Below are 142,432 nucleotides of genomic sequence, written 5' to 3'. Positions count from 1 at the left end.
GGGACAATTTGGAGTCTTCAATCGGCCTACCAAGCATGTTTTTGGAATGTGGGAGGAAACCGGAGTGCCCGGAGAAAACCCACGCAGGGAGGGCCGGAGGTGGAATCGAACCCACACCCTCCTAACTGCGAGGCGGACGTGCTACCCAATTATTTATATCATAAAGGAAATAGCATTTTATTTCAAATCATGATTTAGTTGTTTTGAATGAGAATGACCTCTTTTTTTATTACAGTATTTTCACATGTGACCCTGATCAACCTTGATGAATAGATATTTGACTCATTGAGACATTTATTTAGGAGCTCTATTTGAGTACCCCAAGTCATATAAGAAATGTGCTCAAAAGTCCAATGTCTAGTCTCAGGTCGAATTATTCCGAATTAAGAACTATAATGTACTATCCAGTTATTTTTCGCACTATAAGGCGCACCGGATTATAAGGCGCACCTTCAATGAATGGCTCATTTTAAAACTTTGTGCATATATAAGGCGCAACGGATTATAAGACGTACCTTCAATGAATGGCCCATTTTAAAACTTTGTCCATATATAAGATATGGCCCGCGGGCCGGACTTTGGACACGCCCGCTGTAGTGGCTCAATAGTGGTCCATATATAAGGCGCACCTGATTATAAGGCGCACCGTCGGCTTTTGAGAAAATTGGAGGTTTTTAGGTGCGCCTTATAGTGCGGAAAATACGGTACTGCCCTAATTTCAGTACACCTCCAGTTTATAAACGTTGGCTTCACATCAATGAGACTTAACCCCAAAAAGTTCCAAAGTCATTAATCTGCAGTGAACACTAAAATAGACGAGTCAAGGCTGCGATTTACAGCAGTTTAAAATAGAGAGGTGTTACGTAGCAAGGTTATAAGAGTCCTCCTCTAAGAAAAATTGATTTCACAGTTTCCACTCACAGATTTGCAATTGCTGAACCATTCAAAGTTGACTTCCACTATAGACACCACTTTGAGAACTAATGAAATGGCAAAAGAAGATTTGACTGTTCAATACAAAGTACACACACACTTCAACCTCACAACTTCCCAATAAGGAGGAAATGATGAAGTGATTATCAGCATTGCACATCAATGAATGTGCCTTTTCGTGCAAATCCTGTGTAATTGAGATTCGCAACAGGTATATTTACCCTGGTATAAATGTCAAGTAAATTGGATACATTTGACTGAACTAGCAATCAGCAAGAGAGTCAGGATTAAGTAACTTCCATCCATCCATTTTCTGAACCGCTTATTCCCCACGGGGGTCGTGGGAGTGCTGGAGCCTATCCCAGCCGTCATCGGGCAGTAGGCGGGGGACACCCTGAACCGGTTGCCAGCCAATCGCAGGGCACACAGAGACAAACAACCATCCGCACTCGCACTCACACCTAGGGACAATTTGGAATCTTCAATCGGCCTACCAGGCGTGTTTTGGGGATGTGGGAGGAAACCGGAGTGCCCGGAGAAAACCCACGCGGGCCCGGGGAGAACATGCAAACTCCACACAGGGAGGGCCGGAGGTGGAATCGAACAGTCTCCTAACTGTGAGGCGGACGTGCTACCCAGTGCGACACCGAGCCGCCCGGATTAAGTAACTTGATTCACAAAATCATATGAATGTCTGTGGCAAAGATGGCTGTAGTTTCTTTCCTTCTACTAGAATTATCTCAGGACCTGTTATGTTTTACAAGCTCAGACCATGTTTGTTTTTTATTCTAGAATAATGTTTGGATTTCTATGTTTCCTCAGTGAAATATTTATTAGGACTTGGCTGGATCTGCCTGCACAAGGCCAAGACAATAGGAGAGCAGAGAACAGTGGAACGGGAATAGTTCTAAAAGAATGTCACCGTCACAGTGACAAGACGTGGCATTATAGCGTGCTTGCTCCTCTGTCCGGTGTGAAACAACACGCAACAGACAATCTCCAACAATGCCGGCCAGATCCATCATCTTTGCGTCGCAGCCGACTTCCTGTCTTCATTTGAGCCCAGGCCTGACTGGGTGATGAATGTCTCCCATGCACTCACTCGTCTGTCCTTCATCCTCTTGGGTTCACCCGCCTTCCCCCACCATCCTTCTATTCTGTCCCCGTCTTTGTCGCGCCTTCGCTCCTCTTTCTCCCGAGTAACTGGTAAAAATAGAGCTTCATAAATCATGCATCTTCTCTCACAGCCAAACGAATGAGCGGCAGAAAAAGAGAGAATGAAAGAACGAGTGTAATGTTCAGAGTGAGATGTACAGAGTGAAGTGAATGACATCAAACTCCGGGAGAAGGGTGGCAAGTTGACAGCGGGATAGATTGGAGCTGCAGGGCTCTTGGCTGCCCTCTCTTTTCTCTCGGAACAGGTGGATTCATAGTGGATTTGTGCCAGGAGGAAGAAATGAACATTAACATGCTGGGGGAGAAGGCCGCCAGACTTATGATGGTCACCACCACGCCAGCAGAGTCCATGTTTAAAGTGTTGACAGACGACACGCATCTCTCACTACTGTGCTCAGTCAATCTGTCTATCACAGCGGGTAACAACTCTGAGAGCTTCCCTAGAGGGCAGGTTAAGTGAGAGACTTGAAATCACATGAATCCACCAAACAAGGCACCATGGGAGGACTTTTTTGAAAGTACGAAGCATATTTAAAGAGGAAGATTTATTTTTTTTCTTTGCAAGATAGATGTCAAAGTCAGGCTAAAACTAAATATTAACTACATGTAGCTTGAAATAATGTGTTCAGTATTTGCTATGCTTTAGTCTTACAAATAATTTGACGTGTTTAAACTTGATTTCTTTGAGTTTTAAATGAGTTAAACCTAGACCGGAGCTCTCATTCACAAACTAAAACTTATACACATTTAAGGTTTTATGCAAAACCTTTTTATTCAGCGTTTCAAAGAAACAATCTTCTGGGTCTTAAAAGATCAACTTTGAATGTTGTACTCTTCCAAATTATACATATCTTATCTTTCCTGTAGTCTTTCTTCTGTCGTGAACCCATATTACTGATTTCTGTGTCTATGTATCTGATCTCTAAGGCTCTGCTTAGTCCTCAGTACCTCCAGTGACGACTGGTCAGCTGACGTGAGGCACCGGGCAGTTGCGTAGGTAGTGCGAGACAATTTAAAGATTTAAAAACAAACAGAAGAATCTCAAAACAAACTCTAAAATGTACAGAAGGCCAGAATAGGAGCTATGTTGTCCCTCTTATGAGCACCAGTTTGGAAGCAAGCCAACTGGAAATACTTGAGGGAGGACTGGCTGACTACAAAATAAAGTGTATTACCGTTTTTTTCCGTGTATAGTGCGCCCCCATGTATAGTACGCACCCCTAACAATGGCATGCTGATGCTGGAAAAAAGCTTGTACCCATGTATAATACGCACCCAATTTTTATGAATTTGTTTTAATTTTATTTTTAATTTTTTTTTTTTTTTTTTTTTTTTAAGTCCCAAAGATCGTCACACACGCAGGGAGGCAATGGGTCCCATTTTTAAAGTCTTTGGTATGGTCTTAACTAGGCTGGATGTCATTTTTTTTGTTGGCGTTGATTTCTCCGACTGCCCCTAAACGCACCACCGCGCTTCGTGCGCAGGGGAATGAGGCGGCTCTGTATGGGAGATACGTTGAAGAGGAATAAAAACAACCTTGGAAACCAAAACTTGCCCCTCGTCGTGACTCGGAGCCGCAACAAATGTTTCGGATTTGTGTAGGGTACATTGTGACAGACGGCAAACTAGCAGGTGATCGAGCGAGCGTCTGATACAAGAGCATTGCGGTCGTATGGAGCGTGTTTGAAATGAACAGCAGAGACGAAAGGAACAAGGCAAAGTGTTGTGAAATAAAATATTACCTGTAATACGCATTTTGTTATTTGCTGATTGAAACTGCTAATTAAACTGTGAATTGAAACTAATAGGTGGAGAACTGAACTCTCGCTCTTTATATAGCTGACGTGTCTTGCGCAACCGTTCTGCGCATCTGTAATGGCGGCCTCCGTATGACGTCCGGTCCGCGATGGAGATTAAAAAACAAACAATATTTGACAATAACACACCATCGAGGATTGCACCATCGCATCAAACGATGTGTCGTCAATTATGAATTTTACTAAGTGTGTTGGGCAGGATGGCTGAATGCGATGCGCGATTGACAACAAACAAGAAGAAAGGTGAGTTTTATTTCGGGGGAGATTTGTCATGTCTCGTCCCCAGTTTTGCTATGTGTCTAGGTTGCCATAGTTTCTGTTCGTGTCACCCCGCTCTTCCTGTGTCACCTCAATCGATGTAACGTGTTTTGTATTTAAGTCCTGTCTGCCCCTCGCTCACCGTTGGATCATTGCATGTGTTACTGTCATTCTGTTCCTTCTTTGGTAATGTCACCTTGTCTTTTTGTTCCACGACTTTGTCGGTCAGTCCTGTTGTTGGTTTTGTTGTACCATGACTTTATTTAAAAAAAAAAAAAAATAAAAAAATTAAAAAAAAAAAAAATTAAAATTTTTTTTCTTTGTACCCATGTATAATACGCACCCCAGATTTTAGGACAATAAATTAGTAAAATATTGCGCACTATACACGGAAAAAAACGGTACTGTAATCCAGCCCAGATGTAACGAAGGTATGGATTGCTGTTTCTAAGCAATGTTAAGAAAATAAGAGCCTTTACCTTAGCCAGCTGCCTAAAATGGGAATGAATGATTTAACAACAGCACCAACTTGTCAGTCCAATTTAAAACCACTGTCCAATTTAAAACCAATGTCAGAGACTTTTGGCTTTAGATAAGGCATCAGGGGTCCCAAGCCAGCAGGGAGGGATGTACATGAGCCACTGGGACCATAAATTCTGTTTTCTTTTCATTAGAATTCAAGAAATTCAGTGCCATCAGAAACCCTTATGTCCTTCAGACAGGACAAAAATGTCATTGATGAGAAAGCATCCTTTTTATTCAGTAATGAATGTCATCCGCATCTAAGTGGAAAAGAAATACCACGTTTTCCATTGGCAGCAAATACACTGAAAATAGAAGGGGCCCCATAATTGAGCCCTGCAGAACACCATACAACAGTGGGGCATGGAGCAACCATGGATAACACAAATTCTGTCAGCCAAAGATGATCATCATCACTTTAGTACACTACTACCAATGCCCACTTGAGCCAACAGAATAGTGTGGGTCCACCATATCGAAGGCTGCAATCAGTCTCCAGTGTCATCTGTCATTAAAAACTCATAACACGACTAACACTGGGTTATGCGTGAGCTTAAAGTGTTTTGTTATGTCCATCCAGGAAAGCTTCCAACTGTATGTGCATCACTTTTTCCAGACCTTTTTAAATAAAAGGCAGATTGAAAATGGGTCTCACTATTACAATACTCGATGACATTTTGAAGAACTCTGTAGCAAGTATTAGACATCACAGACAGTTTGGATTCTGAAGGCCATTTTCTGCTGTACCAAATTGCCTTGACACGGCTGTACATGGCTTTATTGCCTCATCCTCAATTTGAAGTTGAAAGGTGAAACTTTTTTGAGGTAAAATTATTAAGCGTTGCTATTTCTCCGGTGACATTTTGGAGACAAAACTAGCAGTATGAGAAACAATGCTGCTGACCTTCAACTGACATCCCTGAGCAAGGTGTGTCTCAGCAAGATTACACTGGAACACTAACCCACTCAGGCACATGCACGACCTTGTCACAAAAAGGAGCAACATACTGACATAGCAGCCATAATCCTATATAGTGGAACCGGTCTGAGCCATGAACACAAATTAAAGTCATCCGTGGTGACTGGAACTGCAATGGTATTTAATTTTAAATGGCGATCCTGCACAGAGAGAGTGAAAGAACATCAGCGATTTGAGGATGCGAAGCAAGTGAGGTCAACCTGTGAATTAATAAGTGATGGCTTGTGAGTAGAAACCCAGTCACTGTGGGGATTCCGGGTGTGAGAGTGAAAGGTTCACCAGATATACAAGAGCAAACACACATCAGGCTCTGTCGCTCTGGCAGAAAAATGCCTCCATTTTTTATGAGCACTTCTCCCTGACTTCACTCGTGGTCCTCGAACAAACCTGACGCTTTCATTGCAGCAGTAACCGCAAATAATGGGTCACTGCTATTGGGACGGCTTTTACTGCTGGAAAAAAAAAGGAAATGCTTGTTAAAACAATGTTCTCTGACACTTTTATACATTCGCTTTATGGCTCGGAAACGTTGCTTTTAAAACTGCTAATATACTCTCACCTACACACTTTCTATAGAGAGCTGAAAGTTCTTTTTCGGAATGCACCTCTACGAATAATAATGCTCACTTTCTTAACATTTATCACAGAAAAAAAAAATACACCACTAGAATCGTTTTTAATGCTGTCTTGTTATGGATGTCCGTGGTTGAGGAACCAAGCGTGGGGCAACTGGAAAGCAAGGCAGGAGTCCTCTCAAAAAAGGGAATTTAAGATTAATAGAACAAAAAGGCAGACATGGCTCGGGATGATTCAAAATTGCTAAATGAACACAAGTCCAAAGATTCAAAGTAACAAACGCATAAGACCACACATCATTTGACTTAATGACTAACTGGAACTGAGAGAGTAAATATAACGAACCAAAAAACCCTAACCCAAAAACAAAAACAAATAATGATGAATGAAGAGGACTGTGTATAAAAAAAAAAAGTGTGTATTTCTGTTTAGAAGGTGGTATTTTTTCCATGCTCATCATTTCGGGGAGAGGCGAGCCACATCATGAACTGGTCGCCAGTCAATTGCAGGGCACATATTAAGTATTCATTAAGTCTTTATGGAGTATTCAATTATTAACATAACATGCATTTGAAAAAGCATGCAATCATAGGAAGAAAATTGAAACCTCCACACAGAAAGGATTGAGCCAAGAATTGAACACAGAACCAATCGACAAGATGAGCCATTGAGACTCACAGTAAAATGATTGTTTCCCTCATAAAATCTGGAGATGTTAATTCCAATTTATGGTATTTTGTTGTCTCTTTTCTGTGCGTGCGTGTCTGCATGCATGTGTGACTCACCACACTGCTGAGACGGCTGCGTGCATTTACTGCGTGTTTGAGAGCCAGTTTAATGATAGCCGGAAGTCTGAGGACAACCGCCTCCATGTCCTGCTCGCCGCTCATGGCCGCTGCCAGCTTCCCCAATCCGTCCACGTAGGTCTTCCAGTGAGGTTGCACCTCGGCTGCTCCCGCCAGGCAGCTGTGCATCACCGCTTGGCAAAAGCCTCTGCAGACTGGCGGCCCAATCATGCCTTGACAGTGTGGACAGTACCACAGTCTCATCAAGGCTCGGCTACAGTCCCGACCGGGTCTCAGGTGGTCAGTGGTATTGACAACCTCGATGCCCAGGTTCAACGCCTGAAGAAAGACTCGTGTTGCAAGGAGGGAGCGGGACAAACGAGTCATCATCATTTTGGGATAAGGGCCAAAGGCTCCCGAGTCCTTCCAGGCCTCTCTGACACACTCCTCGGACAAAGACCCGCTGCCGCCGAGCAAGCGGCGGTATGTCATGTGAAAAAGGCGGCCGTAGAGCACTGCCACCATGTGATCCACTGTGGAGTCTGAGCCCAGGATGTAGAGAGACATGTCCAGGAAGAGCTGCCCGACCGAGCTCTGGGCTCCACCTCCGAGAGCAGGGAACTCCGACTTGAGCATAGCCAGTGTAGCGTTTCGACCATGACGCAGCACCAAGTCAAAAGCCTCTGCAAGACAAGCAAACAGCAACAAGGGGTTATTACTGTAGTAAATAGAGGCTGCTACGGTTTGTGTAACCTGGGATTAAATTAAAGTAAGTACACTTGTGCAGGAGCTGCTATCGACCACAGCTCACGCCCAGGCACTCACACGCAAACTCACAATGGCTTAAGCTAACCCGCAAAACTCTTATTCATTCATTCATACATACATTCATTCATTCATTCATTCATTCATACATACATTCATTCATTCATTCATTCATTCATTCATTCATTCATTCATTCATTCATTCATTCTTTAATGGTCTGTCTGGATCCCAGATTTTTACCAGTTCCAGATGGACCATCCACATGATTCTTATTTTTGTACGCGTGGCCCAAATAGTCCATCACAGGTATAACAAATATATGTAAGCTTTTTTGTTTTGTGTACTTTCTTTATCAGAGGTCTAACATTCTTTATTTACAAAATCAAATTCAATCGAATAACTGGACACAAAACGCAAAAAGGAACTCACAGTGACTATATGAGTGTATTCCTATGATACTGTACACGAGCGGTCGGTCATAGAGAGTGCACAAGGAGCAAGGCAAGTGACGAAGGAAAATAATCATTGGTATTTTGAGGCTCAAAGAGTCAATGTCTTATCTCCAAGCTGCAACAGGAGATGAAGGTTCTCTCAATGCAGCCAGCAGCCATGGTATTAAAGGACAATAACAGCAGGGATTTAGAGCACTATTACTAAACTTTGCGGGGGAGCTGCGAGTCAGTGCAATGAAGCTTTTACCTGTGGAGAGGCAAGTGATGCTGAAGTTATACCCCCACGGGTCCACTACACCTCCATTTTGAATGATAACTCCAGCTTCTTGGTGCAGGGAATTGCTAGTGGTTTCTTTGCTTGATCAGTGTGCCATTTCATCTGCTATTTTTAATGTCTGATTTCACGGGAGATATAGTTGATTGGAAGCTTTTATTCTTGTCTTTATTTTGCATCAAGTGATGCTCTAAAAAGTCCTCTGAGACAGTTGCACAGCAAAATGCTCTGACAATCTTTCTCACTAGTGCAAAGCAAAATGGGCTTTACTGTGAACTTCTTTTTTTTTGACCTAATAAGGATATGCGACATCACACAACTATGCATACCTGCTTTGCTGTGAGTAAGAGTTATAAATTAGCCCCCTGTATAAGATCTTTGAGAAGGGAATCCGTGGGCATGTAAATTCACCCAGTAATCCATTGACACAGTGAAAGTCACTACCAGTGTAGTCACAGTACGTATATACCATGTATTTCAATGAATGAACGTAACAATATGAATAAAGTCTTAAAAGGCATTTCATTTTTTAGAACAGTTGTAATAAGAGGTCTTCATCAAGCCATGGTGAGCACAGACTTCCGATTAACTGTCTGAGATTTGAAAACCTTCAAATGAAAAGACATTTCATCTCTATTCAATCGATAGGTCACAAGGTGTTTTTCTCTTGAGCTTTTAAAGGAGAGATATTGGGCTTCGTCTTAACAACGGCTCTCTGACATGCTGCACGCTGCACAGCCATTTTGGATCACCATGATTGTACGGCTACCATGACTTCCCTTAGTAAAAAAATAATAATAATAAAAACAAATAAAATAAAGAGTTGACCCTGCCCTCAAACATTTTAATGTAACCTAAAATCCCCCAAAATTGTGACTAGAATCATATGATTAACAAGTTCAATCTAAAAAAAATTTTAAGTGCATTAAGGGAAATCTGATCTTTTTGCTCATCATAAACAGATTTCTTTGGAAATTGTATATGGTTTAATTGCCAACAGAATTCTTTCTGCATGTTCTTGGGAAAATAAAAACATTTACACCATTGTCATTATCTCAGTTTAGATCACGATACACACGGCTCTGTGCATGGGGGACAGGTGCAGGGTTTAGCTGCTGCTTGTCCAGACTCAGCTGGAACAGGCTCCAACTCATCCATGACACAGATGGGGATAAGCAGTGTAGAAAAGGGATGGATAATCAAATATATATTTGGTTTGTGCTAGCCTGGTGTTTGTTGTCTTTGTTTGAGACAGGCTGCCTTGAAGACACACAAACACACACACCGTAAATAATAACTGCCTTTCATCGTTTTCTATCAAAGAGACTCTGTGCATTGTTCACACTTAAAATGGGCTTTCTCTAGGGTAGCTATGGTGTGATATGAGAGTTGCGTCGATTTTTACTGATGACTTGAAGTAAATGAAGACTGAAGTATGGTAATTCAGTGGTTATTGTGATAACACAATGCTTCAGGAGAAAGGGAGGCAAACATGGCGCTATCACCTTTGTATTTAACAAAATGGTTTGATTAAAGAGTTTTAAGAATAGTGAGCTTACATATTTAGACTGCAACTACACCAGAGAGATACAATACCTTCCCCGGTGATCACTTGGAAGACAAGATAAAGAGGATGAGAGAAACTTGAACGATAAATGTGGTGCTGAGCTGTGCATCCACCTCAAGTGTATTAGCTTCTTCTATCCTTTGTTTCTTCTTATGGTCTTCTAATACTACTGCTACCTATGATAGCTCATTCAGCACAAAGAGAAGAGGCACTTTGTAAAGTCCTGGAGAAAGACTAGAGGGTTTGTGCTAAATGCAATTCAATGTAAGCAGCCAGGGTCATGGTAAAAAACACCGCAAGCCCATTTCCTGCGTTTGCTGCTGTTTTTTTTCCCCCCTTCTCATCTGTGAAAGCCTTTGTGGGATCAGGTGTCCTCTAATGGAGGGAGAGGGCCTGTATGTCAGAGACCTGTGACACTCTGGATGCGACTGTCGGGGGGTTGAGAACACACATTAGCAAAGCAGTAGCCACAGATGGATAGCTACAGGGACACAATTAGAATTAGCTGTAACATTTGTCAGTGTCACAGATGGAGGCAAGCTGGCTGGCCGATTGTCCTCTGAGACTGAGAGCTTTGCACAGACATGAGAAAAAACAAAAAGAATGAAATATCTCTTCCTCATTAGCCTCAGCCCTCCAAATTCCAAGGTATTCAAATAAACATCAAGGTTTTTAAAACTGTAGCCAAATGCTGGCAAAAAGGTTCAGTGAGAGGACAAGCAACTGGGGTGGAGAACTCAAGCAAGGACATGCGAGAAAGACTGCCGTTTTAATCTTACAATTTGCTTTGCATTCCTGTCCTTTCAATTTCACAAAATTTCCTTTAAGCATGAAAATACAGATCACACTCAAAGCTCTGCAGAGGGCACTGCCACCAGTGTTATATTTCAATCTTGTTAGCATCTCACGAGACAGATCTTCTTTCCAAGTTGGTCATGTCATTATCCAAAAGCCACCTCAAAGCTGTGCACATTAAGATGATCAAATGCAGAGACACCCCTTCATTTTGTCATCAAAAAGATGAAAGTGACACGAAACAGGCTTTGCATATAATCTATGAACGTCCTGTCATTGAACGTCTTCGATGTTCATGGAGCCATCACATTGCTTGTCAAATAAATCAGCAGCGGGGCTCGTAGCAGTCAAGAGTGGCTGACCACTGTCTGTGGTTGTCGGTAACGGCAGACTCGCTCTGAACTGTGTCTCATCAATCTTCTCGCCATCCTCCGATGATCCGGGTGTGAGGAAAACATCAATAAATAACCACAACAATGAGACTAATCCATTGGGCTGATGGAGTGTCACCTCTAGACGCCATAGAGACAGATGTACAAGTTGCAACCACCTGCTTCTGGTAATAAAATATTGCATCTGGACTAGCTGTCATATTAAAAAGATGCCCCCCCCCTACCAATTCCACCAAAGGAGGGTAATTATGGCTATGATAGTGGAAGAGAGAGAAAAATTAGATGACCACCAAGGAAGTGGAAATGGAAATTGTTAAAACATAGGTAAAAATGTGAAGGAATTGGCCATCCCAAATACAGGCAGTAGACTCCCACCACAAATTTGTCAAAAATTTCCAACAGCCTTCATTAAAATTGAGGACAAAAACTCAATTGTATTTTTTATATTTTACTGTATCCAGCAGTTAAATTTTAGGATGTGTAATTATTAAAATATTCATCAGTGCATAATATATAATAGAGGTTTTATATTCCAGAACCTTCCGTTATTTCCTACAGGGGCATTGGGTTTTTATGGTCTGTAAAGCAACGGTGATTTTTGCAAAGGATAAAGTGCTTGAGTTGACAAAAAGTTCTTGAAAAACTACAGCCAATTTAAATTTATGAGTTGGATGAATGAATATATTCTCAGCTCAAATGCCAATTAGAATCCACCCGTCCATCTATTTTCTATAATCCCAAAACATACCATGACGACACACACACACACACACGTACGCACGCATTTCCCAGCTGACTTGAAGAAATGGTGTCTATAAGTGTCTCTAAAAAAGACATTTGCGGTTGATTGATTAAGCAATAATCTGTTTCTCTAGACAATTTTTTCTTAGGTGGGCCTGAACAACTTGTTCCAGGTAATCTGAGATCTGATCACCTGACAAGCTTCTCCAATGGGATGGGCCCGGGTGCCCACGGCTTTACGAGGTGGCGGGTGGGGGGAGTAAAGCAGAGTCGGGTGAGCTGATTCCAGGAACCACACAGACAGGATGTTGCTAACGCCCAGATAGCATCACCAGTAGACCGTGAGGGCCAATGGACAGCGGGGTGGAAATGAGATTTGTATTAGGTTACTCCATCTGTCCTTCACGGCATACGTAGACCAATAAACGTCGGCACAAAAAATTCCCACAGAGCACAACGGTAGCCAGGTGGCGACAGTGTGGGGCAACATTTGGCACACCGTAATGTGAGAGCTAGCTATGACTCATGTCTAAGGATGAGAGACAATCATGCACCTGATCATTCATGAAAAAGTGGGAAAAGTTTCCCTGAAACCAGACCAAATGCAGTGGAACCGCAAAGCTACAATCTAACTTTCACGTTCCACTGTACTTTGTAGTTGTCTTACCGCATTCATTCTCTGGGCCATTTACATTTAGTCTGCTCTAAAAGGCAACCGAGAAAATATACTACAAATGTAAATCGATGATTGGTTTGAGAAGCCCATTTCCCATGATGATCCGCATCTCTTCCAAGTTGGAACCGGAGAATACAGAAACCGATAGTGCTGATTCCAAATATACCGGTCTGCTAACTCGCTTTCAATATTTCTAACTTTCACTATTGACTCCATCGGTCTGTGGCGCTGCGGTGCTTGTCGAGGTCAAAAGGGCCGAGCAGCAGGCTCTGACAGAGGACAGGCTACTGCAGTGCAAAGGACACAGCGGGGTGGAGAGGACGCAAGGGCAAAAGCAAAGCCAGCAAAGGGCCAGAGGGGAGAAGGACTGTTTTAGTATGATCTTGCCAAAAAAAGAAACCTTGAGGAAGTCTTTGAAGCTGCATTCAAAGGCAGCAAGAGTCAAGCAGTGCCAAAGCTGCAAGACACACAAGGCACTTCTTGGCAAACCACATTGACAGTGTCATTGATAGACACAACTTCCGTCTCAGGACCCCTACCAATCTAGAAATGGATCCTTATGTTAATCCAATAATCAGTGGTAGGAAGTATCAAGGCCTGTACATTCGGTTTTTAGGGATCTGAACTTGAATACACGATATTTTCCTTTTACTCCCTACATTTGAAAAGAGATATCTGAAGTTTGTACTCCTTACGGGTCCGTTACTTTTTTCAACCTCCAAGTGCATTGATTGATTAGGATTTCAGGATCACTTTATGTTGTTGTTTTGTAATGGGGTTGTAAAAGTTAATTATTTTTTATGCACCAATTCAAGAGTCAGTTACTTTTATATGTTATGCAGTTCCAGGGCTGCATTTTAAAGGTGGTGGATTAAAAAGACTTATGTAGCCCATCCCCAGGGAAGGCAATTCAAGATTACATGCAATGAACAAGCAAGACCAAGTGGTCCACTTCAAATCAAGTAGCCACACTGTGTTTTTCCTATATGCATCTGAGAGGAGGTCCTGTGGCGTTGGATGAAGAAGCTCCCACACATGCACCCACTCACATGCGCAAGACCACATTAGCAAACAAATTTATTTTTTAGATCATAAACATGCACTGACATTTCATCAAGCGCTTGAGTGTTATTTCTGTTTTGACGCAAAGTGTGGAGGACATAAATGAGAAATCGTCCAAGTTAGAAACAAGGGCAACAAGATGACATGTTATTGAAGTTCTTCAAACAGATGGGTGCACAGTGTGAAAGACACTGAGCGAGAGGAACAAGGAGTGTGAACGATGAGGAGATCCAGCAAGAGTGTCACTGAGATAGCAGCTGCCTTTGTTATATACACCAAGGAGGTGATGTTCTCATCATTCTCTTCTCCTGTCAGTAGGATGTCACATAAACTACTGGTGAGATACACTCAAATGACACATTTTCTGTGCTAACTTAGGAAATGTTTCTTTCTCCTAATCATTAAACATACTTCCACATCTTAAAAGACTCAAGGGAAGAGAAAGAGCAGCAGACAAGTAATCAATCTCGATTAACCCACTCTAGCATCAGTGGGCAAGTGAGGGACTTTACTTACCGTATTTTCCGGACTATAAGGCCCACCTTCAATGAATGGCCCATTTTAAAACTTTGTCCTTATATAAGGCGCACCAGACTATAAGGCGCACCCTTAATGCATCATGTCAGATTTTTAATCCAAATCAAATCATTCTCCATTTTATCTTTTTTAGTTCAACTTCAGACGCAACAAATTACTTTATGATCACAAAATAATGATCCATAGTCTTTTTGATTCATGATTCATAGTCTTCAGCGGGCCACTTATGATTGATTTCATGACACAATGCTTCGGGCCAGTTTAAATTTAGGAATTTGGTCCATATATAAGGCGCACCGGACTATAACGCGCACTGTCGGCTTTTAGGTGCGCCTTATAGTCCGGGAAATACGGTAACTGATTCTATCCAAATGAGAATAAAAATCAGCGATTACCTGACAACCAAACTGTTGATGAATTATCAACAATGCACTCATTAGCTTGTCTCTAATGCCTTGTGGTGTTTATTATTATGTGTATGCTTATAATCAAAATCAAGAGAAAATTGAATGTGAGCAAGTTCTACATACTTTGCCCCTTAATGAATACTACAAGCTGAATTGAATAAAAAAGAATAGGAGACTTTCTTGCTCTTTTAATGATTAATAGAAAGCCACTAGAGCTCCTCTGGCCTCATACATTCTCAGTACAAGTACATGTCATCAGATTAAATTAGTCGGCACTCGTATTAGTCCAAGTCTACACGCTCATACATGACGTCATGGAAAAAAAAAATCTAATTGTCTTTTTGCTTGTAGAATTGGTGTGAGAATACATAATAGAGCTGGTTCCTCCCTAATGGGATTTGTACTAATGATAAGTGTACGACCGCAATTCGCAGGAAGTCCATTCATTAACTTTTTTTAACTGGCACTAGGGAGAAGTTTTTAGATTAAACTTAGAAATCTTAGAAATTTCACTCTGGAAGCGCCACTCTCATGTCATATAACACAGTTGTACTTTACCTGCTCCAAAAAGAAAAAGCGACAGCTGTCTGAAGTAGTGTGAAATGGAAACAGGTCAAGCAGACACGCCAGCTCCAACACTTCACAAGACAAAGAACACAGCACTGAGCTGTTGTTTAAAGTGTAAATTGAAATGTTGATGAGAACAAAGCGTGCTTGGAACCCAAGAAGAGAAAGCAGCAAAGTAGCAGTATAAATGGCTCAATTTAAAATTAATTTGCTCATGGTCCTCATCTGAAGAGAAAATCCAACATTCCAAACATCCCAAATCAAGATGACACTCCTTTTTATATTAGTTGTAATTAGTTGTATTAGTTGTCACTTTTTGTTTTGTCTTTTGTGTACCACAACTGGTGGAGCAAGCAAATTTAAGTGAGCAGTGAGTATATTTGACCAAAAAAACATGCTCAGTTGCACTTCAAAATAACTCTCTTGTGTAACAATCAATTTGAAGCTAAGCTCTCTGTGATCCTGTCATTAAACGTGCTAATAGCATTAAAGCACAGCAAGCGCAGCAATGAGACGCCCATTTCTAAAATTCACCTGCTGCAAACATTACAGCATATTAGTCTCTGACTGACATTTAAAGCCAGAATAAAAGAATTAAAGAGGAGCAGAAGGCTGGTGGAAGCCTCCCACACAGACAGTTGAGAGGCAATAAACTACAATGTGCAGTGCAATGAGAGCTTCGCTTAGCGCAGTCTCTCTGCTTTCGGTCTGCAGACGTTTGAGTATGCAAGTGGCCCCAGATCTGTCGTTCTGTAGCCCTTAACAGGGCATCTATTCGTTTTCAACCGCTTATCCTGGTCAGGGTCTCGTGTGGGCTGGAGCCTATCACGACTGACTTTGGGTGACAGGCAGACTCCACCCTGGTCTGCACAAATTGAGAATGTGGCATTGATTTGGCATCAAAGCCAGGTACATGATTAAAAGTCACCAACGTGGACGTGACTAGGAAGCTTGTTTAAATCTCAGTCAAAATGTACACCATACAAGGCAAAAGGAATTTGTGATTCCTCCCGGCCAATCCATTAAGAATGGTAATGAAAACAATCAACATATAAATATACCGTCATTTCCGGAATATAGGCCTCGACTCTTTACACAAGCTTTGAACCCTACAATTTATAGTCCGGTGCGGCTTATCTACTACTCTATTTCATATTTTTTATGATATTGTAAGAAGATTTGTTTTGGTATTACAGGTAAGAGAAATGAGGACATTTTATTTTATAAACTTGTAGCTTAAAGTCCCGTGCAACTTACATATATGTATATATGAAAAGAAAAAAGATTTTTAACTGGTGCGCCTTATATTCAGGTGTGTCTTATAGTCCAGAAATTATGGTAATTAAATATAATTAAAGAAATGTGTGCAATCATGAGTTTAGGTGTTATAAAAAAATATGTGAAAAATATTCTTTTGTTTAATTGTTGCAGGAATGAAATTAGCACAAAACTGACTATTTGATTTATTAACTTTTTTTCTTCAAATCAACTGTGGGTTAGGACTGAAAATTGATTAATTTTCAACTGAGTAGACTGTTTTCAAACCCTTATATTCAAGTAATTTGTAGGGTGCCCACTTCCATACTGTCAAAATGCTCAATTAATGAAGTGATTTGTGTAATTTCCACTGATTTCACTCTTAATGAACTAGCTCACGGGGAAGCTGCCGTCGTACGGCAAATCCAAACATGTCATCATATTGAAAGAAGCTGGCCTAATTTGCACCAAAATCAGCAAAACAGAAGAGTACAGATCTGAGTGTTGTACTAAAATGCCTGAAAATGCATTTGGCTTGAGTACCGTGACTGTAGCAACAAACATCAAAGCGTGTTTTTAAACCTCTTTAGAGGGTGGCTCAACACATTGCATTTGATGAAGATTGTCATTACAGCAGGCAACATAGTCTGTCGTTTGGGAATAATGAATTCATTTGGGGGGGGGGGGGGTTGCTGTGCAATTTAGTGTGACAGAGAGGATCAGGATTAGCAGACAATAGTAGCGCAAAAATAGCAATGAGGGAATTGGAAACATTTTACTGGATTTTATGAATGACGATTGTACTTGTAGGTTTTAGACAAGGCAAGATTTTAACCCCAGTCACTGACAAGCTGCTCATACATGAGCCAGCACAAAAGTGTTGTTTTATTTGAATTTATTGTGCTCATTTTCCAACTCTTCAAGGGGAATTTACTATAGATGATACATACAAAGAAGTAAACCACCCACACCAAGTCCTTACAGCCTTATGCTTTTGATACTTGTTTCCAAAGCAACTAAGACCCGGTGGTCAGGGGGAAAATAGCATGCATGTTTACAAGTACAGCTTTTTAGTTAACCTCCCACTCCCACAATATGGCGAATGATGGCTGGGAGGTTCCTCAACATGCACTGGTTATGTGCAACTCTGGATAAATCGTGATGAGGTGCATGTACAGGTTTGTAAGAATGCCAGTCGCGTCACATTAAAATGTATTTTCTTTTCACGGGTAACATTGTTTATTTTACTGAAAATAAAACCTCTTGGGTTTGTTAATGTCGTTATTGTCATGATATTTTTAAAAATGCACATATTTCACTTGTGCAACACTATTACCAAGCCTCTAATTGATAAACAAGAAATAACATTTGCGCAGTGGACCTTGTAAACGTATTAAGTAGGAGTGCTATTGATCTTAATGATTGAAATGTAGATGAGCCAATTATTACACAAACTATGATTGAAAAACAGGACAATGACAGCATGCAGAAAGCTGGGACATAAACAGACTCATATATTCCGACTGAGGAATTGAAATCCTGGCTGGGTGATGAAATCCCAGATAGATTATTTTTTTTCTTTTGATCCCCAAAAGAGGATGGCAAGTCAACCACCCAAAAGCAATTTGTTTCCATCAAGCACCATGGAAAGAGCACCATTTTTTAGCACCCTCACAACCATTTGCTCCCAAAAATTGAAATAATAACAGCTTCTTCTATTCAAAAAGATCACTTCTGCAAAGTGAGTGTTCTCATGAATCGAAGCTCTGTTTACCTTATTAGCCAAAGTTTATGGATAAACAACTTAATTGAGCGATGCTGCACAGCGTGAAGGCGCTCCCCCACCTGCGCTATAAATAGGTGAAAGGTAAGGAAATCAGTTGCATGATAGGAGGGTAACTGAAAAGTCTTTGTTGTTTCTGTGGGGGATATGAAACAAACACCTATGCCACTTTGGTGATTGAGGTGTACCCCCGCTGTCTACACCCACTTGTTTTTCACCGCTTCTTCACAAACCCTCTCATCCCAAAAGTGACTCACTGGCTTGTAACACACACAAACACACACATGCATGCACGCTCGCACGCACGCATGCACACACTGATACTATAACCTTGTACTCTGACACACATCAGCCGAACGGGTTCTACACATGTATTAATATAACTGTCTAGAGTTTCAGTGCCCGCACGTACAATATGTCCTAAAGCCAACGGTACATCCTGGAGCACTGCCTCCCATTCGACAGGATTAATTACTCTCTCCTGCCTATGATCCCGGGAGTGTCTGAGCCATGTTAGCTGGCCTCTGCCTTTAGCTGGTGGGTCCGCAAAGATGGCAGGACTTACCCATTCATCACTGTGACTTTGGCAAGGGGAACGGGAGGAATAGGGGCGGCGTGGGCGAGTTAGACAAGGCTGGTGCAGAAACGAAGGTGAGCAAAAGGTGGTGGGCGAAGGTGATGGGAAAAGTTGTGTATTGAGACCCTCATTAAAAATTCAATGTTGGTCCAGATTGTAAAGTAAGGACAACTGTGATGATTCTAAGCAGATGTTAGGACAGGGGTCAAGAGGGATTTGGGGCTGGGGAGGGAAAAAGAGATTGAGATGGAGATGTTGGAATAAATTACAAACTTGGCCTCATGTCATCTCTTGCCTTTTGACAACCGCTCCTGTAATATTCTTGAAACGTCTTTTCATTTGATTTTTTTTTTAAATTTCACATGAATGTGTGTGGATGAAAGAAGAAAGGATTTAGGGGTTGGAGGATTATAAATGGGGATGAAAGGGAAGCATGCACACATGGTTAGACCAGGTCTAATTCATGTAGATTTGTGTGCGTATGCACATGCGTGTATGTGCTTATGCGCGCGTTTGTGTTGCTGTGATCAAACCAGGATTTTGTCAAGGTGTTTATAAAGGTAAATGTACAGACCCGATGATGGTCACACACACATTTGGGTGTGGTGAAATTTGTCTCTGCATTTAACCCATCCCCGAAGGGAGCAGTGAGCAGCAGTGGTGCCGCGTCCAGGAATCATATGGTGATCTAACCCCCCAATTCCAACCCTTAATGCTGAGTGCCAAGCAGGGAGGCAATGGGTCCCATTTTTATAGTCTTTGGTATGACCCGGCCGGGCCTTTGCGTGTCTCATTTCGTGTATTGGTGACTGAAACACACATTCTTTGAAACTGGAATGTCGTGTGTGTCTGTGTGTGTTTGTGTGTGTGTGTGCGTGCACGCGTGTGTGTGGAGGGGTGGGAGGGGGGAATGGATGAGCGCCTTAAATAAACACCACTTGGGTATAGACTGCAGCAGCCAGAGGCAGGACATAACAAGACTGTCCTTCAACTCTTGGGTCAAATAAATACACACACAGACACACACTCACACACACAATCCATTGGCGACAATGAAGAACATAGTAGCTGGAGAAAGCCAATGCAAAACTGTGACAGGGGTGTGAAATAATATTCCAGCTATTTTGTTGGAGTAAATCGATATTCAGCTACACTCTGAATAATAACTAAGGTCTAATTGGTTTGCAGAAATCTGAGAAGCCTCCAAATAGGCGGGAGGGGGGGGGGGTCACACAAGTACAACACAAAGCGAAAGAATATGGGGGGGTCCATGATTGTGAAAGAATTTTGGGGAATCCGTAGGCGCTGAAATGTAAGTATGCTGGGGTCAACTGTAGTGGACAGTCCAGACCTGTCTTCCATTGAAATGTGTGAATAGCAAAATACGACAACGGAGACCCCACACTGTTGAGCAACTGAAGATATACCGTTTTTTTCCATGTATAATGCGCATAATTTAACTAATTTATTGTCCTAAAATCTGGGGTGCGCATTATGCATGGGTACAACAATTTTTGAAGAAAATCTCCCTCGAAATAAAATTTGAAATCACATTTCTTCTTGTTTGTTGTCAATCGCGCATCGCATTCAGCCATCCTGCCCAACACACTGTAGTCAGTAAAATTCATAATTGACAACACATCGTTTGATGCAATGGTGCAATCCTTGATGGTGTGTTATTGTCAAATATTGTTTGTTTCTTAATCTCCATCGCGGACCGGACGTCATACGGAGGCCGCCATTACAGATGCGCAGAACGTATGCGCAAGACACGTCAGCTATATTAAGAGCAAGATATGTTTTCTTCCTATTAGTTTCAATTCACAGTTTAATTAGCAGTTTCAATCAGCAAATAACAAAATGCGTATTACAGGTAATATTGTATTTCACAACACTTTGCCTTGTTCCTTTCTTCTCTGCTGTTCACTTCAAACACGTTCCATATGAACACAATGCTCTCGTATCAGACCCTTGCTCGATCACCTGCTCGTTTGCTGTCGCAATGTACCCTACACAAATCCAAAACATTTGTTGCGGCTCCGAGTCACGACGAGGGGCAAGTTTTGGTTTCCAAGGGTGTTTTTATTCCTCTTCAACTTCTCTCCCATACAGAACCGCCTTTTTCACATGTCCGCACGTCACTTACCTCTCTTTTCATTTGAACCTAACTGATCGCGGTGGTGCCTTTCTGGGCAGTCGAAGAAATCAACGCCAACAAAAAAAATACATCCAGCCTAGTTAAGAAATCACCAGAAAGATCAGCATGACAATTGTGAATAATAAATAAAGAATTATTATATATATATATATATATTTTTTTTTATATAATATATTATTATATATATATATTATAACCATACATAATTGTCATACGTAACTGGAACATCACTCAAATATTGGTGATCCCGTTGAGAGTCTCACATATTTCTTCGCTATTGAGTTTGCTACTGCATGCGCAGTGATACTGACCGGCAGAATAACATCCGGTTGTTCCCAAAGATGGTCTTTTTTCTGAAATAATTTTACGTTTACGGACTTAAGTAAGAGTCAAAATTTGGGTGCGTATTATACATAGCTACAGGCTTTTTTCGAGCATCGACATGCCATTTTTAGGGTGCGTATTATACATGGGGCGCATTATACATGGAAAAAACGGTACATTAAGCAATAATGGGAAAGAATTCTACTGCCAAAGTTTCATGCTTATTGAGTTTTGTTGAAAGCAAAGGCTCAGGGATAAACATGTCCCAGTCCCCTCTTTTCAACTGTGTTTGTAAGCAGCAAATTAAAAAAAGACATCCTGAAAATATGTATATTTTGTTATTTTATTCATTGATCGTTCTGCTTTGTTTGAAACTCAGTTGGATTATCCAAAGACTAGGGCACCAGTGGTTACTTTGAAACAAGACCTCCCATGCAACAAAATTACATGAATCTCAAAATGCTGTTTGTCACAGTGGGAAGAGGAATTCCATAGTCTGGGGGTTTAGGCTACAAAACTCTCTGTGGATATGATCACAAATACTGATACAGATAGATCATTGAAGAGTAGCTGCTGTTTGATCTACCATCAGCTCATGGTTGAAATTCTTACCAAAATGTGCCCAGCTACTTGCAACAACCTGGGGACCACCTCATCTTTTGACTTTTTAAATAGACTAACACACTCAGAGACCAATTGGGGCACGGTGTTCATGAAAGTAGAAGTCCTACTGTAAAAAGATTTTATCACTTTGATATCATCTATCTTCCAGGAAGCTACCGGGGTAACGTTGGCTATGTAAAGGTGTGTTCTCCATCGTAACGCTATGCTAATTGGGCCAATCTGTTACCAACTTTGACATGTTTAATGTTTCGGGAGATGACCGATTATTGCAGCCTACACAAGTGTCTGTGACATCTAACCAGAGGCTACACCGCTTTGCATCATTAGCTTTGGCCTAGCTCGCATACCAATCACATGTCCCTAAAGCATAATAGGCCATCTGAGGTGGGAAAATGAAGGAAATGGGTTTGTGTGTGCTCAGTCCCTTGATTTTGTCATTTTTTCCTCTTAAACTTTTTTTTTCTGAAATTGTAATGGATGAGGGCAGCTTAACTTTCATCCAAACGATACTATGTAGGAACTATTACTTTGAAAAAACCCTTTCGCTTGAATGCAATGTACCGTATTTTACGCACTATAAGGCGCACCTAAAAACCTCCAATTTTCTCAAAAATGCGCCTTATAATCCGGTGCGCCTTATATAGAGACCAATATTGAGCCACTACAGCAGGCGTGTCCAAATATATGGATTTATATATGGACAAAGTTTTAAAATGGGCCATTCATTGAAGGTGCGCCTTATAATCCGGTGCGCCTTATATATGGACAAAGTTTTAAAATGGGCCATTCATTGAAGGTGTGCTTTATAATCCGGTGCGCCTTATAGTGTGGTAAATACGGTAGGTACAAGAACACTGCTGATTTGGTGGGATTTCCTAACCACCCCTTCAGCCAAAAAAATGAAAATACAGTGGAATGAGCTGGTTTCCGGATCAAAATATTGCCTTTGTGGAGCATATTACCAAATAGCTAATGTTTGAAGTAAACTTCACATATGAGTGAACTATTAACGGTATAAAACCAATTTCATGTTGAAAGAACTTTTTTTTATTTAAAAAAAATATAAACATCTAAAAGCATTTTAAAAAGGCCATTCTAAAATGTGTGTTACAAAGTAGATATAAAAATACTGGGAACTACATTTGAAAACAAAGGATGTGTAAAATTTCCTTCAGGAATCATGCAAAAATGATTCTCATTCTAGATGGCTTCAACTCTCATCTGGATCATCTAAAAATCCTTCATTCTTTACGCACAAGGATAAAGTTAGCCATTGGTACGAGTGAAAAGAATTTAATAGTGACCTTGGTTACTGATCTGAATGTATGCTTTGTTCACGCAAAGGAAATTCTGCTGCATCATTTAATTCATCTTGTTCTTCTTGCAGAATTGTGTCACAAATAAGTGGAAGCTATAACAAAACACACTTCTGAAGGTCTTTGCGTGGCGTGATATTCTGTATGATGATGGTTTGCACGCACAAGGAGAGCATACAACGCCACACAAACGTTAGTTTGAATAGTACAAGCTCAGGTGTGTTGGGCTTTCAAGGCTGCCAGAAATTCAAATGAGGGGTGTTGTTTGCGATAAGAGGGTGGGGCCTAGAACAGCTTGGAAACAGATCATATGACAAACATCCCACTATGCATGTTTTGTTGAATGTTAACCGGCCTGAAGTAGGTGTCGGGCTGCAGCCCACATGCGGTGACCCATTTTCCCCAGTAAGAGGTAGCAATCAGCAGCACAGCCGCTGGGTGCCGGAGGCGAGCATACGCCGTCCCAGCGGACACGGCGCTATTAAAGCACAGGAAATACAATCATGACAAGTCCAGAGGCTAAATGTAAGAGTCGGCAACAGCACAACAGAGGAGTTTGGTCCTTTTTAAGTCCAACCAGCACCCCCTACCCGTGCTTAAACGTGTTTGAGCTGCTTGGAGATGTGATCAAAGACTCTTGTGCACCTACTGAGGAGCTGTTGGTGTGCTGCACGGCATCCAGAACAAAAGAATGAAAGCAAACGAGTTTTCTCGACAATTTTTCCCGACCAAGAGATATTTCTGGGGGAGATTACCCGATCGGGCTTTGTGAAGCCAGGGGGAGGTTGGTGGCTTCCAGTACACAGAAATGAGTGGGTTAAATGGAGAGACTGGATGAAAGGAAGGAGGCGAGGAGGGCCGAGTCAAGATGAGAGGTCGCGGCCAAGTGGGAGAACAGACTGACAGATATGGAAATGAAGTCAAGAGGGAGACAGAGATACCAAGTTTTCCTTCACTTCCTCTTTGTATTTACCCTTCAAAAACGGAGAGAGCGCAGCCTAATAAAACATTTATCATTCCGGGAAAGCGCTTTAATGTCTTTGGCATTAAAAGGCTGGAAGGAGGGAACGAGAGATGAAAAGAGAGAGGGGGGGGGTGTAACGTGGATAGTGGTGAAAGGTGGAGGAGTGGCAGGGCACATGCAAACACACACACAAGTGGGAACAGAGAATAAATTATGTCTGAAGATCAGGAAAGGCGCTGACAAATAATTTATCAGAAGACAAAGAACATTTTTTATGGCAATTACTTCAGCTTGATTTATGAGGAAGATACTCGATTAAATTAATCTTCATTCCTAATACAGTGTGCGCAAAATTGAAAGTGCGATTTTGCTGTTGATAAAATACTCGAGATCCAGGAAAGTTAAATCAACATGCACATTTGAATATACAGCACAACTGCTTGCGGAAGCTGACTTGTATTCAAAGCAGCTGAAAAGTAAACACCATACACATCAATTCTTATCAAAGCTGATGTTGTTTTCATTCATTCAAGTGGTTCGTTTTACACTTGAGCGACAGTTCAAGTTTGAAAACAGACAGAGAGAGAACGTGTCAGTCAGTCTGAAAAGATTAAAAGAAAATACACCAGAATAACTCACGTAAAATGCAGTAATTACATGAAGAACATTGATTTACCTTGTAGTATATCAAATGCACTATATAGATAAAGCTGCTTTGCCTTGCCTGGAAGACGACGACTCTATAATTGTGTCTGCGCACCAACCGTTTGATGCCACAAGCTTGTGATGTTCTTATCATTATTCCACCTGAGTACATATATGTGCGTCTTGTGTCAAAGAGTTTTGCTGACTTTGTGTACAACAGTGAAGTTCTCACCACACAGCTCTGATTGCACAACGTGGCAGGCCAGTGTCATGTCTTGATCAGGCCTCACCTGAGGCTTGAACACGACCGCCTGATCCACACGCTAGCCAGAAGTCTTCCCTTGGGTGAGACTTCCAGGTGCAGCGCTGCCTGCTTGAAAGTGGGCAGGATCGATAGAGGCACCAAGAGAGCAAGACTCAGTAAGAGGAGGTTAGTCGGCGTGCAAGTACGTGTGTCTGTCTGAATCTTGCTTAAGTTTATCTGAGTGCAGGCTGAAATGTGAGGGGACCCTCGGTGGATGACCCTCATGGCACAGCCTGAGGTTAAGGCGGATATATCATGACTATTTTGACGGTCTCTATCAAATAAACCATCAATAAATCTTTTATCAGCCTATTTATGAGAATGTGCCTGTGATCAGCTCAAAGAAGAGAGCTGGAGAGTCTTGCATGAGGCAAGAAGAACAATCCGGCAAAGAGTTGCTGTGTCCAAATTCACAGGCTGCGTCCAAGACCGCACCGCCAGTGTCCAAAATGTCGCAACCTTCGAATCTGGCCTCGTTTCTATGGAGATGGACGGTGGGTTAAGGCTATGCAAATGGCTTCATTGTCTCCCTCTTCTTCTACGCTTTCCTATCCTCTTTTCGACATTTAATACGTGGAACCACCTGGATATGCTTTAATTGGCCAAGCAACAACATCGTCAAAGTAAATGATCCACCGAAAGCCTGGCCAGTGTCAAATGCATACATAACTGTAGAAGAGAGCAGAGCACTGTGAGCATCACTAAAGTTTGCTACGAAGCTGCCGTCACAAATATCTTTTTTAATAACGGTGTGAAAAAAAACGAGTGAAATAAAAATACTTAAGTGTTACCCATGCAACAAATCTGAAGAAATATACATTCCAAAGATATTGCTGGCTAAATGGCATGTTTACAAATGGCGATATATGAACCGGAAACCTAATTTACATATGTAAATATTGGTCAATGCACAAATTCCAAAGCAGACACAACCTTGGACTTGAGTGCTTCAGTTCTTATGTTCTATTTTTGACACCGACTGGCAGTTGTGTTTATATGTAAATAAATATTATTTAAAGTAATAATAATCAACACGCCTGTCACCATGGAAACAAAGGCCGGTTTCAAGGCTGCATTCGTGTGTCATGTGACGTGCTGCCGAGTCACGCCGGAAGTGACGTCATGCAGCCTAATAACAGAAAAGATAATGGAACCAATCAGTGACAATATAAAACATGTTTAAGGATGGCATCTTTTCTTCATTACTTTTTTACACTTTATAAGAATTCCGTCCTCTTACAGTTTTTCCTCTGCTGCTTTGGTACATTTCTCAGACCAGAATTCAAATGTGTGTTTCTTCCAATAAATTTTACAAATAACAAAACATCATGGTTCCCATGCAGAAAAACAAATGTCACCATTGAACATGTCAGTGCCATCAAAATGACAAGTTTTTGTGTACAGATAAACCAGTCAAACTAGCTATGTCAATATACGAGGAGGGATGTTCTGATGTAAACGATAGCTAAAGTATGGATGGCAATTAATAACTTCGATATTAAATTACAACTTATAAAATGTGGTTGATTGAGTACAAGAGACTGGACAAGATTCACTTTAACATTTTTACTGATTATATTGTAATTTATTGACAAACCATGTAAAAAAAAAAAAAGACAGCAACGCCTACAGTCAATCGTACAGGTTATTATTATCATCATTATATATGCAAAATTACTTCAGGTATTTCAAAACAAACGACATGCAGCGCCAGTAGTCATCAATCTATGGGAAAGAAAAGATAAACAACAACAAAAAACATGCCTTTCGACTTCACTCTCTGTTCCAGCCTTAGGGAATTACTGTCTCGAGAAAGAGAATGTTCTTTTTCTCTTTAATAAATTCCCCATTTGACATTTTAATTCAAAATTCATTCTTTTAAACAAGACGCTACCTCTCTCTGAATGTAATGGTTTATTTACTTTCCGACAGGTAGCTGTTGAAGGCCAAACTAACCGCGTACAACTTATCAAACTAAGCTACATCCATGGTGCATAACAAAGCCACCATATCTTTGTTGAACATCAACAGTCAGTGATTTGGGAGCCCCTGTTGTTTATCACGATAAAGGATCGTCTTAGAACTACAAGTAATTTCGTTTCTATGCTATGAACTATTTTCACGGATGTGTAAATCAAAGCAAATATTTGATGCATGCCAAACACAGCCCAACTTCTAATAAAAGAGAATGCAGCTTCCAGGCAGCAGGGACCTCCAGTTGCATCACGAATGAGACTTGGATTTCACATTTTAGTTTTCTTTTAGATATAGTATTTTCCTACCTTGCAACCTTTGTCAGGCATGTATTGTTTTGGCTACCATATCAAAGTTAGTTGTCAACTAATCAGTTGTTCATTAGATTAGGTAGTTAAACTCCAAAACTCCAAAAGACGCTTTGAAATGAGGTCACGGAAATGCCGTGGCACGTCGCGTCTTTTAAGTCTACCGTCGGCTTTCTGGCTGCGTGTTAACGATAGCGAGATGAAATATTTACGTGAGGAATGTTATTCTAAATGTGTCTGCGAGCTCTCACCCTTAATCATCACATTAAAAATGGTCATGAATAGAAAGCTCAAAGTTTCACAGTTGCAATAGCCTGCAATAGTAAGTGCATGTGTGTCTGTGGAGTCAAAACACATTTTGGTTGGAAGCAGCAGGAAGTTAGTGTTAGGGACAGGTAGTGTAATTATTTTTGCAGACTTTGATCCAGGATGAAGCCACTTCTGAACACCTGTTGGTCTCGGGCTCTTTGTGAGGCTCCATAATTGTGTGAAGGCGAAGGCCTTCACACATATGTTATTCTACACCATTCTCTATTATTATTATTGTGTGAAGGCGAAGGCCTTCACACATATGTTATTCTACACCATTCTCTATTATTGTGTGAAGGCGAAGGCCTTCACACATTGATATTGTACTTTATTATTAAACAACTTATTCCTCCCACTTTTTTGACATCAAACTACTCCCACATGCTTCAACCAATTCACCTCGTTCAAACTTTCACACGTTCCAAAAATTCATGGCACGCTTGCCAGTATTTTCCCCCTTCATAACATTTACCGTTTTTAAGTAATAAGCAAATTTGTGCCTTTTATTTCCCCATTCATTCTTAATGGCAATGTCAACCCGAGCCAGTTTCCTGTAGTGGGTTCGATTCCCACATTGGGCGTCATTAATTATTTTACTCTTTATTCTTCCCGCTTATCATTTTCAACGCTTATCATTTGTAACTAACATTCGCATTCAACATTCATTACATTAAGCAATTTCCACCACTTTGATTACGTATTCGCATTCAACAAACACATTCATTACATTAACCAAACTCAACCACTAAAAGAAAGGGACTCAATTAGCTCGTGGGAAACACAAGTGATTCCAGTACACGAGCATCTTTCCCGAGTGGTATCAAAACCCGCGTCAGTTCGAGTCCCACATTGGGCGTCATTATTTATTTTACTCTTTATCCTTCCCGGTTATCATTTTCAACGGTTATCATTTGTAACTTTTGTCATTCGCATTCAACATTCATTACATTAAGCAATTTCCACCACTTTGATTACGCATTCGCATTCAACAAACACATTCATTACATTAACCAAATTCAACCAGCAAGAAGGAAGGGTCCTCATTAGCTCAGTCGGAAACACAATGGAAATGTCAACCCAAGCCAGTTTCCTGTAGTGGGTTCGATTCCCACATTGGGAGTCATAAATTATTTTACTCTTTATTCTTCCCCCTTATCATTTTCAACGCTTATCATTTGTACCTTTTTTGTAACATTTGTAACGTTTCATTTTTAACGCTTATCATTTGTACCTTTTTGTAACATGTATTTGTAACATTTTCCCATTTATTTCACAATTATCTATTTTCCCTTTGTATTCTTCCCGCTCATCATTTTTAACGCTTAACGTTTGTAACTTAACATCTGCCTTCGCCTTCACACGCAATTTCTTCCGAAATTGCAATTCTAGTTATTATTATTCTCTTTTATTCTCCACACTTTTTTGACACGTTTCATCTTCCACATAATTCATCCGATTCACTCCATTCCACTTTTCACGTATTCCAAATATTCACGCGACGAGCGCTTGTATTTTTCTCGTTCCGAAAAATTTCCGATTCCGCAAAATTCCCAAAATTCCGACAAATTTTTCCCCATTCATTCTTAATGGCACATTCGACATTTCACATTTACGTCGTTCCAATTTGAAATTCACATCATTCAGCACATTCTAATCACATTCGGAAGGATTCTCGACATTCCCAAAATTCCCAAATTCGAAAATTTGACGTTTTCACGTTAAAAATTCCGACAAATTTTCACAAAATTTCGTTTTTCACCTCTAACTTCTACATTTTTCAACCGATTCAACTCGTTCCAACTTTCAACTGTTCATCTTTTGCCTACCTATTCCACAACGTCCCACTTACCAAATACTTCACATCTTTTATTTTGAAATTCACACCCAATTTCCTTTCCCCTTCTCATTTCTACATTTTTCAACCGATTCAACCCATTCCAACTTTCAACTGTTCATTATTTTTCTACCGATTCCACAACTTCCCACTTACCAAAAGCTTCACGTCTTTTATTTTGAAATTCACACCCAATTCCTTTTCCCTTCTCATTTCTACATTTTTCAACCGATTCAACCCATTCCAACTTTCAACTGTTCATCATTTTTCTACCTATTCCACAACTTCCCACTTACCAAAAACTTCACATCTTTTATTTTGAAATTCACACCCAATTTCCTTTTCCCTTCTCATTTCTACATTTTTCAACCGATTCAACCCATTCCAACTTTCAACTGTTCATCATTTTTCTACCTATTCCACAACTTCCCACTTACCAAAAACTTCACATCTTTTATTTTGAAATTCAACCAAAATTCTCTCAAATTCCGTTTTTGTACTCTAATTTCTACATTTTTCAACCGATTCAACCCATTCCAACTTTCAACTGTTCATCATTTTTCTACCTATTCCACAACTTCCCAAATACTTCACATCTTTTATTTTGAAATTCACACCCAATTCCCTTTTCCCTTCTCATTTCTACATTTTTCAACCGATTCAACCCATTCCAACTTTCAACTGTTCATCATTTTTCTACCTATTCCACAACTTCCCACTTACCAAAAACTTCACATCTTTTATTTTGAAATTCACACTCAATTCCCTTTTCCCTTCTCCTTTCTACATTTTTCAACCGATTCAACCCATTCCAACTTTCAACTGTTCATCATTTTTCTACCTATTCCACAACTTCCCACTTACCAAAAACTTCACATCTTTTATTTTGAAATTCACACCCAATTCCCTTTTCCCTTCTCATTTCTACATTTTTCAACCGATTCAACCCATTCCAACTTTCAACTGTTCATCATTTTTCGACCTATTCCACAACTTCCCAAAACCTTCACATCTTTTATTTTGAAATTCACACCCAATTCCTTTTTCCCTTCTCATTTCTACATTTTTCAACCGATTCAACCCATTCCAACTTTCAACTGTTCATCATTTTTCAACCTATTCCACAACTTCCCACTTACCAAAAACTTCACATCTTTTATTTTGAAATTCGCCACAAATTCTCCAAATATTCTACATTTCTCAAGTAATTCAACACGTTTCAACATCGTTCGGCAGCATTCCCCGAAAAAGTTATTCATACATTTCGCCTTCACACGCAATTTCTCCAGAAATTGCAAAATTCTAGTTGTGTGAAGGCGAAGGCCTTCACACATATGTTATTCTACACCATTCTCTATTATTGTGTGAAGGCGAAGGCCTTCACACATATGTTATTCTACACCATTCTCTATTATTATTATTGTGTGAAGGCGAAGGCCTTCACACATATGTTATTCTACACCATTCTCTATTATTATTGTGTGAAGGCGAAGGCCTTCACACATATGTTATTCTACACCATTCTCTATTATTATTATTATTATTATTCTCTTTTATTCTCCACACTTTTTTGTCCAGTTTCATCTTCCACATAATTCATCCGATTCACTCCATTCCACTTTCCACGTATTCCAAATATTCACGCGATGAGCGCTTCCATTTTTCTCGTTCCGAAAATTTTCCGATTCCGCAAAATTCCCAAAATTCCGACAAATTTTTCCCCATCCATTCTTCATGGCACATTCGACATTTCACAAAATTTTGTTTTTCACCTCTAACTTCTACATTTTTCAACCGATTCAACCCATTCCAACTTTCAACTGTTCATCTTTTGCCTACCTATTCCACAACTTCCCACTTACCAAAAACTTCACATCTTTTATTTTGAAATTCAACCAAAATTCTCTAAAATTTCGTTTTTCTACTCTAATTTCTACATTTTTCAACCGATTCAACCCATTCCAACTTTAAACTGTTCATTATTTTTCTACCGATTCCACAACTTCCCACTTACCAAAAGCTTCACATCTTTTATTTTGAAATTCACACCCAATTCCTTTTCCCTTCTCATTTCTACATTTTTCAACCGATTCAACCCATTCCAACTTTCAACTGTTCATCATTTTTCTACCTATTCCACAACTTCCCACTTACCAAAAACTTCACATCTTTTATTTTGAAATACACACCCAATTTCCTTTTCCCTTCTCATTTCTACATTTTTCAACCGATTCAACCCATTCCAACTTTCAACCGTTCATCATTTTTCTACCTATTCCACAACTTCCCACTTACCAAAAACTTCACATCTTTTATTTTGAAATTCAACCAAAATTCTCTAAAATTTCGTTTTTCTACTCTAATTTCTACATTTTTCGACCGATTCAACCCATTCCAAATGCATTGACCTTATGCTTCCCACATTCACTCCCATTCACCCCCACTTCCACTACGCTTACACATTCAACCCTTGACCCCCAATTCCAGTGTGGCGGCCATCTTGGATTGACCCTCAAGTGCCCCCAATGAACCCAAAATGAACCGGAAGTGCCCCAAATCAAACCGAAAGTGACCCCAAATAGACCGGAAGTGACCTCAGGTAAACCGGAAGTGACCCCAAATCAAACCGGAAGTGACCCCAAATGTACCGGAAGTGACCTTTTTAGACCGGAAATGACCCCTTATAAACCGGAAGTGACCTCAGACGAACCGGAAGTGACCCAAAAATAAACCAAAAGTGACCAAAATAAACCAGAAGTGACCCCAAATAGACCGGAAGTGACCCCAAATAGACCGGAAGTGACCTCTGGTAAACCGGAAGTGACCCCAAATCAAACCGGAAGTGACCCAAAATGAACCGGAAGTTACCTTTTTAGACCGGAAATGACCCCAAATAAACCGGAAGTGACCTCAGCTAAACCGGAAGTGACCCAAATAAACCGGAAGTGACCCCAAATAGACCGGAAGTGACCCCAAATACACCGGAAGTGACCTCTGGTAAACCGGAAGTGACCCCAAATCAAACCGGAAGTGACCCAAAATGAACCGGAAGTGACCTTTTTAGACCGGAAATGACCCCTAATAAACCGGAAGTGACCTTAGACGAACCGGAAGTGACCCAAATTAAACCGGAAGTGACCCAAATAAACCGGAAGTGACCCCAAGTAGACCGGAAGTGACCCAAATCAAGCCGGAAGTGACCTTATTTCAACACTAAGTGCCCCAAATAGCTACATTTGCGCTAACGTCTTCGTTTTTTGTCCGATTTAACCCGTTTCAACATTTTTACCCCAAAAGTGAACCTCCTGAGGCCGTTTTTTTTGGTTTTGTTCCAAATTTAGAAAGATTTTGGCGCAATTGCTTTTTTTTATTTTCCCATTCATTCTCTATGGGGATTCAACATTTGCTCTAACTTCTACATTTTTTAACTGATTCAACCCGTTCCAACTTTCAACTGTTCATCTTTTGCCTACCTATTCCACAACTTCCCACTTACCAACAATTCCAAATTTAAAATTCAACCAAATTCTCCAAAATTTCGTTTTTCTACTCTAACTTCTACATTTTTCTACCGATTCAACCCATTCCAACTTTCAACTGTTCATCTTTTGCCTACCTATTCCACAACTTCCCACTTACCAAATATTCCAAACTTTCAATTTTGAAATTCACCACAAATTCTCCAAATATTCTACATTTCTCAAGTAATTCAACACGTTTCAACATCGTTCGGCAGCATTCCCCGAAAAAGTTATTCATACATTTCGCCTTCACACGCAATTTCTCCAGAAATTGCAAAATTCTAGTTATTATTATTATTCTCTTTTATTCTCCACACTTTTTTGTCCACTTTCATCTTCCACATAATTCATCCGATTCACTCCATTCCACTTTCCACGTATTCCAAATATTCACGCGATGAGCGCTTCCATTTTTCTCGTTCCGAAAATTTTCCGATTCCGCAAAATTCCCAAAATTCCGACAAATTTTTCCCCATCCATTCTTAATGGCACATTCGACATTTCACAAAATTCCGTTTTTCACCTCTAACTTCTACATTTTTCAACCGATTCAACCCATTCCAACTTTCAACTGTTCATCTTTTGCCTACCTATTCCACAACTTCCCGCTTACCAAAAATTCCAAATTTTCAAATTTGAAATTCAACCAAAATTCTCTCAAATTCCATTTTTCTACTCTAATTTCTACATTTTTCAACCGATTCAACCCATTCCAACTTTCAACTGTTCATCTTTTGCCTACCTATTCCACAACTTCCCACTTACCAAAAATTCCAAATTTTCAAATTTGAAATTCAACCAAAATTCTCCAAAATTCAGTTTTTCCACTCTAATTTCTACATTTTTCAACCGATTCAACCCATTCCAACTTTCAACTGTTCATCTTTTGCCTACCTATTCCACAACTTCCCACTTACCAAAAATTCCAAATTCTCAAATTTGAAATTCAACCAAAATTCTCTAAAATTTCGTTTTTCTACTCTAATTTCTACATTTTTCGACCGATTCAACCCATTCCAAATGCATTCACCTTATGCTTCCCACATTCACTCCCATTCACCCCCACTTCCACTACGCTTACACATTCAACCCTTGACCCCCAATTCCAGTGTGGCGGCCATCTTGGATTGACCCTCAAGTGCCCCCAATGAACCCAAAATGAACCGGAAGTGCCCCAAATCAAACCGAAAGTGACCCCAAATAGACCGGAAGTGACCTCAGGTAAACCGGAAGTGACCCCAAATCAAACCGGAAGTGACCCCAAACGTACCGGAAGTGACCTTTTTAGACCGGAAATGACCCCTAATAAACAGGAAGTGACCTCAGACGAACCGGAAGTGACCCAAATTAAACCGGAAGTGACCCAAATAAACCGGAAGTGACCCCAAATAGACCGGAAGTGACCTCTGGTAAACCGGAAGTGACCCTAAATCAAACCGGAAGTGACCCCAAATGAACCGGAAGTGACCTTTTTAGACCGGAAGTGACCCCTAATAAACCGGAAGTGACCTCAGACGAACCGGAAGTGACCCAAATTAAACCGGAAGTGACCCAAATAAACCGGAAGTGACCCCAAATAGACCGGAAGTGACCCGAATCAAACCGGAAGTGACCTTATTTCAACACTGAGTGGCCCAAATAGCTACATTTGCGCTAACTTTTTCGTTTTTTGTCTGATTTAACCCGTTTCAACATTTTTACCCCAAAAGTGAATCTCCTGAGGCCGTTTTTTTTGTTTTGTTCCAAATTTAGAAAGATTTTGGCGCAATTGCTTTTTTTTATTTTCCCATTCATTCTCTATGGGGATTCAACATTTGCTCTAACTTCTACATTTTTTAACTGATTCAACCCGTTCCAACTTTCAACTGTACATCTTTTGCCTACCTATTCCACAACTTCCCACTTACCAAAAATTCCAAATTCGAAATTCAACCAAATTCTCCAAAATTTCGTTTTTCTACTCTAATTTCTACATTTTTCAACCGATTCAACCCATTCCAACTTTCAACTGTTCATCTTTTGCCTACCTATTCCACAACTTCCCACTTACCAAATATTCCAAACTTTCAATTTTGAAATTCACCACAAATTCTCCAAATATTCTACATTTCTCAAGTAATTCAACACGTTTCAACATCATTCGGCAGCATTCCCCGAAAAAGTTATTCATACATTTCGCCTTCACACGCAATTTCTCCAGAAATTGCAAAATTCTAGTTATTATTATTCTTCTATTTTATTCTCCACACTTTTTCGACACGTTTCATCTTCCACATAATTCATCCGATTCACTCCATTCCACTTTTCACGTATTCCAAATATTCACGCGACGAGCGCTTCCATTTTTCTCATTCCGAAAATTTACCGATTCCGCAAAATTCCCAAAATTCCGACAAATTTTTCCCCATTCATTCTTAATGGCACATTCTACATTTCACATTTACGTCGTTCCAATTTCAAATTCACATCATTCAACACATTCTAATCACATTCGGAAGGATTCTCGACATTCCCAAAATTCCCAAATTCGAAAATTTCACGTTTTCACGTTAAAAATTCCGACAAATTTTCACAAAATTTCGTTTTTCACCTCTAACTTCTACATTTTTCAACCGATTCAACTCGTTCAAACTTTCAACTGTTCATCCTTTGCCTACCTATTCCACAACGTCCCACTTACCAAAAACTTCACATCTTTTATTTTGAAATTCAACCAAAATTCTCTAAAATTTCGTTTTTCTACTCTAATTTCTACATTTTTCAACCGATTCAACCCATTCCAACTTTCAACTGTTCATTATTTTTCTACCGATTCCACAACTTCCCACTTACCAAAAGCTTCACATCTTTTATTTTGAAATTCACACCCAATTCCCTTTCCCTTCTCATTTCTACATTTTTCAACCGATTCAACCCATTCCAACTTTCAACTGTTCATCATTTTTCGACCTATTCCACAACTTCCCATTTACCAAAAACTTCACATCTTTTATTTTGAAATTCACACCCAATTCCCTTTTCCCTTCTCATTTCTACATTTTTCAACCGATTCAACCCATTCCAACTTTCAACTGTTCATCATTTTTCTACCTATTCCACAACTTCCCACTTACCAAAAACTTCACATCTTTTATTTTGAAATTCACACCCAATTTCCTTTTCCCTTCTCATTTCTACATTTTTCAACCGATTCAACCCATTCCAACTTTCAACTGTTCATCATTTTTCTACCTATTCCACAACTTCCCACTTACCAAAAACTTCACATCTTTTATTTTGAAATTCAACCAAAATTCTCTCAAATTCCGTTTTTGTACTCTAATTTCTACATTTTTCAACCGATTCAACCCATTCCAACTTTCAACTGTTCATCATTTTTCTACCTATTCCACAACTTCCCACTTACCAAAAACTTCACATCTTTTATTTTGAAATTCACACTCAATTTCCTTTTCCCTTCTCATTTCTACATTTTTCAACCGATTCAACCCATTCCAACTTTCAACTGTTCATCATTTTTCTACCTATTCCACAACTTCCCACTTACCAAAAACTTCACATCTTTTATTTTGAAATTCACACCCAATTCACTTTTCCCTTCTCATTTCTACATTTTTCAACCGATTCAACCCATTCCAACTTTCAACTGTTCATCATTTTTCTACCTATTCCACAACTTCCCACTTACCAAAAACTTCACATCTTTTATTTTGAAATTCACACCCAATTCCCTTTTCCCTTCTCATTTCTACATTTTTCAACCGATTCAACCCATTCCAACTTTCAACTGTTCATCATTTTTCGACCTATTCCACAACTTCCCAAAACCTTCACATCTTTTATTTTGAAATTCACACCCAATTCCTTTTTCCCTTCTCATTTCTACATTTTTCAACCGATTCAACCCATTCCAACTTTCAACTGTTCATCATTTTTCGACCTATTCCACAACTTCCCACTTACCAAAAACTTCACATCTTTTATTTTGAAATTCGCCACAAATTCTCCAAATATTCTACATTTCTCAAGTAATTCAACACGTTTCAACATCGTTCGGCAGCATTCCCCGAAGAAGTTATTCATACATTTCGCCTTCACACGCAATTTCTCCAGAAATTGCAAAATTCTAGTTATTGTGTGAAGGCGAAGGCCTTCACACATATGTTATTCTACACCATTCTCTATTATTATTATTATTATTCTCTACGTTTCTCCACACTTTTTTGACACGTTTCATCTTCCACATAATTCATCCGATTCACTCCATTCCACTTTTCACGTATTCCAAATATTCACGCGACGAGCGCTTGTATTTTTCTCGTTCCGAAAATTTTCCGATTCCGCAAAATTCCCAAAATTCCGACAAATTTTTCCCCATTCATTCTTAATGGCACATTCGACATTTCACATTTACGTCGTTCCAATTTGAAATTCACATCATTCAGCACATTCTAATCACATTCGGAAGGATTCTCGACATTCCCAAAATTCCCAAATTCGAAAATTTCACGTTTTCACGTTAAAAATTCCGACAAATTTTCACGAAATTTCGTTTTTCACCTCTAACTTCTACATTTTTCAACCGATTCAACTCGTTCCAACTTTCAACTGTTCATCTTTTGCCTACCTATTCCACAACGTCCCACTTACCAAAAACTTCACCTCTTTTATTTTGAAATTCAACCAAAATTCTCTAAAATTTCGTTTTTCTACTCTAATTTCTACATTTTTCAACCGATTCAACCCATTCCAACTTTCAACTGTTCATTATTTTTCTACTGATTCCACAACTTCCCACTTACCAAAAGCTTCACATCTTTTATTTTGAAATTCACACCCAATTCCTTTTCCCTTCTCATTTCTACATTTTTCAACCGATTCAACCCATTCCAACTTTCAATTGTTCATCATTTTTCTACCTATTCCACAACTTCCCACTTACCAAAAACTTCACATCTTTTATTTTGAAATTCACACCCAATTCTCCAATATTTCCTTTTCTCCTTCTCATTTCTACATTTTTCAACCGATTCAACCCATTCCAACTTTCAACTGTTCATCATTTTTCTACCTATTCCACAACTTCCCACGTCCCAAAAACTTCACATCTTTTATTTTGAAATTCCCACCCAATTCCTTTTTCCCTTCTCATTTCTACATTTTTCAACCGATTCAACCCATTCCAACTTTCAACTGTTCATCATTTTTCTACCTATTCCACAACTTCCCACTTACCAAAAACTTCACATCTTTTATTTTGAAATTCACACCCAATTCCTTTTTCCCTTCTCATTTCTACATTTTTCAACCGATTCAACCCATTCCAAATTTATTCACTTAATTCACCTTATTCTTCCCACATTCACTCCCATTCACCCCCACTTCCACTATGCTTACACAATTCAACCCTTGACCCCCAATTCCAGTGTGGCGGCCATCTTGGATGACCCTGAAGTGCCACCAATGAACCCAGAATGAACCGGAAGTGCCCAAAATCAAACCGAAAGTGACCCCAAATAGACCGGAAGTGACCTCAGGTAAACCGGAAGTGACCCCAAATCAAACCGGAAGTGACCCCAAATGTACCGGAAGTGACCTTTTTAGACCGGAAATGACCCCTAATAAACCGGAAGTGACCTCAGACGAACCGGAAGTGACCCAAATTAAACCGGAAGTGACCCAAATAAACCGGAAGTGACCCCAGATAGACCGGAAGTGACCCCAAATAGACCGGAAGTGACCTCTGGTAAACCGGAAGTGACCCCAAATCAAACCGGAAGTAACCCAAAATGAACCGGAAGTTACCTTTTTAGACCGGAAATGACCCCAAATAAACCGGAAGTGACCTCAGCTAAACCGGAAGTGACCTGTTTTAAACCGGAAGTGACCCAAATAAACCGGAAGTGACCCCAAATAGACCGGAAGTGACCCCAAATAGACCGGAAGTGACCTCTGGTAAACCGGAAGTGACCCCAAATCAAACCGGAAGTGACCCCAAATGAACCGGAAGTTACCCTTTTAGACCGGAAATGACCCCTAATAAACCGGAAGTGACCTGTTTTAAACCGGAAGTGACCCAAATAAACCGGAAGTGACCCAAATTAGACCGGAAATGACCCGAGTCAAGCCGGAAGTGACCTTATTTCAACACTAAGTGCCCCAAATAGCTACATTTGCGCTAACGTCTTCGTTTTTTGTCCGATTTAACCCGTTTCAACATTTTTACCCCAAAAGTGAACCTCCTGAGGCCGTTTTTTTTGGTTTTGTTCCAAATTTAGAAAGATTTTGGCGCAATTGCTTTTTTTTATTTTCCCATTCATTCTCTATGGGGATTCAACATTTGCTCTAACTTCTACATTTTTTAACTGATTCAACCCGTTCCAACTTTCAACTGTTCATCTTTTGCCTACCTTTTCCACAACTTCCCACTTACCAACAATTCCAAATTTAAAATTCAACCAAATTCTCCAAAATTTCGTTTTTCTACTCTAACTTCTACATTTTTCTACCGATTCAACCCATTCCAACTTTCAACTGTTCATCTTTTGCCTACCTATTCCACAACTTCCCACTTACCAAATATTCCAAACTTTCAATTTTGAAATTCACCACAAATTCTCCAAATATTCTACATTTCTCAAGTAATTCAACACGTTTCAACATCGTTCGGCAGCATTCCCCGAAAAAGTTATTCGTACATTTCGCCTTCACACGCAATTTCTCCAGAAATTGCAAAATTCTAGTTATTATTATTATTCTCTACGTTTCTCCACACTTTTTTGACACGTTTCATCTTCCACATAATTCATCCGATTCACTCCATTCCACTTTTCACGTATTCCAAATATTCACGCGACGAGCGCTTGTATTTTTCTCGTTCCGAAAATTTTCCGATTCCGCAAAATTCCCAAAATTCCGACAAATTTTTCCCCATTCATTCTTAATGGCACATTCGACATTTCACATTTACGTCGTTCCAATTTGAAATTCACATCATTCAGCACATTCTAATCACATTCGGAAGGATTCTCGACATTCCCAAAATTCCCAAATTCGAAAATTTCACGTTTTCACGTTAAAAATTCCGACAAATTTTCACAAAATTTCGTTTTTCACCTCTAACTTCTACATTTTTCAACCGATTCAACTCGTTCCAACTTTCAACTGTTCATCTTTTGCCTACCTATTCCACAACGTCCCACTTACCAAAAACTTCACATCTTTTATTTTGAAATTCAACCAAAATTCTCTAAAATTTCGTTTTTCTACTCTAATTTCTACATTTTTCAACCGATTCAACCCATTCCAACTTTCAACTGTTCATTATTTTTCTACTGATTCCACAACTTCCCACTTACCAAAAGCTTCACATCTTTTATTTTGAAATTCACACCCAATTCCTTTTCCCTTCTCATTTCTACATTTTTCAACCGATTCAACCCATTCCAACTTTCAACTGTTCATCATTTTTCTACCTATTCCACAACTTCCCACTTACCAAAAACTTCACATCTTTTATTTTGAAATTCACACCCAATTTCCTTTTCCCTTCTCATTTCTACATTTTTCAACCGATTCAACCCATTCCAACTTTCAACTGTTCACTATTTTTCTACCGATTCCACAACTTCCCACTTACCAAAAGCTTCACGTCTTTTATTTTGAAATTCACACCCAATTCCTTTTCCCTTCTCATTTCTACATTTTTCAACCGATTCAACCCATTCCAACTTTCAACTGTTCATCATTTTTCTACCTATTCCACAACTTCCCACTTACCAAAAACTTCACATCTTTTATTTTGAAATTCACACCCAATTTCCTTTCCCCTTCTCATTTCTACATTTTTCAACCGATTCAACCCATTCCAACTTTCAACTGTTCATTATTTTTCTACCGATTCCACAACTTCCCACTTACCAAAAGCTTCACGTCTTTTATTTTGAAATTCACACCCAATTCCTTTTCCCTTCTCATTTCTACATTTTTCAACCGATTCAACCCATTCCAACTTTCAACTGTTCATCATTTTTCTACCTATTCCACAACTTCCCACTTACCAAAAACTTCACATCTTTTATTTTGAAATTCACACCCAATTTCCTTTTCCCTTCTCATTTCTACATTTTTCAACCGATTCAACCCATTCCAACTTTCAACTGTTCATCATTTTTCTACCTATTCCACAACTTCCCACTTACCAAAAACTTCACATCTTTTATTTTGAAATTCAACCAAAATTCTCTCAAATTCCGTTTTTGTACTCTAATTTCTACATTTTTCAACCGATTCAACCCATTCCAACTTTCAACTGTTCATCATTTTTCTACCTATTCCACAACTTCCCAAATACTTCACATCTTTTATTTTGAAATTCACACCCAATTCCCTTTTCCCTTCTCATTTCTACATTTTTCAACCGATTCAACCCATTCCAACTTTCAACTGTTCATCATTTTTCTACCTATTCCACAACTTCCCACTTACCAAAAACTTCACATCTTTTATTTTGAAATTCACACTCAATTCCCTTTTCCCTTCTCCTTTCTACATTTTTCAACCGATTCAACCCATTCCAACTTTCAACTGTTCATCATTTTTCTACCTATTCCACAACTTCCCACTTACCAAAAACTTCACATCTTTTATTTTGAAATTCACACCCAATTCCCTTTTCCCTTCTCATTTCTACATTTTTCAACCGATTCAACCCATTCCAACTTTCAACTGTTCATCATTTTTCTACCTATTCCACAACTTCCCACTTACCAAAAACTTCACATCTTTTATTTTGAAATTCACACCCAATTCCCTTTTCCCTTCTCATTTCTACATTTTTCAACCGATTCAACCCATTCCAACTTTCAACTGTTCATCATTTTTCGACCTATTCCACAACTTCCCAAAACCTTCACATCTTTTATTTTGAAATTCACACCCAATTCCTTTTTCCCTTCTCATTTCTACATTTTTCAACCGATTCAACCCATTCCAACTTTCAACTGTTCATCATTTTTCTACCTATTCCACAACTTCCCACTTACCAAAAACTTCACATCTTTTATTTTGAAATTCACCACAAATTCTCCAAATATTCTACATTTCTCAAGTAATTCAACACGTTTCAACATCGTTCGGCAGCATTCCCCGAAGAAGTTATTCATACATTTCGCCTTCACACGCAATTTCTCCAGAAATTGCAAAATTCTAGTTATTATTATTCTCTACGTTTCTCCACACTTTTTTGACACGTTTCATCTTCCACATAATTCATCCGATTCACTCCATTCCACTTTTCACGTATTCCAAATATTCACGCGACGAGCGCTTGTATTTTGCTCGTTCCGAAAATTTTCCGATTCCGCAAAATTCCCAAAATTCCGACAAATTTTTCCCCATTCATTCTTAATGGCACATTCGACATTTCACATTTACGTCGTTCCAATTTGAAATTCACATCATTCAGCACATTCTAATCACATTCGGAAGGATTCTCGACATTCCCAAAATTCCCAAATTCGAAAATTTCACGTTTTCACGTTAAAAATTCCGACAAATTTTCACAAAATTTCGTTTTTCACCTCTAACTTCTACATTTTTCAACCGATTCAACTCGTTCCAACTTTCAACTGTTCATCTTTTGCCTACCTATTCCACAACGTCCCACTTACCAAAAACTTCACATCTTTTATTTTGAAATTCAACCAAAATTCTCTAAAATTTCGTTTTTCTACTCTAATTTCTACATTTTTCAACCGATTCAACCCATTCCAACTTTCAACTGTTCATTATTTTTCTACTGATTCCACAACTTCCCACTTACCAAAAGCTTCACATCTTTTATTTTGAAATTCACACCCAATTCCTTTTCCCTTCTCATTTCTACATTTTTCAACCGATTCAACCCATTCCAACTTTCAACTGTTCATCATTTTTCTACCTATTCCACAACTTCCCACTTACCAAAAACTTCACATCTTTTATTTTGAAATTCACACCCAATTCTCCAATATTTCCGTTTCTCCTTCTCATTTCTACATTTTTCAACCGATTCAACCCATTCCAACTTTCAACTGTTCATCATTTTTCTACCTATTCCACAACTTCCCACTTACCAAAAACTTCACATCTTTTATTTTGAAATTCACACCCAATTCCTTTTTCCCTTCTCATTTCTACATTTTTCAACAGATTCAACCCATTCCAAATTTATTCACTTAATTCACCTTATTCTTCCCACATTCACTCCCATTCACCCCCACTTCCACTATGCTTACACAATTCAACCCTTGACCCCCAATTCCAGTGTGGCGGCCATCTTGGATGACCCTGAAGTGCCACCAATGAACCCAGAATGAACCGGAAGTGGCCCAAATCAAACCGAAAGTGACCCCAAATAGACCGGAAGTGACCTCAGGTAAACCGGAAGTGACCCCAAATCAAACCGGAAGTGACCCCAAATGTACCGGAAGTGACCTTTTTAGACCGGAAATGACCCCTAATAAACCGGAAGTGACCTCAGACGAACCGGAAGTGACCCAAATTAAACCGGAAGTGACCCCAAATAGACCGGAAGTGACCTCAGGTAAACCGGAAGTGACCCCAAATCAAACCGGAAGTGACCCCAAATGTACCGGAAGTGACCTTTTTAGACCGGAAATGACCCCTTATAAACCGGAAGTGACCTCAGACGAACCGGAAGTGACCCAAATTAAACCGGAAGTGACCCAAATAAACCGGAAGTGACCCCAAATAGACCGGAAGTGACCTCTGGTAAACCGGAAGTGACCCCAAATCAAACCGGAAGTGACCCAAAATGAACCGGAAGTGACCTTTTTAGACCGGAAATGACCCCAAATAAACCGGAAGTGACCTCAGCTAAACCGGAAGTGACCTGGTTTAAACCGGAAGTGACCCAAATAAACCGGAAGTGACCCAAATTAGACCGGAAATGACCCGAATCAAGCCGGAAGTGACCTTATTTCAACACTAAGTGCCCCAAATAGCTACATTTGCGCTTACGTCTTCGTTTTTTGTCCGATATAACCCGTTTCAACATTTTTACCCCAAAAGTGAACCTCCTGAGGCCGTTTTTTTTGGTTTTGTTCCAAATCTAGAAAGATTTTGGCGCAATTGCTTTTTTTTATTTTCCCATTCATTCTCTATGGGGATTCAACATTTGCTCTAACTTCTACATTTTTTAACTGATTCAACCCGTTCCAACTTTCAACTGTTCATCTTTTGCCTACCTATTCCACAACTTCCCACTTACCAACAATTCCAAATTTAAAATTCAACCAAATTCTCCAAAATTTCGTTTTTCTACTCTAACTTCTAAATTTTTCTACCGATTCAACCCATTCCAACTTTCAACTGTTCATCTTTTGCCTACCTATTCCACAACTTCCCACTTACCAAATATTCCAAACTTTCAATTTTGAAATTCACCACAAATTCTCCAAATATTCTACATTTCTCAAGTAATTCAACACGTTTCAACATCGTTCGGCAGCATTCCCCGAAAAAGTTATTCATACATTTCGCCTTCACACGCAATTTCTCCAGAAATTGCAAAATTCTAGTTAGATCTACAACCTCATGGAGGGGACCCACGCACCAGGCTGCATGCCAGTTCTCTGTCACAAATATGCAAAGCACTGCGTTAGGTGGTTGTCCTCTGAAATCCACATACAGTTTGTCTAATTCACGAATAATCAGGTGAACTTTCAACTATTTCAATGTAAATCTATCCATGTATTTTTTGACCAACACTGTGAGCTTTGTACAAATTTGCTGTTGTACTTTTCTTCCGATCATTACAGGACAGATATTGTTTTATTAGTTTTTTTTCTACAATTCAAAGATGCCTTGTATCTTTGAATAAAAATAAAAAATATATATCATGGCATGCTATTATCAAAATACCCTAGTCTCACTACACTTGGTCTTCTAAAATCGCCATGCAAATGAGACCATGCTCAGCCTGCCCCCTTTTACTGCTGGTCCAATGTAGAACACTGCTGTTACCACGGTGACCAGAGCAAGGGTGCTGCGACGGGTGGATGGGTACATCTTTGGGAAGGGTGACGAATCAGAGTGTTCAGATTAAGAGAGTATAGAGAGTAGAAACAGACTCTATTTTCATTCCAAGGAGGCAGAACTTCATCACCAAACTGTCAGCTTCTTACGTTTTGTTCATTAGTGCATGTGTCGCATGCTGCGGACTCATTGACGAACATAAATACGTGGAAGACTGGTCAAATCAATCACCAGACCTTAACCCAATAAAGCCTGCATTCCACTCCTAAAGAGGAAAGTGAAGGGAGAAACCCCCTTGAAAGAGGCTACAGTAAATGCCTGGAAAAGCATTTCAAATGCAACAGTCTGAAGTCAATGGTGGTCAGATATTAAAGGTTATTCACTTCAAGATATTTAATGTCTGTTCCTTTGCCCACTTGAAAAATGGTTGGCTTCAAACAAAAGGTGCCCTGTCCCATGATGTGAATACCATGAAACAAATGAAGGAATTATGAACGCTTGCCTCATATTCATCGTTTGATCTGAAAGCCAAATGTCTTCCGTATAAAACAAAAGCAAAGAACCTGACATGTAGATACATTCTCAGAGATAAACCAATCACAAAACACTTAGTAGATGCTCAATTTATATACAAGCAGTTGAAAAGTTCATTTTCCATGTCTCCTTTAAAAGCCGACACTAACTTACAGCTCAGAACTTCTCCCTTGATCATTGTAAGCTACATTATATGAATTTAAAAAACACATACGCGTTGGAACAAAGACATTATAAAACATTAAAAGTAGAAGTACTATCACTTGGTTGCTTTGATTTTATGATCCTTGGTTGCTTTGATTTTATGATCCTAGATACTGTTTAGTCTTGTGTTAACCTAAAACGTAAACTATAGGTGTGACGCTGGCTAAAGCAGTGCAGTCGTGCTGGTGAAAGCAGAAAAAGCCCTTTTTTTGGAGGGGTCTTTACAACAAAAATATATCTGAAAAGATGTTTTGTGTTGTGACAAAACCAGACTAAAAACACTGGGCAGTTAAAAAGAGAAAATGCAATTTTGACTGCAAGGAAGACTAACATGAGAAGTGACAGGCATGGTGAACACTGCAGCAGCTTAGTGTTGAAGATTTAATGTTTCTGTTCCTCAATTCAGTATTGCTCCAAAAGCATCAAAGAAGCTGCTTCTCAACTGCCATTCAAAGTATGTAGACTTTCAAATGACATTGACAGTCAAAAGTGTTGCCTGCATAGCAACAGTGACATTACATTGGTTGGCTTTCTTTTTGACAGTGAATATTCAGGTTTTTTTGCATTGTGTCAGACATAAGAAGACTTCCAGAGGGACCCGAATGGGGGACAGAAAAGGGAATTCTTTCTAGTAAAAAAATAAACTTTTCTGACATACCGTGTCTTCATCCCTTTCAACGTGTTCCCAAGGCTTCCTATTATTTTTCAAAGAACAGTGTAGCTCAGTCAGAGGGAATCAAGACTAGATGGTCAAGGTCATTGTCTTCAAGCAGCCCCACAAAAAGCTTGTTTTGTAGCCAAGAGCAAAAGTTTTTTTGTCTGCACATTTTTCTCCACTTAACATTTTGATCATTTTTGAGAATTCTTACAGGGCCACTCCAAGTGTAGGCGTGCGCTGCAAGGCCGCTAGTTGTCCATCTCTGAACCACTGTGTCTCATCTGTCAGTATCCATCCATCGATTATTTTATCACTTATCCTCACAGGAGTCACGAGCGCACTGGAACATCCCAGCTGACTTCGGGCAGTAGGTGGGGTACACCCTGAACTGGTCAGTGGCGCATACATACTGGTCATTCACAATTACACTCACACCTACAGGCAATTTTGAGTGCTCAATCAGCCTAGCATGCATAATTTTGGAATGTGGGAGCACACCGGAGTACCCGAAGAAAACCCACGCAGGCACGGGGAGAACATGCAAACCCCACACAGGAAGGCCAGAGCCGGAATCACCTCTTAACTGTGAGGCGGACTTGCTAACCCTTTCGTAGTTTGTACTTGCGGTTCATCTGTTTAATATGATTTAACATCCGCAACTGGATGAATGTACACCTTGAGGTACAAGATATTCAAAACATTGTTACATAGTCAATGAATAGAATGTACAGGAATTTGTTTGAACGTTTTCAAATTGTAGTTTATGGCATCTCCAGTCTCCCCTTCTGTCTTGTACTGTTTGTTCTAGTACTGCTTCCCCTGGGTTGGTCATTAACCCTGGCAGACACTTTAATTTTGACCTCATGAAGGCCTCTACATGCATTACTAGAGAGTTGTAAGCAGATCTAGTCACAATTACACCCCCACAGGGTGTTGTACCCAGTTTGTTCTGAAATGTTGTGGTTAAACCCAACACCTCTCCTGGGATTTTAACAGGGTTTGGCTTGATATCGCTGCATGTGTGTCATCTTAAAGTGCTGCATCTTATGCCCTGAAATAAACATGAATATGAGTGATGCTGTTTTATATTAGCGCAGAGTTTGCCTTCTCACTGCAGGAAGTACGTAAACTAACCCAATGTATGTATTTTGTTGTTTTTAAATTTGTCAGGAACTAATGTTTTGGGAAGAACGGAAGTATAAGAAATACCTTTTGAAGCACACAAATGAATTCCATTGATCAGAATGTATCAAAATGTAAATAAATGCATGAGAAGTGACAGGGCACATGACCATCCAGCAAACCTTTGCAGTTGGATCGGATCATGCAGTTTTGCCCTAAAATACCAAACCCGTTGCTTTTCAATTCAATTTCCAGCAAAGCTTAGAGTCAATAATGATTCCTAAGAATTTATTTATCTAATTTACCCTTTCCAGGGTTCGGTTGTCTATTTTCAATTGTAGCTGGGACTATACTTCCCGACTTCCAAGAATCGTGAATTCGTTTTTTTTAAGATTCAAAGATAGTTCATTTCCATCAAACCACAATTTAAATTTGTCCAACTCAGTTGAGATTACTTTTGTTACCTGGTGGAGATTCTCTCCGGAGCAGAAAACATTTGTGTCATCTGTGAAAATAACATACTTTAATATATTAGAAGCTTTACATAAGTTGTTTATATACAATGTAAATAACTTTGGTCCTAATATCAATCCTTGTGGTACACCTCATGTGACATCTAAATGCAACAACCTGTGCTCCCCTATCGTCACAAACTGCTGTCTCTTCTCCATATAACCTTTCAACCACTCCAATCCTAACCCTCTGATCCCGATACACTCTAATTTTGTTAACAGAATATTATGGTCTAAAAAAAATAGCTACTGCAAACTTCTCATCATCGTATTCAAAAATGACATTGAGTTTGTCCATTTTATTCTAAATCCATATGAATTATTTATGATTATAATTCATATTCATGCAGAAAGCTATCCAAATGTAACTCAAAAGATTTTTCCTGTATTTTTGACAACTGGGAAAGTCTAGTTTTTTAAAAATATATTTCTCCTCCTGCTTTGAAAATTGGAACTACTTTCATTTTCACTTTCAATTTTCATTTTACTGGGACAAGCTACCGATTAAAATGATAAGTTTATAATATGTGATAGTGGATCAGTAATAACATCATCTCAACACCATTGCAATCGAGGGATGTTTTGTTCTTATATTTACCGTAAATTTGAGACTATAAGCCGCTACTTTTTTCTCAAATTTTGAACCCTGCGTTTTTTTCCGTGATTTTTCTCATGACTAATACACTTATACACTCATAAAAAGGCTGTGGATCGCTGTTGTGCTGTTATGTTAATAAAAGTTATGCGTCCCTAAATAATCATCTCTTTCCTGACAATCATCTTTTTGTATATTCTCTTACAAATGGTAATTAAACATTAAAAACCTTACGCGATCATGCGGCGACTTTACATACATTTTTTCTAACGGCCATCGGGGGGGCTTGAGCAGAAAGGGTAAGAGTGAGAGAGGTGGAATATATGCGTCGAGGAAGACAGTAGTGGCGCGTTGTGCACGAGGAAAGTTAGCGTAAACAGAGCCCAAAGATGGAAGACACTGGAAGGCGTGCGTATGACGCAGATTGCAAGAAGGGAACAGAGCGGTTGCACGTAAACTTGGAATAAATGAATCGATTTAGAGTGGCCCTCCGACTTGAATAGAAGGCTTCGATGACCAGTGGCGAGAAATTGTTTATAAAAACTGGACGCATGCAAAGAGCAACTTTCGCACAAGTCTGTCAGTGGATCCTGACAGCGTGGAGCAGTGTGAAAAAATCCACCATCACCAATGAGTTTCGAAAAGCCGGTCTGCTGCGTGACGGAGAGGAGAGCACAAGCTCAGGAGTGAATTTGGCTCAGGACGAGAGTGACGATGAAAGCGACAACAAAAGAGAGAATGAGAAAGAGTGTTCCGACGTACATCTGGCACTATTCCACTCGGACACTGAGGAGGAAGGTTTTGCTGGTTTCAGTGGACAGGAGGAAGATTTTGCTGGTTTCAGTGGACAGGAGGACGACAAAGACGGCTCTCAGTGACTATGTTTGTGGTATGTTTTTTTTTTTACCCGCCTAGTTAGTGCTGTTACTTCCTCATGTACAAGATGTTAATGTTATTAAAACTTTAGCCCAGCTAGTATTAAACGTTACTGTGTACAGTCTTTCTATGTGAATAACTCGTGCGCACGTGCGGCTTATAGTCTGGATGCATTTTATATTTTCTAAAAAAACTGAAAAACCCTCGAATTTTTGTTGGTGCGGCTAATATTCTGGTGCGGCTTATAGGTCGAAAATTACGGTACTTACAACTCTGATGATTTCATATCGACTATTTGTATTTCTCAAAATAAAAACATACTGTATTTCTTTCTCCATTTTATTATGCAGCACTCCACACTTGTGGTTATCTTATTTCATGAGCCAGTTTTGGCCACCACCTAGGCAAAGAATCTATTGAAACCCTCTACCACATCAGGTTTTTCTGTCTTTAATTCATTAATACTTAGAAAGTATCATAGTTTCTTATTTTGATATTCCAGATACCTTATTGCTTATTGGTTGGTGTAAGAAGGGTTCAAAGAGTTTCACACCTCCACAGACACACCTTCCTTTGCAGAGACAGGATCTGGGGTCTCTGAGATGTGCTTTCCTACTTCTAGGGCTGAGCTCAGTGGTTGAAAACCATCTGGGTGTCAGGGCCCAGGAGAGATGAGACCCACCAGAAGTTCCTTAAGTCTCTGGATATTGTGCGACTGTCTTAGTTGACATGCCATTGCAACAGTGGGGAGACTGGTTCTGGATTGGCAGACCAGGGAGAAAAAAAATAATGTCAGCAATAAGCAAGCAAACCAGCTGGCCTGCAGTTTTATCTATCTATCTATCTATCTATCTATCTATCTATCTATCTATCTATCTATCTATCTATCTATCTATCTATCTATCTATCTATCTATCTATCTATCTATCTATCTATCTATCTATCTATCTATCTATCTATCTATCTATCTATCTATCTATCTATCTATCTATCTATCTATCTATCTATCTATCTATCTATCTATCTATCTATTTATTTATTTATTTATTTATTTATTTCATCACACCATGGCATTTTGATTGGCTGATAAATGTGTCTAATGAAGGCTTTAACAGTACATCCTTATAGGATTAGGAAAACAGTAAGAGATCAGCCAAACACGAGACAGAGAAGCCAACAAAGAACGCTGGACCTCGTTGTACAAAAAATCATTTCGGATCGGGCATTTTTCTCTTCTCATTAATCTTAAGTCTTTGTGTTGCGCTGAGACATTCTTAATGGAACCCTTTTGCTAGGCTGAAGAATTGTGTCACGAGTACTAAAAAAAACACGAGTGATGTGGCACTCTCAGTTATTAACACTGCATGAACTTACGAACTCTGTCTGACTTCAGAGCAGCGATACACAGATGTACTGTGGAAAAGATTGGGTCAAACCCGCCATGAATGCGTTGCTTTTCAAGTGAGCACAAAACATAGTGTATATAAATGTCTGAAAGGGAATGCCATACACTGACTTAATTCACTTGCTATAAGACAACAAATGGAAAATTATGAGTCCCAGCGTAGATTGACAGGTACTAAAACAGCATGATGGATGACAATGAGCGACACAACTCTGAGCAAAGGAGACAGGTAACAGCGTAGAGGCTCGTGGGAAGGGGGTTGGAGGGCAAGTAGTTTGAATGACAGGGTGACACTGTCAGCTCCTCTGCATCACACTCTTCAGGGGATCCCCCGAGCGTGTTGTGTAGAGTAAACCGCTGCAGTGACGAGAGTTCCTCAAATATCACTAGGGCACGATTCATTCCTCTTGTTCAAATTCCCTGAAGTGGGCCCAGTGTGGCCAACGTGCTGCCAGCACTTGTCAGACCCTCCAAAGTCTGCACAGCCAAACAGAGCCCCTCCCTCGAGGCTGACGCGCACACACAACCCTCTGGTGGCCCATTACAATTCACAACAAAACATTTCAGACTCCTAATGAAAACGCACTAAAACACGGTTCATCTCCACCAACTTCACCCTCCAGCTTGGCCATCAGACAAGGACAAATTATTAATGAATGGCCGCTCAGTCAATCAGGATCAATACTCACAAGGTCCAAATTTCCCCTGTTTTTTAAGAGCCTTTCCTGCCTGTATCTAGTTTGTCTGTGAGAAGAAGAGAAGCTGAATGCCAAAGACTCATGGAGGCTAGACAGAAGAACTACTTTTACAGTTATACTGAAGGTTTTAAAAAGCACAGACACGATATACTGTAGCCGATGTGAGAGTTACTCGACCGCTCTGATCGACCCACCACTCCCAAACTCCCGACCCGTCACCTCCCCACTGACAAGCCGGCCGGGAATCAGCTAGGGGAGCGGGGGGGTGGTAATGGAGCTTGTCGGAGTGCTCCCCGCTTCACACCACTTAGCCTTTCTCCTATCCAACTTGCTTGGAGATGTTGGGTTGGGGGAGGGAGGCAGAGGTGCTCCTATGGGAATTTGCGCAGACCCGTCGCAACCCAAACATTTCTCCTCACATCAGTCACGCCATACAGGCAGAGAAGCATGTAGCGCTTCTCTTCACCACTTCTCTTTCTTCTGTCTCACTGTGTAACCCAATTAGTCTTTGTTGGACCTTGACATCCACTCACAATCCTGCTGGGCTAACATGCTGTCCTTCATCATTCAATATCCACTAAATATGGACAGTTTTACTTTGAGCTGCAGTCTCAAAGCTGGCTGGTATTCTTTCAATTTCTTTTCTATACCTGAGTGTCGAACATGTTGTTTCACAACTATTCAAGTGGTGTCGCCACTCAAACAAAAGTTGACCAGTTGTGTCCTGTTGTGTTGAGAGCGTTAATTGTTGTCAGGTAAGTATTTTTATACATCACGCCAGACGCTGGTGTTGATGTCATTACACATCTAGTTCTGTGATTTTGGGAAGATGCGCGAAAAAACATACAGTTTAAGTCTGTACTGTAAAAAAGACAAAGGTGAAATCAAATGAAATAAAAAGGCTTCTGATAAGGAAATGGTTTAGGCTGTCTGTGTAAAAGGGTGACAATGCTATATTTGAGGCTGGTGGGAAGTAGGACATGTCCCACTTGGAGAACTCAAAACGTTCCAGGCATAAGAAGTTGACAACAAAAATAATATGGTTACACAAAAACAAGAAAACATAGTCTAGTCAAGTCAAGTTTATTTATATAGAGGGCTCTAACCCTAACCCTCCTCTAGCTCCACTCAACGTGGAGGAGCAGCGGCTCGACTTACGGCTCACCAAGCTTGTCACCCTGTCTCTACAGAAAAGTCCAAAAATCCTGCAAAGGAAACTCATCTTGGCCGCTTGTATACGGGATCATGTTCTTTTGGTCATAACCCATAGTTTGTGACCATAGGTGAGGACAGGAACGTAAATCGACCGGTAAGTCGAGAGCTTTGCCTTTCGGCTCAGCCTCTTCAACACAACGGACCGGTACAAAGTCCGCATCACTGCAGACGCTGCTCCGATCTGGCAGTCAACCTCCCGCTCCATCCTGCCCTCGCTCGTGAACAAGACCCCGGGATACTTGAACCCCTCCACTTGGGGCAGGATCTCATCCCCAACCCGGAGAGGGCATTCCGACCTTTTCCGACTGAGTTATTAGATTTGTTCTCAAATTGTTCTGACAGTCAAAGACCCCAAATTCAACACACCATTTTCCATTGTAGCATGAAAATCAAAAAGACAGTATTAGGACTATGCAATTTCAAGGACAGCATTTTAACTGACCCTATAATAACTTAAATCTTGACAATATTATATAAATTAGGCAAATGCGACCACAAGAAGTGGTACTAATTAACTTTGTTCATGCTCTCAAAACAGCACAATAGGCTTACAGGCAGCAATTACATAGAAAATCAGGAACAATGCAACTCGGCGCTTTATAGATCGAATGATTGTTTCCATAATATTTTATGTAAATTAGTCACTTTGAAAACTTCTCAAGGCAGCTGGGGCCACAGCGACTGTGAGAAGTCATGTGATTGTCTCCGTTTGATTGATAAAGTGGAGTCAAACGTCGCTCGTGGTTACATTGAATTGGTGAAACAGTCCTGTGACAGTGGCGCAAGGCAGTAGTTTCTCTGTAGATCACACATGCAATGATTAATAGATTTAAAAATATTAAGAATGAAAGTGGTAAGCAGAATGTATAGTACAGTAGGTCAGTGCTACGTAGCAAAAGTAGGACTTCTTTCATTGCAAAAATACCCATGTGAATGTAAAAAGTATATTGCATTAAAACAATTCAGAAAAGTACAATTTGTCCAAAATGTTACTAAAGTAAACAAAAGGGGAAAAATTACTGCCATCTCTGATCCCAATACACCAATTTTGGGGTATCGACTGCCTATTGTCTTTGGATTTTTAAAGAATGAAGAATTTTTTGCAAAACTACGAGTCAATTCATCAGTTAACATATTTTTCTAAATAAAGAAATAAATAGCTGTCAGTATGTTTCATTGTTGTTGCTTACCCCCATTCAAACGTTAAGAGAGTATGTCATTTTTTTTTCAACCAAGACATGAGACGGACAGGTTTAGGATTATTTGGCCTTGGCAGAGGTCTATTGCTATTTACCCTTGTCTTTGTTTTTCCAAAAGCTCAACCCCTCCACCCAACCATGGCTTGGCTGAGCTCATGTTGCATAAGCATTTCAATATTTCATGAGCAGATATTAAATATGCATCTCTCTTGTGGCTGATGGTCAAAAGCAGAGGACAAGCAGTGAGGTCATAAGGTGAAGAGAACTAAAGTGAACAGAACTCTATTCACTCGGTTTTAACACTCACACTACAACCCGACTCAGTCTCAAACAAGTGAGACGTGCGATTAAAGTGACAGCAGAGTGCACTTTCATAAGCAACAAAACCTTGAAGATTAATCTCGGAGCAGAAGTCCCAAATCACAACCTGACAAAAAGTGAGCACAAAGACAATGATAGACAGCCAAACACCTTGTGGCCTGGGTGAGTTTGAACTCACTAAACTCAAAAGCGTTTGATCAAAAGGTGTGATGGCTTTGACTTGAACAGACTCAGCAACCTTTGCAGCTAGGACACAACGATAAAGATTTGATTCAACAGGAATCCTGTTCGGTCATAGGCAAATTTGAGTAAGAGCCATGTGATTTGTCACGGTCAATCAAAAATGACAGGAAATTAACATGATGACAAAAACACCCCGCAATGTCTACAATTGAGAATTTGATCAAAGAGTCATGAAAAAGTTGAACAAAAACTTTCAATTGCGGTCATGTATGATGTAAGATCAATATATTGTGCACGTCCTCAGCGAAACTCAGGGCATCAAAGAATCACCTCGGTTCATGTTTAGTTTTACTCATTCCAAAAGAAGGAGCAGCTTCAAAAAGAGGTGTTGAGAGACATCGGAAGTTATGTGAAGAAAGCTGACTCACATTCAAAGAGATAAAACTCCAGCGGCTCCAAACGCATCACTTTTTATTTAGCAGAGAGTTTTATTTATTATATTTTTTCATGCATTTTGCCAATAGGTGTGAATGTTAGTCTGAATACCGTTTTTTTCCGTGTATAGTGCGCAAAATTTTACTAATTTATTGTCCTAAAATCCGGGGTGCGCATTATACATGGGTACAAAAAAAAAAAAAAAAAAAATTTTTCTTTTTTAATTTTTTTTTTTTTTTTTTTTTAAGTCCCAATGATCGTCACACACGCAGGGAGGCAATGGGTCCCATTTTTATAGTCTTTGGTATGGTCTTAACTAGGCTGGATGTAATTTTTTTTGTTGGCGTTGATTTCTCCGACTGCCCGTAAACGCACCACCGCGCTTCGTGCGCGCACGGGACAGCAAACGAGCAGGTGATCGAGCAAGCGTCTGATACGAGAGCATTGCGGTCGCATGGAGCGTGTTTGAAGTGAACAGCAGAGAAGAAAGGCAAAGTGTTGTGAAATAAAATGCACAGAACGGATGCGCAAGACACGTCAGCTATATAAAGAGCGAGAGTTGTTTTCTTCCTATTAGTTTCAATTCACAGTTTAATTAGCAGTTTCAATCTGCAAATAACAAAATGCGTATTACAGGTAATATTTTATTTCACAACACTTTGCCTTGTTCCTTTCGTCTCTGCTGTTCATCCTAAAACACAAAGGCGCTCTTTAAGCAATGCGACAGTGAGCGCCCGGCGCGCTGCGGTTGCGCGACCGCACCAATTAAGCTCCCTGCGCAGTGCGCACTGAGGTCCACTTAAATTTTAGAAAGTACATCAGGACTTTAAAAATATCTTCTAAATTTCAGCGACGGCTCTGTCACAATAATCGGCCAGCCCGGTGCAGTTGGGCGGTCGGCGGCGCGCTACGGTTGAGCGTTCTCTCGCGCGCTCTCTCTCTCGCTCTCTCTCGCTCTCGCACACACGCAAACCGGATATCATACGGAGGCCGCCATTACAGATGCGCAGAACGGATGAGCAAGACACGTCAGCTATATAAAGAGCGAGAGTTCAGTTCTCTACCTAAATCCGTATTACAGGTAATATTTTATTTCACAACACTTTGCCTTGTTCCTTTCTTCTCTGCTGTTCACTTCAAACACGCTCCATGCGCACGGAGCGCGGTGGTGCGTTTATGGGCAGTCGGAGAAATCAACGCCAACAAAAAAAATTACATCCAGCCTAGTTAAGACTATACCAAAGACTATAAAAATGGGACCCATTGCCTCCCTGCGTGTGTGACGATCATTGGGACTTAAAAAAAAAAAAAAAAAAAAATTAAATTTTTTTTTAAAAAAAAATCATAAAAATTCGGTGCGTATTATACATGGGTACAAGCTTTTTTCCAGCATCAGCATGCCATTTTTAGGGGTGCGTACTATACATGGGGGCGCACTATACACGGAAAAAAACGGTAGTTCTTTTTTTGTACGTGTCGTGTGATTGACTGGCAACCACTCGAGGATATAGCCCTTCTCTCACCCAAAGTCGCTTGTTTGGTGGCCTAGCGGTTTGACTTTCTGCCTCACGCTTGTGAGGTGTCATATTGGGATCTTACTGTGCAGTGATGGCGTTTTGTCTGAGTACCACACAATCAGCTGCGATAGACGCCAACTCTTGGAATTAATTCATCCATCTATTTTCTATACCACTTGTTCCCACGGGAGTCATGAGCATACTGGAGCCTATCCCAGCAGTCATCGGGCAGTAGGCGGGGGATTAATACTCTGAATGAATGTGATCTGCTTTTATTTTGGCATTGTTCCCTTAATTGGCTCGTGACCGCATAGACAACCTCTCAGCTTCTCTGTGACAGTAGTGGAGAACAAAACTTTGGGTAGATGATACAAATGCAAGGGGAAAAACATGTATCATAAATAGAGATTTGATAGTATGAAGGCTTCTAAATTTGCATCGACTTAGCTTGTTGATCTAAAGACATGTCTGCAAGCAATTTGGTATCTATTTGGCAGAAAATGTGACATATGGAAATACCGGGGGTTCCTTTGAAGCAGCTTATTTACTCATTGCACTTGTGCATGTTTCGATTTGAGGCATTCCTTCTATTTTCTGCTCTCCATCCAAACTCATGAACTTGTCATCAGACAGCTCGAGAAACAAAAGCTCTTTTTCTCAGCTGGAGATGGGAGGAGCTGTCAGTCCCTTCTGCTATGTTTGATGAGAGCATTTCAAATGACACTTTGATCCTCACTGCACTGTTTGTTTTTTCCTCCATGATGAAATTCAGATCGAGAGGCATGCAACAGGGCGCATCATTAAAATGTGGCTCAAACACCAAGAGCTACCAGGCTTGTCCTGAAAAACCACTCATGACAATTTTGGGTCACATCAGCATAAAAAACACAGCGTGGTATACAGGAGTCGTGCAGATGAACAGAAATCATCTCTTCTCCCCCACAAAAATAGCGACACAAAGACGGAGTTGAAATTATTTTTTTGTGCTAGAATAAATGAATCTAATGAGGCAGATCTGTCATATTTTGGGATTAGAAAATGCATAACAGTATGCCTTACACAGAAACTACTCTAATTCGAAAACTCACGTTAAATTCAATGACTTCTTTTTCTCTGTTCATCAGGGGGAAACTATGACAACACATTTAAACGCTTTAGAAATGTTAACAAAAGTTATCAGGTTGTCTTGTGTCTCATTTATATTCAAAACGAGAAGTCGGGGGGAAAAACATCCCTCACACCAGAGATCAGCTCAGGATGAATACAACATAACACACTCGCTCTGAGACGGAACAGCCCTTTGTTAAGCTCACATGTAAGATGAGCAGACCAAATTGTGTGCATGTGTGAAAGAAGCTCTCTTTTCTTTCATATTTCCACTTTTGAAGAATTTTTACCCCATGCAGCGCTGCTTGGCTGAACTATTATCAACAGAGAGACAGCTGTCATGTTTGGGTTGGTCAAATAAAAAGACACTGTGATTAAAAAGGTATACGTATTTTGAATGCACTTCGCCCAGGGTGCCGAGCTCTTTTGTTAAGAAGGAAGCCGGCTGGGGCCTCCTGTGGAGAAAGGAGAGCTTGGCAACCTACTTCGAGCCTGTGGGGATAAGACACTCTTTTGAGTAACCAAACAAAGAAAAATGAAAGCATCGTCCATAAATAAAAACAAAGTGATATCTGAGTAAAATGTGTTAACTGATTCACATGATTCAAGGTGATTCACATTGTTGAAGAAACAGAGATTTTATACTTTCAATGTCATATCTAAGCAGTCTGAATAAATCCCCCTGTGTTATTGTTTGATTATTTCACAACAATGCCGTGTTGAAACTCGAAAACACAGGACACCACAAAAAAATAAGAACAATGAATGTCAGGTTCCTATTTTATAAATGTTAAATAAGTTAACGGTATGATTGTGTGTAATTCGGTAAAATTGTCAATGTTTCAATCTTTTCTAAATGTACCAGTAGTGTATTTGTGTGCTTAATATCACTCAAGTGGAGGAATATAGTATGAAAATTGGATGAAAATATCAATTATACATTGAAAATATATCATCGGGAAGCATATATTTCATAACCTATTTTGAATTAATGTTTATATACTAGTTAAAGGCATATATTACTACACGAAAAAAGACCCCCACCCCACCTCATCTCTTCCACTTAACTAGCCTAGGCTAGTTATTTAGATATTAATCTCCACTATTCCATGGCCGGTCGACAAAGTGCTCCACTAAAATCGAAGATTCAACCTCCCGATGGATTCTTACCCAGGCTGGTACCATAAATATAAATGCTTATGTATGTGTATAAAAATAAAAACACACAGGGTGCTTATTTTCAGCTACTAAATGTGCAAAGTTTGTCATCCTAATCGAGTGACAAAGTGCATCAATTTTGCATTTGCCTCTGGGGACATAAACCAGATATATTTGACTCAATCCACGAATGGATAATGAAGGAGGGAAGAAAAAAGAAAATCACAGTTGGGGTGGATTCCCAGGTACATTTTTCTATGCTGTTTGTCAGACTCACACACTAAAGTGTTCTCTGAGGCAATTCACTGCATAGAGACAAACTCCTTGTTGACTCCTTTGAACTAAAAGCAAAAGCGCTGCACACTTGGGGAGTATGCACACACCACATAGTACACACCACATAGTATTACTTTGTAAAATAGTTTCCCAGAGAGAGTGCATGCAAAAACTAATGTGTGATGGGCATCATGAGAAAATACACTGAACGGCAATTAAGTTCAAGTTAAATTGCAGGTTGATGGAAGATTATGTGGTAATGCTTGGTGTACCCCATTGTGTCTAAATGATGCTCCAAGGAGCCCATTGGACACAGGAAAAGTGCCTCTCTACATCATTAGGTTATTAGATTGGCCCAGGGCAGCACGTAAACAACTTCTCGCAGCTTGCATACTTACACCCCACCAGTCTTTATGGGATGACTGAGGGGAAACTACTTTGGTAGACAAAATAACTGCATGGTGGAAGCGATGCAAAGTAGATGATGGCAAGACTGACCTGCACCATTTATGGTTCAGAGAACAGCAACTACGCTGACTTAGAGAATAGATGCTGGGGGGTAACTGGGTCCCATTTTGATTATTGGCTACCGGAGCCTGCCGAGATTCCCCCTCTTGTTAAATCTTGTTTTGGGATACCGCCACTGAAAATGTCCATTCAGCACTACTGGAGACACACAAGGGCAAATTACACTCAAGGTCAGGTCGTAACAAGTTGTTGTGCTAATTACAAAAGAAATCGATCGAATATTTGAGGCTGCTAATGAGATGCTAAACATGCTAGCCACCAGTAATACGGTATTAGAATTCACTCACTTGATGCCCGTAACACGTTTGAAAAAGTCGGGCTGGGTTAGATCACCTTTCCTTTTATTGAAACTCAATATGCAATTGGAAACTGAGGGCATCCGTTGTTGAAGCTTTGAAGATGCAATACTTTTCCATTCTTGGTTGATGTATAACTTCAGTTCTTAATGGTCAGAGGGCTCCGTTGTCATATTTTGCACTTCATAATGTGGCACACGTTTTTAAAGGGAGACACTTTTGGACTGCTGGCAGGGGATAGCATTACTCAGACCTTTTTACCATGCAAAGAGTTCTTCAGTTCGTAGAAGAAACATAAAAACTCCAATATTCCTAGATTGCTCTTGGCAAAATATGACCCGAAATCATCCATGGTCTGACCTTGAGAACAGCGCACCAATCGAGGCTACAGGAGCACTGGGCTAGCTGGCCCACTTTAGCAGATATCAAACTCACCCGCTCAGATATCTATGCATGACATTATACAATTCAGGCCAATGCTGTCATCTCATGTTTATTAATTGGGGTTGCTCCTTGGATTTGGGTGTGACTGCCCTGAGGATCAGGATTGCATCCCCCAGCTGCAAAGGAGCGATGAACTGAGATGAAACTGAGCCGACAGCATTGTGGTCTGCGGATGTGCCGTTTTACACAAGTACACAAATACCGCTTGCTCCGCTGCACATCAACGTGCGATTGAACCAAAATAGGAAATAAGAGAAGAAACTAAATCATATTTTTTTACATTTAAAAGGAGATTATTTGAAATATGTACAGTTGGGATTTTCGAATACAAACATTTTTCGATTTTAAAACATCTTCAGCTTGTTACTGCAACACATATTTGAGGGGACCAAAACAATTAGATGGGTATTAACAGTCATAGACTTATTTTGCGCAAAATGGAATGTCAGAGTCCCTGAATAAGGTACTATGGTGGTGAGAGTTGTGGCATATTTCTATTATCGATTTTTTAAAGAGACAGTCAATGACTCATGAATGATTACCATATGATAATAGTCTTAATACTAGGTACAGTTCAAATCAAGTGTCTTCTGAATATTCCTGTGTTTGTGTATTCAAAGTATATTTGTTGTAACTTTCATCTCCAACTTAGCATTGGCAGACTGCTGCAGTGACATTGTTGTATCAAGTTATTTCCACTGCCACTGTGCAGTATCATGTCCTTACACGCTAACAAAATATTCATAATTCATTTATGAAATTAAATCCCCAGCATGCGAAGGTTTGACTTCTCGTTTAAAATTTTAAAGATGAGCACCACGCCCAGGTTCACAGAGTCTCGTTTTGAACCAAATTGAAAGCATCGAGCCATTACGAGCGAGGCAATCATAACACGCAGGGGAAGTTGATATGATGATCTTGCTAATGGGATTCAAAATGAAATTTGAGTCCATCGCAAATCAGAGTCAAAGCTGCAAATATTCCGCTGCACACAATTTCTATGGAAATAATGCCATCAGGATATTAGCCAGGGTTTACTAGAGTCCGAAGAGCAAACAAGGCAATGTGTATGCGAGCCGTGCACTATTGGAAAGTCCGAGCAAATTAGCTACGCCCTATTATTGATCTAAGAAACTATGTATCAGTTTACACGAGTATCTCTACTTCAACCCAAGTACAGAGTGTGGTTACAAGTAAGGTTTGGAAAAAAGCACGCGGAGCAGGTGGAGCGGCAAGGGGATGGCGATGCAGAGCTGGAGATCGGCGAGTGGCGAGAAGAAGCCTTTTGATCTGTGCTAGGAGTGAGTGTTGGAGGGGAGAAAACAGAGAACAGCAAATAGCATGCGCTCAATTCTCAAGACTGGTGAACACATGAGGAGAGAAAGACCGAGCAAGTCAAATAGATTGAATGAGACAGAGATGGAGAGAGAGGATGACACGGTCTGAGGGAGAAGAGGACGATAGAGGGAGTAGAGAGAGACAGATAAGACTAGGATGTTAAAAGGATTTCAGTGCGGGGGATGTTTTGGGAGTTCTCTGCGGCCCTTTGCTAAAGCAATTAGTATTGAGCCCCTTCTAGGAAAGTGCAGCGGTCTCTAATGTTGTTAGCTGTACAAGACCAAGTGGAGCAAACCCCACAGTCCCCATTAAACCCAATGTCTTAATTGCCGTGTGTGTGTGTGTGTGTGTGTGTGTGTGTGTGTGTGTGTGTGTGTGTGTGTGTGTGTGTGTGTGCGTGTGCGTGTGTGTGTGTGTGTGTGCGTGTGCGCGTGTGTGTGTGTGTGTGTGTGTGTGTGTGTGTGTGTGCGTGTGTGCGCGTGTGTGTGCGTGTGTGCGCGTGTGTGTGCGTGTTCACAGAAATCCCAAAATAGTAAACAAAAAGAAACAGATTGCAGATGTGTGAAATATTGAAGAATAGTATGTGAAAAGAAAAAAGAGAAAATGTGCACCTCTTTGAGACAACGATGACGAATGGTCATCATGACCTAATTTAATATTACGGGCTCAAATAACAAAAGTTGGAATCTGACCAACGCTAATAGAATGTACGGGGTGCAGCAAAACAATATCATATCGAAACTACACATGGCTGTCATACAAAATAGCAAAACCAAGAACTGAATCTGACCTGCGCAAGATAAAAACTGAAAATCACAGCAGTGCGTGCTAGAAAATGCACTAGAACTATGTAGTCAAATTAATTATTATATCAATCGTTATTATGATTTGCCTTTCGTATTGGCTTCAGTCACGTCAATCAGAAAGAATGACATCTGAGAGGCTGAAATCAGAAAGCGGCAACTTTGAGCATCTGTCCCTCCTAAGGTTTCGACCTGGTGAGAGGTTTTGATGTATGTAAACATTTTACTGGACTCTGTACTTTGCGCTATGCTTACTGTCTGCTGTACGCACACTGGCTCAGTTTTGCTCCTCTTATTTATTGGGTTATTTGTTTATTATTTATTCATCACTCATTTTATTTATTTATTATTTGTTAGTTATTATTTGTGCCTTCTTGTTTTTATTTTGTGTCGTCTACTTGTATGTTTATCGTGTACTGTGTCTCGTCACCGTGGGATGGAGGAAACAGAATTTCGGTTTCTTTGTGTGTCTGGACATATGAAGAGATTGACAATAAAGTGACTTTGAACTTGAACTTTGAACTTTACACAAAAGTCAGTCTCACAAGTTCCTTCGGCCGCATTTGCCGCAGTGTCCCTTGAGACAATTCAGACCCTGTACGCCAATTTGTTGGACTTCGTAACTCTTTATGTCGATATTTGGTAATAAATACCGTTTTTTTCCATGTATAATACGCCCCCATGTATAATACGCACCCTAGAAATGGCATGTCGATGCTGGAAAAAAGCCTGTAGCCATGTATAATACGCACCCAAATTTTGACTCTTACTTAAGTCCGTAAACGTAAAATTATTTCAGAAAAAAGATCATCTTTGGGAACAACCGGATGTTATTCTGCCGGTCAGTATCACTGTGCATGCAGTAGCAAACTCGATAGGAAAAAATATGTGAGACTCTCAACGGGATCACCAATATTTGAGTGATGTTCCAGTTATTTATCACAATTATTTATTATTATAATAATAATATATATAATATATATAATAATTATTTATTTATTATTCACAATTGTCATGGTGATCTTTCGGGTGATTTCTTAACTAGGCTGGATGTATTTTTTTTGTTGGCGTTGACTGACAACAATAATCAATATTTGTCCCATAAAAAAGCTTCTGGAGTTGAAACCATGTCTGTGTTGGATGAATTGTTATCTTAGAACTTACCTTGAAAAATGGCAGCATTTTGGATGATAATACGTTTGAGTTGAGCGCTGACAACCTGCAGGCCGGACTCCATGTTGCTGCGAGCGGCAAACTGATAGCGCTCCTCCATCTTTTTGGAACAGCAGGCTGGGCCTTTGGTTTGGCAAACCTGCAGGTCAGCACCTGGCAGGAAATCAACAGGCACATGAGGGTGTGAGTCTTGATGAGTCCAAGGAAAGAAGCCAAATTGCTGCTCTCTCTCCTTCGCAAAGCCCAAGAGCAGCTATCAGATCAAATCCTGCCCTAAAAAACTTGCGATCCTTCTTCAGCGCTTGTTACTCAATGAAAAATAAACAACTGCTAAAAATATGAGTTGTTTTGAATCTTGCGCTGTGTTGTTTTCCACAGGGACCAATTTGGTCAAGAGAAACTTCAGGACCACTCTTACTGCAGTAAGAAAAAAAAAAAAAAAAAAAGCTTTTTTTTTTTTTTTTTTTTAATCCCCACAACAAAGTTGGGAGCATTTACAACTTGCAGACAAACAAACCCAGCATGGTCTTGGATAACACGACCACTGATGAGAGTGGTGAGGATGAAATATGCAGATGCCCAAGGTTGTTTACCCATCGATTGATAACTAATTGGCCTCACAATTTCTTTTTTTTTTTTAAATCGGCTCCCAATAGAAGTATCAGCAAGAATCTTTCTCTGGATAGTAGGCAAGGAAAGACAAGGCAGCTTTATTTATACAGCACATTTCACACACAAGGCTCAATGTGCAACGTGTTCCATAACTGGATTTCATTTAATAAACGGGCACCAGAGGGAAGACAGACAGTTAAGACGGATTGAACGATCCGTTAATGGTAGCCACGCAGCGGTGTTGCAGGAGCACCGTGACAGAACTTCAATATTGTCGGATGATACCTCAAAGGACACCATTCCCAAAAGACTATTTTTAGAATACCAGCTCTGACGCTGCAATAAGAACAGGAAGGTGGTGGGCAGTTTTTCCTACATTCAGAAGTTTTTAGATTTAATAGAGACAAGTGATTCAGTATTGACAATGTATAAAAATGAACTTAGAATTATAGTGTTGTTGGTTTTTTGATTGAGCACTATAAATTCTAGCTGGCACTAAGTAGAAATATAAACATATTCCCTGGAACGAGGGTTGCTGTTCCTGCTAAACAGTGATAAAAAATTATATCAGTTCTATTAAAGGAAGTTAAAAAGAGAAAGAAAGACTAATTGACAGAATTTTCAATGTCTATTTGTCTTCTCTGTTTCTGAAAGTGCTGTGTCGAGTTCCACCCTTTGGTGCCAACATATTGACAATGCCAATCTTACTCGTGGACCTTTAAAATTGAATTAAATTGAATTTTTAAACCTTTTTAATAAGTATATTGGCTGTAATTCCTAAATGTTAATGGCCCAATTTTTGTGAAACTTGGTAAAGTAAATCTGAATGCGTGTACTCCAATGGCATCTTTTTGTTTCATCTTAATTGTGGTGAGGTATAAAGGCAAAATCATAACCATCCACGCAAACATGCATTTTCTATTTTCTTTAGTCAGATGTCTTGACTGAACTGTAAATGAGCAAAGTGTTTATCAACAGCAAAACTGCTGTAATAAAAAGAATTGTCTTTTAATGTCAGTTTTAAATAACATTGCCTTATAAAAATCTCTATTGGCCCTTTGAGCTATTGATCTTGAGAACCAGACTTGAGACGATAAACGGTAGGCAGGGACTGACAATTTAGTAAGGAGATGCAGCAGAGTGTCAGTCAAACTGATTATCGAAGAAGAGGGAGCAAAACTCTGGGGTAAAAAAAATTCACCAAGCTTTCTGATCTCAACCTACTCTCTCCTTCCTGGTGGAGGAGCGCAGACCAATCAGTGAGTAAGGGAATAAAACTGTCATATACCTTTTGCGCACATGCTGAAATGGTTAGAACCTTGACGCAATACAATGGTCTCCAATTGATAAGATCAACTTAATTTCAGGCTGCAGGGGAGATTTATTAAACTGTCAGCAACACCATGCTAATCATAGCGTATTCAGAGTAAAAATATGCTGGAATTAAACTTTCAAATCAGACAAAATAGACATGTCAAGCGCCAGATGATAAATGTGCTTTAGTAGATATATTTAGCATGAAAATAAAATACATTTTCTGATCAAAAGCACCCATTAATTTGATTCTACCTGCTCCTATTACCCCAATAAAACATTCCTATACAAGAAAAAGCTTTGCTGTGTACGCAATGTGAATATAAACAGTTGATTATATTAAAAAAAGCAATTGTTCATTGTTCTATTTTTATTGTTTAATAAAGTCATAGATTAGCAAAACTGCTCCTCAACAAAAAAAATTGTACCCAGAAAGGATAGACATAAAATATTTCATTCCCCTTGTTTATTCCTCAACAGCTGCCTGCCTGACACTTTATCCAGATAATTATCCAATGACCTCCCACTTCGGAAACATTAGAATAATGTCATATTGATTATTTGCTGTTGTGTGAGAAGACGTTTCATTTCTCCTACATCATCATCATCACACTTTTTTGAAACACCCTCCATGAACCCAATACAGTACAGTTCTTCATCACATCTAATGACCTCAAAGTATGACATTATGCTTAATACTGTATCACACATCTTCACTACTATCATCTATTGCGCATGAAACCAATTTTACCCTTCCTATTACAACTCATTGTTGAATGTGTGTTTATTTATCATTGTCTGCAGTACAGCGACACAATCTATTGAAATCCGACCCATTTTTCAGAGATGTTCTGTTTTGATTGACACTGTCAGAGGCATTGTCCATTCATTATTTTCTTTACTACTGGTAAAGAACACGGTACGAGGGAAGTGGCGATGGACTGGTTGACCTCTTGACTATTCTACCGTGCTGACTGTCAGACAAATGAATCTTTTAGCTGTCCATCGTGTTCGATGATAACGCTTGCTCCAAATTAATATTTTAACAAAGTGAACATTTTTCTCGATATGTTTTACAATTGCTGTAAAGCATCATTGAGCATCTCGAAAAGCACTATATATCAAACAATGTATTAACGTTTGGGAATGCAGTTCTCCCCTGTAAATTAGCTATAGGAGAACAATAGGAATAGCGTTTATAAAATGACACAGTGTTGTTTTAATATCTCTTTTACAGCATCTTATTTGATTGTACTCATGTTAAACCTTTCTTGAAAGTTGCATCAAAGGTGCTGCAGAGGTTTCAGTAGAGCTACCATACATAAGCAATGCAGTAGATACTGTATTTTATATTCCAGTAGGAGACATCATCCTGATAAACAATGCATAACAATTGTGGGTGTCAGGGCCATGTGGAAAAGTAAACTAAGCCACAACTGTGAAGAATCGTCCGACTACATGATGCATTGCTTCTTTGCACTATCTGCTTACTTAAAAACAGACTTTGAGATTTGTGGAGGCTCAATATTTGTACGGATGTGCTGGATCTTTCTCCCGGCGGCTGTCAGATATCTGCTGGCCCAGGTGGAAGGTGTTTGATTAAAAGTGGATGCATGGAGAAAACAGATCGCTGGAGCTGCATGTGCTCACAGATGGGAGATGAATATGAAATGTAGATAGGGCATGCAAAAAAAATGATTTTAATGCATGTCAAGCTTCTTCCACGTTATTTAAATTGTAGCCTTCTTCAGGTTTATTCCACTCTTTCCTATTTTGGTAGCATAGAGGGAAAGGAGAATGGAGAGTATGACAGTTCATTTGGAGGACATTTTGCTTACATGACACTGAAACACCTGATGATGAACATGTGCGACTGTCCTCAAAATAAAATCTCTTGTTTTACAAGCGTTGGGTCATTCACATTGGTATTTTCGTTTCGTTTTGTTAAATCGTATATGCAATAAACTTTATTCCCTATCCAGTCAAACAAGTCCTATTTATCAGAGGTTATTACTCGTGGTTTTTGTGCAGTGCATCATTATTAGTCTGAAACTTTGCGCAAACAATATTAAGCATAGGTGGAGCATTACTCCAACATTTCTATTTTTGCAGATTGAAACTAATTAAAATGCATTTTATTTACATCCGGTTTACAAGCGATGGCTTCTTCACGGACGTCCTGCTTGTGAAAGTGAAGGCACGGGGTGAAGTCGTTACCTGACACGGCGGTTTCAGGGACCCACTTGGAGCCTGGGTGCAGAGTCTGAAACACAGCGCGAACCTCCTGGCAGTTCGGAGTCTGTCCGCTAATCCCGGAGAACAACCATAGTAGGCAGGCGCACAAAAGGGCACTGGTGACTCTTAAACTAAACATGATGGGAACGCCAAACTTAAATGCGACAGTCTGTAGAATAATATGCAAGCATTAAAAGTTCGATGATCCGGTGTTTCAGCGATATTTTGATGACTCTGCGGTCTTGGGGGTCAGCATCCTTGTGCAGGAACGGGTCGTGCTCCAGCATCCACGCGAGTAAGTCCGACGACGGCGGCAAGTTGAGATCTCCTTCACCGAATCGAACACTGCTCGAGTCAGCTCAAGGCATGTGCGCGCGTTCTCGACGTGCATGCACGCGCACACACCTGAGTGCAGGTCCCTCTTTCGTGTTCGTACCAGCAGCAGTGCAGAAATTCTCACTTCCTTCAAGTGCACTTTTATTTTTTTTAAACGCCAAATGTCTTGATGTTGGTTAATTTCCGTTTCAGAAAGATGAAACTTGGCTGTAGATTATCTCGCCGACACATGGCGTCAATTACGGTGTAATCACGCCATCTAGCGTTCGATCTGCGAAAGATGCAGGGGAAAATGTCGCTTTCTACTATGGAAAACTCCTTTTAGGGTTATTCCAGGAAATCAAATTTCATTCCAGTTTTCTTTCAACAGTTTGTGTTAAATTAAATACAGGACTACCTCATCTTATTACGTGTAGCCTTTTGTAACCTAATGAGGGCCAGCAGTAAAGACAATAATGAATAGAGAATACTTGTAACAATGTCAATCAAATCGTCCCTGCATTTTATTGTTTTTAGGAACTTTTAACAAACCAATTTTAAAATTAGAAGTCATGGAAGACAATCAAGATTATGTTACCAGAAATTTGAACACTAGAATTTTTGGTGGGGGGCTGGAGAAGTGTAAAAAAGGAAATACGTTTTTAAATTTTTTTTACCAAAATCAGAAATAAATCAGATAGGTTATATAAAATGACATATAAGCCATCTTTATCCATTCCTCCGTTTTAAATCATGTTACATCAATAATCTTCAAACTCGCGTGCGTGTTTTAACATCAACAGGAATAGTACATTCTGTGAAAGTCTATTTAGGCAAAGAGAGAACATGCACACAATAGAATTTCATTTATTGTACATAGCCCATTTCCCAACAGCTGCAGCAAAAACACTTTACATAGGACAACATATAATGATAAGACACAGACAGTGAAACCAGTAAATGGAAAAGGGGAGTTAGAGCCTGTATGTATTTGAACTGTGAACATTCTGCAATATTACCCATCTCTTCAAATAAATATTGCTGCAGCCTTATAAACATAGACATGATTTAATCATCTTGCGGATTACAGATGGATACTGTGCAATTCCTTTCAATTACTACGGTGTTGGAATTGCGAGGTCATCCACCCGAAAACCACCAGACAAAAGCGGCAGTGTTAAAAGTCTCAGTGCAACAGAGAGAATCAAATAGTTTGTCCTTGCCATTGTGAACAATATTTAGAACTATAAAGGCCTGGGGACATCTTTAGTGGGTTTTGTGTGACAAACAGAGAGCTTTGCATGGATTTGCACAGCAGGAAGCGACAGAAGCTGGAAGCAAACCAACAAAACTCGCCGTCAGCCCATAAATCAACTCGTCCATAACTGTATGACGATGTACGGTGGAAGGCCAAGTGACTGGCAACACCTGAAGTGCACAAACTGCAGTAGGTAAAGTAAACACTACCTGCACTGTGAGCACTTTGGAACAGCCAAGTCAATGACTGGAGTTATGCACAGCAATTATTACAAATAAACGTTTGTTTCTCATCTAAAGTGGAACCTCTTGAGTCAATTTTATAAGGCCTTGAGGTCATAAATTACGTCACCAAAATTGTTGAAGGGGCGGGGGTAAATTGATGTCATGCATAAAGTCATGTGATGTTCATCACTAAACCTCAATTAGCAAGCACTAAAAGGATTAACTGAGATCTGAGACAAATAAAAAGCCAGCATCCTAAGATACACCCCCAGATATTCACAAATCAGTGTTTTGTTTAATTTACTGTTTGTACTTTAACACTTAAGAACATTACAAACATTACTTTTTTTGTTCTTCATTTCAGTGGTTAACTTGTCATTTATTAGTGTGACCTATTCAAATAAATTGGACAGTCAAGTTTTTAACTGACATAGTATTTTCAAATGTTGTGGTGTCCTTTAATTGCTTGTGAAGGTTCCACTGTAACTGTGTATGTAATATATTCTGATATCTGATTATGTGTGGACCTCTGAATGCCCGAATTAAGACCTCAAAGTACGATTTGCTTGCTGTTACAATCACATGAACACTTTCTTTTCAAGTGTTTAACAGCATGCTATTAATGGTTTTGCAGTTATTCAACCAATGTTAACGGTGTCAAAATGAGGTCATCCCTCCCGTGCGTTGCTTGCAAAGAACGCCGCAGAAAGTGAGCTTGTCAAACCTCTCCAGCCAGAAGGAGCAACTAGGGCAGTAGATAATCAAGTGTTTCACTATACTACACTAGATGCACCTTAGCTGGAGGGCCTTGGGGTCAAGCGAATCATCGGAGGTGTGGCCAGAAGAGATTGTCGCAGACATGTCCAATCAACCTGAAAAGGAAATAATAAAAACAGGTGATTGCATCACATAAAGATAGAAACCAAAACGTCCTATAGGAATCATTGTTAGGGAATAAAAGCCATCAAGCTATTGTTTTTGTTCTAAAAAAAAAATACAACTTGTAATACTGCACTCATTTCTCAGTTTTGTAATGACCTAAAACCAAAAGTGTGTTTCTGCACGATCACCATTTTGGTTTGATGTTTCATTTTGTGGTGACTGGTCTATGACCCATGCACAGTCACTGTTCTGTGCTAAAGGCTGCACACTATCTGAGTCTTGTCCACACAAACATTCTCATCCAAGGTCTTGCCATAGCTCTGCTCTGGAGTGAAAAATGGCACGGGCTTCTTTTAAAATACTTAAGCGGGCTTCCAAGGAAGCCCACGTGCAAATTAGGGAGCTTAATTTGTCCAAAACAACCACTTCCTCTGTGGACAGGGGTCACGACCTTTTTCCGGGTTGTCCTGGTGGTGTCCATGTTTTACAAGGAACTCATTCTTGTCCACTGAGGTATGAAATGCTTAGGAACTAATTTCTTCGAGCTGGTGAAGCTTAGTTTTATTTCCAGTTTATCCTAGAGATGTTGATAGTCATTAGATCATTTGTGTGTGCAGATGTGATGTCCTTTTGTTTGTCATGCTCTGTGCGTCTTGCTACTCTTTGGTTACATCTGGTGTGGCTATGAAGTCACATTGTAACATCACCTGAGGCACATGGTGTGTAACAGTAACATTTACTTTATTTTAATGTCTTTAATTTCTTGTTGTATGCATTTCACAGGTTAATTCTCATAATATGCAGTATGTAATATGTTCAGAACTAGAATTAGGACCATTTCATGGCTGAAACAGTCTGGTTCACCGTGCAAATGAATCTAAAAATATTTCACTGGCCATAAAGGTACTTATTATTCAAAATAATAAATTAAATAATTAAATTTCAGTTGACTGGCTAATTCCTGATCCCACAAATCAGTGCAGTTCCAAAGCTCGGACATTAAATATAGTTTATTTAATTTACCGAATAAATACCTTGAATGCAGAATATTACTATTTGGTTGTCTAAAACTGTGTATAAGGAAAATTATTCACAGCATTTCTTTCTTTTCCACATTTAATGTTACAACCTCATCCCAAAATGGAAGTTAAATACTCAATATTCCACACATGACATTCATTAATATTGGAAAAAGGAGCTGCTTTTTTTTTTGTTTCGTTTTTTCAAATTTGATTTAAAAAGAAAACAAGAGACATCACACATACACAAATATTCACAAATTTGTCTATTTTGCAATGTGTCACTGTTTAATGTGACCGTTAATTTTGTATTATCCATCCATCCATCCATTTTCTGTACCGCTTTATCCCCACGGGGGTCGCGGGCTTGCCAGGGCCTATCCCAGCTGTCATCGGGCAGTAGGCGGGGGACACTCTGAACTGGTTGCCAGCCAATCGCAAGGCACACTGAGACGAACAACCATCCAATTTGGAGCGCTCAATCGGCCCATGTTTTTGGGGATGTGGGAGGAAACCGGAGTGCCCGGAGTAAACCCACGCGGACACGGGGAGAACATGCAAACTCCACACAGGGAGGGTGCGGGTGGAATCAAACCCGCACCCTCCTTACTGTGAGGCGGACGTGCTAGCCAGTGCGCCACCGAGCCGCCCTAATTTTGGATTATTATTAATTTAACTCAATAATTGTAAATGAGTTGGCCAAAAGGACCGCGTCAACAGAGACGGGAAAGAGATCATGTGTCCTCCTTTTACAAAGTGGCGCCAACTGCACCTCGTGATCAGCGCAGCGACGCTCAATTAATAAAATAAGTCCAAGTGACGCTCCCGTCCGAGTTTATTCAAGGATAGAACCAGCCAACACGTCATTTCTAACAAGATAAAGCATTTCTTTTCCCACAACAAACATTCCGAACTTAATATACAAGGACTTCCACACATGCTTCACACCAATAAAGTTTTGTAATATATATATATATATATATTTTTAAACATGAATCTAATCGCATGCCTTTAATGACGAGGTGGCTGTAGAACAGGGGTGGGCAAACTACGGCCCGCGGGCCACATCCGGCCCACGGGACCGTTTAATCCGGCCCGCCGACCCTGAACAAATTGTATTATTAAACTTTTTTTTTTTTGGTCATTTTGCCTGCAATGACTGCGTTTCCCCAGTAGATGGCGAAGCGCTCGCCTGCGCATTTACTACCGGAAGCCGTGTCAGAAAGCTTGGTGCACACTCACAAGTGCGTGTACGTACTCAGTAGTACGGACATGGCGCACTCTCGCTCTATTCGTATCAGTCCCGAATTTAGATCGTGGGCTGTGACATCTGCATTCTTGTAATTCGCGCGCTGAGCTTTCAGATGCAGTTTTGCGCTAAAGCCGCCCACAAACCTTCCCCTGGAATCCTTCCATTAAAATGAGTCGCCCAAGGAAAAGCAGTGCCGAGCGTTTAAAAGAGAGTGGCCAATTTGGCTCGACGTACGCGACGTGACGTTCAGCCACATCAACATCAACCCATCACAGATCGAGGTAAACGGACCAACACCTCGGATCTCTCCTAAGAATTGCCACAACAAATTTTACTCCAGACTATGACGCACTAGCAAAAAAGGGAGACCAACAACACTGTTCCCACTGAAAATGAACGGGAGGCTCTCAAGTTTATTGTAAAAAAATGCATTTTGAGTATGATTTGTACACATAGCAGGGATTGAAACTAGCGACCATTCTCATTTTCAAACAATGCAGGATGCTCAAGGACATTGATGCACCACCTATTTGCGACTAATCTTAACCTGTAAAGTTCTTAAGGCTTACTTAAAGGAAGTGTTTCCCGTTTCTTCACCTCTGTTGCCAGGTAATTAATTGTGAGTTAAAACTCTGCTCTGATTTTCAGATACCCCTCACCGTGTTGCTGTTTTGATTACTTTATTTGGATGTATGCTTTCACCGATTCTTCAAGATGATATATTTGGTCAGAATGTTTGCCGTTTGATGTGATCTCATAAGATAAACATCTTTCATTAATCTGACCTGCAGGCACTGACGTGATGGAGACTGTTATTCATAATAACAGTGTCGTATTTTATGAGAATCAGCAGTTTTTTAGTGAATTATTATTAAAAACATTTTAATGCTGTTAATAAATGCATTTGTTTTCAAAAAACTTGTTTGGAATATCCATGCTTTACTACCTACTAAAGGCCAAAATCTTTTATGCAATGACCTTTACAGGTCGCTTATATGACTTCACACAAAGCCTACGTCCATCTGCTCCTGGTTCGGCCCTCCGGTCCAAATTTAGAACCCAGTCCGGCCCGCGAGTCAAAAAGTTTGCCCACCCCTGCTGTAGAACGTCCGGTGAAAGACAACATGGCTTCAATGAATGGGACACGCGTTAGAAAGAAAGAGCAAACCTACCTTGAGTTGGTTGCACCGAGGGTGGAAAAGAAGGAAGGCAAGCCTGGTCATCCTTTGCCACAGATGTTGCATCCTGCACGGCTCTTTTTGGCACTAACAAAACGTTTTGTCATGCATGAAATCGTGAGAGCATCTTACAGTGGTTTTTCCTGTTTGTGGGGGTGGGGTGGACGCGTCGGGGACGCAATCTTCGAGGGTGTAAATCCCCACCGAAAGACTACTTCAAAACAAACTATGGTATTAAAGAGCATTTCTAAACAAGTATCCAACAGCAGGGCGAATTTGTTTTTTTTTCCGCCAATGTGGCTGCATTGTGTGCCGGGTAAAGCAGCAGCCCAGGAGAGGCTTGTGACCTCTAACCCTTATAAACCCTGCCCCCACATACCCTTCTGCTTCGTCTGCAGGAGCCCGCCTCATTGCACCCCCCCCCCCCCCCCTAAAAAAAAAAAAAGTCTTCATTACTACTACTTCTTGTACCTCTATGAGCCGTTAGCAGCTCGGTGCAACCCCACTCCCTTCCCCCTTCGCCCCTCTCATTATTGTGGGAACCAGCATTGCCTAACTTGCCTTCTGTCCGGATCGAACTTTGACCTACATTCCCATCTTGTGCAGCGTGGAAACGATATAGCTTGTGTGACCGCCAGACTTCATATTTGCATTATTCAATGATTATGGTATTAGTTACGATTATTCAATGGGAAAGCCACGTGTTGATTTTACCTGCAGTTAGATCGAATCTGAGCATATGGTTCAATTAGCAGGGACTCTTTTAGTTGTGAAGTCAATTACTCACAATGAAGCTTTAAGTAGTCACAGCAACCATTTCACTTATGGTAAATTATGTAGTACTTATAAAACAACTTTTCTCAGGTATATGGCAGCACAGAACAAAATTCTGTAAAAATAAATAAATAATCCCACAAGACTTGAACCTACTTTAGTTTTTCAAAAAGTGTTGATTTGGGCATTATTATATATGTCATTAGGCATGCATCAAGTTAGAATTGAAACAATGTTTCTCATTTGCAAACGTAACCCGGAAATTTCGAAACAAGCCAGAGATCACATGCTGTTAAATTGCCAGAAGGTTTATTTCATGAATGCTTTCACACTTTTCTTTATAAATGTATGTACAGAGAACTCCACCCAAAGTCAGCTCATGATCATGCATCAAATGCAACTAGATTAAGGAAATATAGTCAATTAAAAGACTATGTATACGTTATTACTATTGCCTTGCTCTATAGTCTAAAAATTAAAGAGTTTTTATCATTAGCTTGCCAGTGATGTACTGTCTATAGTTGCAATTAGAGGTAGGATTAAATAAACATGAAATAGTTTTTTTTTTTTTTTTTAGCACAATATAAACTAGGTGCCAAATAATACGAGGCGCTCCCTCTAGGTAAATAGCTGTAAAACACAGGGAGATACGAAGTGTGTGTAGTACAGGTAAGTACTGTATATAATATTGTGACTTTAAAATTGTACATTGAAGCAGAAAATATCACATTCTGGTGAATTTGGGCAAATAGTATGATTGATGTACATGAAGCACAAATTAGTATGACAAGTATATATATTACAAAGGCTTTGGTTTAAGATTGTAGGATTATTGAAATGAACGTGACCGCTACAATCCATTTAACATGAGGCATCATTCATGCTAAGGTCCCACACTGTAATTCATTATGAAGTAACATCTATGTGGCATCACACCCAATAAAATAGTTTGAGAATGTTTTCCACAAAGAAAAACCCTGTTCAAGTTGACCATGTAGAGATATCCCATAATGCATGTATACAAACCACAAAAATTGAAATGTCAAGGAATAAAAGAGGGGGGCTAATTTTTTAAGGTATTTTCTATAGGTAGGACTGTGCGCACAAAAAAAAGCTCCTCCCGAAATTTAACTTTTTCGTCCCAATGGCAAAAGTAAAGCCGATACACCAAATGAAATGATGACTGCGGGGAAATGAATATATTCACCACTTATTATTGTAACATATGTGATGCTTCAAAAGTGCATCACAGTGAAACAAAAGCAATATTACAATCATACATTAAAAAAAAAAAACATCGCAGACATTTTGACCCTGTGAACATCGTGTGCCGTAGAATTTGCCCAAAGTTAAATATTTCCAACAAAACATGATTTTATATTAAATTCACTACAATCGCAGATTTTCTCAATCAAGTAAAATTTTTAAAGCAAGGCAAGCCATTTTGGAAATGAAATCATAATGTTGACTGATAATTAAACAGACTTTGGTATGACTATCATGCGCGTCTGTATAAATACGTACTTATGGGGCATCCTTGCAGACGCGTCGGATTAAGGCCATTTTATCTTTCCACAGTTGCCTGCCATTAGTCATGTCTGAGAAGCAATTTATCATTTGAATCATTATTTAAAACATATTATAAAAGTATTAGGGCCACACGGTGAGGGGGGGAAAAAAAAAAAAGACATTGGTAAATTTCAAGGGAAAATGTAGCGAAATTTAAAATGGAATGTTGCGGGAATAAAATTGGACTACTGAAATAATTCAATCTGTAATTTCAACAAATTGATGTAAAAATTCTCTCAAATTTAAGGTAGCCTGTCATATTACAACAAGTACTGCAATTGTGAGAACATTTCTAGTTGATCAAAAATTATTTCCGACTGTATTCTCGAAATTCGATGGCTTTATTCTAAGAGCAATGGTATTTTTTCTGTTTCATGCGGCCCTAATACTGCGTACATGACAATGCGAGGATGGAACAGGGTCCCTCCCAGTGAGATCAATTGGTACATTGTGTCGATGGCGCGGGGAACGCCTGCTACCCCGCAGCACTATCCGATGCTTCAATTCTATTTCAGACTGCGAGCGGCAGCTAAAACCACCTCACAATCAATTCATTCCTCTGCCGTTTTGATTTGCTCTCGCTGTGCTTATAAATGCATTGCTAATCTTGTCGCTGACCTCTGCGAGTGCAAAATGCGGACAAAGGCCTAAACGTGACCTAGTAGGCACCAGGAATGACAACTTGGCTATTAAAATGATCCACGTAGGAAAGCGGTGCTACGACATTGTTTAAATACTCCAATGAAAGAGAAAATGAACAATAAGGCAATGAATAAGATTAGTCATGAAAGGGCTTGGATGAGGTCATATTGGAAAATAAATGACCCTCTCGGTTTTTCAGTCGACGCAGCCGGCACTCGAGCTTCCAAAAGAATGATGCTGTCATTCTAAGGTCTGTGCTGGCAAAAAAAAAAAACGTGGAAAAGAAAAGTCCGACAATTCAAGAATGCACATTCCAATACATAAAGCGCTATGGTTTGTGTAAGGAGGGGTTCTTAGCCCCCTCAGGTTGCGGTCTGGAAATCCCATCACAACTAAAAATCAGACAAAGTCTTCTTTACTTTGTTCCTATATTTTGTACTGAACACAAAAGCCTATAGAAGCATGTCTTTAGACGCTGGCCCCCACTACTGCATCTACCACTCTTGGAGCTCTCCATTCCGTTGCCTTAAGCTTCCTCGGGGGCTGCAGGCTTCTTTAGGTCCCGGATCTGCTTGACCAGATAGTTTTTCTCGTCGCAAAACTGCTCATCCTCTGACCGGTCTGTCTGGAAGTGGCTCAGGAACTCGACCAGCTTGGTCTGGTTCTTCAGCAGGATGTCCAGGACTGGCTGAGTCTTGTTGGGGTTTGCAACAAATACCTGAGAGATCCAATGGGGAATGTTTCACATAGTGGAGCAGGTAATAAATTAGTTCAGAAGTCTATTTAGGGGTGTTTGCGACTATACTATTCTAGGGGCGGGCAATATGGGCAAAAAATAAAAAAGCTTTTTAAGATTTTCACGATAACGATAGTTAGATAATATTTTCCCCCCAAAAAGAACACTTTTTTTACTACTGTGTGTATCTCACCTTCATTCGTTCCGTGCTCCTGACAGAACTTGACTACATTGCCTCTGTGAGTGTGATTTGTAGAGACGACACATTTGTTTCGACACTTTCCACGTGTTTAACACTCGTGAAAGTCTTGTCAATGGACGATTTTCTTTTAAACTCTATTATGTTGGATTTATTTTTAAGGCTGGTGCTGTGGCATGGCGACTTACAACAAACTCAATATTGCAAAATTACACAGTCAAAACAACTTACTTTCACAAACCATACATATCCCCCACCCCTACAATATAGCAGATCGCATATCACTAGCATTTTTTTTTTCTCACCATAAAACTAGTAAACAACATCACATCTCATCACAATATGGTCACAGAGAAATACGAACCACAGAATTTCTCATACTATGTTCAAAGATTGCACCAAACGACTATAAACAACCACTCACTCACCTTGAAAACATGGAAGGCTTCAAACTGGATGTTACGACTGTTATCTCTTAGCATGTTCATCATCAGTTTCAAGTTCTCTGCTCGGCTGATGTACTTTGTCATCACTGTGAAGTTGTGTCGATCCAGCAAAAGTTCCCCCAGAAGCTGAAAATGCATTTGCAACCTTAATTGTGGATGGCAAATAGTGACATTACATTAATTCACATTAAGGCTGCGAGGGCTGTACCTTTAAAGACTGTCGTTTGGTGACGTAATTGTCCGAAAGCAGGAGCTTGTCATATTCAGTAAATACCTTACAGACATTTTTAAAAGGGAATATTAGATCGAGTCACAACATGGTTTCTAGTCACGAAATGTGAGCATTTACCCGGTCATAATTGGTTTCCAAGAAATCAGCACACATAATCTTATGCCTTGTGAGGAGATCCTGCCAGAGCAAAATCAAGTTGTTGGAACAAGTCCAACACAATGCTGAACAGACAGGATAATAAAAAATAGATAAATAAACAAGAATTTGTCATAGCGTACCTTGAATGATGCAAAGGCATCTGATGCTATGTCAAAGGTGGAGAGCTCCACATAGCGGAAGAAACAGTAGAACTCTTCAGAGAAAAGTACCGTCCTAGCTAACGGCTCATGGCGGAGACACTCTCTCAGCATCATCCCGCAGTTGAGAGCCACTTCGGCATTCTCATATCTGTACAGGTGAACACCATCCAAGTCAAGTTGGGTCTCTCTGTTGCGGCAGCACAATTCCATACATGCAATCGCTTCGTTTATTCTGCAGTGTAACCTCTAAAATGGACTATCCCTGGAGTTGGACAATTTCACTCTCAATTCTGATAAAACATCAGGGGATCGAACCGACGGAAGATGAATGAATGGATGGATACACAGCTGTCAATTTCATTTTACTATTGCATGACAGCACGCAGCTTTTCTCTGTTCACAGGCATGCCAAGAGTGCGCGGCAAAAATCTTTGAATTGCTGACTAACTCAAGCTAATACACAACTGTTTTTACAAACAAGATGGTCCCTTTTAAGAAGACTACATAACTAGCTTTCAACAATAATCATTTTCATTTACACGTCGAACGCACAAGTAAATGCAACGAGTTCAAGCTCGCTCCCTGGGAGTTGTTGGAACATATTTCGGGTAGCTGTGAAATTTGCAAGGCACGTCACGAGTACGTCATCGTGTCAGAAACATTCTTAGGGTGTGAATATCAAAGTCAAAGTCTGCTTTATTGTCAATCTCTTCACATGTCAAGACACACAAAGAAACCGAAATTACGTTTCCTCTATCCCACGGTGACGAGACATAGTACACGATAGACATACAAGTAAACGACACAATATAAAAACAAGAAGGCACAAACAATAAGTAATAAGAGTGTTTGTGCCTTCTTGTTTTTATATGAACATACTCTGGTTTCTGATGGGAATCAAACAAGCGGGACTTACCCTTTTAACAGCATGAAGAGGATCTGTTGGTGTGTAGAGATGTATTCTACCGTCGGAGTGCGTGTGCCAATCTGCCGTCGCACGATATTACTGAACAGATGAACCACATCCTTCTTCCCCTGTGTTAAAAAAAAACAAAAAAAAAACATGGTGGGTAAATTTTCAAAGTCAAAGCCAAAGTCTGCTTTATTGTCAATCCCTTTATATGTCAAGACACACAAAGAAACCGAAATTCCGTTTCCTCTATCCCACGGTGACGAGACATAGTACACGATAGACATACAAGTAGACGACACAATAAAAACAAGGCCTGGTTGTAATACCTAAAACAATTCACAGCACAACACTTTTTGTGGCTACAGTAGAGCAATTGAGTGCATTATGCTACCTCAAAGTCAATCCTTTGCAAATTTGCAATGAGTGAAATGAGAAGGTTAGTGTTGTACAGCTCCTGTGCAAGCTGAGCCACCGCCTCGGTCTGAGGTTCCTTGTCACCTGTCCCACAAAGTACCTCCTTCAGGGAAGCTAGATTTTTTGAAGCTTCCTCTGCTACCTAGGAAGTGCACAGTTAAAGTAAGAAACATTCATTTCCAAGTTGAAAACAACTCTTTGTTTCTTTCCAATACTCACCTTTTCACACTTTTTACTTTCCCCGGCGTCTAGCTTTTCCATGTATGCCACATTCTCTTTCAAACTCCTCACTATTTCTGCCGGACTCTTCTGAGACTTTCCGAAAGGGAACGGCATGACTCAATGGGAGGCTCCAGGCCCTGTTACAAAAGTAATACACAACTGTGATGTGCATCAGGAAATGGCTGCAAAACGCACACCTGAGGAAACAAGGCCACGGCTATAGTTGGGTTCTCTTATTCTAGTGGCAAATCGACACAAGCAAAATCAACGCAGCCAGCAAACGACATCAAGTTCCTTTGGTAACTTTTCACTCAAGTTGTGTGACGATTCAAATGTCACAGCTTCAGCAATGTTCATTGGCGAAGTTTAGCTAGCTTGCGACCCTGTGGCAAGAAAAGAGCAATCGCGGACATCGTACACGACGAACAACACACCAAACACGGATACAAGATTCTCAAGTGTCAAAACTCACCGACTAAATGCGAGGATAAGTTTTAAATTTGGAGGAAGCTTGATGGCGAAAGCTTAGCTGGTAGGCTAGCAAGTTGTCTCTACTTTCCTTTTTTTTCCACTCGGTTAGGTTGCGTTTAAATGTAACCTTATCGCAGATCAGTAGTTTACACGCCCGACTCGTAACAAAATGTGGCTACAATATTGGCTGACGAACGACCATCGTAGCGGTGCTAAGTAATGTAAATCTCGCTACTCGCAAACGACTGTCGTCTAACTAGCTAGCTGCCTCGTTTAAAGGAGACTGACAACTTCATTTCCCTGTTGTCTAGTGTGCAGTTGAAGCCTCCCTCTCCCGTCCTCTCTCGTCCTCTCCCCCCTCTCCCCTTCCCTGGGACACCGGGTGGGCATGTTTTACCCCATGCGATGACTGACATCTATTTTAGCCAATCGTGTTGAGTGACAGGCCCCTTTTTTTTCCCCTGTGACCGCCCGCTCATAACGAAAGGTCGTTTATGGGTTTCCTATGTTTTGCTTGGGAGGAGCAATCCATTCCTATGTATCTAGCAATAACATTCTCTGTATGCGTCGGAATATTTTTATTTAACCAAGTGCACGAAATAGTCGACAGAAAACAAGATCCTGTTCGGAAACTATCCCCAAAAAAAAAAAATCCCTTAATTCCATTTCATACAGTAATAACATACATAATTGGAGTCAAATAGATTTAAGGAATTTTAGTTACGTTACATAAATCTGCTGTTGAATGGTATTCTTTTTGTTGTACCCGCTTTGGCCACACGAGGGCAGTTATAAGACGTCCCGCTGCAGCATGCAGTAGCCAAGAATGACCGCTATGGCGCTACTAGGCAACGTTCAGGAGTTCAGTGAGGGATGTTTGCATACCAACTAAAAATGGGTGCCTTGAAAGCATGGGATAACATCTTGATACTTCAAAATTTCCTCCCGTTGTTTTTTGATTAGGTCGATTTTTTCCATAACCCCCCCCCCCCCATTACATCGTGTTTATTATGGCCTTTTAATTGCTGCATTATGTACAAGTTTGAATGTGACAACAGCCATTATACTACCCTGTTTAATTCAAAAGTGAGAATTTATCAAACAGTTGTAAACAATTTTCTGACTTGAGGTGGTCTCGGGACAATTAGTCACTGCTGTTATCATGGGTGCCGCCACCATTAACATGTAATCTGAAGCTACCCAAGCCTTTAATTTATTTGTGTAAACACGTCAAAAAAAGTTTAATATCACGTTATATAATATGATGAATTTGGCTTCATCCACACCCACAAGAAGAAGCGATTTCTACAGGTTCAATAAGTGGCAGACCTTTTCATGCCTTATAATTCAGATTTACAAATACAATACAAAATAATTAGGTTAAAAGTTTAAAATGATTTTGAAGGTTTAAAAAGAACACACACATACTAACATAGTGTGCCCAAATTCAAAGGCTGCATCCTTGAAGGCCGCATTTTCGGCCGTATGACGTCAGTTCCAGCGTGACTCGCCCCGCGTGTGGTTTCGAAATTCTAGAAAGACAATTAACAGTCTTCACCACAATTTGTCCAAGAAAATGCCGCACCGAGACAGCAGTCAACGACGCCACGTCACGCTTTTCCTTCGGGATCCCTTCTTTTGAGCAACATGGCTGCGCCCAGGACGTCTCGACAAGTAGGTATGAGGTAAGCTTACTTTAATAAAACCAGTGCAACAAATAACCGGATACGTTTTTGTCTCGACAAACGTATACTGTTTCCGTCTGAGCTCCTCAGGTACACTTTAAGAGACTTGAGATGAGCCCTGACAGAACTAACAAAACAATTTAGCATCAAAGAGAACTTGTACCCTGAGCCAGCAGCACTTTTCTCTAGATGATGCACTCAACTTGGGCCCTCCACTTCTTGCTGCAACATCAAGACTCCATGTGAAACTATGCCAGGATTAGTTTTGTGGACTTCAGTTGCCTTCAATTCCATCCTCCCAGCTCTTTGCCAAGAAAATGACTGACTCCATCTGCAGATGGATCACAGACTTCCTGAAGCAACATCTGTGGAAGACTGTCTCAGACACAAGGACCACCAGCAAGCACTAATGCCTCAAGGGCTGTGTACTTTGTCCGTGGCTCTTCTCTCTTTACACCAACTGCTGCACCTCCAAGCATCAGCCAGTAAAACTGATACACGTAGTTTGGGAACAACAGGGAGGCACACTACCTCGTGTCCTGGTACAACAACAACCTGGCGCTTAACAACCAGAAATCAGAAGAGGTGATCATGGACTTGAGGAAGTTCCCAACCCCACACACTCGTACTTCTCCATCATGGACTCTTTCAGCTTCCTGGGCACCATCGTCACCCACTACCTCAAGTCAGCTCCTTCATTAAAAAGCCCCAGCAGAGGATGTTCTTACTCAAACTTCCAGCCATGTTGGTACAGTTCTACACAGCGGACACCTGTTCAATCTTCTCCCTTTAGGAAGTAGGCTACAATTTATTCGGACCACAGCCTTCCTGCTGCCACATGAGCAGATGATTCATCTCAGCTATCACCACGCTAAAGAAACCGGTATAACACCTACACCTGAAATCATTTTTTTTTTCTTGGTAGAAGATTATGATTTCATCATGACAAACATAGTCGGCAGCGACTCCGATTTCACATACATACTATGTACCGTAAGATAGTTAGGTATCTCGCATCCGTGTGTACGAAATCTTATTTTCACATTTCCAATTGTCACATAGCAACATCGATGCTTTTATTGTGAAAACCACACCCGGAAGTAGCGAGCGGAGGGCCTTGGTAACTAGCTTAACTGTAGTTGAGTGAGGGAAAGCACACGATCGCTTGTGAAGGACGGGGTGAAATTCAGTCGCCACTCGCCACACTTTCCCTGTTCTTAACCTCTTGGCGCCGTAAGATAATAGTTAGCAGGTAAGACTTTTGTATCGGTGGCTTGCGAGACAGCCAGCGTGTTCCGTGGCCTGCTGTGGTTCGAGGCCGTTGTGCTGGCGCTCAAGCCAAGCTGCTCTCTTCTCAGGGATACATCACGTATGGCGCTCTTTGCTTTCGAAGCGGTTTGCAAAGACCCGCGCCTGTCACGACTATATCCCTCATTTAAAGGGAAATATTCGCTGCTTTTCCGCTTCCCACAACCACCGAATCAAAAACTACTCTTATCAGACATTGGCCTTTTTGCTTTTTAAACCGGGGCCTTGTGAAACATTTCGAGGCGTGGAAGTGTACCCAGTTTCCCCCAAAATCACCAGTTTATAGCTAGTTTGTCCGAGAAGGAGATACACACCCCCTTTAATTCACAACTTTGTGGGAAGAAACCTGGGGGAGTTTCCTCGTTTCATTTACAGCAGTCACATATTCCTCACATTGTTCGTCGTGCAATATGCTGAAATGTTCATTTGTGAGGATTGTTTGGCGAACACTTGACTTTGTAGTAAGACGCATTTTAAGTTCGGTTTACATGAGCTTATTGTGTGTTTGCACGCCGCTGTAGCCGCCGCAGTGAGGCGATGGTGGCTCTGCTATCATGGCAGTAATGGCTCGTTCTAGGCGTCGCAGTATATTGTTTGTTTTTAAGTATCAAAGGAAATTACCACTTCGATGTTGACATTAGCTGTTGAGTCTCATCTTGAAATGTTCCCGTGTATTTCATCCGTCCACACCATTTAGCAGCATTTTCAACACACCCGCCCTGAAAAGAAAGCACAAATGTAGAGGTTGAACTGACCGTGGTTGACAGAACGCGTTTTAATTTTCACCTAAATGTCTAATTAATGTATATGTAAATCTTGAAATGTTACTTAATAAAACAGTATAATTAATTATTACACAATATTAGAAAGAAAATTCCAATGCACAACAGAACAGACACTATGTTCTAAAATGGCCCATTTTTAATATAATTATGTTTTTTACTGGCAGAATGGATGCAAAAATGAGTCGGATTTGACATATGCAGTAACACAGATACTGGACAACTAGTGTCAGCACATTGTATTGCATCAAGTATGTGCATGCAGTCATCGTGTACAATGCGTATTAGAATTATTAAAATATTAGAATTTGATTGGTCCTGATTTTGCCTAATCTAATTTAATTATACTTACAGTGACCGCTGATGTTGCATCTACAGGCCTCTGCTGTGCCGATATAATAAACTATCACCAGAATTATACAGAAAACAATATGTCACGATTGGTCATTTCAGAAAACTTTAATTCAGACTTCATTTATGTCACTAAATCTGTTTTGCAAGAACAGGTGATTCAGCATCTGAGTGGACTCCTCACAATTCTACAATCTGTTTCTGTCGGATGCATTGCTCTTATTTTTTAGGTCTATTGTAGCTTTTTCGAAAATGTAAAGTTTGGTTTTCCGTTGTGTCTTTGGCTCTTTTCTTTTGACTTCAGTTCATCACTCATATTGTGGTTGAAGCAGTTCTACGGATGTGGATGAGATTTGGTTCAACTTGTCTAATCCAGCTGGTCTTTTTCACTTTCACTCTTTGATTTTCATTAGGAAGTCATCAGCACTCCAGATCATGTCTGGGCAGAGAAAAGGTGCTGCAGCTCGCCTGCCTAAATGCGCCTTTTGTCGAACCAGCAGGGAAAAGGACTGCGGGCAGCTGCTTGTGTCTGACAGCCAGAAGGTGGCAGCCCACCACAAGTGCATGGTGAGCAGATCACTGTGGTCTTTTACTTGAAGCATGTGACTCAAGAAAATAAGTTAACCCTCTCTTGGCAACATTATTGCATAATTCCTCCCAGAGGGAATCTTTTTATTTTTATTTTATTTGAAGTTGCCAAGTTGTTCTAGGATGTCAAGGGGAAAACGGCTAAGGTAAACAATAAACATCTTCACCAATAATGCTAACGGATTAAAAGTTACATGGAGCTATTGTGCACCGACCATAGCTGAATGAGTTACCTGACAGTTACGAACTTACTAGTTATCTCTAGTAGCAAACACCTTGCCATTATTCCACGCTTCCTGACCACTTATTAAGCAAGAAGTTAAACCAAATGGTCACTATAACTAACCAGATATGACGGTGACAAACCAAACATGATTATGTCCTCGATCAGTCTGTGTTTAATACAGGCACCTGTGTTTGAAATGGTCTGTTTTCACTTGGAGTTGAGAAACATGTTGACCCTTTTCCTCTCTGATCCGTACACCCGTACACGCAAGAACTAGGCATGTTGTTATTGTTTGAAACAATTGAAAAAAAACATTTAAAAAAATCTTCTCATCCACACAATGTTTCAATGATACGCGCACAGCTTTTGATGACGTTGGATGGAAAGAGGGTCTGTCTGTAGTGGCAGATTTACATACTTGTTTCAATATGACTCGTAATATAAATAAATACAATATGGTTACTGATGCTGCTACTTGTGTTGGAATTTAAAATAAAAAGAAAAGAAAAGAAAAGGACAATGTGTAAAGATAATTGTAATAACATAATTTAAGAAAAGGATAGGCTGGAACAATAAAGAGAGGAAATAAGTGTTAGCAAGAATTCAATTATCAATTTGTTGTGTCACATGGTTATTACTTTAGTCACCCTGTGGTGTGCCTTGTTCACCTTGGGTGTGCCATTCCCATGTGTACCCTGCCCTCTTCAGGGCAGTGTGGTGAACACATGGGGATAACACCACATACTAGGGGTGTAACGATTCATCGATACACATCGATTAATCGATATAATGCTCTACGATTTATTGGCATCGGTGCTAAACGTAAACATCGATTTATATCGCCGTGTTTGACCTCGGACATTAGACTTTATTTTGAAATCCAGTTCATTGTTGCTTGCTTCCTCTTTCCGGGAGCAGTGCGCGCGGCGTTGTTGTGTTGTGAGCAGAGCAGGCACGTGAAAGGGGAGTCGACAACTAGTCCGCGGCTCCTGGGCTGGTGCTATGGCTAGTGTCCAAAAAGACGAGGAAATTCCCTCCCCTTTAGGCTTCAAGTCATTCTTTGGAAGCACTTTGGATTCCAAAGAAAAGATGGCTCAACGGACAAAACACGTGCAGTTTGTAAATCCTGCCATGCGGTGATCAAATATTCAGGGAGCACAAATCTCGCCGCACATTTAAAGAAAAAACACGACATCAAAGTTCAATGTTAAAATAAGCACTTTGTATACTACAATACTCTTGTAATTTCCTAAATAGTTTGCAGTACCTTGTTGATTTTGCGTATGAATTGTTATAAATCAGGATATTGTTCTATATTTTTTATTTAAAAAAAAAATGTATATATCGATCGTAGAGCACTATATCGCGATATATCGTGAATGAATTGCAGCAGGCTTTAAGATATCGGCAAATATCGTATCGTAGTTCTTTGTATCGATATGATATTGTATCGTGACAAAACCCGCGATTTACACCCCTACCACATACAGTAGGAAAATGCGAGCACAATTGATTTGATCAATGTATGGATGGATGGAGACATGGATTTGCTGCATCCTGCTGCACTTTGAACAAAGTGGCGACAAGCAAGTATTGTGGATGCAAATTAAACTCAAACAAACCCCCCCACAAAACATTGGATCAAAACCAATTTATCAGTTTTATGATATATTTCTTTTCATTATTTATTAATATTATTCTCACTTGTCATGTGGAGAATGTGGTTCAGCATTTATCGGTCATCCTTTATCAGATGGAATCCTACTTTTGCATCTCCAGATTCCTTGATCACAAAACAAAAGTAATTGAGGGAAATGTCCCAATGTTGTCTTAAGAACTTTTATTCAAATAATTGTTTTAATAATGTCACTGACAAGCTATGAAATGATAAATGTTTTACTTTTGTCAATGGACACAAGACTGCACAAATGTTTTTTTGTTTTGTTTTTGATATAGCTTTTCTCCTCTGCCCTGGTCTCATCGCACTCTGCTAATGAAAACATTGGAGGGTTTTCTGTTGAAGATGTAAAGAAGGAAATCAAAAGGGGGAACAAATTGGTGAGTTTTTTTATTAAACACCGCACAAACAAAGACTGTGGTAAAATCAGTACAGTCGACAAGCCAAATAAAGTGGAGAAGTCATAAATGGAAAATAAATTAAGCCTGTTAAAATTCACTGGTAAGACCCTTATGAATACTATTGGGTCCAAATGCAGCTTTGCAGGTGATTGGCCCCCCAAAAAAAAAACATTGAGGAGAAAGTCCATTTATTTCAATAATGTGTTTCAAAAAATGAACGTTATAGTTCATGACAGACAAGGTGAATTATTTCAAAGCGGTGCTGACATATTCCCCAATCAGAAACTATCTCAGCTGGAATGTATATGTTCCACTACAAAATCATAATGCGAATATTGTTTTAAATTGCCGTTGTTCTCCCCTTCTCCATGTGGACTGGTGGTTCTTAGAATTATGCTTGATGTTTTAACCACACTTTGCCAATACACGGAACGCAAAACCTCCGGCAATTCATTCATTATCATGACTGTATGTCATTAAGCCCATGAGAATGACAATAATCTCTCATTTGTGACGAGCAAAAACGTCTCTGGTTTTGTTTTGAAAATAACAAAAGTGCTCCACGTACCACTGCAGATGTGCTCGTCATGTCACCGGCCGGGTGCTACCATTGGCTGTGATGTGAATACGTGCCGAAGGACTTATCACTATTACTGCGCTGTAAAGGACAAAGCCCAGGTTAAAGAGAATGCATCACAAGGAACTTACCTGTAAGTTACTTTCTTCCCCTTAGCTCTTCTAAAAAAATGCATGATTTTAATTCATTGTTGAACCACGTCTTGCTCTTAATTGTAGCGTTTACTGCTGCAAACATCGAGATGCTTCTCGAGATGGCATTGAAGGTAAATCCACTTAAAGTCTAATCCGAGCTCTTCCCCCATACTTGTACGACATTCATGAGTAAAAGGTTTGATGCTCTTTTTGAAAGGGTTGATGTTTTGTTTCTTAGACGAAGAGGAAAGTGTGGCCAATGACTCTGACTCCTCGCCACCGCAAAATAGGGGCAGAGGAAGATTTGAGAAGGGGAAAACCAAGGTTCGTGGCCAGGCAGAAGACACGCGCTCCACCTCCTCTCAGGCTGCAGATGAGGAGACTTCCTCACATGTAAGGCGACTTGCCATTCACAGTGTGCGAGACATTCACCTGCGTGCTGGGTTGATTTTAGTTGGCCTCTCACTGGTGTGTTGTAGCGGGAGAGGTCGCCTCTTCGGGCCAGTCCGGCTGATAGCGGCCAGCGCTGCGGTTTTTGCCATGCTGGTGATGAAGAAAATGGAACAAGGGGCGTTCTTCACACTGATAATTCCAAAAAAGTGGCTGCTCACTACAAATGCATGGTAATATTAAGGGGGAAACCTGTTGCTGCAACAAAGCGTTGCCAATGTGCTGTGTTATGGCATCTACTGTTCCTACTTTTCAGCTTTTTTCCTCCGGGACAGTTCAGCTGACCACCACATCACGGGCCGAGTTCGGGAATTTTGACGTGAAAACCGTAATCCAAGAGATTAAGAGAGGCAAAAGAATGGTTAAAAGATTTTGTCGTTATCCAAGTTTTGATGAATTACTCCAAAATGTGCCTATTCTAATCTAATCAGACTTTGTGGTTGTCTTGTATTTGAAGAAATGTACACTTTGCAGCCAGTTGGGTGCAACTATTGGGTGTGAGATCAAAGCTTGTGTGAAGACCTACCACTACCACTGCGGTCTGCAAGACAAAGCAAAGTACATTGAGAACATGGCACGCGGAATCTACAAGTGAGCACTCCTCCTACCAGCCTTATTTTAAGTCTAGTAAAATGCTTGGACAGTCAATCCTTTCCACCGTTTTGAGACACAGCTTTGGATGAATTCTTATTGCTTAGCGTTAGTTACAAGTCCTCTTGATTTCAGACTGTATTGTAAGAACCACAGTGGCAATGAGGAGCGAGATGAGGAAGATGAAGAACGAGAGAATCGCAGTAGAGAAAGAGCGGCAATCGACCACGGAGGAAGACCGTCGATGCAAGTAAATGGCAACTAGCCACAATGTAAGTGTTCCAAGTCTATAAACAATGTTTGTCAATTGTCAAATTCAGATAGTGGTTGTTTTCTAGCCTCAACAATACAACTGAAATAAATTCAGATTGAAAATGTGTTATGATTTACCTACTTGATTAATTTATTTTTTCAAAAAGGTTTGGTGCCTGACAGCAAGATTTGTGGGGGAGCTATGCGTCTTTCTACAAAATCTCAGCCTACTCAGCGTTGCGGTCTTTAGTTTCCCATGAGCTGTCTTCGACACGTCGCCTTCCCAAATAAATGGATGCACTGCATTGAGACTAGATGAGCTTTTCACGCATTGGTGATCCCTACAGAGCATGGACTCCTGCAGAATTGCGATGAAAAGCCAAAGATTAACTTTCAAAGGAGTGTTCCGGACGTATCTTCAACTATTTGTGCTACTGTCATGCTCAAAAGTTGGATGGACTGAAGTTATACTCGTCACCTCGTAGACTACTTCACACGATGAAACAATATTTTTCCCTGCACTGCAATACCTGTCAGCAGTCTCTCCAAAGTTGTGCAGTTTTATCATTTTGTTGTGTCAATCATATCTTTCAAAATCTTTTTGTTAGCCTTTATTTCTTGCTATGTAATACATTTGCTACTGTGTAAATTTGAATGTGTGGATTTTGGAAGGTCACAAGTTTTACTGGCATGCACTTGCATTCAATGGTGGATTCTTGTTTTTCTCTTTAGCCGCTAAAGAGCTCAGTACACAGCTTTTCAGGAAAGTTGGCTTGACTTTATTTGGTGTGATGTTACAACGTATCTCTACAAATTGTGTTTTTGCAAATAGTTTTTTTTTGTATTTTACATGTTTACTGAATAATGTGGTCTTATTTGAGTGTTTAAAAAAAAAAAAGAATATTCGCGTAGCCGGTAACTTGGTGTTCCGCGTCCATGAGAGGAATGTGACACCAGCCCAAGTATCATGAAGTCACTGTGTATCTTTTGTGAATTTAGTTTTACATTCTTGAACCTGACTGAAGCTTATCATGCTCACCTGGAACATTCATTCTGCCTTTTTAGTATTTTCAATAAATTAATTTGTGCATTTAATTCATGTTAATGCACAGATTTCTCTTTGCATATTTGTTTCCATTATTCAGTTCAACACTTAAATGTTCTGTCAGTTCAATCCGATCTTGAATAAGTGGTAGGAGAGTGAAGTTGTGAGCCCCGTCTAATACAGCAAGGGCATGTTCCCAAAACCTTCCTGCAATACATAACCAAACCAAAAACTTTTACCAAAAGGACCGTTGCTTTAAGGATAAGAAATTATGTATGAAATAAAACTGATGGGAAATTTAACCATTTCCTAAATTAACGTTTACTCTTATCTTGAACCTGCTTATTTTTAATCAAAGGAAAACTGTCCTGTGGGTTGATTGTTATTCCTCACCTTGTGGGAATACTAAAAGTCGTTTGTCATGATGTTTTACTTGCACCTTTACTGAAGAAATTGGTAGGCTTGCAAAGGGTGGTTTCTCTGAGGCACCGTAGTGGGTGTGTTTTGAAATTGCATATCGGTTCACCACTCACCACTAGATGGCATTGAAAAATGTATACACGCTGTGCCTTTAACGGAAATGACCAACTAAATTCAGGGCTCACAAGGCCGCATCCCTCAAATCACACAAATGTCTCTGTGTTACACTTTATTTTTGTACATGATCTCTCTCTTCTGTTTAGCACTACAGTGCTATTTAAACTTTTTAAAGAGTTGAAATAATGTGTTGTTGTTGTTTTGGTTGGGAGGGCTGGTAAAGCATTTCAAATGCAAACATTTATTTCATTAATGAATACATTGTACTACTGCTTGGTCATGAAGCGAATAAATCCATCATCATTAAGTTGTCCTCAGACGGGCCTTCCATCGGAGCCTCCAGTTCCCCCGATTCTCCATGCAACCTGCAAGCTCGTCAGCAGTTTACGCGCCCACATCTCGCCCTCTTGATCGATTGCCGTGACCCGTGGCTCCTGCGGACTCCTGCTGCTGGAAATATAGGATTAAGGTTACCTTTGATCTCTATATTTGTTTAGGCCTTGCAATGCGAGAATAAGAGCTGTGGGTCGTAAGTCCTCAGCTCTACTTTGGGCATCTGCAGGCATAAGCCCTTGTCAGCCCAGTCACCCCGGTACCTTCAGGTGGTTTACGGTCTGGGGTCAAGCAAGGCAGCACCTGTGTTTTTTGTTTGGAGTGACTTTCTCCTAGATGGGTTGCCTACTATGGCTGAGCCCCTCTGCCCACTATTTACCCATAGCTGGGACAGTGGTTGAGAGGCGCCAGGGCATTGTCCACACACCGGTGGGCCTGCACGCCTTCTCTCTGGGGCCCACTGTTGCTCCGAGATCCCCTACAGCACGTGTCAAACTCAAGGCCCGGGGGCCAGATACGTCCCGCCACATCATTTTATGTGGCCTGCAAAGACAAATTGTGCATCAAATCCCTGTGTCATGACCAGAATTGCAAATTGTGTTCACTTTTAATATTTTTTCTTTTAATAATTCACCAGTTTTTACTCGTCTGATTTGAAAATGAGTTATTTCTCAGTTTGATTTGTAGATTTTACTGTATATAATATGAGGTGCTCATACATTTATTTGGGTTAATTGTCATAATGGCCCTCCGAAGAAAGAAAGAAAGAAAGAAAGAAAGAAAGAAAGAAAGAAAGAAAGAAAGAAAGAAAGAAAGAAAGAAAGAAAGAAAGAAAGAAAGAAAGAAAGAAAGAAAGAAAGAAAGAAAGAAAGAAAGAAAGAAAGAAAGAAAGAAAGAAAGAAAGAAAGAAAGAAAGAAAGAAAGAAAGAAAGAAAGAAAGAAAGAAAGAAAGAAAGAAAGAAACAGGGAGGGCATCTGGCGTAAAAACTGTGTCAAACAAGTTGTGCAAATGACGCACTGTGGTGACTCCTGTTGGGAGAAGCAGAAAGTCGCAAGAACAACTCAGCCTTTTTTTTTGGTTTATGTTTTACCACATAGGCTTAAAATATTAATAATAATACGCCTCATAAATGAGTCCGTTGTAAAAGGGGGCGGGTCTCCCAAATCTCGTTCTTTGATTGCTCGCCTCCTACTCACGTCACCGACAACGTTCTTGTTCCACTCGGGTAGAGTGGTGCAACGTCCTGTGAGATAGCCGGAAGGGTACAGCAGCAGCGACGCAGTTAGCTTATCCATGTGAGCAGTGACGGTGGGCAGTAATATTAACTTTTTTTTTTTTCTACCCACGATATACTAAAAAAAAAAAACCGGTGGGAGCAGACATGGCGACATCCGGCCAGTGTGTTGTGGTAGGTCCCCCCCTCACCTTACAGTAAGCATGTCGGCATGGTCATGGCCATATGGGTGCAGTCCCGCGGCTCACCGCGCAGCTCGTACGTGGTCGCAACTGTGTTTTATTAGTCGGGGTCTGTCGTCAACGCTCTGTTTGTAATACGCGTCATTTTATTGTGTTTAGTGTTTGTCCTGGTTTCAAGCGTTGCCTGCGGCGACGATAACATGCATGCGCTCATCATGCTTTGTATACGTGACAGACTATGGATGACCAAAAACGAATACGGAAAAATATTGACAAACTAAATTTTATATATATCTTATTTTTCTTCTTATTGTATCTTGTGGTGTGTGTTTTTTTTCCCCATTATAAATCAACACTGACGTTTTCATACTCCAACAGCCAATTGCACGAGCCAAACAAGCAAGACCGTTACTTGTACAAATAATACATTGAGTGTCATAAATAATTCAAACATCATTTGTGTTTCATGCTTTACCTGAGTTTTACATGCATGTTTCGAATTGTTTATTATAATTGTGGCCAGATAAAACTGACAAAATCAATAATACATAAGAAATACTAACAAATGGTCAATCAGGTATTGCCCTTGACCAACAGAATCATTTTTTAAAAAACAAATTTGTGAAACAGACCTTGACACAAATGATGGGACCCTTTATGTTTTGTTGCACCAACTTGTGGGGCAATCACTGGATTCAAAAAGATTTATGTAACTATCAATGAGACATTTTTGTATCTGTCAACTGTTTTTTTTTAGTTAGTCACTGAGGGACTTCCGTTTTGTGACGACTGACGGAAACAAGTGTAACGTGCCTCATGAGTGTTTGATGGTGGGGGTGACAGGTCCACTGGGGTGGCTTCAAACAAAGCAAAGGAGAAGCTCCTCATTGTCTGACAGAAAAAAAGTTTGAATATTGCTGGTCAAGCTGGTCACCATCCTGTGTTTGTGTTGGTCGCTAACTATATATTGGTTCCCATTCTCCAAGCCTTTTAATCTTTAGGTCTTCCCGGTTTTACGGTTCAACTTGCTTTGAGAATAACTGGCTCTAGCTTTCAACAGTGACCAATCAAGGCAATGTCAGTCCAGTAATTGAAATCGTAATTGAAAAAAAATGAACAGTTTTGCAGTCGAGCAATATTTCATGTAGTTTATGACAAAGCTGCAAACAGGAAACTAAATTATACTGTATTAGGAATGAGTAGTGTAGTTTTATCTATTAAAACATGTATTTAATTGCAGTTTTACTGACAAGCCCTCACAGTAGGCTTTTTTTTTTTTAATCCAATATATTTGAGCACTGCTACATTTCTTTTTGCATGCAGTTATAAGTCAGCTTTAAATGTCAAAATGTATGTTGTTTTATGCAAAGGGAGGAGTAGAAAGAAAGTAAATCAACTTGTTAAAAAGAGTACCGGTAATTACCGGTACAAGTAAAATGATCATTTGAATTCAAATGCACTGTTGGCAAACATGGGATTTTCCTGTGCTGACTTCAATGTTGTCCCAGACAAGAGTTCACCCACCTCACATTATATAAGTGGAAAAGTACACTCTCACAGATCATGTGGCCGTGAAGGGCATCTGCTGTGTATGTCACTGTTATCTGGATTTGAGAGTGTGTCGCCCGACAGATGGCACGTTTTGGGTTTCATTCACACATGCTTTAATTGTTCCACATTTTCCGTTGGACGCTTCACTACTCAAACTCACAGCTTACTGACAAAAGTCAAAAACGTTTAGTCTTCTTGTGGTTACTTATAGTCTTCCCGAGGCACCTCAAGTTCTGAACCAGCTTCTCAGCTTTCACATGACACCAGTGAAGTCGCCTGCGGCCATCAGGCAAACGGTTGTGCAGAGCTGGTGGAGATTTAACAAAATACAGAAAACATTTATGGGGTTTTAGTAAAATCTATCGATTGTAGAGCTCTTCAGTGGTTGCAATTGGGGTGGAATTTTTTTTTTTTCCATAATGTCTAAATTGTAAATCCCTTTCGGGTTTTTACAGCCAACTACAACTTTGTTGCGTGGTGAAGTGTCCAATATTTGTATCTCCTTCACAGTGATTATGGTTTGTTTGTTCCCAGGATGACGTTGAACAATGCACGTGCATTATTTCAGTGGTAAAATGTAGGCATACAATATTGTGCTTTTTCAAATAATAATCATTTGGATTTGGTCAAAGTTATGTTTTACGAGATTGAACCGTTTCATGGCAAAGTTGGGATCCAATGACCTTGTAATCTGATTTTGTACTGTCCTTTCATCAGATCAATGTAACGTTAATGAACAACCTTTTCTCTTGCACTCTTTCAGATCTCCGACGAGGAGCAGGGGTACGATTTGGACCTGTTCTGCATACCCAAGCACTACGCATCTGACCTGGAGAGTGTCTACATCCCACATGGACTCATTTTGGACAGGTGGTCTATCACATTTTTCAAGAGCTTGCAAAAATATGATAGCTGATGTCAACCTCTGTTGCTAAGATTTGGGTTTGTCTAAATCAGTGGTTATTTTGTTCATCTTTGTGGTTGTTTTGTTAGTGGAACAAAATTCCTCCGTTTTTATCCATCTCAGGGAGTAACCATTTTGCCACCTGCTGTCAACTGAAAATGACATCACAGTTGTCAGGCCTCAACGAATGAGCCATGTTATACGTAACGTTTTGGAACTTTTTTTTTACTGCCAGCCATGGCAAAATGGCAAAGCCCGTCAGTAAGGCTCATTTATAAAACTGTCGTAGCTCGAAGAAGGCACACGTCCAATGTGGCCAAACACCTCGCAATGAACATATTTGCTTGCTTGATGTAGCTTGAAGTTTTTGTTTTGTGGACCAGACTTCTGCTTAGCTTTAGAAATGACAATGAGGAACCTCCTGATGACTATAGCAGAAAAGTGAGTTGTCGGCCCCTCTCTCCCATGTAATCCCAGGACAGAGCGACTGGCCAGGGAGATTATGAATGAAATGGGAGGGCACCACATTATCGCCCTGTGTGTGCTGAAAGGAGGCTACAAGTTCTTTGCAGACCTGCTGGACTACATCAAGGCCCTGAACAGAAACAGCGACCGCTCCATCCCTATGACCGTGGACTTCATTCGCCTCAAGAGCTACTGTGTAATCATTGTTATCAAATGTTTTGTTTGACACAAATTGTATTCCGTTACGCTTTTCATCTGCAATGGGCCGGCTTGATTCGTGTTCACGCAGAATGACCAGTCAACAGGAGAAATCAAAGTCATTGGAGGAGATGACTTGTCTAGTCTGACAGGCAAGGTGAGTAATACATCACATTATAATATTATAAGCACCACTCATTGTCACGCACAGCTGGAGTGAGCCTCCCCATGTTACTATGCAACAAACGGGCACAGCAAAAGAGTGAAGTCAGCACATTAAGATAAAATGTCCATTCAACTCCGAACCACTTATCCTCACTTGGTTTGCGGGAAGATAAAATGTTGCCAATCCAACTCAACTCAATTTCTTTTCCACAGAACGTGCTGATTGTGGAGGTATGTATATGCACTCATTACTCTTGTCCGGTTTCTACTTGAGTACCATTTGATCTGAGCTTCACTTGCGATGTCTCTAAGGATATTATCGACACCGGGAGGACGATGAAGACCTTATTGGAACTCCTTAAACAGTACAATCCCAAAATGGTTAAAGTGGCAAGGTAATGTAAATCCAAACTCTTCTTTTTATCCAAACCAATAAAATCAAGCCAATAACTCGATTGCAGGGATTAATTCTATTTCTAGTCATTTACTAAATGAGGAAAAAAATACTTCTCTGAAGTAATTCCGTTGTCGGCCTTTCGAATCAATTGTTGCGGTGTATAAGGAAAGAAAATCATACAAACTCTTTTTCGATATTCAAATAAAATAGTTTTTTTTCACTACTTTTCAATATTTATTGAAATATCCATTTTTTAAATATCCTTATTATTAATCGAGGTCATTTGAATTTGGTTTCCATCTTTAGTTTGTTGGTGAAAAGGACACCAAGAAGTGTTGGTTACCGACCAGACTGTGAGTTGAAACTTTTTGTGCTATTAACAACAAGCATTTGTTTTCTGTGAATTGATCGATCGGACATGTTTGGTGTCTGTGTTTCAGTTGTAGGCTTTGAAATTCCCGACAAATTTGTAGTGGGATATGCGCTAGACTACAACGAGTACTTTCGAGATCTTAATGTGAGTATGTGTTTTCTGTAGATAAAATCTCTTAACGACTACATTTCTTAACTTTTGGCTTCTTTTGTGTTTCAGCATATCTGCGTCATTAGCGAAACAGGGAAGGAGAAGTATAAAGCGTGAAGAGCACCTTTATTTTTTTATGGCAGATTTTTTTTTTGAAGACCAGTCACTATGATTGTCCACATCTGCGCTTTCTTCAAACCTGCTCACAGCTTGTTAGCCGCTCTATAAAGACCCAGCAGGCCCAGCCCTCTGTGTCAGTCCGTACTTTTGCCCTACCGGTATGCTACCTGTCTGCTGCCCGTTCTGTTGCCCTATCTGTAATCATCTGTAGCATGGTCTGTTGCTCTGCCTGTTACTCTTCCTGTTACTCTCCCTGTGACTCTGCCTGTCTGTTGACATACTTGTCGCCTCCTGTCATGCTGCTCTCAACTAACCCTTTCCCTCCAATAAACCCCTATTTGGTCCAAGCCGCATTTGGTCGCCATGACAAATACAGTATGGATGTAAGGTCAATGGTTAAATTCAAGAAGCTGATTTTCTCTCTTTTTCTTCTCTTCTTACACCACGTCAAATTTCCGGTCAAAATTTAGAAAGACAATAGGGCAACAACGTGGCTTTCTGCTTTTGACGCTTGCACTGGTTTTACTAGATTTTAAAAAAAACTGATTTTAGTTGGTTGAAAGATTATGATTATTAGTTATCTCAATAATGAGCCATCAGATAGTTCTACATTTTAGGAGAAATCACACGCTGTCAAGTCAAATTTATTTGGATAGCCCTATCAACACACATTGAGCCTGGTGTGTTAGGATTTTAGTGGCAGCAAGCCAGCCCTGCATTTTTAGGTCTAACCAAAGAGTAAGGGATCCCTCTTTCATCAATAGTCTCTTCAACACCTATCGACACCGTGAATAATTCTAAAGTAGCATCTTATTGGACCCAATATCTGCTGGTGTGCATGATAATGCTGCTAAGGTTTCTTAGAACAACACTGAGGCATTTATTTCCCTATCATCAAAATTGTTACTTAATGTAAATGTCAATCCTTCTAATAACATAATTGTTGGTCATTTATTAACATTTTCCAAAAACAGGGAAGAGAATGCAACTAATGTATTGGATTTGTGACTGTAGATTAAAAAGCCCACCTCAGCATACTCGTGGTTCCGCACACATGGATTTGTATATTAATGGATTTTCTTTTTCTATTTATAAAAAAAACCAAAACCGTTTAACATTTTTTTGGAGGCAGGGTCCTCCATTTTCTCCAATTTTGGATTGATATCGAATATTGAATGTTTTTCACCTTTTGCAAATATTTGGACAAGGTTAATATTTATTTTTTGTTCTGTCCCCAAATGCATTTTAGTGGGCGTTCATCATATGCTTATTTTTGCTTAGCTCCTTTTGACGGCACATATTGGGGGTCAACTGTATATTATTAAAAATAGTCCGTATATACTCCTAATACAATTTGCTTAAGAATTGTGGCCATGTGCTTTTGCCCCATCATTGAGTGGTGTTTCAGCAATTAGCTTGTATGATATTCAAAGCAATGCTGCCAACTGGTGTAGGGTACAGTATCACTGCTTCTTTAAATATTAAATCTTAATATTAATCTTTAAAAAATGACTTGTTAGTCTGCTTTTACATCGATGCATACAGTTGACCCCTGCATACTCGCTGTTCGGCACCCGCTGATTTGCATATTCGCAGAATTTATTTTCTTTTGTTTCTTCTGTGTCCATATAGTATGTAACCTGTTAAGTCCTTATTTGCCAGTAAATCACAAGGACTCAAAAAAATAATCAATTGTAGTTTTGTATTGTTTAAGTAGGCAGACCTGGCCAATGTGTTCACAATGTGTTTTCAACTGGACACAACCAGTGGTGCCATATCTTATGCTGTGCTGCTCAATAAATACACATGCACACCATGACGTGTATTTTAATACGTTTGTCTTTGCTCAAACAGTATGTGAGAATGGAACAAATTATCTTGCTCTCAGATGGCACACTGATGTCTTGTATGATGCTATCAGGGAATATGCATGTTGGTTTGGTGTCACACGTTCCAACATTATCCAATATTTTCAGGTAAGGCCTTATAACGTGTTTATTATGCACTCATCTTGTTCACATAATCTAGTTATGTGCTTACATTTACAGTTAAACTCAAGTCATAGAATATGACGACACAGAAAATTTTGGGATTGGTATTTGGCTTTCGGATAAAATTTCAGGAAAAAACAATTGCACCCAATCTTAATTTGACCTCTGAACATTTGAATGCACATGTCTAACTGTTCCATGTTTTAGTACTTTTTGCACAACTGAAACACCAGGTGTTTGATCCATTTAAGAGACTACCACATTTCTGGTTCAACTAACATTGGTTTTGATAATTGGTAAACAGTCCTCTTCATTGTTCACATTTTGACATCATAAGACAACACGGAGGACCTTGCCATTGCAGGGCGTTAAACGGGATTTGCTCGGAATGACCACTGAGCTAAGAGCTTTGAGGGGTCACAAATGCCATACAAGTAGATGTCCTGAGAAATTTGCTCATTGTTAGTCAGATCACAACAAAGTAGGAAAAAAGGACGTGCATTCAAAAGTTCCAAAGGTTATAGAGAATTTTAGGTCATCCTAAAATCCCATCCAAAAGCCAGATATCCCTAACAAGAATAACGTTTAAAAAGATTGTACCAGTGGCTACATGACAAAAAAACAGTAATTAAAATAAAAAAGCAGTACATGTAGAAATAGAGAATAAAAACCACCAAGCAAAAGGGTCAAGAAGCTGCCTGTCAGTCTGATCATCAGTTTGCGAGAATAAGCTAGGGGAATAATTGGTTTCCCCAAAAAATACAAAAGTTTTTACAGACAGCAAAGATTTTGAAAGCATTTTGATCAGGAGAAGATTTTATGTATATCAAGTACTGCTTGACTTCAAAGTGAAAAGCAATGAAAATTTCAGCCACCACTTATTTTCAGTATCAGTTACACTAAAATCAACTTTTGAAATTAATATTAGGGTTAATTACAGTCATAGTGTGCGTGTTTGAAACTTCTTTTATTTTGAAAAGTAAGAGCAGGTCTTCTGAATGACTGGGTTGCATTTGTAAATTCTGGAAGTGGTTGTGCGGAAAGGGGGAATTTTTTCAACACCATCAATATCTTTATTTTGCGAACCTTTACTTTGATTGTAGCCCTTGCGGTTCATTGATTGGGCGTTACCGTAATGCAGAATAGCAACATAAAGTGGAGACTGGCCTTAAGGCAATTCTCCAAGGGGTGTGAAGTTTCCTTATTATGCTAACAAGTAGCTGCTTTGAATCGATACTGTGAGTATCCAATATTTCTTTGGTAAGGAGCTGCACAAGTGGAATAACTTAACTCTATGCTGTATATTTATTCTACTGCTTAGCGTGTTTCACTCGTCATCAACACAGAGCGTTTCAGCTAATGATGAGTGACCCGGCTGCCTGGACATGGCATTACGGTTATTGGCGCTAATGCTAACGCGGCTAGCTACTTGGCCCATTTGGCTAAACTGCTGAGCTACTTGCGGCCGTTGAATCGGCTAATGTTAGCGAGCAACAAGCTAAGCCCAGCATCTCTATTTTAGGAGGAGGATAACCGCGCGTTATCAAAATCGATTCACGCCAAACTTCACTTGACTTGAACGCTCATTGTCTACTTGGTTTCCAGTTTGGGTAATTGTAGCTGCTTCGAGCTAGTTCGTTTTCGCGCTAGCTTTCAGTGGAACAGTTGTAGTCAGTAGTCACGCTCGTGCAACTATCAGTTCCAGTGAGTGGTCATTGTGCAGCGTTTAGCCATTGCATGCTAATCATCCATCTGGAAAGTTGGTGAGCACGCGGAACATTACAAATAGCGTTAACTCGGACCATCCGTGGATGTCCTGATAATTGCGTTGTGCGGACATATAGTGACAACGTTATTTGATTTGACGGCGTTAAGTTTTCTGCACGGTAGAGTTGTTAAGAAGACGGGCCTCGTTGATTGCAGTCGTTTCCCTCCAACTCTGGAGCCTTTTTTTTTTTTTTTTTTTTCAAAAAAAATATTTTTTATTTCGCGCCGTGCGAAGTTGACGTTTTCCTGGCGCAACCATGTAACGGCTCAGACTTGGCCTTTTGGATCGCAAAACGAATCGCCGTACTAACTTAGCACGATGCACAATTCTGGAGTCCTGTCACAAGAAAAGATGGAGCTAGACCTGGACAGCCCATCTTCCTTAGGTCAGATCGAGGGGCAGCTGAGGAGATCCAACAGTGCACCCATGATTAATGGCCTAAGGTTCTTTTGTTATTTGTTTCAGCGAACATATTTTTTATACCATATTTGTCACTGTGCTGAGACAAGTTTGTCATTGCAGTGATAACTCCCAAGTGTTCCAGAGAGAGGTCTTGCGATGCCGCAGAAATAGCACAACAGTTGTCAACAGGCCCAATATGGTACAAAACATCGTTTCAACTGAATTAGATTTTTTGGGCGGAATTCCAGTACTTCTTTGTAAATGCTCTCCCCTCACCTTTCATCATAGGTGCCGTCGTCGCCCATCCGTGTTCCCAGCACCAGACTTCATCAAATCAAACAAGTAAGAAAAAGAACCTTTGCGACCAGTCGTGTAGTAACATATGCATGGCAGACCACCATCTTCCCTCTCAAGCCATAGGGATTAATGGTGCTTTATAAACATGCTAAAGTAATATTTTGGGGTTAACAAGACCGTCGGTTTTTAAATGATCGATCGGTAGTACCAGACTCCAACAGATGTTGACGTGAAGTCGGTAATTGTGTTGTTGTGCTTATGTCAATAAGAATTAACATTTTAACGTGCCGTCGCAGGAAGAAGGCGTCGATCTGATGAACAGAGAAACTGCACATGAGCGGTAAGATCATTTATAGAAGCATCGGGAGGATTTTCTGTACAGGACTGTCGTTTCCCCATGAAACCCCTCAAGAATCAGGTGGATAGTGCCTTTACTTATACCATAGAGTGCCCAAAGCCCTTTACCAACCACAAATGTACTTTTTTGAAAACGTAGCAATAACGCTTGCAAAGCTTACTTTAAATTCCAGGGTCCCTCGCTTCTACTCTTGTCGTACGATAGAACCCAGGAATTTATTTTGCCGTGACCAGCAATTCTCCTGTCCATGAAAGAAGACCGATTATTGTGTTCAATCTAAATAAAACACTTAGGGATCCACATGTTTCCCTATTCCCCCACGTTACAAAACAGTAACCGAATGATAAGTATTTTAAATTTTTAGTCCCAAACATGAAATAATCTCCTATTTTTGAAAGGCTGCAATTTAAACCTTCTTTTCCCCCCGATTCATTTATTGATTACTCAAGTCCTCATTAGTTGCAGCCCAAGAGCAGATTGTGTTCAACTTTGAATGTCTGACAAGTAGCTTTGATGCAATATCACTTTTGAAACTTCTTTTCCACCCAGTTGAGTCCAGTATTCAGTAGAAAGGTTCCCAACCTTTTCATAACCCTTTCGTTTGGACACCGGTTACCGTAGCACGTATAATATGCTAGTGTAGGGTGACGTGCACCTGTTCATTGCTTGACATGCTTGACTGACACTAAAGAGTTACAATTGATTGACAGAATATATTCAGAATAGTTAACTCTTGCGATGACGCAAGTTCATTTTACCCTTCGGAACCAAACTGGCGAACAGAGGTCATTTTTCTTCATAAAATTAAGCTCTCGTTTTCTTATTCTGTCCACACAGGGAAGTTCAAGCTGCTATGCAAATAAGTCAGTCCTGGGAAGAAAGTCTTAGCCTGGTAAGGAAGCTTCATCACATTGTCAGTAGCACATCAATGTAGTTTCTTGGCTGTACTTCCTCATGGCATGTTTGGGCCTCTGGCCAACGCTGCTCGTTTTGTGGAGTTAGCGTCAACTAACATGCTAGATTAAAAAAAAAAATACAATTACTGTATTTGGGAGCTAACAGGGCCACCAGTCTTTCAAGGTCTGGCTGAGTTGGTAGTATAATACTCCCACATTATTTGGATAACCTCTGTCAGTCTGTGTGATGACCGATGTTCGTTTTCAGTTTGTTTTTTTGTTGTAGAGCGACAATGATTTGGAAAAGTCTGCGTCGTCATCTCCTAAGCGCATTGACTTTGTGCCCGTGTCACCGGCACCGTCACCAACCAGAGGCATAGGAAAAAAGGTACGTCTGACCTTTTAGTGTGTTGGGATGCTCATTAACCGATTGTTCTGCCACTAAGTAGAGGAATGTTGTATCCTAAACTAACATTTTTCCCCGATAACCTTATTAATGTTTAAATGCCTGCTTCCATTTTTTATTTAATTTAATGATGGATGTGTTTAGTCTGGCTTTTTTTCGACCACACTTTCACAGTAGTTTGTATTTACAGTGGATATTTAAAAAAAGAATATCGTTGTTGACCTTTAAAATCCAGCCTGTGCAGGAGTCTGAGATTGATTTTGTTTATCTCATCTGTTGCATGTCAATCGGTGTTCCTTGCTGGGAGCAGCAGTGCTTTTCTCCTTCCCTTCAAATCCTTGTGAGCAGCAATGGCCTCACTCCCAGTCCTATACCAAGTCCAACAAGGCGTTTTGGGTGAGTTCATAGGATGCCACATTTTCCAACAACATTCGTGTGCTGTTGACCTTCTGTAGTCTGTTTGCTGGTTTCAATTTGATAATGAAGTCACAGTGGGGTGAGAGGGACATCATTTCACAGCTGGGGTGAATGTGTAAGCGCTGACTGAATAGCAGCCTCACTTTGCACGTCTCCTGTATACATTTTGTTAAATTTAGACACCATTATGGTCTTAATAGACACACTTGGCCTGTTGCGGGCATGCGGTTTCTTTGGGATACAATATTTTAGGTGATTTATTTTCAGTTATTTATTCATTATGGTAGTTGAAGAAGACCCAACTATCCAGTGGACAGATTGATTTTGTAAAGTTCATGTTTTTACCTACAGCCGACGTAGCCAGAGCCCTATCAACTGCATCAGAGCCAGCATACTTGGGCCGATAAAACGCAAAGGTGAGAATTACCATATGATCAACAATTTTCTTTAAAGCTTTCCGAAGCCATACCATGCCTTGAAAAATAATTCATATCACATCAAACTTATTTTTTTATCTTCCAATAACAAATGTGTGTTTTGAGATTTTGTGCCATAGATCAACACAAAGTAGAACATAATTGTTAATTGAACTGGAAATGACGTACAGTTTTCAAAGTTAGAAATATAAAATTGATAAATGTGATGTGCCTCTGAAATACACACCACTAATTTGATCTAAGTAAACATAGATCTGGTCTTGGAAGGCCTCACCAGTTTGTCAGACAACACAGCATTATGAAGACCAAGGAACTCACCAGACAGGATTGGAGATGAATCTTGAGCCCTGGTTCTAAATTGGCCCCAGCCTGAATTATTCAAAACCGGACTATGGATAATCTTCATTTGTTAGTGGACCTGGAGAATTTACTCAAATTAGTTTTCCATTCATTTATCTTATATGAGCATTCATTTTCATATTTATTTACGTAATCTCATTCCGAACCAGAAATGAAATTGAAATATATTCTTAAAGGAACAATTTTCAATCAGGGACGAGCCACCTCGCCCCATGCCACTATCATGCGCGAGAGGCATTTGACAACTCATGCTCACTACACAGGCACAGAACATTTGTGCCATCGCATCACAATGTGATTTGTATATAAACATCCGTCATGCCATATAATACAATACTTTTTATGCTGATATTTTGATCTATGGTTGTTAATTTTGTTGTTGTCTTCTCCCGTGCAGGAGAGATGGAGACAGAGAGTCAGCCGAAAAGGCTCTTTCAAGGCACCACCACTATGTTGTCGGCTGAAGTCTCCAATTTGACAGATCTCGGCTCCTGGTAAGACATCATCAACCGTGACCGATAAATGAAGTGGTACGAATTTCACTCGAATGTAACTGATGTATATGCTCATATCTTTGGTGAAGCTCTGAACAATGGTGTGTAGAAATTCATCAAAAGTTGCGCGAGAGTCCCTCCAGTTGTTCTAATCCAACACAAGTGCAACAAAATATAAAGTAATGAGCATCTGAACATTTTTTTCCATGTGAAATCTCAATTCCTGAAAAAATCCGATGCTGGTGCCACATTTCAGCTGTAATTGCTGCTTTAATAAGCGTGCTCTCAAATTTGCAAATCTTAAATCATAGAAATGATCAATTCCCCATTCCAAATTGGTCCATTTTACAACAACCGAGCAAAAATTAACATTGGGGTTTAAAAAAGAGGTGTTGTTCTGTGCAACCTGAAGGCAAAAGATACTAAACATTGACGAGTGAAAACTATAGATGAGAGCAGAAGCGAAAGTAAGAGTAGCAAAAAGCGCAAATTGAAAATTAATGCGGAACTAATAAAAATGTATTTGTGTATATATACAAGCCCAGCAAATGGTATAATATAAGATTTTTCTTTATTTCTCCCACCCAGGGAAATTCCAGAAATGCAAATGCGATAGTGTGGCTTGTTTCACACCTTACTCACTCTTTTATCTTTAAATCACAAACCAGCGGTATGGTGACTGAAAGGGACAAGAAGACCTCAATACTTTACAGGCTCTCTGGTTAGGGGGCCACACAAGGTGCTGGCAGCTTACGGTCCCTGACAGAATCCATACTGTGAGTTGCATCATTGCATTTGACTGTAGGAATGTCATGAACTACAGTGAACCCCACACTGATGTGGTTTGTTGTTCACGGCTGTCCTATATAGCATATTTTCATGTTGTTTTTTTCTTCCGTGTACAGACAAGTCTGAATTTAGACTTGCACGCCTTCACTGGACAGTCGTAACATGTTGTACCGCAACAGGCCAGGGCTGCACAAATGGATATCGAAAGAAAGGTGTGATTTGTGACCCAAGAAAGAGTGAAGCAGAAAGTCTACATCTAAGGCCGTGGTGCGGCTGAGAGACCAAGGGTGTATTCAGACCAGAAAAGTCATTTCATTTGGTGCGGTTCCTATTCAGACTGTACATTTTGTAATTGAAGTACATATATCCACGCTTATGACCATCTGTGCTCCCATTGGACAGCAATGACCAGGGCGGCACACAGCGCACAGACCCGGAATGAAAGAAAACGTGCGAGTCCTACACGCTGCATTCATGGTCTGCATGTTTGTGCTTTGGTTTCGGATCCACGCTGTTTCTATTCACACCTGAAGCGAACCGAGAGCACCTGAAAAAGTGGGTCTTGGTCCGTTCCTTTAATCCACACCAGGATTCGTTTGCCTGCACAAAAGGTCCAAACCAGCGTTACAATCGAACCCTGGTCCGTTTAAAGTGGACCAAACAGTCAGGTCTGAATACACCCTTAGAAAAAGATAGGAGGCGGAGCTGGAGGTGGCAGAGATGAAAAAGTTCAGATTCGCTGTCACCGCTCAGGTGGGGCAGTTTGAATACAGTCAGAGAGGTGAAATTTAGAAGGCTTGGACATGTGGAGGAGGAATCCGGGGTACATCGGGAAAAGGATCGTGAGGTTGGAGCCACCAGGTAGAAGGAGAAGGGGGAGGCCGAAGAGCAAGTTTCTGGATGTGGTGAGGGAGGACATGCAGGATGTTGGTGTGTCAGGGGACTTAGTGAGATGGAAACGATTGATCTGCTGTTGCGACCCCTAACGGGAGCAGCCAAAAGAAGAAGGAAGAGACAGAGGCTGCGTTTACATGCAGTCAATAACCCGTTTAAAACATGAATACAGTGGCACCTCTACTTACCAACTTACCGTGATTTTCCATGCATAATACGCAAAATCTAACTAATTTATTGTCCTAAAATCTGGGGTGCGCATTATGCATGGGCACAACAATTTTTGAAGAAAATCTCCCTCGAAATAAAACTTGAAATCACACCTTTCTTCTTGTTTGTTGTCAATCGCGCATCGCATTCAGCCATCCTGCACAACACACTTAGTCAGTAAAATTCATAATTGATGGACACATCGTTTGATGCGATGGTGCAATCCTTGATGGTGTGTTATTGTCAAATATTGTTTGGTTTTTAATCTCCATCGCGGACCGGACGTCATACGGAGGCCGCCATTACAGATGCGCAGATCGAATGCGCAAGTCACGTCGGCTATATAAAGAGCGAGACTTCAGTTCTCTACCTATTGGTTTCAGTTCACAGTTTAATTAGCAGTTTCAATCAGAAAATAACAAAATGGGTATTACAGGTAATATTCTATTTCACAACACTTTGCCTTGTTCCTTTCTTCTCTGCTGTTCACTTCAAACACGCTCCATACGAACGCAATGCTCCTGTATCAGACGCTTGCTCGATCACCTGCTCGTTTGCTGTCACAAGGTTCTGTTCTATGTTCTAATTTTCTGCACTTGCCAAAAATACCCCCGAAAAGACAGACTAACAAATGCTTGTATTCATGGTTTTATTGAAAACAAGTTGCCGCACGGCAACGGCTTCCGTCTTTCACTCAATGCGTGCGCGCTCCTGCAGCAGGGATAACTGGCTTAACAACGGCTATAGAGATGTCATAGCCATCATGGCCAAGAGATGGCAATTGAACCAAAGGAGAAGATTATCAAACTCTTAATAGAGGCTAAGTCGTCACACACTGTTGCAAAAGATGTTGGTTGTTGCAACCATGACTCACTTCGGTTTCGCCATGCATGATGTAATTTTGAGGTTGGACACTGCATTGTTTGCCAAGGTAAGCACCACTTAGAATACAAATGCCTTCTAGCAGCCAACATATTGGAAATTTCAACACAGTGGTGTTTAAATTTCCGAAAAATCGTCGACTGAGCTACAGTAACACTATATGTTGGTCCTTCATTTCCATTTCCTATCCAATGTTGCTTTTGTATTAATGTGGATTCCCCAGACAGTTTTTTTTTTTATGTCAACATTTTGTAATGCTCCCACTTTCAGTTCTCTTCAGAAACACTAAGTAACAGCAGCACAAAATGTTTTTTCGCCTGAGATTTCTGCCTCTGTGGCCCCAAAGATGGTGTTGGGACGGAATCGCGCGTGTGATGCTGTGTTGGGATTCTTTTTGGGTAGGGTCTCACCTAATTCTGTGTTTTCATATAGCCACTCGCCAGATGGTTTGTTGGACGGCAGCCTCAGCAGCGTCTGCTCCTCCACTGACTCCCCAAGCAAAATGGAGGGAGTGTCACCGTCGTCGTCCAGCAACTCTCCCTTTGCTTCCCTCCAGGATTTGTCTCCCAAGTGAGAGCACGATGACTGAGGAACATCCCAAAACCAGTCTTCTCTGGCCAGGGAACTATTTTCCCCAAAGACCCTTCACCTCAGCAATCCCTAAAGGATTGTGTGCTTTTTAGTGCCCGGATACGTCTGAAGACGAGTTGAAAGCCATGTTGTCGTTCGTGTGAAAGGTTTGAGGATGCTGAGCACAAGCTGCTAGTCTTTGGGATGGATGGTGCTCAGCTTCACTGGCATTAGTTATACAATTACAGTAGCTAGCATTGTTATATGTTTTCCCTTAGCGATGAGACACAAAGCACTGGACAAAACAAAGATTCGGATTTGTGTATTTCCCCCGTTGTGCTGGACCTCATATTGCCCAACAGGCCTTTGTACGTAAAGACTTCAGATCAGATTTGTAAAAAAAAAAAAAAAAATTAACTTATTGTCTTTCCGTATTGTTTGCTATTCTGTACATATAATAATCTTATGAAAAGCTTGTATAGTTTAAAGTTTATATGAGCAGGTTAATTGTGACGAAAGGAATAGAAGGTAACTGTTACTGTTATACTGTTAACAAGTGTTCCCTTGGTTTAAAGGTGTAAACTGTGGTCTTTTTTTGTTTTGTTTTTTCTCCGCCAAGTGGCTTGATGCCTGTCACATGGCACGTTACCAGGAGGAGCAATGAATAACCTGGTCTTTGTAGTGTTCAACACTAAAGGCCTATCTAGTTGTACAGATTAGATTTTTCTTCAAAAAAATGTTATTTATAGTAAAGGAAAAACTATATAAATATTCATTAGGATGGTGATAGTCTGCTATCCCAAGTAAAAGTGAACATTTGTGTTATTTTATTTGTGAGTGCTATCCAATGCAGTGAACATCCAAATGGCACCAGTGCTTTGTTTTATGAGGCTGCTGTTCCTGCTGTGGTTCATGTTGCACAGGGTATCTTGTTTTCTTCTCGCCCTGTGTCGAAGTCTTAAGTGAGGGTGAAGTTTGACTGGACCTCCCGTCATTGGAAAAATCTAACAGTACGTTATCACTGCACTGTGACTTTTGCACCTAGATTTGTGATTAACAGTTCCTCCCTTTATTTACAAACAAGGATATGATTGTAATCATTCTAAAGGAGTTGTGCCCTTTTTGTTTGCAGTTACACAATTCAATGTCATTTTACTTTATCCAAAATTCCAACATGAAAAAAATGTTTGCCCGTTTTGTCAATGCATGAGGTTTTTGTAGACACAAATTTAGTGACGTCAAACTGACCTTAGCATTTTGTTTGCGTTCATATCAAAGATTAAATAAATGAATGTCTGTTGTGTTTGTGTCCAATGTCATACATTCTGCTGTCAACAACCAAATAAAATCAGTTATAACAGGCTGACATACTGACACTTTATTAAATGTTCAGAATATTGTGAGAGGACAAGTATTTTGAGCAAAAGGCCTTCGTTGACATGACTGCTGGGGGGGGGGGGGGGGATGCATTCAGATAAGTACTGATCCATGCAGAAAACTGCATTGTCTTCGTTTCTCTACACTTACATGACTTGAAACATCAATGTCTGTTACTAGTAAATACAATACGAAAATTCCTATGGCTTTATATACATGTAGGATGCATATTCTTTGACACGGCTGCTCACTTCAGTTTCGTAGCATTCGGAAGCACGAGGCTATCATGCTTCTTCTTCACAGGTCCTGCTTAGGGACGGACTCCCCTGAGGACCCACCACAGGTCTGTTTACATCAATGTGCCACAAACACAAACCTGCATTCGAAAGAGAAAACACTCAAATGTTTCAGGAGCGAAGACATGTTGGGAGAGAACACCTCCCCCTGTAGCCAGCTAATGAAACAGTAGTGGTGTGTGGCAACGTCTGAATAATTTGGCCCCCTCCGCTGCATGCCTTTCATGTGCGTAAGATGACCATTGTGAGAAGTCCTGAATGAAACAATTACAAGGATGAATAAAACTTAACTCCTAATTCAATTGATCTCGTGCATGCAAAAAAAAAAAACAGTATTCATCTTACCAAGAACATAAGCAGCTACAAGTTTCTTGTTAACACTTAAGTGGAGGTAGACAGGCACAGTGGATTCTTGCTCCCCCAGAGTTGGGAGCATCAGGGCGGCCACACACACCAGCCCCAGTAGCACCGTCAACAAACTGGGACCTCCGGCGGCAGGACGACTTTCTGAGGGACGCGCATCATTGCACAAAACTGTTTTGTTTTTCTTAACAAACAGACTGTAATTGAACAATTATGACATGAGGGTAAAAACAGAGTACAGCGGAAGATTCCATTTGGGATCAACTACAAAACATGTTGAGCAAGACAAAATACACAAATAACAAAAGGTTTGGGCGCTTTTTTTGTCCTTTTGTAACAGCACAGTGAATGGAAAAACCCACAACAGGTTTTCGGATCTACGAATGGACTGATACATTTGCTGGTGACGTAGTCACATCAGCTGTTATCAAAAAAGTCAGGCGTACTGCTGGAAGTATACCTTCTTGGGAATGTAATAAGATCGTGGATCAAACACTTGTGGATTATGACATTTGTGAAAATGTGCACCCGCTTCTTAATCAATAAACGCATGTTACCTACCCATTGGCAAAGGCTGCTAGGAGGAAGAGTTCCCAAATGTGAGCAATTGTCTCTCTCTAGTGGTCACCCTTACCTGTTTGAAAAACAGTCTGTTCAAAAAACTCGCTGTCCGCCATCTGATCTTTGGCCCTGCGCTCATCATCCTGAGAACGGAGGCCGCCGGGCTCCTGGGAGGCGGAGGGACGGAGCGTTGCCGTGACCTCCTTGCGGCCCAGAGCTTTGCGCTGACTTTGCTCTGACACCTGCAGGCGGAACTTGTCGTACACGCCGTAGTGGCATGGTCGCACGTCTCGGAGTCGGATTACGCTGCAACACGTAGATTAGATGGGAGAGTTAGTTCCTGGGAATCAGTGGTGTGCCATCAGAGCAAGCAAAACCTTCTCTGGTGGCCTCGACACAATCAGAAAGACTGAATTACCCCGACATTTGGGAGTAGAGTATTTTGCTTGTTCAAACAAGAATAAGAGGCTCACATATCAACACAACAGTGCGGCTTGACAGCTCCGGTGGCGTCCACCACCGTGTACTTGTTTGGCGCTGTACACAGCACTGGGAAGAAGAGAAATAAAAAATACATCAATGATCAGTGAGGAAAACATCAGGTCCATGCGCTGTCTTGTGTGTGCCCACTGACCTTTGAACTTGAGAGCAAACTCATAGGGGTTGTAGAGGGTGAGCACCTGCTTGTGAGACGTCTGCTCATCGGCGTAGAAGACGAGCTCAGTGGGGAACACGAACACGGGAAGGTTTCCTTCCACCAGCTCAGGCTGTCGATGCTGCTGCTGCATTGGCCCCCACTGAGCTGTTTTCCGTCCCCCGTCTGCCCTGCCGCCCTCTTCCCTCGCTCCGCAAACTCAAGCAGGCCGTCCGTGTAAAAGAAAACGGTACTCCTGGCTTCTATGGCATGGCACTGTGAAGGCGACAGAGGTGGACGCCGGTATTAACGAGGCTTCCCGTTGAAACATTCAGAACGTGAACACTGACGGGAAATATCGCCTCAGAGTATTTTGTACTGGAAAACGTTTTATAAATCTAGTCAGTCATGTTTATGGGATGCAGCAAGACGTTGGAGCCTAGTCAAATTTAAATATTTAATCTTTGATTACATATCTTAAAATAAACAAAAAATAGAACCTGACTCATTCGTTTGTGTTTAACTAACAAAATACAAGCGTATGTGAACATACATATGTGGATAACACACACACATTTATATCCTAAATGTAAAAATGATTGTTTATTAGATATTTTATTTTATACAAATACATCAAAATGTTCCTAAAAATGATCCATTTCTTGTAATATTTGTGGCAGTGAGGTGGTTAGCGATCCTTTGCACACAACATTAAATGTGCGTGATTTTAGTTCAATAATTTGGAGTGCAACCGTACAGTCAAATTCAAAGGAAGTTGATCCAAGTGTCTGCCTAACATTCTTAAAGTTTAGGTTTAGGGTTGGCATTTTTTCGCAGCGCTTGTGTGGGGTTTCCTTTGGTGGTAGTGATGGCACAACACTGAATCTCAAATTTTAGGTCAGTCGGAAGCTAGGGCCCACCAAATTTTAATATTCTCTGCAAAGAGGGGCGTGGCCACCTTGGCTCGACTCGTTCTATCGTTCTCTTTTTAGATTATTTTAATGCGTGGGGATGGAATGGGCCTCAGGTTATATACATAGGGCAAGCCCCCCCTTCTCTCCATTTTTAAAACTACACATTTTTACTCTATGGCTTTTGACTTACATGAAGTTCCACATTATTTAAACATTTTATAGAGTGTACTGTTTTTCTATGGTATCAATTTATCGTTTTAACTTATCTTTGTTTTTGTAAGTCGGATTTTTACTCAATGTACAACAGTGTATGCTGCAATTGTTTTTAAAGTGTTCATTGATAAAGTTGCGTTAAGAAACTATACAACTACTAAGTATGTGAATGATTGTAGAATAAGTCAAGTAACAAAAAAAGGAACATATATAAAAAGACCATGTTACTTCAGTGACTATCCTATAAAGCGCAAATATCTTGTTAGTGATGTTAGTTACACCATTGGGCAACATAAATGGAACTATTTGTACAGTTGTTCGACGAGTGTCTGTAAAGTTCTATTCCAATCATACATGGCAAGAACTTGTTCCACGCGGTCATTTGTTTACATGTTTTCCTGTTCAGAGTCTGAACACGAGGGCGCGACGTGATGTCGCAACACTCAAGGCTCCATAAAAACACTCTGAAATTTTCACTAATCTACTCTTCTTCATTGTGTGGCCACCAAACACGCTGCCGTGTTACACTTTAGTTGTCATGTAGGAACTGTTATGTCGTGACTCTTCATCGTCTGAAAAGAAAGCTTATCTACAATGCACATTAAGCTTTCATGTTATCGTTGAGATGTTCATTTAAACAGGTTATTTTACGGTTATCACAAATAACAATCGCCAATTGACCCGAACTGTTTAAAATTTGCTGACATTTCATCCGAAGAGTTATATTCTCGTATTCTTGCAATTAGCATGCTACGACAACACAGATGCTAACCCAAATGCTAATCGCCAGTAAATTGTCCTGCCGCTATTGCCATATTGAGAATTGAACCGTTTTAAAGACAGCAACAAAATTAAGAGAGGAATTACCTTTAATCTCAGGTTATGTCACCACCGGGATTTTCTTGTGCCGAACCCAATTTACTGCTATTCCTTTCTAGCCTCTTTCCCCCCCCTTTGGTCAAAATAGGCTGCAGAGTTCGCGCTGCATTCTGGGAAGGCTTCCGAGAACGTGCAGAGACGTCAACAAAACGACTTGACAGCAACCAAGTGTGTTTGCTGCTTACTTTCGTTGGAGCACCATGCACTCGTGCTGTTGCATTAAAGACATATAATGTTTAACCAAGATCTTTGCGCTAATCAAGGGCATATTAACCACGTTAACTGTAAGGGACATCTTTCAGAATGTATAAATGGATAGTAAAAACGTAATTTGTACATTTTCAATGTTAGAATCGTTACGCATTCACGACACAGAAAAGGAAACACCGGTCATCGTGTAGTACACAGTTCGAGTTGACAAAACGAACAAACGAAGCACGATCACGTCAAACGCGTTGCTGGTCCTTGTTTATATAGGTCTGGCGCACAAGGGGCGTGTCTATAGCACGCCCGCTGAGCCAATGACGTCGGGGCGGAGGCAGGGGGTGTTCCTTTCGTTTGGGAACAGAAGTTGAACAGCGCGAGCCGAGCCAGAACACTGGAAAGGCGGACAGAGGGAGGGCAGAGGCAGCGGCCCTCTTCTGGAGGGCGGGGGGGGGCTTATTATAACAAAATATATACGCACATGTGTGACCTGCTTGGCCGTACTATAGGTCATATGTGGATAACTGTTAATTAAAAAAAGAAAAGAACATACAACCGCGACTTTCCATTTAAAATGCCTATTTTAGTTTTCCTGTTAGACACGTCCGCCTCTATGAATCAGCGCACTTATTTGGGTACGACGTATCTGGACATTGCTAAAGGCGCGGTTGAGGTCTTTATGAAGGTAACGAACGCTTCTACCCCGACTTTATTTTCCCAGCAATTGTGGACGTTTCTTTGGCGAGCGTCGGCTTCCTTGAGCGAAATCGGTCGAAATTAATATATGTTGTTTTGGTTTTCCTTTTTTTGACAGCTGCGTGCCCGAGACCCGGCTAGTAGAGGCGACAGGTACATGCTAGTTACATTCGATGATCCACCATACGGAGTGAAGGTAATTAGCAACTGATACAATTGTTACATTTGCCAGTCCAACTTGTTTTTTCTGTTCGTGAGCTTTTATTGTCCGTCTTGTGTGTTGCCAGCGTTCGGTGGCCTTCCGGTAGCAAAAGAGCGGCAATTTATTTGTTCGCGCTATCCGCAGAAGCAGAGCGGCGCTGCCTCCTTACATCCAGCGGACATTTTGCTTTTGTGTAGAGAAACTCTCGGGCGTTGAGATGGAGGCGTAGAAATTTATTATCGACTGAGACGTCACTTTCCCTTCACAGTTCACGATCCTCATTTGCCAACAAACCCGTCAGTCATCATTAACCCCGCCCCCTGCCCTCTTGGCGAATAACCATTGGCCAAACATGGGCTGAAAGTTGATAAACCTCCTTCACTGGATGTGAGTGCAATGGAACAATATATGATGATTATTTTTCATACCGATACTGTGAGCACTGTTTCAGCACACAATCATACCCACTCCTCCCTCACTCTCCTCTCTCTCACTGCCCCTGTGTGATGGATTATCCTAGAGACTCATCATTGTTTACATATTGCATCCAAATGAATGTCTGGCCATCTCCCTAAAAGGATTCTGCCATTTACACTTGTCGTGTAGACAACAACAACAACCAACAATAATAATGATAATAATAATAATCTAAGAAAACTCCCCCATCTCAAAAATACACACCCACACTATGGACAAAAATTGATGCAACCTGTGATACACATTTATTCAGAGCCCTTCATCATGTCATCTATTTGACATGTTTTATAACCTGGCAGCTGACTGTGGGTTTTTATGCGGATGAATTTACGAACATCCTATCCGTGTGTAGCACCAACCCAAAGAGGTTTACGAGCAAAGGACAAAACAAGTTAAAATTGCAATGTAATCCAGTTAGTTCAATGCATATTCAAATCAGGACATACACAAATGCAACATTTTATGTTTGTTTAATTCATCCCAAAGTTTGATTATATAATATGTTAGAACTGCATGCCATTTGCACCCCATCCTTTGAAGTCTATTGACTGTGTTGATATCCAAGTTGAGTTTGAAAGTTTTAAAAATACCAGCCGTTTATTGTTGGGTGGCTCTTCTGCTTGCCACAGCTTACATGCTGTAGACACTCAACGGTGTTGGTTTTTGTGACATGTAGTTCCATAGTTGCAGCATCAGTGCCACTGTGCAAGACACAAAGTTGCATTCTCTTTATCAAATGATTGCAAATAATTGACATGTCACAAACAATGTGAAATTTATAGATTGTATTTGATTGGTTGAGAAATGCTAGGTGTTATTTTTCATTGATTTTGCCCCCTGCCCTCGTTTTTCTCTAATAAAATTCAAAAGAAATAAATACTACTAAGAACATAATGTTGGTGTGCATTCGGATCCATGTGATCTCTGCAATATTCTTAGATTAATGACATGGAGCTGTTACTCCATGATTATTAAATCCACACTGGACAATCATTCCCTATTCATATTGCGGCCCAAAGTTTTGATCTTGATTTTCAATCAGTCTTCTGTTTCAATCTCAAAGAATTCTGTCCTACCGTCAAAGTGGCACGGTGGTGTGATAAGAGAATGTGTTGATTTTAAAAAGTCTTAGTATTTAGTTTTGTTAGCATTATCGCTTCTGTTTTGCTAATAAATCCCCTTTGAACAACTAATTTGTTTATTTCAAGGTTATATTTACATATTTTCTCAGGTCTTAAATTTGACCACTCTGTTGTTTTGACATAACAGTCAAGTCAGATTAACCCTGTTGATGCAACAGTATTTTTTTTAGTAGTGGTTTGCTGCTGCGTGGCTATCTACAGATAACTGTTTCATGGTAATCATCTTTGTTGTAGTTCCTTTGAAAAAGGAGAAATTCAAACAAAGATGTTTTGATGAGTATATGACATAGGCCCGTCTGGCATCTTTTTTGCCACCCTGTATCAGATTGGTTTTAAAGTGGTGCAAGTGAAATAAATTGCTGTTGTTGTATAGGATATCCCTGATTACTTTGTCGAAAATGTGTCTTATGATCAGAAAACAATCATTCATCATGACTGATAGTGAAACTTGTCACCTGACCCCTACCTTACCTTTTCACAGTCATGTCCATTTCATACTTAACCCAAGGTAGCTACATTGTCTCTCGCTTGATCCTGCCTCTCTTTGTTTTTTGTCACCTTGCCGTATGTTGTGTCTGCCTGATGAGTGCAACGGAGGATTGTGATGGAAGGACATGATTTTACTGCATGGGACTACTCAATTGTGCCATTGCACAGGCAATAAATTGTTGATCGAGACGGAGAGAGAGGCTGGTGGGTGGGAAGAAGATAAAAAGATTCCATAGTCTGAATTATTGAGTGCAAGCAAGGCCTTATACGTCTACCAGCCTACATGAGGGTGTATTTGCTCTACTGTATAGCCTGGCTCAGTAGCTCAGAATTGTGGCTCAAATGACCTGATATCATACATGCGGCCACAATGAGATTCCACCTACATTCTGCTTTTCCACTCTTACTCTCTTCTCACCTACCTACCTACCTACCTACCTACCTACCTACCTACCTACCTACCTACCTACCTACCTACCTACCTACCTACCTACCTACCTACCTACCTACCTACCTACCTACCTACCTACCTACCTACCTACCTACCTACCTACCTACCTACCTACCTACCTACCTACCTACACTTTAAGCAAACACATTGCTCGCTCTCTTCTGACCCTCCCTTTTCAACATGCCATGGTAGTAATCTTGCAGGTCATCCTTAGATTAAGCATGAAGCTGCAGCACTGAAGTACTTGACCTCACTGGTGAAAAAGTCCAAAAGCAGCTCCACACTCTCATCCTCTCCTGTGGGACTCTGTGTCTTCTGACAGAGAACAGGCAGCAGTGGGAGGTGTATTTCTGGAGCCTTCTGTAGGAAACTAGATTCTTCTCTGTGGATCTGTCTACATGTGTTACTGCATATTTGAAGAGTTTGTCTAACCTAATGTTTTTTTCCACGTCTTGATAACTGAAAAGTGCTTAGACACAGTCTGTGGAGAATGCACAGTATTTGCCATTTTTCACAGTCTGTGGAGAACGCACAGAATGCACAGTTTTTCAGAAATTTGGGAGGGTTTAAATCACACATGTTTGAAGCTACTCCATTCTACTGTGTTCAACTTCATAATGTTTGTATTTCAGGCAGGTTGGAAGGAGAACCATGCCACCTTCATGTGTGAGCTGAAGAACCTGCAAGCGTCTGGGCTGACGACATTAGGCCACGCTCTCCGCACAGCCTTTGACCTGCTTAACCTCAACCGCCTCGTCTCAGGCATCGACAATTATGGACAGGTACAGTATGGGATGTTGTCGTCCTCCTCTGTGGTGTTATTTGTTGTTTCCAGAAAAAAGTAGAAGATGTGCATAGTCAAATCACTCACCGATGGAGAAGGCTTTATGAAACAAATGCTGCAGTATGCTTATACACTCACTGGCCAAAACAAAAAATACATCTACCTAACCTCACAAGACACAACACAAGATCTCTTCCCGTAATGATCAGTTTTTGATGGACTTTGTCAATTAGGTTCATAATTAAAGAAGTATTTTGGTTGCAGTGGCGTAAAACCGCACCACGGCAGACTGAGAGGTATTTTTTAAAAACATTATAGTATGTTTTTGTTATTTTGTAAGATGAATGTATTCTGGTTCCAGTAGCTCACACAGAAATAGTACAAATGAGAACATTGCACATGAGTAACAAAGAAGAGAGGAATAAATAAAGATTCAAGATTCAAGAGTTTTTTATTTGCCATGTTTGAGCGTGCCAAACAAGGAATTTGACTTTGGTAAAAACACACCCTCTGTTCAACATTTAGGTGACTAACAACATTCAGGACATGTGAATAATGGCAAAAACAGTGTAGACAAATTCAAAAAGGTGTTAAGAGCAGGATGTTATTGCACAGTAATGTCTCTGAGACTCTATGGGTGGTGTGAGTTCATCAGAGCAACAGCCTGGGGGAAGAAGCTGTCTCTGCGTCTGCTGGTTTTGGCGTACCGAGCTCTATAACGCCGTCCGGAGGGGAGTAGTTCAAACAGACTGCAACCTGGGTGAGAAGGGTCTGTAGAGATGTTCCTTGCCCGATTCCTGGTCCTGGACAGGTACAAGTCTTGGATAGATGGGAGGTTGATTCCAATGATCTTTTCTGCAGTTCTGATTGTCCGTTGTAGTCTGTGCTTGTCTTGTTTGGAGGCCGATCCAAACCAGACAGTGATGGAGGTGCAGAGGACAGACTGGATGATGGCAGTGTAGAAGGTCGTCAGAAGCTCTCGCGGCAGGTTGAACTTCTTGAGCTGTCTCAGGAAGTACAGCCTCTGCTGGGCCATCTTCCGGACAGAGTCTATGTGGCCGGTCCATTTCAGGTCCCGAGAGATTGTGGTTCCCAGGAACTTGAAGGTGTCTGTGGAGAGAATAGTATTACTGCGGCTAGTGAGGGGTAAAAGTGGTGAAGGGTCTCGCCTGAAATCCACTGTCATCTCCACGGTCTTGAGCGGGTTCAGCTCCAGATGGTTTTGACTGCACCAGTGGACCAGCCGCTCCACCTCCTGTCTGTACGCAGTCTCATCACCGTCCTGGATCAGTCCGATGAGAGTGGTGTTGTCTGCATACTTCAGGAGCTTCACAGGAGAGTCACCTGAGGAGAAATCATTGGTGTAGAGAGAGAAGAGCAGTGGGGAGAGGACGCACCCCTGAGGGGCTCCAGTGTTGGTGGTCCGGGTGTCAGATGTGATGCCCCCCCAGCCTCACACGCTGTCTCCTGTTGGTCAGGAAGCTGGTGATCCACTGACAGGTGGAGGCAGGCACCGCAAGCTGGATGAGCTTCTGTTGGAGGATGTCAGGGGCGATGGTGTTGAACGCCGAGCTGAAGTCCACGAACAGGATCCTGGCGTACGTTCCTGGGGTGTCCAGGTGGTGCAGGATGTAGTGCAGTCCCATGTTGACTGCATCATCCACTGACCTGTTTGCCCGGTAGGCAAACTGGAGGGGGTCAAGCAGGGGGCCCGTGACCTCCTTCAGGTGGTTCAGCACTAACCTCTCGAACGATTTCATGACCACAGATGTCAGTGCTATAGTCATTCAAACCTGTGATGTCGGGCTTCTTGCGCATAGAAATGTATAATAAAGTCTTCGCTCCGCCTGTAGCAAGGCATTTTTTATTTTTACATTTTGCAATTCCTTTTCTTTAAAGCCCACCGTGGAGTTGAGCTTTACAGATGTCATGTATGCCGTGCAGGCAATGTGTGTTGTGGGAATGCCTTCCACGTGACTCCTGCAAATATCAGATGTCATACTAAATGTTATTAACTCAAACTAGTGGAAACACCCAGTTTTCCCAAAGGCATTAAAGAAAATGTCTATTTGAGGTGTAGTAATTCCCTGGGTGGATGCCACTACAGGGGAAAATACTTTATCCTAATTATTATCTTGTTAAAGTTGAATGTTTTAGCTCTTTTATTGACATTCGATGTTTTGGATGTGCTTATGCTGCTCGGTGAGTCTACAATTACATCGTAATAGTGCTTAAACATTGAATTGAGAAGTAAATTCTAACACATTCACGGGAACTTTGACTGCTTGAGTGAAAGATTAGCGTAAAAACTTCTAGTTGGACTTTATTCATAGGAGATATCTAATTCTAATCCACCCCATCTGGATTCATATTCTTCACTTCTCTCTCACGTCTCTTCATGACAAGGCTGGGTGGATTACAATGGTGAAGTAGTGACCCCAGTTCAGGACTGTGTAAATCTCTTTAAGCACTCTGTCTGGGTTCCAGTAAGACAAGGCTGCCCTCTACAGGGCAGTCGTGGTGGCATCTGTTTTGTGCGCGGTTCAGCCACTCAAGCTGGAATTCTGTCGCAAACCCACAACAGTATTTTATGACCAGCATCTGTATAATGGTCATTTATTTGTAAATATTGTTTGAGTAGTCCGTGTTAAATACTGTGACAAAAAAAATCATCACTGTGGCAAAACCTATCGAAGTGTCATTGACTGCAGTATCAACCTTTCACCAATAGAGGGGGCTAACAGACGACAAGGTCACGAGTAGTTTGGAGTAAGGCTGGGAGAAAGATTCGATTAAAATCACAAAACAAATGGTAAACGTGATTTTTTCTTACTTTTGAGCATTACCGTTGCACACCAGCCACATTGAAATTTCCAGGCTATTGTATCGATAATTTAAACACATTTTTTACAGTCTAGTAGCGCTCTCTCTTGGTGCAAACTTGACACTGCAGTGCGCTCTTCCTTGTTATCGGCACGTCTCATCAGTGATTATGTTTGGCATATTTTTTAGATGATTACTCGATGGAAGAGTTGTTATGATAATTGATTCTAAAATGATTTGATAGTGACAGCCCTAGTTAGAGGAAGTTTTAAATACACTGCAGTCGTCTCACGTTGACCTCTTAATGTTTCAACCTTCTTTTGCTGGCACTAATGTCAAGTGTACACATTCAAAAAAAACATCATGTAAGTTAGGTTCATTGAAAATATTAATTGCTCCTGGGTGTGAACGTGAATGTTGTTTCTCTCATCATGTGTTTGACTGGTTATCATTTGGCCCTGTTGTGACCCTCAACGTAATAAGCAAATTGAAAATGCATGGATAGTTGACTACTTTGTCTAAATTTGTAAATGACTGTTGGATGTTTCCTTCTTAGGGCCGTAACCCTTTCTTCCTTGAGCCTTCTGTAATCATCACCATCACTGATGGCAACAAACTCACACACAGTTCCGGGGTCCCAGAGGAGGTGAATGAAGAAAACACACACACTCACACAAGCAACACTGCTGTGTTGCCATGGTGTTTTCTGTGTCACTGAAAACGGCAAGTGATCTGAAATGTGCATATGTAATAACCTTCATTTTGCCCCTGTGCAGCTGCAACTGCCTCTTAACTCACCACTGGCTGGCAGTGAGCTCACCAAAGAGCCCTTCCGTTGGGACCAGAGGTTGTTTGCGCTGGTACTTCGGCTCCCTGGAGCTGCTACTGCAGACCATGAGCAGCTAGGCAGCGTCCCCACCGATGAGTCTGCCATCACCCAAATGTGTGAAGTCACAGGAGGTTGACATGCTCACTCACTCACTTCCTGTGGTATTTATTGATACACTCGACAAACCTATGCACATATTCTGTTTTTGTCTCAGGGCGATCATACTGCGTGCGAACGCAAAGAATGCTGAACCAGTGTCTAGAGTCTCTTGTCCAAAAAGTCCAAAGTGGCGTTGTCATTAATTTTGAGAAAAGTGGGCCAGATCCAGAAGGTGAGTGACTTCGTGAGTTAAAGCGGTTCTTGTCTTGGAAATTTGACGTTTTACTTTAAAAGAAGAATTTATACACGTAAAATCCGTGGAAATTAATCTTGAGCAGTGATGCACAACTAAAATGTATCTTAAGTGCTATAAAGAAACTGGGATTTTTTTTCCATTCCCAATGTCAACGGCAATGAAAGAAGATCTGTTGTTTCAAGAAAACTCCATGTAAAAATCTGTAACCACTGATTAACATGCCATATTTTGACCAAACAATGGCCTCTTCTATTCTGTAGACAACTCAGTGGAGTCAAGCCGCTCCGCTGTGTCCTTCAGTCCACAGTTGTGGCACAGTTGCCACAAACTCATCTATGTGCGCCCCAACCCCAAAACAGGGGTGCCAGTTGGGCATTGGCCCATACCAGAATCGTTCTGGCCGGACCAGAACTCTCCTACACTGGTGAGCAGAAATTTAGCTTCAACCCCCGCCCCCTTGTTAGAATTGGCCTGCTGAGCTTGCATCTGTCATGAACTAACTGCTGCGTCGAATCAAATGTACAACTCTATTATCTCACTGTACAAATGTACAACTCTATTGTCTATTATCTCGCTGTAAGCTGTGTATGTCATTGTGGTTGTAGATTGCACTGCACTTAACATACAAACAATTCTTATAAGATTTTGCTCCTTTGTTATGGTGTCCAATGCATTTGTACACTGCAAGTTATCTACTCACTTGTTCAGGCTCATAGGTGAGGTGGGGTACACCCTGGACTTGTTGCCAGCCAAGTTGTTAATATTATTAAATTGATTTATAATTTGTGGACTCGGATGAGATGTTGTAAGGTCACCGGAAGTGCCGTTTTGTTGTCAGCACTAGTCCTCTGACGGTTATAGACCAGCGTGTGGGGGAAATGGCAGCTGGGGCAGAAATCTGCTTCCTATTAAGATATCCCATTTCCTAGTTCCTACTAATTTAACGAAGAGGAGGGTGACAAAGTGGCCAGCGACAACGTACAGTTGCATGTTTACATTCTTTCTGAACTTCGTCACTTCAGACACTGTCGCTATGACTGTATGCAGTCAATGGAGTCTGGCTGGAATAGTGTATCTATCATTGACTTTTTCTTAGTTATACTTTAATGCTAGCCTGTCACACACTTACGACAGCAATCAAAGGGAGTTTGATCACTTGTTGGATGCTGCCGGAGTGAGCGGGGACACAAGCTCGATTCAGGCAGGCAGCTGCTGGCATAGACATCAATACATAGAGTACTGTGATGGTTTCTTTGTTAAAGCCCCAATTGCATAATGACACAATATCACAGCTGCATGTCTGACGTTTTTAACAACTCGATCCGTATCAAAATTGCAAAAGAATTCAATGGTTTACAAGGAGCCAAACACTAGCTGTTGTATATCTCTGGCCTCGACACTTAGCACGGATCTGGCGTTTGCCGCGAGGACTATTGTCACTATTTAGCAACACCAACGTGTGCAATAACTGACCCAGATTCTATCGTTGGGCACAATACAATGTTAGATTTGACTTAAGGAAATCCATTTGGAAAAACAAAACAAACAATTACGTAGTTACAAAACGGCAGAAATGCGTCTGTGTTTTCAAATAAACAAATATCTGGGTCCTTAAAATGTTTTGAGCTATGCGCTAGATAAAGCGCTATATAAGTCTCTTTTGCAAATACTATAGAGGGTAACTTTTATTTCTTTTACGGGAAATACGTATTTACCCCCGACCCCCGTCTACTGAGATTCAGTCTCCCCTTGAAAGTCTTTTACTGCAGTTGCCACGAGTGACAAATGGAAATTATACGAGGCGAGTTCAGGCCCTATCTACAAAGTACAAACAACTATTCACTCTCGCACTTGAGTCATTTACAGTCTTCAGATCCACAAAACGTTTTGGCAGACATGCTAACCACTCCCACTGCAAACCACAACCACAATAATAATTCTATTGTTACACAACTACTTCTGCAACAGTGTAAGTCAACATAGAACTATACTATCTTTGGATCAGCAGATTTTTATGTACCTAATGTGTATCTGTGAATATTTATTGGGATTACCCATGCCCTGACAACAGAAATAATTTTACTGAAAGTGAATTTCTATCTCCCAGCCCCCTCGTACTGCCCACCCTGTGGTGCGTTTCTCCTGTGTTGACTGTGAGCCAATGGTGATAGAAAAACTTCCGTTTGACAAATACGAACTAGAGCCCTCGCCTCTCACCCAATACATTCTGGAAAGGAAGTCTCCGCACATGTGCTGGCAGGTAGATGTTCACACTCAGATCACGCTCCCAAACAAGGTTGCTCTCGTGATTTGATACACAAAACATATTCATTCACCCTCTCCCCGCAGGTGTTTGTGAACAGCAGCGGGAAGCAAAGCGACCTGGGACAGCCTTTTGGTTACCTTAAAGCCAGCACCACTCTCACTTGTGTCAACCTCTTTGTCATGCCTTATAACTACCCAGTGCTCCTTCCACTCCTTGGTGAGACACACTGTAAAGCTTTTTCACAATATCCAATCCCCTGTGTCAGTCAGTCTGTGCTAGTTTTAAAGCGTACTGATCAAATTTCACCATGTAGCCATCATTTGCTGTCAGAATTGGTCATAGAGAGTTGTAGCGGAGAGACATTACCAATATTTTATCAGCGCAACAGTCTGGCTGTTAATAAGGGGTCAATTGGGCATTTCTTGTTTCAGATGACTTGTTCAAAGTGCACAAATTAAAACCAAACCTCAAATGGCGACAAGCCTTGGAGATGTACCTAAAGACGATGCCTCCATACTACCTCTTGGTAAGTCAATCAGCTTGCCCCTGCAGCTTTTGTGACATTTTATTGCATTTGTTCATGCAAACTTGAATGTCTTTTTAACAGCCTTTGAAAAAAGCCCTGAGGATGATGGGGGCACCGAATTTAATTGGCGACAGCATGGACTGTGGTCTGAGTTACAGTGTCATCTCTTATCTGAAGAAGCTCAGCCAGCAGGTAAACATAGGATTCCCCAGTCTCATCTCTCAGTTGTTTGAAAGTTGCACAAGCCTGATGATAGACGGGTTCATTTATTCAAAGTCAGTTCCCCAACACTTTAACTCGGGCAGCACATTCAAGGTCGAACATAATCTGTTCCAGGGAGCTGGCCTACCTCCAATTTTTTTTTAATTGAGATTCTTCTCGTCAGTAAAACAATCAACTTTGATGAAGGCTTCAAATACAATGAACGCATTGTTGTCATCATGACAGTAATACCTAACAGCTGACTATTATCTATTAGACTTCGCCCTTTCAGAAAAGGCCAACGAAACTCAGCTCGTCGTGCGGAATAGTTGCTCAATATTTACAGTTTCTATCAAATATTTCATCAATTATTCTGTTGATTATTCCATGAATTAATCAAATGATCTGGTACAGTTGAACTTTTTTTGCAGTAAAGTGTATTTAAAAAAATGTTCCTTAATTACTGTTGATTAACCAACTATTTTTGTTTAATGGTGTATATAATTATTTAAAAACAACTAAACAACAGTTAGGCAATATCACTCAAGATTGATTTTCCAAAGTAAAACAGATGTTTGCAAATGTCTTACTTTGATGAAACACAAAAGATGAATCAGTGTGCTTTCATGAAGGATAGGAGAAATCTGAAAATTACTTTTGAGGGCGTGAAATGAAATTGTTATTAACATTTGAAGCGATAAAATTGATAATCGATTTGTTGTCGATTAATTGATCAATTTTAACACTTCTAAATTCCACTATTGAACTTTTTCTAGTGATCGGTGGCCACGTAGGGGAATTTCTTTGGGAATCAACTACACTGGATAAAAAAAGCTTCGACGCTCCCTCGTTCAAAGATCACACATTGCACACACGTCGGTTTTTGACTTGGGAATTGATCAGCCCTGGAGGCTCTCCGTATTAAAGGATTCATTGTACACCGTGTAGCTGCAGTGAGATCCCCGTTTGCCTGAATATGTTCTCATGAGCAATTTATAATCAATAAAGGAGCACATTTGGTTTCTGAACACAGACCTGTCAAATGAAGCTTTTTTGTCCTTCATCAAGGCAAAGATCGAGTCTGAGTGTTTGATCGTATCTGTGGGGAAGAAGGCTCCCCTGGAAACTGGCATGAGGGTAAAGAACCACTCCAGCTCATTGTCTCTGGCCCACCGCCAAGATTTTAAGCAGCTACTACATGGAATCACTGGCGAGGGTCCACTTCGCATGGTGGACATCAACTTAAAGGAGTTTTCCGGATTCCAGATCGCCCTGCTCAACAAGGTAGGTGGAGGATAACATGTGGCTGTATTAAATATTTGTTTTACTTGTGTGGAATAATCAAACATGTCGTTTTTTTCCAGGATGTGAAGCCTCAAGCTTATCGAAATGCCTACGACATTCCAAGACGGAATCTCCTGGATCAGCTGACTCGAATGCGCTCAAACTTACTGCGGACTTCACAGAAACTAATCAAAGGGCAGGATGAAGGTAAGTCGGATCCCATTTTTCAACCATTTCACATATAAAAAGAATCTTAAGGAACTGTGCTTGTTAGATTACCTGCATAGTATCCCGGTGGCACAGATGGGCAACTACCAGGAGTACCTGAAGATGATGCCGTCTCCTCTGAGAGAAATCGACCCTGATCAACCGAAACGATTACACACCTTCGGGAATCCTTTCAAGCAAGATAAGAAGGTAGTAATCTGTCTCTCGCCTAAAGTCAGCATATCTATATTTTGTTTGTAGTTAATCATCATCGAGATGATGCTTGTGTTTGTCTGATGTATTTCCCAGGGAATGATGATTGATGAGGCCGATGAGTTTGTCTTGGGCCCTCAAAACAAGAAAAGGGCCAATTCCGGTGACTCAAATGTGGGTGCCACACTGAAGAGAAGGCGTAGTATGTCGCCGTTGCTACGGCGGCCCCAGACTCCACCGGTCGGCACCAACCACATTCTGATTGGAAAGAGTCCAGCTGGGGTTCCAGGGCAACCGAATCTCCTGAAAGTCATACCGCAGCACAAAGGTAGGACTCCAGGGTCGATGGTGTCGAAAAGATCAGGCGGAATTCAGAACGACAGGCACATTTTCGTAAAATGCAAGATAAAAGATTGACTTGGTTGTGCACTTTAACAATTGAAGGGTGGCCAGAGACCCAACTGCAAACAACATTAAAAAGGGAGATGATGGCCGATTACCATAAGGAAGTCACCTGTCATACAGACTTCATGGACTTCAAGAGAAACTAAAGACATTGTATGATTATTGTCTTCAGGGCTGGATGGCAATGTGGTGGTTACTGAGAGTAACGGTGATGTTGCTCCTGGGCCTGAGTCAGGGGAGAATTGGCCCAGTGAGGTGGACCCTGTCACAGGAAGCCAACCTTCGCTCAACTTGGAGGGAAAAGCTCCATTAGAAGCAGTGGATCGGGGGGAGGAGGTTAACATAACCAAGGAGAAAGCAGTGATTCAAGACACTCAAGAGGAGCAGTCACTCGATGAGAGATACAACTGTGAGCGGCTGAGTCCACAGAGCCAGTTCGAGAGCGCAGATACGGACCCAGCAGTGCTGGAGACCATATTCATACCACCGCTAGATGGCAGTCAAGCAGAACTGCGGACACGGGTCATCAAGGAGGTCCGCAAACCTGGCAGAAGTGAGTAAAAAGCCTGTGAGGCATGTTTCCTTCTCCTCAACACAATGTAACAATAGTGTTTTCCAAAAGTGCTTTTGTGATCAATTGGCACGTTTTGACTGATCATCACTGTGGCTTGAGACATATACTAAATGACTCAGCTTTGTTTCTTGTCTTTATTCCTGTCCACAGACTTTGAGGCAATACTAGGACTACTGCAGCAGGTGAAAGGACCGGTCAATGTCCAGCGCTACTTTATCCAACACGCCATCAAAGAGGCCTCCAGGTAAGGACTGTTGAGCATCACGTCTTACAACAAGACGCTTGTGAATTCAAACCTGTATGCAGTAGTAGAATTTCATCCGTCTCCCTCCTCCTCGACAATCTCTTCCAGGTTCAAGAAGCGAATGCTGATCCAGCAGTTAGAGCTTACCCTTGTCAAGTTGGACGAAAAACATGGGAAACCATCACAGCTGCCCAGCGATCCTGGCAGTTAAGGAACATCAATTGAACTTTGCGTCGCCATGGACAACACAAAAATGAGAGGCCAACAAAAGACACACGTAGGGACAAAGGCACTTCAATGAGAACAGTCCACATGCTGTTACGTCACATCCTGTTAGCGGCCGAGGGAAAGCTTATCTGCACGACACATTCGTTGAGGATAAGCAGAGCGACTTTATGAATATGGCGTAATCCTCTTGAGACTGACTGACGACATCCATAATCATTCGGTAGACAAACACACAGACAATAAGCCATAGAACATCCTGAAATGGCAGCACACATCCTTCTTCAGCTGGTCTGAAACCTGTTCCTGAAGCTTCAATCAATAAGGCGTGACCTCCGTTTCGACTGCCATGACTGCTCTTTTTCCATCTCTCTTACTGGTATGTGTACATCTAGAATTCTACATTGTGGAAAGCAATATACCATATACCAGAGGTACTGTTGAGGTCAGGTTTACTGCCCATAATGTCCGGATAGCTTCATAAAGATCAATGCAAACAAGCTGAATTTTTACAATTGGAAGATTTCTAAAATATAAAAGACATCTCCGTATAAATCAATTGTGACATCCAACCTATGGACACCATGACTTATTGTCATTGCCGTCTAATATCCTGTGGCACCTGCATGGAGGGAGTGTCATTGGGCCTATTTTGGGCGCACTTTCTGGCATGGCTGATTTGAACTCACTCTGAAGGTTTTTAATGTGATTTGGGTCAGAAAGGTTTTAAATAGTCCATCCTACCTGTGAGGTGTCCTCTAAGAATCACTTACTATGGGGACTACTGCAATCTGGGAACATTCAGTGCCAAAAGTAGCAAGTAGAATTGTTATTAAAATAGACTCTCCACAATTCCATACTAAGAATGGTTTTATTTTCAATCCCCGGTTTCATTTGATTGCCAAGAAATAAAACCAGAATCTCAACTGATTTAGTTTTTGGCTTTTTACCCCTTATTTGCAAATATAGTATTTTATCCATGTAAATCCAGTAATAGCAGTATTTGTACAGAAAACCTACTCACAAAATTGGTTTTGCATAGGGGGGTCAATCACCCTGAGATGCCCACAAAAGTTCAAAAATGTGTTCTAAAAATGATTGGAAAGTGATATGGAAAATATTACATATTGGGATGGTTTTTGTCCCGATTTGAGAGCTGTATTGACATGCTGCAAACAAACAACATGCAATAGTGTTTGAAAGGGATGGACGCAGATGTTCTGAAGTGATACTGTATCCGTGTTAGAGGATGTATGGATGTTGATGCAATGCAGAGAGGTCACCCTCCTTTACAGCAACAGAATGTTTTCTTACTTGTGCGCAGCTGTCCGTGTCCGTTGAGAACACACACTCATTTTACAATGTCACTCTTTTGGCGATGACACAGATTTTTAGCAAACTGACCATAACCACGGATCTGAAAATTCCATCTCTCGTTTTAAATCCCAAAACGTATGCCAAGTCATGAATGCACCATTCTTACCCCAATAGTGTGTCTTCACTGACTGGCAGTGTGCCAACTTCATTTGAAGGAATTTGTGCATCTGTGTGGCCTCGGCTGACAGTTACATCTGTTACGTTGATGACGTAACCGTTGTTTTCATGACCAATGTACACTACTGTTTTACGTTCATGAGGCAGACTGATTATTTTTGTGAATTTGTTTATTTCAGAGGAAGACAACTATTTTGAAAGTCAATTTTGTAAACTTGAAGTTTTATTCGATTTTTGTACAAAACAAATAAACCACCTCTAAAATGGTATCAACTGTTTTAAAGACGTGTGCTTGCAAGGAGATGTCTAAATAAAATAAAAAACTGATTGTAGGAACTGTATTTTAGACCAATACATATAAAACAAGTAAGGTGCTGGGGGAGCTACTTTTTGCACTCTACATTTTGCTGTCGGGGCAACTGGATGATTCTGCTCTCTCAGAAATGGTTTAGGCTACTAGCTAAAAGTGAGTTAGTATCACTGCAAACATTCCTGGCCAAAAAAAAAACATTGTCGACTTGCTCTTTGGAATTCCTTCCTGAAAATGCTCCGCCCTGCTTCCTTCTGTTTTTTTTCTGTAGGGAAATTGTCAAGAATTAACAAATGTTTACAACCGTTCTAATAGCTTTGAAAGTGTTTTTGTTTTGTTTTTTACACAAAGAAGCCTTTAAACCTCATTGGAACAGATAAACATGACTCAAAGTGTACCTGTCGGTTCCTCACTTAAAATGTAAGGCCTTTAAAATAAAACCTGCAAGCTTCAAGACTTAGTTAGGCATACATCTATGTAGTGCTAGCTAGGCCTCATGCAAAACTGCTCGTCGTTTGGTAGCCTTGTTTTACGCTTGCGCCGGTGAGGTCTGCAACTCACTTCTTCAAGGAAGTTGTCCAGAGGTGGGGACGACGGCGCCGATTGGCTGGCAACCAGTCCAGGAGAGCGCACATCACTCTTACAAAATCAGATGGGATGGGGCAGCCAGGCTTGGGCTCGAGTAGCCCATCCTGAGGTAAATCGATATGTGGATGCATGATTTTCGTATGCGTAAACATATACAATACAGTACGTACAAAATATCATACCTTTGGTCAGTCCATCCCCAAATTGTCTCGAGTCAATATAGCTTTAAATCAGGGGTCACCAACCTTTGGCCTATGGCCGACTGATGTGGTCGCTGCGGGCGACCTGGTGCCCGCGGGCACCGGGTTGGTGACCCCTGCTTTAAATGTTGCAATGAAGGCTTTCTGCTGACATCTAGTGGACAACACAAGAAACACCCCGGTTTTTTTTTAAATCATTTGATTTTTATGACGCAAGAGGAAGAAGCTAAAAGAAGTGAGACACTAAACTGAGGAGACCAGAATACAGTGGGAAATGCCTAATGTGTTGACTTGTGAGTGAGTGAGTGAGTGAGTGAGTGAGTGAGTGAGTGACAAAGGTGAGGAGGGGCTGCATAGTGCCTTAGTAAAGTCTTAGACAAGGTATCCAATGCAGAAAGGAACTGTGGTACCACATGACGTGGAGAGTGGCAGAGGACTTCCAATTTAAAAGATGATCAAACTGGTAGAAGGAGCTGCCAGGCAAGTAAACTAGAAGAACTAAGAGATGTAGTGAGGTAAGACATGAGGGCAGTTGGCATTCGAGGAAAGCAAGTCTAGATTAGAACAAGATTTGTTTTGGGATGCACAAATGAGTAAATTACTGCGATCTAAATCCAAATGTAAAACCAGATTAAATTCAAACATCAAAAGTAAAATTTGATTGTGTTTATTAAATAATATAACAAATGTCAATGAAAACAGATGCACCATCATTTCTCTTCCAAGTCTTGTCAACATTTCCTCTTCACTCTATGTCTTCAGGGAGCTAAATTTAAAAAAAAAAAGTTCAAACTAAATGCTGTCCTGACATATGATGAATGAAATTAGGTTTTTTTTCTACCCTTCATACAGAGAATATTAAGTGCAAAGGAGAGAAATATCCAAAGTAGTGTCGGAAGGGACACAATGGCTAGATGCCTCGGTACGCAAGACTCCAAAGTATTTCAATACAGTAAATACAAAATAACTGAAGGGTTGGCACACTGGTGGAGATGACTACTTTGTTTGTACAGCATGACTGAATGATTATGTACAAATACATATTTAAAAAAAAAAAGGTGGATAATGAATGGTGACTCTGGCTTCTCTGTCTAACGACAACAACAAAAAATCCTATCTGACATTAGTAATTTTACAGGCAGGGAAAAGGCCAGTCTCAGTGCAAATGCTCCAGCTTGCGGAGCCGTAGCGGGTTGGGAAGAGCTTGCTGAGAGGACGGCTCTTCCTCGGCGGTGCGGTACAGCACTCGTCCTCGGTGGTTGAAAAGGTAAAAAGACGGATGATTCCTCAGTGTGTCAAACGTTCTGTCGAGGGAGGAAATCATTTATTCACATTAAAACAGGCAATCCGCAATTACACTCCTAAGGATAGAAAATTTGGAAGTGGAGGTAAAACTGCACCTCACTCAAAACTTTGGGGGTCACAACCAGCAACACCTTCAAGTCAGTGAGCATGACGACACGACACACTTTACACGCATATTGTTTTTTTTTGTAGTCCAGAATTTATAGTTAGCAACCCCTGCAAAATTCCAGCTAAACTACATCTAGTTATCTAGTATTCAAAGTTAGGTGACAAAAATTTGGGCACCGTATTATTTTAGTCTGCTTCATACAAATTTGATGGGACTTTGTCTGCATGTCAAGTGCCTCCAAATTATCCACTGTGGTCGATATAAATGTTTTAGGTAGCTTTCAGCACTTTTTGGGCGGTCAAAGGTGAGCTGTTTATGTGATTTATAATTGTTTTATTGTTTGTCATAATACAGTGCATTTCACGAAATTCACACAACAATTAACAATCAAATGTTGGTGACACAATGTGGTTAGAACCTACTTGTTCTTGAGCTCCGAGGAGGCGTCCATGTCTTTAAACTCCCCAGCAATATGGACAATACCATAACAGGTCATGACGAACGAGAGTAATGTCTGGAGCACAATCTGCGACACAAAATATAAAGTCGTCGTGTCAAAACTTCTTCTTGTGAGCGACGCTAATCTTAAAGGTAGGAAAAATGCACACGACTCACGTCGATTGGCAGGGTTTCGTTTTCTTTCTCTGTAAGTCGCATGTAAGATCGATCTGATGGAGGAAGATGAGTAGAAATCAAGTCAATTGAACATCTAAATGTATTTTTACATACAATGAATTGCACACCCAAGTGTTTAAAAGATTGTGACGGTCAAGGCACATAAGATGAATTGCACCATTAAGTTAAGAAGCCAAGGGTGTCATTCCTGCGTGAGCTCATCTGAGCTGAGTTAGCATCGTGCAAGCTAACCGTCGCAGCATAAGGCCTCGCCAGCCTTTAAATGCATCCCTGCCATCCGAACCCCTCTCCCCGGTGACAACTGGACCGACAACCGTGTGCCCACTCTACGCAAAGAAACTCACGTTGTGCCGCTGAGAAAGCTGCGTGTGCTAAGGAAAATAGTCCAATGCTGACGACACCTTTCCAAAAGGAAGAAGCCATTTTCAACGGGACAACTCCGTGCAGTGCCGTAAAGTCGAACGGTGTCGCAAAAAAAGACCACGAAGGAAAATCATCGCGTCCCATGAAATATGAATAGTTATGCACAGTTTGAACTTAAACAACGCGCTGAACAACAGTGAAGTTTAGATAAATCTCCACTCAGAAAAACAATGATGCAGTCAGAATGTATCGCAAACAAAAGTGAACAATAAAATGTACCAACATAAATATTTAAAAACAGCTCTTAAAACGTAAACGCAGGTATAATTATTAAAAATTCCTTTCAACTGCACTTAAAAAGTGATTCTATTACTGACCACTGGCGGGACAGTACGTGTACCACACTTAATATCTATATTTAATCTATAATTGAAATATTTTGTTGAATGGCTTTTTAATATGAAATTATGTAAATGTATTATGTATGATTATTATGTAAAAAAACAAAAGTTGAGCAAAACAACGAAATCTAACGAATGTAATTGACTTTTGCGTGACCATATTTTCCTGCTCTATACTCCAGGTCAGTAGACGGCGGTAATGCACCTACCAACCACCAATTACTACCAACGAAGAAGAGAAATATCCGGCATCAGCCATCACCTTTTTCGGTGCTTGGGTCCACATTTAGCAAGTCAAGACGTTGTTTTATGAAATATTGACTGAACAAACTTGCCATTTGTAGCTACATAAGAAAAGATCAACATGACAGAGGCCATTCAAAAGAAATTAAACAGCGAGTTAGAAAAATATACTCAGATGCAAAAAGGTAAGTAGCGTTTTAGGCCGTTGTGACTTGCTAGCTTTCTTGAAATTCTTTACATTGTTGTTCACGGTTAAAACGTCCTTACTTAATTGACTCACTACCGATTGTCTGTGCTGCTTAGATGTTAGCAAGAGCATGTCAGCCCGACAGAAGCTGGAAACGCAGCTAGCAGAGAACAATATCGTAAAAGAGGTAATGTTTGTCATATAGTCCACGTGGGTTAAAAATGGCAATAATAACCTGGTTGATTGTTTTTCTTTTTCATAGGAGCTTGATCTATTAGACAGTGCAAATACAGTGTTCAAATTGATTGGCCCTGTTTTGGTAAAACAAGATTTGGACGAGGCCAAAGCGACTGTGACAAAAAGGCTGGAATACATCAATGGAGAAATGTAAGTTACTGTTTGTATAGCTGCTTCTATCCATCCATCCATTTTCTGTTTTCAGTACAGTCACGGGTAAGCTGAAGCTACCCGAATTGACTTGTGGATGGGAGGTGGGTACACCCTGGGCTGATCGCCAGGCAACTGCAGGGCACATCAGATGACCATGCAATCACATTAACACTTATGGACAATTTTATGTATTCAGTTAACCCAGTGCTTCTCAATTATTTTCTGTTACGCCCCCCCCCTAGCAAGAAGAAAACTATTGTCCCAGTTCTTTATCTTTAATGCTCGCTATGCTAATAGTAATAACCAGGAGGCTGCCTTCTCAATTTAACTGTTTGATGTATGCCAGAAAGACCGATACACAGCTATGGAGTCTTCTCTGCGAGATAACCCCTACCTCTAAGATCCCTACTCTTATGCTACTTTTGGCCACCCTCCTGCAAGGTGGTGACTCTGCCTACTCTGTGTGATCATGTGTGACCTTGCAGTCTTAACTGAGATCAACTCATGTGTGTGCAAAGAGTGTCGTAGAGATGGGTCAAGGATAACGACATAGCTCAAGCTACCTAGCTAATCACATGTGCCAAAGAGGCCTATTCTAACAAGGGCGTACCCCAGCTCCCACTCAAACTCAGCCAGGATAGATTCCAGCTCTGAAGCACTGAACTAAATGAAGCTTAATTCGCTTCAACATACGTCATTGACACGAAGATTCCACCAGGTGGCATCAAAACAAAACCGTTATTGCTTTGTCCTGGCGCAGAAATATTTGTCCAAAACACATTCGTAAAATGTAAAGTGCTCTACCACAAAAGTGAGCAAGGTCCTCCTCTTGAAAGGTCTTAAAAATGTTTTCAGTCTAGCTGGAAACAAACTTGAAATGTTTTTTTATTATTTTTATTTCTCCGTTTCTGTTATAGTCAGCGGTATGATACACTCCTGAAAGACTTGGAGAAGAAGTCCGACCAGCACCGACAGCTTTTGTCCAGTTTACAGCAGGAGTTTCAGAAAGCGCAAGGCCTCTCTGTGGGGAAAGTCTGACCAAGTGAAGAAATGCAAATCATCAGTATGCGCGCATGCCCTTCCCATAGACACACTTGTAGCCCGACAGCTCAGAAGATGTGATCGAAATCCACCTGCATCTGTCATTCGAATGCAACTTTGCCGTTGCAACGCTTCTGTTTGTAATTAATAATAAACTTTTTTTTCATGAAACTGTTTCAACATCTTGTGTAAATGATGATGCTAAGCTACATTACCAATGCAGTGTACTGCTATTCAAAAATGAAAATGGTTTATTGAAATGCAGGATGACTAGACACAGTGTGCACTGTTTAAAAGCCCTGGGATCACTGCCCTTAGAGGTTGGTCATTTAGATGTGTAATTTAGCAGTAGAATAAATGCATCACACATGTTCCCCCCCAAGTATATGGAATTAATACAACCATTCGGACTTTAAGAAATTGAAAGAGATCAAACAAAACTTTATTGGATCGAATAGAGGATAAGGAAACCCCTATTGTGGGTGAAAAAAAACAATGTTGTACATCTTTACTAACATTTTGCAGTCTGACACATGCTTCCATAAAAATAACGAAGAAACGTGGTTAGAGAACGTAATATTTAATAGGCACAGCTGCCGCAATAGTAGCACCCGTAACGTGGTGGTATTCCAGTAAAACAAACGTAGTTTGGTCTTTACGGTGTGAAGATGACACTTTAACTACTGGTGCGCACGAGCCTGCGAGGTCGCTGGCGCGTGGGTGTGAGGGATCCCACGCTGCCATTTGACACAAACAGAATGTTATGAAGAGCGACCGCGAGTGTTCTCACCTACACGAGAACTACGTGCACTCGTATGGCTGAAAGATATTTGATCTAATGTAATGCTGATGTCATAATAATTAGCAATGTATTCAAACACAATACTTTGGTTAGTTTACGCACAAGTCAAGAAGTAGTTCAACCCTAAGGATGTGACATTTTGGCCAAACTGCTGCGTCGATTTTCCCAATAGCGGCCTTGTGGTGGCGCTAAAGCACATTTGCACCGCTATCTCTTCCTCGTGGAAGTATCCTTCAATGCTCCTGTTCAACAGGTGCCCTCAAAATGAGCCAACTAATCCTGCTTTGCTGTTTTACACGCAGACAATAAATGATGTTTAATCTGCTTTTTGGGAGGCAGATGCTCCTCAATGAAAGGCTAATCTCATTCTTCCCATTGATGCTCCTTCCTGCGGGAGGTTTAATCTGGAATTGAAAGAAAATCCTGGCCATGCGATCAACCCAGCGGGACTAACACCTCCATTCAGAGAGGCAGGCTGCAAGGAAATTGTGCTTTTCAAGTTAGTTCCCTGCTACATAAACACATCACGCGGTTTGGAGAGTTTTCCCATTACATGAATCCAAATATCATTTTAATTTAAATGTGCTTATTTTGGTTGACTTTTCATTTATGTTATTACTCGATTATCGTATAGCCTCGGTTTAATAAATCACAGAAATTAGTTTTTGCACTAGATTGACCATGCAGTGAATTGTAATTTATTAACGATATCATGTTCTCCCCACATTTTGTTTTCCAGCAGCTGCCCGCCATTCCCGTCGAATGCTAAAAGTCGTGTACACATTCTACAATCATTTCTGCAAGGTTGTTGGCACTCTTTTGTTTTCTGATGGCCAGTATTGAAGACCCATTAGGGTCCACATTCAGATGCTGATTTCACCTAACTTTCAACTTTCTAACAGCCAGCCGCCCCATCCAGGTTCTTTCAAGTCCTTAAAATCGATCGTCTTTGAAAAGGTTTTCAAAATTTCCCTTAAAAGTATAGTCCACTACAATAAGCTATATACTATTTGGTTATCCGATGGATTGCCAAACAGTTCGAAATCATTGACTGAAGATGAAAACCAAGAATATATTTAAATGATATATAAAATATACATGAAACGCAAATAATCAATACTATATATGAAGTAAATACAAGATGAAATGACAAAGAAATACAATCAAAACTTTTGCTTTTTGTTTAAAACCACAGTTGTATCTCTTTAACACACTGATATCAGTACTGTATTGGGCAGCATATGCTACAAGCATGGGTATTTGATAAAAAAATATCAATTATTTAATGGTCCTTTTAGTTATTCAATAATGGCCCTTCTACCCCGAGACCCCAATGATTTGAGAAACAAGCCTTCTGATGACTGTAATGTTTAAAAAAAAAATGCTTTATTTTGTTGATATTTTGAATTGATGAAGGAATTATGGTATGACAATGTGAAATGAACGGCATGTCGGTTTGTATTAAGTTGGAATCAATTATTTCACTTCATCTGATCTACAATACAAACATGTTTTCATTTCTCTTTGATGAAGACTTGACCATGTGGTGGCAAACACGTTTCAAACCAAACAAATTATCCACTTGTGTTGAAGCGTTTGTAGATTAGGTGCAGTCTGGATTGGTGCACATTGTGTGAATGGCCACTCTTGTGTCCTTCTACATGTGAAAACCAACCCAACCCTTCATTAGCATGTCAGTGGGGTGTCCAGTGTGCATCAAGTATGTGTGAACTTCAATGTCCATTCACACCCCTGGAAAAAATGGAGAAAAAAAAGCAAGAATCCAAGACTTTTTGCATCTTGTTTTGAAAAAAAGAAAAGCCCTGAAAAAATAGGTTGGACAAAACTATCCGTGATTGTATATTTAGGCAGTCTACTGCAGGAGACATCAACATGGCTGAAAAGACCACATGAGTAAACCAGCTGATTTCTAGAAAAAAAGTGTTGTCGTGATATACTATTTTGTAACTCTCCTACCTTGTAAAATCATTGTTGTAGGAAATCATTTAATATTAAAAAAGTATAAATGGAGATCATCTGAGCAAAGGTGTTATTTCAGAAGTGTGTATGAAACTGGTAGCCCTTTCGTCAGTACAAGAGTGGTTCGCATTCTCAAAAATGTTGGTCATGCCATCTCGCACGACTATACATGAGGGAATTCATGACTGGGGCCAAGGCCTCCACACAGGGTCTAGACTCTGGGTGCAGGTTGTGGGTGGGGGGAGCAACTTCCTGGTGTCACAGAACTGATACTCGGTACCCTGGCTTGGATAAGGATGGGGGCTGCTGTCCTGGAGCTGGTGTTGGTGCTGGCTCAGATGCGCAGGATACACAGATTGGACGTGTGGGGGTGGACTCACTGAAGCGGACACTCGGTTGGACCCTGGTTCATCACTGGCTATGAAACGTCTGATCCTGAGGAGACACGACCTCATGCCCTCCTGGTAATCGTGTTGCTGCTGGGGGCCGCTGGGTCGCTGCCCCTGGGACGACAAGCCGGGTGTAATTGCACGCTGACCCCTCTCCTCCTTTTCCGACTTCAAGAATTGCACCACGCTCTCCAGGATCTCAGCCTTCTCCACTTTGGGGTTTGTTAACTTCTAAAATGAATAGGAAAAGGTCCAAAAGTCAATGTCAGAATCATCTGGAGTGCATAAGGTGCTTTTTATGCATCACCTAAAAGCTATTTTCACACATATACATATATTTACAGGTCTAAGGGTCTGGCCGACTGATGACAAACGGTACACTGACGGATAAGCGTCGGAATAAGCGATTTTCGTCAGTCCCTCAGAAACCCGAAAAGCAAAGACAAGTGGCAGCTTGGGGAAGAGAAGCAGTAATAGTATCATTTATTTTCATATATAAAATGGTCCATATGTGCAGTTACCCTTGTAAACATTTTTTATGCACCTGTCCTAAAATAATGAAATCTAATCCATCTGCTTATTATTACAGCAGTGTACTGTACATTGATACCAAACTTAATGTATAGATTGTTTTAAACAAATTTATGGACATTATACAACTCGGTTTTTATACAAGTATTTACTACGTAATTTAGTGACGGATAGAACAGCCTAATAAATCAGCGTGTACCTCATTGTGTGTGTTCTCCAGCATTAAAACTCTTAACGTCTCCAAACTGCGGTTGATGCGGTCCCGTCTGCGTTTCTCCATCACAGGTTTCGACACCTTTGAAAAAGATGAATATTGCTAACATCACAAACACTTTTTGTTGTTTTTATAAATTCCAAATCCGCAGTTTACCCTCCTCATCCTGTGCCTGTGAGGCAGTGGTGAAGTCAACGCTTTCATGCTGCCCCGAATGCGTGCAGATCAATCTACACAAATCCAAGTGAATGTTTTGCACCTGGTTTGCAACTATATGGATGTCCCTGCCGCGCCCATAAGCACCCATGAAAAGAAGAGGCCAATTTCATTTACATGTAATCCGTTGACGCATGCGCCGCATGACATTTAATTCACATGTAAAATAACGCCTCCAACTGTAAAAAAACGTTTCGCTACAATTAGCAGATGCAACTACACGCGAAAGATGAGGTATAGGTAATATATAAAATACGTAAATAATAATGATGGATGGATGGATGGATGGATGGATGGATGGATGGATGGATTAAACGAATAAATATCTATGTGCTGATATATACCACATATATGTGTACATCATCTATGGCAGCACTTTGAACGGAAAAAATAATATTTTGTCAAAGTTTTTATAGAGGAAAAAAATATATAGCCACTAGCCAGCCCTGCCTCCATACACGCACGCACGTACGCACACGGACAGATTTACGGCGCAGACCAGATTGCTCGCTTCACACTCGAACGTCCGTGCGTGTTGTTTGTTTAGCCTATAGGAGTGGAGTTGGTAAACAGTAGCACGAGCACACTTGTTCACCACAACACGTGTCGTGTGTTTGGATACCGGTTTTTGTAGTATATTTATAACATGCATTTTATTACGATAGCAACATACATGCATGGTTGCACTTTTGGCAGTCTGAGCACACTGCATTTGTTGCCGCCCTGGTCCCCATAATAGGCTCAAGTGTGGCGATAACACTAGGATGATCGGATAATGGCTATCCCGCGGAGATTAAACGCCCTTTAAGACTCGCTGATACTTCCGTTTCAAATCAAAGAGGGGCGATTAGTAAAGGCCCGTAGACCATGCTGGGAACTGTGGCAACCACCCAAATCTAATAGATAGATTGATTTTGGGTCTATCTAATAGATAGATTGATCTTGGGTAGTTGGTAGATCTATCTATCTATCTATCTATCTATCTATCTATCTATCTATCTATCTATCTATCTATCTATCTATCTATCTATCTATCTATCTATCTATCTATCTATCTATCTATCTATCTATCTATCTATCTATCTATCTATCTATCTATCTATCTATCTATCTATCTATCTATCTATCTATCTATCTATCTATCTATCTATCTATCTATCTATCTATCTATCTATCTATCTATCTATCTATCTATCTATCTATCTATCTATCTATCTATCTATCTATCTATCTATCTATCTATCTATCTATCTATCTATCTATCTATCTATCTATCTATCTATCTATCTATCTATCTATCTATCTATCTATCTATCTATCTATCTATCTATCTATCTATCTATCTATCTATCTATCTATCTATCTATCTCTGTCTCTCTCACTCTTTCTGTCTCTCTCGCTCTCTTTCTCTCTCTCTCTCTCTCTCTCTCTCTCTCTCTCTCTCTCTCTCTCTCTCTCTCTCTCTCTCTCTCTCTCTCTCTCTCTCTCTCTCTCTCTAATGTTTCAGACATATCTTTGAGAAAAAAGCCAAGATCCATCTGGGGAAAAAATAAAGTGTAATGGAAATTGATAGAAATAATTTTGACTTATGTATTCAACGTTTGGTACTATATGATGTGGGTATGTGACATTTTAATGGAGACCCATTACGATACATTTTGATCATATTTTGATGAAGCAACTGATAATTTCGTAAACAGCAGACAATTGTACATAATAATCTGCATGGAAGCGAGAGAAATGACAAAGAAATGGCAAATTGTTTTTTTGACAATGATGTGGAGTTTTGATCATTAGTTTTAATCAATTCAACTCTATTCTGAAAAAAGTACCAAAGCAAGTGGGATAAGATGTAATTCAATCTCATGTTGGTATTTTTTTTAAAAGCACATGAAATTCTCACACGTTCACCAATTATTAAAACGTACAATGTGTAGAATGTAGTGCCATCTATCTAGTGGTGAACTAACAACCTAAATTGGAATTGGGTGCATTATGAAGCACGCGCACTCAGAAAGACCACACATCGCAAGAAGTTCTTCAGCAGAGTTGCGGGCAAAACGTAATCACAAAAGATGTTTACTATTTCCTCAAAGCATGAAGTAAGTGCATTGCATTTGTTACACGTTTGCTGTGGATCCAGAAGATTTATAATTGGAGGATTGTTTTTATTTACATTCTACACAATTTCCCAACTTCAACCGAATCTCGTTTGTACAATTATATAAAGAAAATGTGCATTAATCCGATAGAACATATCTATATTTTGCATGTTATTGAAATTAACCCTGGTATTTTAAAATTATTGAGGATTGAAGTCGAAATTGT

The 142,432-nt window shown here is 40.5% G+C and overlaps 10 protein-coding genes and 2 long non-coding RNA genes across 23 annotated transcripts in view; 6 read left to right on the top strand and 6 right to left on the bottom strand.

The window, feature by feature from the left end:
* gpc3 (glypican 3) overlaps positions 1 to 68,440 on the bottom strand; it is a 110,338-nt gene extending 41,898 nt beyond the window's left edge. The window contains exons 1-3 of the mRNA XM_061287653.1: positions 67,960 to 68,440; positions 63,808 to 63,969; positions 7,047 to 7,729 (exon numbers count right to left, since the gene is read on the bottom strand). Of these exons, the coding sequence (XP_061143637.1) occupies positions 7,047 to 7,729; positions 63,808 to 63,969; positions 67,960 to 68,116 (1,002 nt within the window). The 5' untranslated portion in view covers positions 68,117 to 68,440. The remainder of the gene's footprint in view (positions 1 to 7,046; positions 7,730 to 63,807; positions 63,970 to 67,959) is intronic.
* Positions 68,441 to 75,171: 6,731 nt separating this feature from the next.
* On the bottom strand, positions 75,172 to 81,400 carry cab39l1 (calcium binding protein 39, like 1). The gene is made up of 9 exons (XM_061288439.1): positions 81,024 to 81,400; positions 80,549 to 80,688; positions 80,307 to 80,471; positions 79,919 to 80,037; positions 78,982 to 79,150; positions 78,821 to 78,880; positions 78,680 to 78,745; positions 78,454 to 78,597; positions 75,172 to 77,808 (listed from the first exon to the last, which is right to left on the bottom strand). The coding sequence occupies exons 2-9, from the start codon at positions 80,663 to 80,665 to the stop codon at positions 77,617 to 77,619; spliced, it is 1,032 nt and encodes a 343-aa protein (XP_061144423.1). The 5' UTR covers positions 80,666 to 80,688; positions 81,024 to 81,400; the 3' UTR covers positions 75,172 to 77,616.
* Positions 81,401 to 83,799: 2,399 nt separating this feature from the next.
* phf6 (PHD finger protein 6) lies at positions 83,800 to 91,170 on the top strand. Of its 3 annotated transcripts, none has more exons than XM_061288310.1 (11): positions 83,800 to 83,959; positions 85,562 to 85,715; positions 87,919 to 88,020; positions 88,618 to 88,751; positions 88,837 to 88,883; positions 88,991 to 89,145; positions 89,232 to 89,375; positions 89,459 to 89,563; positions 89,660 to 89,793; positions 89,929 to 90,065; positions 90,213 to 91,170. In XM_061288310.1, exons 2-10 carry the CDS (start codon positions 85,584 to 85,586, stop codon positions 90,056 to 90,058), a joined length of 1,083 nt encoding a protein of 360 aa, XP_061144294.1. In that variant the 5' UTR covers positions 83,800 to 83,959; positions 85,562 to 85,583; the 3' UTR covers positions 90,059 to 90,065; positions 90,213 to 91,170. The 3 variants fall into 3 exon arrangements, with proteins under 3 accessions (XP_061144294.1, XP_061144135.1, XP_061144210.1); XM_061288151.1 differs by having other exon boundaries at positions 88,970 to 89,145; XM_061288226.1 differs by lacking the exon at positions 83,800 to 83,959 and adding an exon at positions 84,042 to 84,476 and having other exon boundaries at positions 88,970 to 89,145.
* Positions 91,171 to 93,175: 2,005 nt separating this feature from the next.
* Positions 93,176 to 99,516, top strand: hprt1 (hypoxanthine phosphoribosyltransferase 1). The gene is made up of 9 exons (XM_061288570.1): positions 93,176 to 93,369; positions 95,692 to 95,798; positions 96,310 to 96,493; positions 96,587 to 96,652; positions 96,874 to 96,891; positions 96,973 to 97,055; positions 97,364 to 97,410; positions 97,498 to 97,574; positions 97,650 to 99,516. Exons 1-9 carry the CDS (start codon positions 93,343 to 93,345, stop codon positions 97,695 to 97,697), a joined length of 657 nt encoding a protein of 218 aa, XP_061144554.1. The 5' UTR covers positions 93,176 to 93,342; the 3' UTR covers positions 97,698 to 99,516.
* A 1,243-nt stretch (positions 99,517 to 100,759) lies between these two features.
* On the top strand, positions 100,760 to 110,237 carry pabir2 (PABIR family member 2). 6 transcript variants are annotated; one of them, XM_061295039.1, is made up of 11 exons: positions 100,770 to 100,951; positions 101,794 to 101,902; positions 101,982 to 102,060; positions 102,150 to 102,203; positions 102,455 to 102,498; positions 103,354 to 103,408; positions 103,699 to 103,800; positions 104,129 to 104,214; positions 104,587 to 104,651; positions 105,430 to 105,526; positions 108,734 to 110,237. In XM_061295039.1, the coding sequence occupies exons 2-11, from the start codon at positions 101,811 to 101,813 to the stop codon at positions 108,873 to 108,875; spliced, it is 816 nt and encodes a 271-aa protein (XP_061151023.1). In that variant the 5' UTR covers positions 100,770 to 100,951; positions 101,794 to 101,810; the 3' UTR covers positions 108,876 to 110,237. The 6 variants fall into 6 exon arrangements, with proteins under 6 accessions (XP_061151040.1, XP_061151048.1, XP_061151023.1 ...); XM_061295048.1 differs by having other exon boundaries at positions 100,772 to 100,929; XM_061295056.1 differs by lacking the exon at positions 101,794 to 101,902 and having other exon boundaries at positions 100,760 to 100,929.
* On the top strand, positions 105,569 to 107,113 carry LOC133165431 (uncharacterized). Its single transcript, XR_009717598.1, has 2 exons — positions 105,569 to 106,302; positions 106,432 to 107,113. It is a non-coding gene; the product is annotated as an uncharacterized LOC133165431 (long non-coding RNA).
* Positions 110,235 to 114,552, bottom strand: mospd1 (motile sperm domain containing 1). Its single transcript, XM_061295080.1, has 6 exons — positions 114,097 to 114,552; positions 112,103 to 112,378; positions 111,942 to 112,017; positions 111,542 to 111,774; positions 110,890 to 111,051; positions 110,235 to 110,798 (listed from the first exon to the last, which is right to left on the bottom strand). Exons 2-6 carry the CDS (start codon positions 112,254 to 112,256, stop codon positions 110,767 to 110,769), a joined length of 657 nt encoding a protein of 218 aa, XP_061151064.1. The 5' UTR covers positions 112,257 to 112,378; positions 114,097 to 114,552; the 3' UTR covers positions 110,235 to 110,766.
* A 140-nt stretch (positions 114,553 to 114,692) lies between these two features.
* Positions 114,693 to 130,468, top strand: ints6l (integrator complex subunit 6 like). 3 transcript variants are annotated; one of them, XM_061294999.1, is made up of 18 exons: positions 114,695 to 114,997; positions 115,127 to 115,204; positions 118,402 to 118,551; positions 121,933 to 122,022; positions 122,153 to 122,336; positions 122,420 to 122,536; positions 122,821 to 122,984; positions 124,668 to 124,820; positions 124,910 to 125,042; positions 125,258 to 125,352; positions 125,434 to 125,544; positions 126,622 to 126,837; positions 126,918 to 127,044; positions 127,112 to 127,254; positions 127,354 to 127,585; positions 127,835 to 128,215; positions 128,387 to 128,480; positions 128,589 to 130,468. In XM_061294999.1, the coding sequence occupies exons 1-18, from the start codon at positions 114,887 to 114,889 to the stop codon at positions 128,689 to 128,691; spliced, it is 2,682 nt and encodes an 893-aa protein (XP_061150983.1). In that variant the 5' UTR covers positions 114,695 to 114,886; the 3' UTR covers positions 128,692 to 130,468. The 3 variants fall into 3 exon arrangements, with proteins under 3 accessions (XP_061151000.1, XP_061150983.1, XP_061150991.1); XM_061295007.1 differs by lacking the exon at positions 114,695 to 114,997 and adding an exon at positions 115,479 to 115,597 and having other exon boundaries at positions 115,137 to 115,204; XM_061295016.1 differs by lacking the exons at positions 121,933 to 122,022; positions 122,153 to 122,336; positions 122,420 to 122,536; ... (10 more) ...; positions 128,387 to 128,480; positions 128,589 to 130,468 and adding an exon at positions 120,032 to 121,915 and having other exon boundaries at positions 114,693 to 114,997.
* LOC133165437 (uncharacterized) lies at positions 118,986 to 120,090 on the bottom strand. Its single transcript, XR_009717599.1, has 2 exons — positions 119,951 to 120,090; positions 118,986 to 119,880 (listed from the first exon to the last, which is right to left on the bottom strand). It is a non-coding gene; the product is annotated as an uncharacterized LOC133165437 (long non-coding RNA).
* A 1,480-nt stretch (positions 130,469 to 131,948) lies between the features above and the next one.
* On the bottom strand, positions 131,949 to 133,845 carry mmgt1 (membrane magnesium transporter 1). Its single transcript, XM_061286172.1, has 4 exons — positions 133,692 to 133,845; positions 133,327 to 133,379; positions 133,134 to 133,237; positions 131,949 to 132,601 (listed from the first exon to the last, which is right to left on the bottom strand). Exons 1-4 carry the CDS (start codon positions 133,768 to 133,770, stop codon positions 132,454 to 132,456), a joined length of 384 nt encoding a protein of 127 aa, XP_061142156.1. The 5' UTR covers positions 133,771 to 133,845; the 3' UTR covers positions 131,949 to 132,453.
* pfdn6 (prefoldin subunit 6) lies at positions 133,162 to 136,143 on the top strand. 3 transcript variants are annotated; one of them, XM_061286173.1, is made up of 5 exons: positions 133,162 to 133,302; positions 134,294 to 134,539; positions 134,658 to 134,728; positions 134,804 to 134,928; positions 135,849 to 136,143. In XM_061286173.1, exons 2-5 carry the CDS (start codon positions 134,476 to 134,478, stop codon positions 135,967 to 135,969), a joined length of 381 nt encoding a protein of 126 aa, XP_061142157.1. In that variant the 5' UTR covers positions 133,162 to 133,302; positions 134,294 to 134,475; the 3' UTR covers positions 135,970 to 136,143. The 3 variants fall into 3 exon arrangements, with proteins under 3 accessions (XP_061142157.1, XP_061142159.1, XP_061142158.1); XM_061286175.1 differs by lacking the exon at positions 135,849 to 136,143 and adding an exon at positions 134,984 to 135,798; XM_061286174.1 differs by lacking the exon at positions 133,162 to 133,302 and having other exon boundaries at positions 134,229 to 134,539.
* Positions 136,144 to 138,933: 2,790 nt separating this feature from the next.
* her5 (hairy-related 5) lies at positions 138,934 to 140,092 on the bottom strand. Its single transcript, XM_061295156.1, has 3 exons — positions 140,045 to 140,092; positions 139,874 to 139,969; positions 138,934 to 139,374 (listed from the first exon to the last, which is right to left on the bottom strand). The coding sequence occupies exons 1-3, from the start codon at positions 140,090 to 140,092 to the stop codon at positions 138,934 to 138,936; spliced, it is 585 nt and encodes a 194-aa protein (XP_061151140.1).
* Positions 140,093 to 142,432: the final 2,340 nt, after the last annotated feature.

The sequence above is a fragment of the Syngnathus typhle genome, linkage group LG1 (assembly GCF_033458585.1).
Source record: "Syngnathus typhle isolate RoL2023-S1 ecotype Sweden linkage group LG1, RoL_Styp_1.0, whole genome shotgun sequence".
Classification (NCBI taxonomy): Eukaryota; Metazoa; Chordata; class Actinopteri; order Syngnathiformes; family Syngnathidae; genus Syngnathus; species Syngnathus typhle.
This window is presented reverse-complemented; position numbering and strand designations above follow the sequence as displayed.

Coding starts and splice junctions, on each gene's coding strand:
- mmgt1 (XM_061286172.1), bottom strand. CDS start 133,770: ATGGCTTCTTCCTTTTGGAAAGGTGTCGTCAGCATTGGACTATTTTCC. Junction 133,380..133,691: donor AGCTTTCTCAGCGGCACAAC/GTGAGTTTCTTT, acceptor TTCCTCCATCAG/ATCGATCTTACATGCGACTT. Junction 132,602..133,133: donor TCCTCGGAGCTCAAGAACAA/GTAGGTTCTAAC, acceptor CTCCCTCGACAG/AACGTTTGACACACTGAGGA.
- hprt1 (XM_061288570.1), top strand. CDS start 93,343: ATGGCGACATCCGGCCAGTGTGTTGTG. Junction 95,799..96,309: donor CATGGACTCATTTTGGACAG/GTGGTCTATCAC, acceptor ATGTAATCCCAG/GACAGAGCGACTGGCCAGGG. Junction 96,494..96,586: donor TTCGCCTCAAGAGCTACTGT/GTAATCATTGTT, acceptor GTGTTCACGCAG/AATGACCAGTCAACAGGAGA.
- pfdn6 (XM_061286173.1), top strand. CDS start 134,476: ATGACAGAGGCCATTCAAAAGAAATTAAACAGCGAGTTAGAAAAATAT. Junction 134,540..134,657: donor ATATACTCAGATGCAAAAAG/GTAAGTAGCGTT, acceptor TGTGCTGCTTAG/ATGTTAGCAAGAGCATGTCA. Junction 134,729..134,803: donor AGAACAATATCGTAAAAGAG/GTAATGTTTGTC, acceptor TCTTTTTCATAG/GAGCTTGATCTATTAGACAG.
- phf6 (XM_061288151.1), top strand. CDS start 85,584: ATGTCTGGGCAGAGAAAAGGTGCTGCAGCTCGCCTGCCTAAATGCGCC. Junction 88,021..88,617: donor TCAAAAGGGGGAACAAATTG/GTGAGTTTTTTT, acceptor GTACCACTGCAG/ATGTGCTCGTCATGTCACCG. Junction 88,884..88,969: donor TTCTCGAGATGGCATTGAAG/GTAAATCCACTT, acceptor TCTTTTTGAAAG/GGTTGATGTTTTGTTTCTTA.
- cab39l1 (XM_061288439.1), bottom strand. CDS start 80,665: ATGCCGTTCCCTTTCGGAAAGTCTCAGAAGAGTCCGGCAGAAATAGTG. Junction 79,151..79,918: donor CTCTTCATGCTGTTAAAAGG/GTAAGTCCCGCT, acceptor TCACCTGTACAG/ATATGAGAATGCCGAAGTGG. Junction 78,881..78,981: donor ATGCCTTTGCATCATTCAAG/GTACGCTATGAC, acceptor TTGCTCTGGCAG/GATCTCCTCACAAGGCATAA.
- pabir2 (XM_061295030.1), top strand. CDS start 101,778: ATGCACAATTCTGGAGTCCTGTCACAAGAAAAGATGGAGCTAGACCTG. Junction 104,215..104,586: donor AGTCCAACAAGGCGTTTTGG/GTGAGTTCATAG, acceptor TTTTACCTACAG/CCGACGTAGCCAGAGCCCTA. Junction 105,527..108,733: donor TTGACAGATCTCGGCTCCTG/GTAAGACATCAT, acceptor GTTTTCATATAG/CCACTCGCCAGATGGTTTGT.
- mospd1 (XM_061295080.1), bottom strand. CDS start 112,256: ATGCAGCAGCAGCATCGACAGCCTGAGCTGGTGGAAGGAAACCTTCCC. Junction 111,052..111,541: donor ACAGACTGTTTTTCAAACAG/GTAAGGGTGACC, acceptor CGCGTCCCTCAG/AAAGTCGTCCTGCCGCCGGA. Junction 110,799..110,889: donor TGTAGCTGCTTATGTTCTTG/GTAAGATGAATA, acceptor TGTTTCATTCAG/GACTTCTCACAATGGTCATC.
- her5 (XM_061295156.1), bottom strand. CDS start 140,092: ATGAAAGCGTTGACTTCACCACTGCCTCACAGGCACAGGATGAGGAGG. Junction 139,970..140,044: donor ACAGGCACAGGATGAGGAGG/GTAAACTGCGGA, acceptor TCTTTTTCAAAG/GTGTCGAAACCTGTGATGGA. Junction 139,375..139,873: donor TGGAGAACACACACAATGAG/GTACACGCTGAT, acceptor TATTCATTTTAG/AAGTTAACAAACCCCAAAGT.
- ints6l (XM_061294999.1), top strand. CDS start 114,887: ATGCCTATTTTAGTTTTCCTGTTAGACACGTCCGCCTCTATGAATCAG. Junction 128,216..128,386: donor GGTCCGCAAACCTGGCAGAA/GTGAGTAAAAAG, acceptor TCCTGTCCACAG/ACTTTGAGGCAATACTAGGA. Junction 128,481..128,588: donor GCCATCAAAGAGGCCTCCAG/GTAAGGACTGTT, acceptor AATCTCTTCCAG/GTTCAAGAAGCGAATGCTGA.